Source organism: Canis lupus, chromosome 8 (assembly GCF_011100685.1).
Source record: "Canis lupus familiaris isolate Mischka breed German Shepherd chromosome 8, alternate assembly UU_Cfam_GSD_1.0, whole genome shotgun sequence".
NCBI classification, from domain to species: Eukaryota; Metazoa; Chordata; class Mammalia; order Carnivora; family Canidae; genus Canis; species Canis lupus.
Window position 1 is genome coordinate 16,892,102 of NC_049229.1, and position 144,179 is coordinate 17,036,280.

The following is a 144,179-nucleotide window of genomic DNA, read 5'->3' on the forward strand; positions in this document are numbered from 1 at the left end:
TATCCCTGAAACAAATGACCATTAAATTTAAAAAACTTTAAGATTTAGCATTTACTTTTATGAATGGCTATAATTTGGTAAATTTTTATAAGGTCCTTGTAATCAACTTTTGTGAGTGTCACCTTTATCATTCCCCTGTTCAGTCAGCATAGTGTGGGTTAGTAGCTAATATGTATGGAATAACATGGGCAAGGTGGGAGAAAGAAAGTGAGAATTCATTAATCCCATCCAACCCTCTTGAGGGAACTGTGACTACTTTTCAGGACCAGAACTCAGGCAAATGCTAAACTTTGCTCTGCTGACAATGCAAAATTTTGGTATGGGGGGGGGTGACTCATGGCCCAGGATCTTATATTTCAGAAGATGTCACAGGGAAGAGTGTTAGTCCCACAGGCAGCTTACCTATGGCTGCAAACCCTGTATCACTGAGCCCTACCTTGAAGTAAGATTCATTTTAGTTCTTAAATGAGAATATAGTATACATAAGCAAGCCCTTAAATTGTGGGACACGTACCTTGACTCCATTGCCTGCTGGGGCCTCTAGGAGGTCCATGGATCCTGAGTAGTCTCAGTCCTATACTGGCCTTATTGTCATCTGTGCTCCTCATCTCACTCTTAATTTCAGTAGTGTCAATACATGGGTCTCAGACTGAGCCCTAGAAACCTCAGCTCTGGATCTGCCTGTTATCTCGCCAAATTCTGTAAGTCCCAGCCTCTACACCACCTCTGCTCCCAATAGCAGAGATCCAGGCACCAATCCTATGCAACACACAAGTTTTTCAGGACTGCTCTGTCCTGAAGCGGTTATCCTCAAAGGGCTTTAAATGTTCAGGAAGAAGAAAACACAGTCATGAAGATTTGTACCTGATGTGCTATGCCCAGTGAACATGTCACAAATGGAACATAAACTCCTTTATGTCCACAAAACAACAGCCTTTTGTAATGGAACAATGGAGAATCGTGAACTAAGAGACAAGGGAGAGAAAAAGCAAGAAGAAGTCAATTAGAGAAAGAAGAAGTAGGTAACAATTAGAGATAAGAAAACCAGACAGGTAATAAAAGGGGCTGTAGTGATGATGATTAAAACTGAGACGGGGGAGTCTTCCTCTACTAAAAATCAACTAGTAGAAGCATGGCAAGTCGATGATCAGCTAAAGAGAAAATGACACCCAACTAACACTGTATAGGGCTGACCACAGGAAAGTATTAGTAGATAAGCACAATATTCTTTCACATATTATATAAAATATCAGGGAGTAGGATGACTGATATTTAAGGCTTAATAGATTTTTGGCCTCTGAAAGTATGGCGGGAGCAGTGCTCCATGAGGCACTCACATAAATAAATTAGGGAAACTATATGGTGTTCTGAGTGACTGGTTCTCAGTGAAAAGATAGAAATGTCCTTGTCTCCAACCCCGTGCTCTTTGAAAAGGCAAAAGAACTTTATGAGCGAATGCAAATGACTGATTCATGTGTATTTTTGGAGGAGTATCTTTGGCATTTTAAAAAGGCCCTTGGTATTAAGAAGGCTAGATATAACATGAAAAATAGTCAGCAAATGACCATGCTGCAGTAGGATGTTGTGACATTTTCAGAGAGCTCATTTCTTAGAACAATCTCTCCTCTATGCACTTCTATGGAGCTGCTGGTACTGCTGAAATCAAGCCCCTCTGGGATTCAGTAGAAGAAGGACTATTTATATATGAGCAAATTGAACAGACTCTCTGAAATAAAACTGCTGGTCTAGAAAGTTTAGTTTATCCTAAACTTCTAAAACTAAAGACATCTTCACTATCTACTCACGGATTGCCAACCATTGTGTGGATGAACAAACAAATGCATTTGTTTTGTTTTGATATCCGGAGCAGTTCAGACATACATTTATAGCTTTAGGAAGACAAACATTTCCAAGCCATTGGTTGTCCAGGATTATGAAATTATTCTACCCACTCTGAGGCAGCAGGATTGGTTTGGGGAATACTTTTCCTACATTCCTATTAAAATGCATTTCATTGATTTGACTCATTGTTTTGTGAATCATTCAGAATATCAAATAATTCTAATAATAGCTAACATTTACTTAATGTCAGGCAGCTTTAAGCCTTTTACAGATGTTTACTCATTTAGTCCTCACTGGGGTGATTTTGCCTGGCACCATCAAGGTGAGTTCTTTAACTCTGACAACTAATTGGACTTTTGACAGTCATGACTTCTTGCTCTGATGATCAGAAATGAGGCAAAAGTGAGAAATTAAGCTCATCTGTCAAGTCAGGAGAGCAGAACATATCAGCCGTAAGCCTCGAAGAACCCATGAGGCTGAGTAATTAAGATACTTGAAGATGAAAAATGACTTCTACTGAACTTGGTCTTCTTAGGAAGAGTGATATTTACTCTAACTGCTGTAATATTTGTCTCAGTGCAGGGATTTTATGTAATACGGTCTACACATGAAAAATGGAAAAAATGAAACCACAGGGTTTTTTTTTTGAAACTATAGGTATTTTAATAACTAAATATGTATTCATGTTTTATTCCAATGTATTATTTCTTCAAAATTTTTTATAAAATGTATCTAAGAAGGCTTTTATAAAAAAGATTCTGCCCAGAATCAGTCATCTGTAAGTATTGGTCTTATGCTACTAAATATTCTTTGCCTGGACATGATAATAGTGCAATAAAAGAATTAATCCCTATTACACTGGGATTCTAATGAATCAATGGATTTGTAGCTATTTTGCTTTTTGGAGGGAGTGGGTGACATCCAGAACACTTTTTAAGAACCCCTATGCCTTAGGTGTATTCTAGGAGAGCAATCACTGAGTCTTCTCTCTCGAAACTTAAAAACCACAGTTCATCTGGTACTGTTATCCATGGATACAGGAAACTTGTTCATTGGTGCCTCAGTATCAGGAGAACCACGAACCCCACTCCTTTCTTCCTCCTGGTATTTGTTATTATGCCATATAATTTCTTAGCTCCATATGGATTACATGTACCACAGTTTAAAGAATAGCTTCCCATATGGCAGAAGTGATTGAGTTTGATTAAAAGTCTGTCTTAAAAGAACCATCCTTCCAGTTTGGATTGAGGTCATCAACGACTTTTCTACTTCTTACATAACCACAGGATACACCACCAAATGTCTCCTGTTGCCACTCTTCTTAAAAGTACATTCTGAAGTGCAAAGGGAAGGATAGAGTGTATGCAGCAGATTCACGGGATAATGAAAAGTGGTTAGCATTACCTTCAGTTTGAATGGCAAGTCAATTATTTCCTTCAAAAACATCCCATATCATCTACTCAGGCCAGATTTATTGGAAGAAATATTTATACCTAGCACTCCAGACTACTGACAACTGCGCTTCATTTACAACTTTCACAGTGGCCATTGAGAGGTTGCTGGTAAAACAGCAATAGCTTGCTGCCATCTCAGGACTGGGCTCCTGGGAGGGCTAGCGAGCTGGGTTAGAGCTACTCTCTCTCAGCACAAGGAGCAGGCAATGTCCATGCTCCTGGGGTTTTGCAGCAGCCCTTCGCACACCAGCAGCAGCCAGCAGTGTGATGGTCAGATAGAATGCATTTTTTAAAATGTTCTAGTCTATGAGAAAATAGTTGGATTGAAGATATCTTAAATTTATCCAATGATAAATTGTTTAGTTTAGTTCTTGTTAAGATCAACCATATTAAATGGCATAAAATCACCTCAAGCTAATTTATTTTTCTAAGCCCTTTAAATAAATTTCACAAACAAATAGCTTTCTCTTACAAGTAAACCATGTAATGCCTTTGCTTCATCACAGTTTGTAAGAAATAGGAACAAATTTTACTGATGCAACATAATATTAGAAAATCGTAATTAAAACAGGAGAGAAAAACAATGTTTTCCACTCTCTTTCCAACACTATAGGTCATAAAATAAGCTAAGGAAAGTACAGATATATGAAAACACAAGTTATCTAAAATAGTGAATTTAACTTAGTAGATGCCTTTCTATAGTGCTCTAAAGCATTAACTTTTAGAAGAGTCATTTTTCATGGTTATCGTTGTAAGTGCTTAGAGTAGCAATATAGCACTTAATTGAAAAATGTATGGTCTTCATCTTAAGCAGACAAAGCTTAATATAGACATAATGAACTGAGGTATACATGGGATGAAATTAAAGTAGGAGATTCAAACAGAAACAGGTGTGTAGAGAAATGTGTTTTGATTTTTCTGCAGATAGACAGTCTCTTGAAGTGAAATTCCCTATCCCTGATGCTCTGGATGTCTCTAAAACAGACATGAGCAAAACTGTTCACTGCAGTACTGAGAAATAAAAAAGGAAATAGCCCATCTGTAAGAATGCATTAGAGTTTATTCACACCTTGGAATACTATATGGTAGCTAAAATATGTCAGTATGGATAAATTTCAAAAACATAATGTCAAGTAAAAAATATCAAGAAAATAAAAAAAGATACATATAGAATACTATATATAAAACACACAGCAACAGTATGTATTGTTTAGGGATAACAACACAAATAGAAAAGGTATTAAAATATATATGGGAATGACATGCTCCAACTTCTGAACAGTAATTAACTGTTGGACAGGGGGGAATAAAATAGATGAAAAAAATAGAATTTAGGCCTATCTATAAAAATTTATTTTGAGAGAGGGAGATCAGATGCAAATATGAAAAAATGTTAAAATTTGTTAAATCTGGGAAACAGAAATATCTTACTTTTTGCTAGTCTGTAATATTTTATTAAAAAGTAAGTAGAAAAAGAAATTAAATGCCTCCACATATATTTTCCATTTGAGTATATATATAATTATCTGAGTCCGCTGGCCTATTAGGACTAGAATCAAGTTATATCTTGTTATTAGTACATTAATCACTTAGTTACAACATTATAAAGCACATGTGTTCTCTCATTTCTCCCTTTCCAACCAAGGAAATACAGTTCTTGCTTTCTCTTATCATCGTCCCTGAAAAAAACTACTATCAAACACAACTACCTAGCTAAGGCCATTTGTGACATCCTCAACTCCATCTAAAGAAGTGAGGAGCAAATTCCTGGTAAATATCAGATTTTTCCAGTGCCTAAATTTTATTAGAATTCAATTTAGTAATTGTCAGCAAACACATCATGAATTGTACCTAGATGGCATGGTCTAAAATAAATTTTAGAAGATGCTTAACATTCAGCCAGGAAGAATCTTAAACATCACAAAAATATGATATATAATTAAAGCATTTAACATAGGAAAATCCATAATTAAATTTGTCTTAACAAAAAAGTTTTAAATAAATTAGCCATATATCAATGTAAACGTTTATATTGGGAAGTTGCAACTTACTCAACAGAATGATCAACTATAACAATAATTGAAAGTTACATTCATGTATAGAGTGGTAAAAGGTCATTATAAAACTAAGATGAAAGCATATTTTACAACAATATCAAGCATATCATATCCATGTGACATTAAAGGATACAATGTTAAAATTCACACATTTAAAACGGGAACAAATACTGCCATTGTTTCACAGGATTTGCAGAAAAAAATTATTCTAGGAGTAATATCAAATCATGATTTGCTTACTGTCACAGTAATTCTAAGATAAATCTGTTTCCAAACAAATGACACAGAAGTAAGAACTATGAGTTTTGAAATAGAGTCTATGATCTTTGGAATTCAAACTTTCTTGGACAATCTGCAGGGAACAGAAAGATCAGAGGAGGAAAATAGGATGGACTATTGTTTCATTTTTAGCTCTGAGAAGGATGCTGACAAATTTGACATGAACCCATGAGCACCAATTACATTACAGAATAGACTAAATTCTTGAAAGCTACAAATGTATTCTCTGCTTTCCATGTATTTATACGATTTTCAAAAACATTAATGGAATAAAGAAAGCTTAGAAACAAATGGAAGAAACTATGTTCAGATGCAGCCTTGTGGAGGTGTTAAATAGTGAAATTCCTCAGGAAACTCAACCATGTGTTCTGTGCCTTATCAGCTCTGCATAAATAATGCAGCCTGTCTGCCAAATTAAGAATCTCATAATAGGTTGTTCAGATGGTGTTATTAGCGAGAGACTTGGATTGGGCTGTGCTCTCCTGAAGGAAATGGGGAGATGACATTGGTGGATAAGGAAACTGCACATTAGTGGCGAGAACACAAAATTAAAAATGACAGAATAAGTGTGAGAGGAGAAAACAGGAGATGAAAGGATTCAGAGAGACAAAAGGGATTCTCTTAATTAAATGCGATTAGGCATCTGTTATTTTTTTAAAAAAGGAAATCAGAGTAGTATCGGGACACATTTTTCTGACTTTTATGATTAAGCAGCTAGATTCTACAACCCCCTTCATTTTTCTTTAAACTTTCATTTTTGGTGAATGAATACTAACGTAGGTCTCAGACATGAGTAATTTCAGCCCAGAAGCTATAAAAAGTAGAGAGTTTTGGAACAAAGTTTGTAAAGTCAGTCATTGGACCTTCTCCAAGAAATAACAGCTGGTAATTTTACTAAACGTTGACAGAGTTCCCTCCCAGATTTTTTTTTTAAGAAAAATACATAACCCTTTAATAGAGACAGAGTCCTTGCACAATAAATCATTCTAAATAGCCTAGATAGCCTGATCTAATTGATGATCAAAAATACAGAATACTATTTCAATCCGCAGGGGGCCCTCAGAGTTTTTTTTAATAAATAAATCACCTTTAAAAATTACAGTTTTGTAGTAGCAACTACATTTGGATGCTCTTAATGTTATAATTCATTAGATTCCCCTTCAAGAGTTTGTTTTAAATCACTCAGGTTTCCTATATCATTGACACTATAGAATATAATTCAAACAGTGATTATTGAACAATTAATGTATGTAAGACATTGCAATAGACGCAGGGATGAGAAATGAAGTTTACAGTTCAGCCCTTGTTTTTAAGAAGCTTAGCATCTAATAAGGAATATTCAGGAAATGTGTGATCAGGGAAGGTGTTATGGAGAAGGTAGAGCTTGAACTGGATTTGAAGGATTCTTTACATTTTAAGAGCCATGGCTGGGAGAAAAAGAGTACATCAGTCAGTTTAAAAAGAATCAGCTATTTAAGGCCCAGCAAAACAATGGCTTCAACCCATCCACATACAAAGAGGAAACCTAATGCTAAAAATGAATTTATAGTTAAGAGATATGTATGAATTAATTAAACCAAGATACTTGAAATAAGAACATGCAGCAATTTCTAAAATAAATTAGTGGTTCATCACCTGAGAACTTCAGACCCCTGGAGGGATCACAGAATTATTGCAAGCAATCCATGAATGTAATGTGTTTCCAGGCAATAACATTAATAAATCATATCACCTGTAAATACAAACTACCATCTTTCAAAAGCCATTGTGACTTATAAAAAATATACTCGCTTAATAGCATTTTCTCAGTTATATTTTAAAAATACTGAAATTTCATTTCAAAATAAAAAATTAAGTATAAAAAAAGAAAAAAAATACTGAAATTTCCTATCATTTGATTGTTTTATTCAGATTTAAAAATTCTATCTATCTATCTATCTATCTATCTATCTATCTATCTATCTATTTATGCATTATTCTATGTTGCCATTTTTTTAAGTGGGCCCTATGCCCAGTGTAGAGCCCAACACGGAGCTTGAACTCACAGCTGAGAGATCAAGTCTTTAGGTGAAGTTAAGAGTTGGGCACTTCACTGAATCAGCCACCCAGGTGCCCCACTATATTGTCATTTTTAATCTGCATATTTAGTTGGTATATTTTTATGTGAATTTGTATCCATCTTACAAATCATTTCAAAATTTTGACTGTTATTTTGTTCTATTCTACATTTTATTTAAATATTTCTCTATTTTTGAAAATTAAATTGTTTTAATATTGCACTATTATAAATGATGCCATTAGAAACATTTTTTCCATTGCTAAAGATTATATACATCCATACTTATTTTTAGGATAAATTCCTACATATGAAGTTGTTGACTCAAAAACTATATACTTTCTAAAATTTCAATAGATACTGCTAAATTATCTTCCCAAAGATTATTTTTATATGTTCCTTCCACAGGCTATATGACCACTAGTATTCTTGCTAATAGGAAACAATATTATATACTTAAAAGGCCAAAAAGTCAATGTCAAAAAGATTAGAAATTTCCAAGCTACAACTAAGGTATGTGAAGTATACAGAGAATCAAAATACATTTGTGTCTGGGCATGTGTCTCAGATCAGCAGACTTGCTATAGCTAATGAAAACGGAGTTTAGTGTTTCCTACCATCAACGAGTCAGGCTTTCCTAAGAGATATTCACTATGTTGAAAGCCCTTTTCTTGGTGACCTCAAGAGTTACAATCCAAGCTGCACTGAAAAAGGAATCAATGCAGTATGAACTATCCTAGTCTCCCAATATGCAAAGTGAGAAAGAGTACTTCCCCTTAAAGATCTTGAATACAATAGGAGCTATATCCACGAGAAGGGAATGAGAGCAGTGAAAACATGATCTCTGAGAACGTGGTCCAGAAAGAAGAGAGCAACAGATTCAGAATTCTTACCAGTTTGGGGAACTTAAAAAAAGTACCTTCTAAACACATTCACTGGTTTCTGTGCATGGCAGGAAAAAAAAATGATTTGTTGGATCTGATTATAGTGATTAAAAAATCAGAAGTTTTACCTCTCATATCTTTATGTGATATCTGTCCATTTGTAGAGGATTGGTAAATATCCTTTGGAAAAAAAATATAGGGCTCAGGAGCCTGGAGGAGTAATTTTTATTAATCACACTTTGAGGTCTCTGACTACTCACACATTTCAATGATGTCCACTTATGCCTGTTAGACGAAAATAAGAAATATTTCTTCCAAGAAAGAGAAATGATGATGTACACAAGCAAAGGAGAAATTGAGATTTTTAAAAACTTGGAGTCCTTCAGAATCCTTAGATTCTATATTTAATTGTATACATAGATCCTCTTCCCTGACTTAGTGATTCTTTTTTCCTCAGATATCAGGACATCCTCCTATTTTGATGCTGTCTGTTTATTAGAGCTCCAGTTCACCCTACAAGTTCACAGTGTCTAATTCCTTCAGTATCTGTTGTTTTGTTCAACACTAGAGAGAGGAAGCTAAGAATTCCAGGCAAGAATCCAAAGTCACTGTTCAAATAAGCTTCCAAATATACAAATCATGGAAAAGGGTTTGCTTTTCCTGGACCATGGTTGAAATCAAAAGAGCAAGGGAATGGGAGTGAGGACCAAGGATGAAGAGGTGAACTAGTTAAAATTCAGGGTGTGTTTTCCAGGCTTGAAAATAACAGAGCAGCTAAAGGGATTTATGGGAATTCAAAATAGAGTGAGATATAGGAAAGAAAAATATCAATAAAACTTCTTAAAATAAAATAATCTAGACAGATAATAGAAGTTGTTGCTCTAAAATACCAGTTACCAATAAATATGACCTAAGACATAAACACTCATTGATCGGAAGTTTTCCTGCAGAATGAAGCTGATGCCAAACTCTTGCATTATAGAGATGCTGACAATTGAGCTCTATTGGGAATTTGGGAGGAAAAACATATTGTTTTTTTCCTACAAAATTTAAGAAAAATTGCAAAGATTGCTCAGAGAATTTCCACATGCCCTTTGCCCATTTTACCCTATTATTAAATCTTATGTTCCCATAGTGCATTTTTCAAATCTAAGACAACATTGGCGTATTGCAATTAACTAAACTTGGTATTTTATTCTGATTTCACTAGTTCCTTCCTACTATCCTTTTTATTTTCCAGGATTCCATCCAGAATACCACATTGCATTTAGTCATCATATCTCCATCCTCTTGGCTGTCAGGGTTTCTCAGAATTTCCTTGTTCTTGCTGACTTTCACAGTTTTGAGGTGCTTTTTTACTTATTTTCATTTTTTGTTTTTTCTGAATGTCCCTAATTTTATTTTGTCTGATGTTTTTCTAATGCTTAGGCCAGTGTCAGAGTTTTTGTCAACAAAACCCATAGAGGTAAAGTGCCATTTTCAGAACACCCACTTTATTTTCTTAAAGACAAAATTAATAGATTGCCCTCAAGGCTTTTGAAACATTTTTCCTGTGACCCCACCTCCTAATTAATTCAGTGTATCATAATAAAATGATGTCAGCAAGGCTGCCATGACCTTTTCCATCAAGAACTTAGAATCTTGCAGTTGTGACTTTTCCTCAGCAGTGACATTATCTCTCTCTTTCTGAAAGAGAAATTTATTGATACCATTCAGTGTATGAGTCCTAATGGCTACAGAAGTATAACTGCAAGAATTACAAATTATAATGACTGGATGATACAACAGATACCAGTCAGACTGGCCACCCAGCATCCATTCTTAGCCTTCTTTCATCTTGCCCACCTCCTACTTTGGAGTCAAAAAGGCCAGCTACTCACTTTCCCAGCTTCTCTTCAGGTGATCTAGGACTTGCCTAGAGATGAGAGCTAGGCCTTTGGGGTGTTCTGAGAAAAAAAAAAAATTCTTCCTTGATAAAGGAAAGGAGGCATGGCAGGAAAGCTCTTTCCTCACCTCTTCAGACATGGATGTGTGAAGATGAGATGCTTTCAGCCATGTTTCAGCCATGAGGTAACAAGTCCAGAGATAAAAAGCCAAATGCTGAGAATGGAAGAACAGGAGATAGACACAGCTTGACTTCTAGAAGACATCACTGAGCCCCTGACTCAACCCTGGGTCTGCTAAGGGAACTGTTGGTATTCCTGCTGTTCATCAGTTTGCAGCTTAAAGTATCCCTACTCATACATGTGGCAATATTTGACATTTCTTATGACAACTCAAAGGGCATAAGTTGGTGACCCATAGACATGTTCTGTTTTGTCTACATGCTGTTAAAAATGTAGTTACTCTCTCTTTAAAATTAGTTGATTTCATGGGGGAAAAAGGTGTCTCAGTTCCTTTGAAAAACCAGCAAACCTGGCAACATGGCCCATGGGTCTACCTGTCAGCAGTCACCTGGAACTGTGTAGTGGCTGCCACTTTTAGATGGAACCTGTGCTCTGTACTTCATTTCACCACAGTCCCCACTTGTTGAGCTTCATGCATTTATATTATGTCTGGACCCTGCGAACATCTGTGAAAAACTCTTAGTAGCTGAATTGTATTTAAGACAAGTATCCTGCTGGGTTGTTCCTTTTAATTTTTTTTTCAATTTTGCATAACAGTTGTCCTTAATTTTGGAAAAATACAGTCAATAAAAATCCTAGAATTATGGCTCTGACATTACTTCACAACCCCTTTGTGATACTACATCTCTTCTCTTCCTCTCCTCCCTACCCACTGGCTTTCCACAGAGCTGCTGAGGAAAAATGAGGTGGTTCCAACTAACATTTGTCAGGTGTTTTGCTTAGCCTGGTAGCTTTTGTAGTCTGTCAGGAAAAAGATTTAAGCCTTTCATATATCCATTTATCCTCCATAGAAATTTATCTAACTGATCTAGACTCATCTCTTTGGATGTAACCTAGCAAAGCTTTTCTCAGTGCCATGTTTGGAGTTTGGAGTTCAAGTTTCCTAACTAAGTAAGTGCAATGCATACTCCGTTAAAATGCAATGCATGTTCCAATGCTGAATGCATAAGCATGACTCATGTATTATAGCTTTTCCCTGGGGGATTTCCAACAGCTACAAAAAATGGTAGAAAGGAAATGTCTTTCCAGAAAAATGTACTGAGCCATCAATGACATTTATATGATTGGAAGGGTAAATATGGTAAGTCACTATACACACACACACACACACACACACACACATACATATATGGCAACTCAATGGGAGAAGGCAAAATTTATTATTGCTTCTGTAGAGGTTAAACATGAAACTTCTCTGAGGAGAAATTTCTGAGACTTGCCTCAAGATTTCAGAACCACTATCTTTGGGGTCATCCCCTGCCCTTAGTGGTAGCCTTACTATATAGCAAATCTAGGAGCAATACATGCCTCCATGCATCACTCACAGCAGTGACAAATACAATGCCACAGGAAACATGGGAAAGTGGGCAAGGCCAGAAGTCTGTTCTTCAACAAATACCCTGTGGGTAGCAGAATCTGAGGCATGTGACCTCAAGCCCTGTTCAAACACACAGTACCAGTCAGCTGTAGCCTCCCATTCCTAGGCAGGACTGTGAGCTCAGCTGTAGTTTAGAATACCTGTAACAGGTTTTTCTGATGAGAAATTTTTATCATTTCTAACCATCTGATATTCAGTGCATTGGAAAGAAATAGGAATAGATATAGGGAGGACTTTCACACAAAATCGTCTGTTTGGTGTAACTGTTCTTCATTATTTTTAACAATGACTCCCATGGAACAGGTTAGATAATTATTTTGTCTAAAGTGTCAGCATCCTATGTTTTCAAAAACTATTATTTCATTTTAATCCTTTTTTTAATTACTAATATTTCAAAAAAATCATTTCCCATTTTCATTACAAATACTTTCAATATGGTGTATGCCTGGAAATCACAACATAAGGCAGGTTGCCCTCAAGGGGATCATATGTTTCCATAAGAATAATGTCATAATGGGGAGAAGAATATATCACCTAATAAATCATAGTAATAATGAAAAATTTAGAGTGACAAAAATAAAAAATACAACTTTATACCTGCTTTCATGGTAAAATTGTACTTCCAGTCATATAAAATAGGCATAAAGATAAGATACAATAATTATATCTATATATATGACAACTATACAAAGGACCTCAATACATCTGTATCTACATCCCCCCCAGGTATATGTAACTAAACAAAACATATCATAAAACTGACCCAAAATTAATGTAATGATTACATTAAATTTTAGTAATTTTGTTTGACTTAGCATTTAGAACAGATTTGAGGGGATCCCTGGGTGGCTCAGTGGTTTAGTGCCTGACATTGGCTCAGGGCATGATCCTGGAGTCCTGGGATCAAGTCCCACATCAGGCTTCCTGCATGGATCCTGCTTCTCCCTCTGCCTGTGTGTCTCTGCCTCTATGTGTGTGTGTGTTTCTCATGAATAAATAAATAAAATAATTTAAAAAAAGAAGAACAGATTTAAGGGAGCTATAATTTGGATGACATAAATTCTCAAGTAATATCTCACAAAGGTTTGAATCAATACAACGCTTCCTTTTGAAGATTTTCCATTTAGTAAGCAAAAACATTCTCTATTCCTTTTGACCTCATCACTTTCCCAAAGACTACATAGGTGTCCAATTCCTATATATTTTTCTTTTTGCTGTATTTTGATGAAAAAAGCCTGTTTTGGGCCTATCTTCTTGATTTGGATTTTCAGAAGACTTCCCTCAAAAGATCTTTTAAAACCTACAGGTAATCCCAACATTTAAAAATACATGCAAAAATTAATTAGTAATGTGAAAATCAATAAAGGGAAACCTCACTAAAATGGAATTGTGATGCCACAAGGGGAGCATACTACTCTATGCCAATTACAGGAAGAATTGTGAATTACAGACCCCAACAGAAGAATGTTCAACAGGGAAAGAATCAATTACAGGGCCAAATTGGAAAAGATGTATGTTGCATCTCCAGGAAATTAACCATCCCTGCAACTCAGCCATTGAGAAACTGTCATCACCCAGAACTCTTGCTCTTCTCCAAGGGACTTTCACTCAAAACACCCCCTTCTAGCTTCCTCCTTCTCCTTCTCTGTTGTTTGGACTTGCCTATGGTTTTGCCCTAGCTTGCATGTCCTGAATTGCAATCTTTAATAGTTTTTGGTAGACCATTTTGCTGGTAAAATAACTGGCTACTTTATAGATAGAAATGTATTTTTACTCATCAGAGATTCAATCACTGATATTTCTAGGTATATTCAGTTGAACACAACAATGTGGAAACAAAAGCAGTTACTAATAGTTGTACTTCTCTAACAACTTTAGCATCTAACTAATTTCTGTGATATTTTTCTGGAGATGCAATATTTGGAAAATACTAATAAAATTGGATGCTTGGGATCCCTGGATGGCTCAGCAGTTTGGTGCCTGCCTTCCGCCTGGGGCATGGTCCTGGGGTCCCGGAATCGAGTCCCGGGTCGGGTTCCTACATGGAGCCTGCTTCTCCCTCTGCCTGTGTCTCTGCCTCTCTTTCTCTCTGTGTCTCTCATGAATAAATAAATAAATAAAATATTTTTAAAAAAAATTGGATGCAAATACCAATAGTTAAAGTAATAGATTATAATATCAGGATTTTAAAAATTGAACTTATTCAAAAACTTGAGGGAAAACTAGTTAGACTCCTTTTGCTAAAAAAAGAAAATGAATCAAACTTAAGCTATAATAACAATATATACTATATTAATCTACACATTGTGCATAATACTATACACACATAACCTGTATAAAGTATTTTTACTACATCACTTGCGAGCTTGCACACTGTGAACATCAGCCAAGCAGAGGCTGGTGTTTGTTAACCACTAAGTAGCACATGCATGCTGTGGCAGTGTATTTTCTTCTGTAATTTTAGAGGAATGCAGAAATGAAAAATGCTTTTGTTAGTTATACCTAGCATAGAACTAAATCATAATGAGCATGTTTGTTGAATGAAATGAATAAAATTATTTAAGACTTTGGTGAAAGCTCTCAGACCATTTCTTGAATTATTGATAATTCACTATACCAATTACCAAGTCAATATAAACGACCAATGTGAAGGCTAGTAAAATATTTATTATGTATAGTGAAACTACACAGTGTAGACATACTTGTGTACATTTTGTTGTCTGCGTTACACTGTGCAAAAACCACACGTTAATGCTCTTGCAAGAGTGGATGCAAGTGGTAAAAATGGCCATCAACTCCTATGCATCAAGTGATTTCAGTTGCAATGTGTGAATACTCTGCCTTTAACTTATATTGTGGGTTAAATAGGATTTCGTGCTCTATCCTGAAACACCAACATAAAAATATGTATTGAATATATGCTTGATTATGGTTCTATTGATGAATAACATATATATGAAAATGTGATCATGAGATACAAATAATGGATTTACACATTAATTTTTAAAATAAAGCCTATTCGTTGCTTGAGAAATTCCCTTACTATCCTGAGTGTTTTATCTACTTTAAAACAATGCTCAACAGAACATTATTTAAAATTTCAAGTTTTTAAATTTTACCATTAATAATTTTGGTTATGGAATGATTTTAAAAAGTAATGGATGATAATGAACATTCAAGGATTTAAAATATTTGTTAGGTGCCAGGAATTGTATCAACATATTAAATGTTGCCTCATTTAAACATACAAATTACCTCATTATTATTGACATTTTAAAAATTAGGCAACAGAGTTCCAAGGAAATACAGTCATTTTTTTAAAGTCCTAATTCCAGGGGATCTCTGGGTGGCTCAGCAGTTTAGTGCCTGCCTTTGGCCCAGAGCATAATCCTGGAATCTCGGGATCGAGTCCCATGTTGGGCTCCCTGAATGGAGCCTGCTTCTCCCTCTGCCTGTGTCTCCGCCCCTCTCTCTTTCTCTGTGTCTCTCATGAGTAAATAAGTAAAATCTTTAAAAAAAATTTTTTTTAAAAATAAAGTCATAATTCCAATTGAATGGGTAAGCTATGATTGCACCCTGGAGTGATCACTCCAAGGTCCATGTTCTTTCCCTTATACTTCGCATCTTACCCATGAGTGAAATACTAATATAAGAACAGATCATGGAATGAGAACATTGTGATCTTGGACCTTATGATGCTTTCTAGGTAATGTCTCCTCTGGAGGGTCTTGAAAAATAACTTGGAACTAGTAGGCACTGCAGTAAGTTAGACTTTACAGCAAGGTCTTCTGTGTTCCTTAATCCTCTTGTCAGGACATCATGCCCTCTATTTGTTTTTCAAATTCCCTGAATTTAACTTATATTAAACTAGAGTCATACACCTTCTTTTCTTTGTTCTCCATTTTTGTGAATAATTTAAGGGAAGAAATGTTTTGTCTTTTATCTTGATATCACTGATTCTTTGCCCAATGCCTGTCAACATACGGTGCAATACCTGATTGGTGCTTAATAACTGAAATGAATAAAGAAAAAGACATTAAGCATTACCTTAATTCTAAGCCAGTCCTTACCTAAATAAATAAAATGCAGAAAACCTACTTCACTTACAGTTTAGTATTTAAAAAGACACCAATTTTTTCCTGCTATTTCTACCTCCTCACTGGGGATGACCAATTCCCTTTGCCTGAGGATTTCATGAAGACTAGTACAAAAAGTTTCTTGGGAAAAAAATCTGTAAAACAAAGGTAACCTTTTTATGGTTTTTATTATTTATTTATTTATTTATTTATTTATTTATTTATTTTATGATAGTCACAGAGAGAGAGAGAGAGAGGCAGAGACACAGACAGAGGGAGAAGCAGGCTCCATGCACCGGGAGCCCGACGTGGGATTTGATCCCGGGTCTCCAGGATCGCGCCCTGGGCCAAAGGCAGGCGCCAAACCGCTGCGCCACCCAGGGATCCCTATGGTTTTTATTTTATGCAAAAAAGTATAGGTTATATTTCTTAAGTTTTTACTTAAAAATATCGATGGTTCATTACTTGAGATTTTAAAAAAAGCAACAATAACTAAAATATTCTCAGGATAACATAAACACTTTCTCACAATTTCAAACCATCACTATGTAATGCAATTAAGCAGAAAAAAAGTGTTTTTAGTAATATAAGGAGATATTCCTTCTATTCATTTCTGAACAAAACTGAAACTTTTTGCCAATATATTACTAATTAGCTCCTCATTATATGTGCAAGTAAAACTTTTAAAACTCACCAAAAAAAAAACCACTTTGAACAATCAAATTTTAAAAATACATTTCTATTTTAGACAGCTAGTTTTCTAGACTCTTCTCATTTATACTATCTCCCACCTAAAAATTTTTACTAATGGCTTCTTTTAGATTTTAACTGCAATATAAACAAATACTCAATAGAAAGTGACCCCTTTCATTCTAAATTTTGTCCTAAAAATATGCTATTTAGCTGAAAGAAAGGCAAATATTCAACCTACACTTTTCACATGTTGGCCCTCAGGAATGTGGGGACATTAAGATACATGGATTCCAACATCTACCTACACAGTTTTTTATTTATAGGTCTATGAAAGGAAATTTTAAAAAACAAACCCAAGCATAAATAATAAGGGAAGAATATTTAATTAAAATCAAATTTCTTGGGACACCTGGGTGGTTGAGCATCTGTCTTTGACTCAGTCGTGATCCCAGGGTCCTGGAATTGAGTCCCGCATCGGGCTCCTTTCAGGAGTCTGCTTCTCCCTCTGCCTATGTCTTTGCCTCTCTCTCTCTCTCTGTCTCTCACAAATTAAAAAATAAAACAAAACAAAACAAACATAAAATAAAATTTCTTAGGTACTCATTTATGATTACATCACTTATGGAATAAATATTGATCATTTTTATGATAGTCTTTGTGCCTCTTCATAATCTCTTTCTAGTATAGCTATGTGAGCATGCCCTAGGTCAATCATAAACCCAACAGGTATTCTCCAAGCTTATATTATTCTCATTGTCTGAAGGACAACACGATGTGAGTGGAGAAAGCACTGATCTTTTAAAAAAGTCAGCACCTTTGGGTTCAACTCTGTGGTCTCATTACCTAGTTCGATGCCTTTGAACAAGTCACTTAAGCACTCTTGACCTCGGCTTTCTGATCTGTGAAATAATGGGATCAGGGCTGACAAGTTTTAAGATCTGGTTTTCAATGTAGATCTCAATCTAAGTTTCAGAAAAAAAGTTTATCTTTAAGGTTAGGAAAGTATTTATGTCTATAGAAGATGGTAGCTGTTAACCAAAACTATTATGGCAATCATTTCACAACACATGTAAGTCAAATCATTATACTGTACACCTTAAACTTATACAGTGCTTTATGTTGATTATAACTCAATAGAAAGGAGGGAAAAGATTCAGAAAATAATAAGTACATGTACAACAAGGGGATTATCTTTATGAATATCAGTTCTCATTCTGCACAGTCAAGGAATTGATTTAAAAGAAAGTTCTGTTTAATTAGATTCAAATTTTAAAGTTATAAAACAGTGAAGGACATTGATATTGTAGTCTTTTTTATTATTTATTTTATTATTTATTTATTTTTTAAAGATTTTATTTATTTGACAGAGAGAGCAAACACTGGCAGGGGGAGCAGCAGGGAGAAGGAGAATCAGGCTCCCCATGGAGCAGGGAGCCCTATGTTGGGTTCTGGGATCATGACTAGAGCCAAATGTAGATGCTTAACTAACTAAGCCATTCAGGGGCCCCTATTTATTTTATTTTATTTTAATTTTATTTTTTTTTAATTTATTTATGATAGGCATACAGTGAGAGAGAGAGAGGCAGAGACACAGGCAGAGGGAGAAGCAGGCTCCATGCACCGGGAGCCCGATGTGGGATTCGATCCCGGGTCTCCGGGATCGCGCCCTGGGCCAAAGGCAGGCGCCAAACCGCTGCGCCACCCAGGGATCCCCCCTATTTATTTTAAACATAAAACCATTCATTCATTTAATAAACATTCCAGTGAATGGGTTTGTGATCATTGAGACTACTACATCAAATGCTAGCATATGGCTCTGGTCTCTGATTTTTGTATAGCCTCTCTTGATATTAGACAATGTTTTTAGAATTTTCTTTGAGTCACTGTAGCAGTTGGGATAACATGGAAAACTACCTTTCCCATCTCAAATACATATAAATACTATTCAATGTAATCATGGCCCCTATTTGTATATATTTAAACAAGATGTAAACTAATAAACTAATAAATAAACATACAAAAGAAAGAACTTGGACGCCTACCTCATATCATATATAAAAATTCATTAAAACTACATCATATTCCTAAATATAAGAGCTACACTATTAAAATATTAGAAAAATCACCAGGAGTAAGGTCTTTATAACTTTGGATTAGGCAATGATGTCTTAGATATGACACCAAAAGCACAAGTGACAAATGAAAAGATAAATTGGACTTCATGAGTATTAAAAATTTCCATGCTCTAAAGAATAGCATCAAGGAAGTGGAAAGATAACTCACACAATTGGAAAAATATTTTCAAATCATATATCTGATAAAGATTTTTTATCAATAATATATAAAGAATTCCCAGTTCAACAATAGAAAAATAAATTATACAATTAAAAATGGGCAAATGATTTGTTTAGGCATAGCTCCAAGGAACATATAAAGATGGGCAATTAGCACATGAAATGATGCTCAGTATCTTTCATCACTGGGGGAATGCAAATCAAAACCACAATGAGATACCACTTCACATACACAATAAGAAGGTTATAAGCAAAAAGACACCAATAAGTACTGAATATTGAGAAATTAGAAACCTCAGTCATTACTGATATGAATTTAAAATAATGCAGCCCTATGGAAAACAGTTTGGCAATTCCTCAAAATATTGAGCATAAGTTTACCAATAATCAACCAATTTCACGCCTTGGTATGTACTTAGAAATGAAAATATATATCCACACAAAAACTTGTACAGTGATGTCCATAGCAGCATTGTTCAGGATACCCAAAAAGTGCCAATAACCCAGTTCATCAACTGCGGAATGGATAAACAAATGTGGTATATCCACACGATGGAATATTATTTGCAATAAAAAGGAATGAAGTACTGATATAGGTTATGTAAGTTGGAAAACTGCTACATATCCAGTCTTTTTGTAATAAAGGAAAAAAATGAAAAAAACCCTAATGTTCATTATGGTAATAATTAAATTAGGGTAAATACATTTAATAAATAATAGCCGATTTCTGAAATGAATCAGTAAGACATATGAGGAGATGCCTGGGTGGCTCAGTGGTTGAGTGTCTGCCTTCAGCTCAGGGTGTGATCCTGGAGTCCTGAGATGGAGTCCCATATGGGGCTCCCCACATGGAGCCTGCTTCTCCCTCTGCCTATGTATCTGCTTCTCTACCTCTCTGTGTCTCTCGTGAATAAATAAATTTTAAAATCTTAAAAAAAATAAGACATATGAGAAATACAGGTACATTCAATACTTACCTTGCATTTAATAAAACATTGCAGTTGCTTTGGCATTGATTTAGTTTTAAAAACATGAAATGGTATATGTCTCAGATATGTATATGTCTGTATATATGCATATGTTTAAAATATATATTTTCAAAATAGAAAATGAAAAGTGAACCAGAAAGAGCACACAAAATTCTTAATAATTGGCTGCTTGTAAAGACAGGAGAATAACCCCAGAAAGCAAGAATAAAATGGATTTCAACTCCTTACTGAAAATCCTGTGTACATGTGGTAAATGTGATCAAACGTTAACATTTTTTAATTGCTAATTCTGTGTCGTGAGTGCATAGACAAATTTATCTCCTTCTCTGATGGAGATAAATCAATGCAAATTATGCATTAAAGTCATAAAATGAGCCACAAATACCATTTTAAAATTTCAAAACTTGAACAAGTGAAAGCAAGAAGGGCCTGAGGATTCATTTGGTATAGGACTAACTCTGAGGTGTGTAAATATTCACAGCTTTTTTTCAAGTGTGTAATGAGTAAAAACCTAAGAAAATAAGCACAGATGATAGCAACCTATATTTGTTTTAGCACAGGACGACATCAAACTTGATGGAGATGCAAATCTTTGAAGCACATTAAATTCTCAACATGGTGATGAACTTCACTCTATGGAGGAAAATGCCATTATTATTATTGTGTGCCCAGATACTCCCATATGTGGCTTTTTCCTATTGTCCACCTGGGACAGATCCTGGGACAATGGCAACCCATCATCTTCTCAATGTGCAGGGCCAGAATTCTATCTAGGCAATATAATGCCAGGGTGTGGCACCAGACAAAACACTTACTCTCTATCCCTCATTTTCCTTATCTATAAAATGGGGGTAATAATATATAAGCCTAAAGTTATTATGAAACCTAATTAAATCGTATATTTAAAGCCCCTAATGATGCTTGGCACATAGTGCATTCTAAATAAATATAGTTATTATTGGAAGAATACTCACAAACCACAAATTGGGAATAAGCATTAGCTATAAATATGTGAAGGATTAATTTTTTACAATGTAAAGATTTATACTGAATGAGATTCCCCTCTCCTGACTTATACATACAGAAAAATCAAGGGAATAAATAGGATATTACACTGTATGTTAAGTGGAATTTAAATTAAAACTAAAAAATGAAAAAAATGGGATATATGCATGGCGAATATAAGTGTGAAAAATATTCAACCTTACATACTAAATACTTAGAACTAAGATGTGAAAATTATGAAAACTGAATGTAATACCATATTTAGGCACTCAAATTGACAAAAGTTTTGTGTTTATTTGTTTAAGTCATATTTACCTCAGATGTGATGAACCTAGGATTTTTGGCAGAAGGCGGGGAAAAAAGTTCATTCAGCTGGGTTAAGAGACATTTTAAAACACTTGCCAAGGGCAACCCCAGTGGCTCAGCGGTTTAGTGCCGCCTTTGGCCCAGGGCCTGATCCTGGAGACCCAGGATAAGTCCCGCGTTGGGCTACCTGCTTGGAGCATCTGCCTTCAGCTCAGGTCATGATCTGCGGCGGGCCTGGGATTGAGTCATGATCCCTGGGGGCCTGGGATTGAGTCCTGCATTGGGCTCCCTGCAAGGGGGCCGGCTTCTCCCTCTGCCTGTGTCTGTGCCTCTCTGTCTGTCTGTGTCTTTCATGAAAAAATAAATAAAATCTTTAAAAAATAAAAATAAAAAAATAAAACACTTGCTAAAACCTCAACAATTTAAATTGATTAATTACAAAAAAGATAATAAAAAAATAAATTGATTAATTCCACTTTTAGAGATCTGTGCTAAGGAGATATTCAGAACTATGGATCAAAATACATACACAACATGTTTCCAATTTTTCACTATTATAAATACTTCCATTGTTTAACAATAGAATATGATTAAATGAAGTATGGTCATACAAATAATGAAGCTTCATGCAGACATTTAAAATTATGCTTTCAAATGGTTTAAATAGCATGGCAAAATGTAATATATAATTAAAATATTAAGAGGAACAAAGTAGTATATAAACACAGTATTCAGCCAATTTGTTGAATAGACATAGAGTATAGTAATGCATCAAAAGATGACAGTTTATTTTTTTAATGTTTTATTATACATCTAGTTCATATTGTGTAATAATAACCAGAAAACAGAAATAAGCAAAAAAAAGAGAGGGAGACAGAGAAAGCCACCTATGAGTCTATCAAAGAGAGAACAATGTTAACAGATGATGCATACCTACATCTGATTTTATTCCTACATATATATGTATGTATTTTTTTCATAAAAGTTTATCATGTTTCATATACTTTTCTAACATTATTTTTATAATTTCCAATTTTATTGTAAACAATAGTAATGTATTGAACTAAATCTTTGCATTTATTGTTAATAATTTTCTTAGAATAAATCATTTTTTAAAAAAGATTTTATTTATTCATTCATGATAGAGAAAGAGAGACAGAGACATAGTCAGAGGGAGAAGCAGGCTCCCCATAGGGGAGCCAAAGGCAGACGCTCTACCACTGAGCCACCCAGGGGCCCCTCCTTAGAATAAATTCTTACAAGTAGGTTTTGTGGTTCACACTGTGCACACATTTAAATATAGTTACATATATAAATACACAAACACGCACTTAACTTTATGTGTCAACTTTATTGGGCACAGGGTTCTCAGATATTCAAACATAATTCTGGGTCTTTTCTGTGAGTGCTTTTAGATGAGCTTAACTTAAACTGATAGACTTGGTAAAATAGATTGCTCTCCCTAATGTGGGTGGGCTTCATCTGATCAGTTGAGGGCCTGAACATGACAAAAATGTTGACCCTGGCCTGAATAAGACTCCTCACGGCTGATTGCCTTCAGACTGGAACTAAAACATCAAGCTAAAACTGGCTTTTTCTTGCCTTCAGACTTGAACTGGAACAGCTCTCCCTGGATCTCAAGCCTGCCAGCCTTCAGAGTGGAACTATATCATCAGTTCTCCCAGGTCTCCGCTTGCCAGCTACAGATCTTAAGACTTATCAGCCTCTATAATCTTGTGAGCCAATTTTTTATAACAAATCTCTTCCCATATATAGATAGATATTCATCTTATTAATTCTGTTTCTCTGGAGAAACACTCACACTAATAGATAGGTTTTAAGAAGTGCATATAAATTTGTCCTGCCACCAACCCATATCAAAGTTCCCATCAGCCAGCACAAGGCCAATGCTATATGTTCCTAATTCTCTGTACTTACCAATTTGCCATTATAAAAATACTATTACATTGTAAATTTAGTTTGTATCTTTATTAATTAAAAATATTGTCGTATTCCTAACATTTCCATTTTTTTCTTCACTATGTTCTCATTTCTTTATTTTTCTATTTATATAAATATTTGTAAAGAAGCTTTATAAGTCACAGATCTAACTTTTTGTCATATACACTATATATACCACAAATGTTCTCAGGGATTTTTTGTTTTGCTTTATTTTTCTTTTAATTTGGCTTATATGATGGGCACAAAGGAGGGGACTTGATGGGATGAGCACTGGGTGTTACATTATATGTTGGTAAATGGAATTTAAATTAAAAAAAGAATGAAAAAAGATAATTTGGTTTATATTTTATTATCTATTAGGTATGCAAATCCAATATTTCTCTCCTTTATGGTTTCTGGTTTAGTGTCATCCTAAGAAAATCTTTCCTCAAAGCAATATATGACCTTCTAGAACTTTTATTATTTCATTTTCGTAATAAAGTCATTGAGATTTATTTTGGTATAGAATGTGAGATAGAGATATAACTCTTTTCCTACTATATAATCTGTTCTCATTACACTAAAATGAACTGCTTGAGGTGATCCACTGTTTGGTGCTATTCATTTTTATCAGAATTAGCATTAGCAAAATCAGCAATAGAAACTATGACTCTTTCCTTCAGTAGGTCCTGAATGGTGGGTCTTAATTTCTATAGGTTTTGCTTGAGTCTATATTGGACTATATTAACTATTTAGCCTGGGAGTAGAAGAAGGAATGGACCGAGGAGTTCTATTTTATTTTATGACTTTTGGGGCCAGAACATACATGTTAAGTATGGAATATTTTAAGGCACTGAACTCTGAGACCATAAGAAATTTAGGTAAGGCAGTATTTCTGGTGGTTAAGGTGAGGCATATCAGTTTGTCCTCCATTTTATGTTCAGTAATTTCCCTAAAAGTATAGGGGATGCCTTGTTTAAATTTAATAGGATCCTCAAGGCATAATTACAATTTGAACCCCAATATCAATTTAGGCCACAAAGGTTCATTAATTAGTGTATCGCAGCAGATGGTAAAGTTAATTTAGAACCTCTACTATCTATAAAGCCAGTGAGTAATCCTTTTATCTTTCTTTTGCATAAATTCTTTTAGTGAATTTTGAATTTCCAATTAGGTCAAATCACAAACTCCTGCTACAGTTCCTGTTCCTTTCCACTGCATAAAGAGATCATTTTGGTTTTTTTGTTTTGTTTTGTTTTAGGTTTTAATTGCTGGATATACTGAGGGAGAGAGGAGTCTTCTCTATCCTGATAGTATTTATTATGTCTCCTATCCAAAGTATTTCAAATCAGTAATATTGAGCTTACAGGCCTTTCCCAAAGTGAAAGTTATTTGTTTGGGTTGAGAGACCTTGAAATTAAGTTGACTTTGAATTAACCACTTGATATGTTGATAAGGTCTGGTATTGTCTAGTGCTTATCAGTTTATTTTATAGCTATCCAATGAAATGATGGTGTTACTTGTCCATGCCTTGGGAGAATTCTCTCCCTACAAGCTTGATGATCAAAATCTTTGTTGATAACAGAGGCATGGGCAGTAGCAGCAGCAAAGGCATTTAAGAGTTCCAGTGATCCCTCTGAATTTAGGAATGTGGACCTGCATATCCAATATAGTGACTACTCTTCCTCACACAAGCAATCAACTAATGGACCCATATGTTGCACAGGGGTCAATGCCTGGTTGAGACACACAACCAATGGTCACAGGGTAAGAGTTACTCCCTTGAATCTAGAATCAGCCACAGTTTCTGCTGGAAATGAGACACATAAATAGGTCCAGGTCAAAACCCATAACCCAGGGCCACTTTCAAGAGGACCTCAAATCCCAAACTCCTGTCCCTAAATGCTTATCCAAACTTCCAACTTTATGGTACATTTATAACAGATGTTTGGTAGGACTCAGAGAATGCATCACAGCACAGCACAATCAAAATACCACAAAATACAAGCTTACCAGCACACAGTAATACAACTCACAACATATGCTAGCCAGCAGGCAGCAGCTCAATCTGCATGCTCACCAGCAGGCAAAAAACAAGAGAAGAGAGACCTCACAATGCCAACTGTTTTGTAGTTGCCCTGCAAAGGGTGGGCTCAACCCTCAACCTAATATTGGTTCAGATATTGACAGACCAGTGCAATAAGAGGGCATGAACAGATTTATTGCTCATATAGGGGGACTTTTGGGGAGAGCAAGGCAGGTACCAAAGCAGGTGCAAAATGGCTTGAGTGAAGGAAGACACAGGTTTTTATTGTGATTAAGGGGGTGGGGTCTGGTTCCGGGTTCCTGCGGCTTGAACTTCTTCAGTGTCAGAGGAGATAGAGCTCAGAGTTTCTTATCACCTTGCCTAGATATGAGGCAAGAGCAGAAAGTTGTCATCTGTTGTTGTTTTTTTTTAAGGATTTTATTTATTTATTCATGAGAGACACACAGTGAGAGAGGCAAAGACACAGGCAGAGGTAGAAGCAGGCTCCATGCAGGGAGCCCACTGAGGTACTGGATCCCAGGACTCCAGGATCACTTCCCCAGCCTAAGGCAGATGCATAACTGCTGAACTACCCAGACGTCCCTGTCATCTGTTAAAAACATCAAAAATGGAGTCAGAGTCTTCATCATAGCATTTATTTTCCTTTTTGTCCCATTATTGTTAGAGTTTTAGATCAGTGTTGTATAAAAAAAGGAGAGATGATTTTGAATTTTGGAAGCTTCCTACATTTTTCTATTCTGTGTCATATTTTAATGAGTATGTGAATTATCTATTCCCTAAAGCTTTGCTAGAACTTACACAAAAACCTATGGGTCGTTTTCAGAACTAATTCTCTGACAATTTAATTTTTTCTAACATTGATATACTTGACTTCCATTTCCACTTAGGTCAATTTTTATAATGTTATATATTCTTGATTATTCTATTGAGGTCATTTGTATTTTTAAATAACAGGATAAATTTTCCTTTATACTACTTTCCTATTTTTTTATGTTTGTGGTTCAGAATATTGAGTTAATCACAATCCTCATTTCATGATGTATTACAATTAATGGTTTGTTTCTCTAATTTGATATTGATTCATTTAATCCATTGCATTCACTCTCCTTACCATTTCTCTTCCTCTCACAAGAAAATACTGTTTGTTGTATATTGTTTATATGTATGAACTACTGTAAGTTTTGTCTTGTTTTGTGTGTGCATTTTAATTTAAATAAATAGTATCAATTTGTAGATACCATTCTGAGTACTACTTTTTAACTCAGAACTATATATTTTTAAAAGATACAACCATATTTCTGGACATATATCCATCGTTTCTGAATTCTGAATAATAGTCCATAACGAGCTTTGACATTATGCTCCTTATCCATTCCCCTAGCAATGGACAGCCACGTGGCCTCTCAACTCCTGGTTACTACAAATAAGACTAATGAAGATTCTACATGTCCCCTCATGGGCCTATGGGTAAATGTCTCCATGATAACGTAACCAGGAAAGAGGCTGCATGGGTCCAAAGTACATATCTACTCATTTGACTGTGGCAGATGTTTTCTAGAATGACTGAGATAGTCTATTAAAGAATGAAAATATCTTTTAGTAAAAAAAAATCTTTTTGACATAGATAACTTTTTCAAACTCCTTCAAAAAAGAGGGCATACCACCCTTATTCAATCCTTAATTTATCATATATTTAATGAGAATTTATTATGTATATGGTGGTATGTGCTGAGCTTACAGATAGGCTTGCAGGACTAAAGAATTTGAGCATGAGAAGATTTATGCTATAGAAAGGTTTTTCTGAGATCACCCAGAAGTACAGATTAAGATTCCCAAGGATACGACTCCTGCAAATAACTATAAGACTAGAACTCAGGAAGGAGAGCTGGGATAGACAACAATTTTTTTTTAATAATAAATTTATTTTTTATTGGTGTTCAATTTGCCAATCAGACAACGATTTTGGAATCATCTTTGTATATAGCATTTATAGTCAAGGGTTTGAATGAAATTGTATGTTATATAACATGAAAGCAAATTATAAATGGTACATACAGAAGATAAAATATAGTAGGAATAACTCTGCAAGAAGACTCAGGAAAAAAAGATAAAATTGCCATCTTTTAATTAACTTTTACTTCTACCTTAAGTCTGTCCAATCACTTATCATCAATTCAATTTGCTGTCGACTCTTGCATGTAACTTTGAAAGCATCTTTCAATCTCATTCAAACGTTTTACTATACTAATTAGATGGGTACTCCTTGAAGAAGTTTACAGTAACCATCAGTTAAATATTAAAAATTAAGAGTGTAAATGTGTGTATAAAGAAACCCCATTAACCTTAATTCCTTTTTACATTCCATAAATATCTGATGTGGAGTAATGGAACAGGATGCTATTAAGTAGTGACATTAATAAGACATAGAGATTTTTTTTAAGAATTTCACCTCATTAAGTCAGATCCAAGGATAATCTTCCTTTTAATTAATTCAAAGTCAACTGATTTGGGATCTTAACTAAATCTAAAAAAATCCTTTCATGTTTACCATATTCTGTTGGCTAGAAGCAAATCACCAGGTCTGTCTATATTCAAGAAGAGGGAATTACACAAAGTTATGACTCACTGGGAGTCTTTGTAGGGTATATACCCTTGTTCAATGAGTACTTCTTGAGTGTCCATTCTGTTCCAGGTGATCAAGACAGAACAAAGTTCTTGATCTCACATAGCATGTGTTTAATTGTGGAAGACAGATAAAAGAATATACAGATATATAAATACACATATATAATTTCTCAGTGTAATAAGTGTTATGAAGGAAGCATAGTAAGACAAGGATATATAGAGAAAGAGAGGTTGGCTATTTTAAGTCAGATAGTAAGACAAAACTCCATCAGTTTCCTGAGGGGATATATGCACAAGACATAATCCAACAGAGCAAGGCAAATAGACAAACGTTAGATGACCATTTGAAAGTTGGGCCTCAGATTCCAATTAAAGGCATTCTGACTAAGTTCAGACCTAGGAGAAGACTCACTTTTTTCAATCTAAAGCATGAAGAAGTTGTATGCTGTTCCTTTCAGTACTACCTCTAGTTGGTAGTAGCTTCTTGCTGCAAAACAAGAAAAGACTCATTGAAAGCATGCCTTCTACTCCAAAAACAAAGGACTGAGAGATAAAACTTGCCCTAGTTTCTAAATTCTGCTTGACTACGCTGACCTCCCAAATCTATTTTGGAGTAAGGATTACCCAAAAATAGGGATTACCCACGTCTCTTTGGGAGTAGGGAAAGAAAAGAGATTTAATCATCAATGTGCTGACCTTTAAACCGGAAAAGGAATTCCATTCTCAGGAAATAAGATCTAATGAGAGTATCTCATTATACTTCTCTTCCTCAGAGAGCATAATGAGAACAAAGAAGAGGTCTCCCTAAAGGGAGGGGGACTGAGGGACCTCAGTCTCCCTAAAGTAAAAAAACAAAATGACAATTGAAAAAAATTCAACCACCAACTACAAATATTAAAATTATAATAATAGTAGTCATTGTTAATATTTTAATATTCAGCAATACTGTCATGAACTATAAGTTCCAGAGTTGTAAATAACATTGGTCTTTATTAGAATAGTTAATACCAATCAAAATAGTTAAGGTCCACTATCCATAAAGCTACTTAAGCATGTGCATGTTGTAAAATGTTGCCTTGATTCAAATGACTGATAAATATTTTGTGGACCTTACAGAATAATTCATAAAGTTAAGGAACTTGACATTTGTAATCTCAGCCTGGTTCAATCCACTTTATTGAAATGAAAGAATATTAGTAAAAGGACATTACTGAGGAATAAAAGACCTCAGGATAGATATTTAAAATTTTTTTCACTCTCATCTAAAATAAATTGAACATTAAAAATATTTCATAAAGTTTATGAGCAGAATTATACAACCTAGTAATGAAATGCAAATATCTCTGTTCATTAAGGCTCAACTGTTTCATCAATTTTGCATACATAGTTCAGTGAGGACTGATAATTATATTGCAATGTGAAAAAATGTTTATTAAGTATCAGGATGAGGCAGCTAGGTGTATCCAATTATACCCATATAATACGATTTCACAAAGTGATTTGATTTTTATTTATTACTTCATGGTCTTAATTTTAGTGGATTTGATGGAGTTTGGCATATTTTCAAAGTGAATTACAAGTGATGAAAACATTTAAATAAATATCCAGAGTCCTTAAAATTAGAAGTCTGATTTTAATTTTATATATATGTGTAACATAACCCTCTTCAAGATTACATAAAGGAATACCACTGAGCTTTTGAGTTTATGTGTGTATACTATATATGTTCATTTGGTTAAATACTTTGTAAATTTAAACCACTTAGAGCTTTGATCTTAATATTAGGAAGTTTGTTTCATAAATTAGTTATGCCAGATTCCTTTTTCAACTTGATTATACCAATTCCACAAAGTAGAGTGTACTAAAAGGAAAAATTGCAATATCAAGATGGATCTTCAAAGAAGTGAGATTTCTCTTGTAACACAATAATACAATAATGATACTGCTTATAGGAATTTGTAACATGATGCGCTGATTAACCACATTCATAGTCATAGTTGCATGGACATAAGGTGATTATTCAGTAAAATTCTTTTGGGAATATCCTGAAGTTGCACCTTATTCTTTAACAATCATCTCCAATCAATTTTTACTAACTTATTCCTAAAATTAAAGTGATTTTCCTCCTTCCTTTGACCCCCAAATTAACTCCTTCATACTTATGCAAACAAAACTGGGCAGATGGTTTCTTGCCCCCTCCCATGGATAGATCTGATCTTCTCCTGAGTAAATCCTGATTTGAATTTATCTTGTTTTTCTTCATAATTATGCCATTTGTTTTTTAGAGGTAAACATACTTCTTATCCACTATATTTTTGTCCCATATGTTTTCCATCTCTTATTAACATCCTTAATCTCTTACACTGGTTGATTTCCCCTTTTTCTCAAATTTATACAATATTTCTCATTAAAAACAACAAGAAATAAAACCTGCACTCTGTTCTATTATCTCTTTCAATACATGTTACTTTTTTCTTTTCCTTTATGGTCATTGTCCTTGAGTGCTTTAATAAATTATTGCATTTCCTTATCCCTTCCTTTCTGTTTAAAATCTGGAGTCTAATTTTTGACCGTACCCTCCACTGAAGTTACCATTTGGAGACAATCTCTTACCTCCTATTTCAACTTAAGCCCATTTTTTACCCTCATTTTAACCTTGCTCCCTTCTTTGGTCCTACTGACCAGTTGCTCCCCTTCTACCCTCTCTTGGTTTCTGTGATATTTCATTCTTCTGGTTCTTCTCCTACATTTATGATCATGATTTCTTTGTCCTTTCACTGCTTTTACTCCCTTTTTCAACCTCCTTAATGATTTATTGAAGTACAGTATAAACAGAAGACAAAAAGTACAATTGTACATCTTTATAAAAAATTTTTACAAAGTATACACTCCAATATAACTAGCATCCAAGTCAAAAAACAGAATATCTACACCACCCCAGAGGCCAATCACTACTCTATCCCAAGCGATCCTAATAGTCCTTAACTTTATTCTTCTCCTTCAACAAGTAACTTTTGTGAATTAATTTATGACCTCTGTATTGATGAATCTCATATTGTTATTTCAAGGACTGATGCACTGTTTGAAATCTTTGGTTCCTTCCTCTCCTGACCCCTTTTATTCAAGCAGATATTAGAATATAATAATTTTTTCCAACATCTCAAATTGTTTCCTTCTTTTATTTCCATGTCACCATTGTGGTTTAGACCAGAAGTCAATAAACTATAGCCTACAAGCCAAATACAGTCCTTTGCCTTGTAAATCAAGTTTAATTGGAACACAGCCATGCTTATTAGTTTACATACTGTGCCCAGTAGTTGCCACAGAAATCATGGTCTCAAAAGTCTAAAATATTTACTGCCATACTCTTTACAGAAAAAGTTTACCAATCCCTGATCTATGTCTTCACAATTTAACACTAAATGGCTGCAGCAACTTCCTACCTGGCCTTATTAATTCTAGTTCTTGTCTCCTGCCACCTTTGGATAACTGCCTTGTTAAGCCTACTGAAACATACTTCATTTCATCATGAATTTCCTTGCTCGAGATAGGATCAAACTCCTTTCTCTGGTGACCAAACTCTCTATTAAAACAAAAAGTAAGAAGTATAGGCTTTAAAGAAGGATGCAGTGGTGTACAGTTCACAAGCCATATTTTACTACCTTCTTCCTTGATGCCGTTACTTCTTCCTTTTTCCTATGCCTTAACCCCCTTCACACATGTTTCACTCACTGCTATATCTTTCTGTAACCAGATGTTCCTCTCTTCATTCCCTATGAGCATCCCCCCTCCCTTTCATATACCCATGTCTTCAAAGCTGACACATTATTCACAGTTGCCTCAAGTTCTACCTCCCCCTCAGGCAACTCCAAAGACTGTCATCTTCCCCATCACTAGCATCTCATAACACTTATAGATTATAAATGGACCTACCTCTTGATTATCTATTTTCTTATATTATTTTCTCATTGACTTGAAGCTCCCCAAAAGCAGCTGACATTACTTCTGCTTTCTAGAATCCACTAGGCATATATTTAAAACTTAATAAATACTGGTGTTTTTGATTTCTAGGCTTCATGAGGAAATTATCAGCAATCAGAATTCTTGTTCAGAAAATGATGCTATAGTCTCAGTTACCAGGGCAGACTCAGGAAACTACATTTTTTATTAAAGCCTTTGCTTGGAATAGAATCTAGAAATTTGGGTGACTGAGCACAACTTGAGAAGAAAAATATTCTACAGAAAGTTGCAGCTCTAAAAGCCTTCACTTTCACACCTCAAATCACCTACAATTTGTCATTCTAGGTACAGTGACTTAGAAATGGCATATTTCACATTCAGTAAGTTTTCATCATTGGTAGAATGTTCATTTTCTTGATACTTACTCAATTTGTCTCAAAAATTACATCCAGAGTTTTTTCATCACATTTTTTCTGGTTTTCAAATCTAAAAAATATACTTTATTGCAAACAACATGCATTTCAAATTAGAAGAACATGAATTCAAATGGAATATAAAATCCCAGGATCCTGGGATCTGAACCCCTTGTTGGGCTCTCTGCTTATCCCTTTGCCCTTCCATCTTGCTCACTCTCTTTCCCACTTTCTCTCTCTCAAATAAATAAATATTTTTTTTTAAATCTCAAAGTATTACACGCCTGGAAATATTTATCCAAAAAAAAAAAAAAAAAACAGGTAAGAGTGGAGAGCCTGAAACTGCTAAAAATACTCAAGGATGAAAACTGCCATATGCACTGTCTTCCATGAAAAGGCCACTGTGAACAACTTTACAAGTGTCTTCATCTTGAATGCAAGAAAAAAAAATCTCACTTGCAATGAGTCCAAATGCGTAGTTTGAAGTTCTCAGAACTCTGAATTGCATGGTTACCTAGAGAGAAAGCAAATCCCCTATGCCAACCTAAGAATAAGCCAAGTCAAGGCAGAAAGAATAGCAGACCACAGGATTCATCAGACTGTGTTATTTGCCTACAACTGTACTACCCAAGAAAATATTCTGAAAGGTTCATTGTAACCTAAAGATATTGGCTGTAGTTCCAGTATAACATTCTAACTATAAGTGCAAGAAGTAGTAGTAGTAGTAGCAGCAGCAGCAGTGGCAGTAACTAAAGATCTAAGATAGTAGGCACAGAACACCCAGCATCTACTCGACAAGCCTATATAGTCTATACTTCTTGCCATGATGGTAACACACACATACAAAAAAAATGCCCTTAAGAAATCCTAAATTATAAATAAAATTTATTTTCCAGTCTCTTTTCTTCTTTCCTGCCATCTCATGTTTTCTTTTGGAGTTTTCTGGAATAGAAAACTATAAACCATAAAGAACAAACTCACAAATCTTTAGGGTATAGTGATTAGAATGAAGCAAAAGTTTATGGAGATTTAAATGGCCTCTGGGAAGGCCCAGTTTGCTGTGATTTTTTTTTGTTGTTGTTGATGGCAAAGTCTGCAATTTATTTTTTGCTCCATGATTACTTCAGGATGCTCTGCTTAATCTCTTTCTTATACTCTCAAGACTCAAAAGTGACCCTTTTTCAAGGGCTTTTGGGGCCTCTGTTCACTGACTGCAGGGAGGAAACATGACACAAAGGTGATGCCCCAGAGCAAATGCAAATTTTACCTGGGTTCTGCTCCGACAGACTTCTTGTCACTTAACGGCACTATGAATTTTAATATGGTTCTTATTGCAACTCTGGCTTACTTTTAATCTTCAATCTTTGGAATGTATTGATCATATTCATCAGGTCATAGAGGTGCCCTTGATCTAGGCATTGAAGCTTTTTAGAGAAGCATATTTAGTTTCTGTTTCAATTCTTAGTTATTTCATACTTCTCTCTGAAAAATATTCCTGATTTTCATTTTCAGCTTTTTTTTTGGTTTCATCTTGATTTTCCTAGATAGAAATTAACTTCAAAAAATATTAACACCTATTACAACTGACCAACTTAAATATTTATGTATCCAATATGTTCTATTCAGAAGCTTTCATTCAAATCACACACATTAAGTAACTACTGCAAACATAGGCACTGAGCTCAGAACTGGGAACATCAAGATAAATAAAACCAAATATAGTATTTGTCTTTATAGAGTTCAAGGCTTAGTGGGTAGATTTAGGCACTAAGCAAATAAACATAAAACAAATGTGAAATTTCAATTACATCAAGTGTTATGCAAAAGAGTCATTTCATGCTATGAGGGTCCAAAATAATATTTTTTTAAAGATCAGATCATTCTTCCCTAAGGAAGTAATGTTGAAACTTAGACCTGAAGGATGATTAAGAGTTAAAGTAGGCAAAGAGTAGGGGAGTGTACTAGGTGTAACAAACGGGGGGGTAATGAAGACTCTCTAGTAGAAGGTACCTTGTAAGCACAGGAATTGAAAGAAAGTACATGTAATTGACACAGAGAGAACAAGAGAGATTTTGGTATAAGAAAATGATAGATTGGGCAGCCCGGGTGGCTCAGTGATTTAGTGCCACCTTCAGCCCTGGGCCTGATCCTGGAGACCCTGGATCGAGTCCCATGTCAGGCTCCCTGCATAGAGCCTGCTTCTCCCTCTGCCTGTGTCTCTGCCTCTCTCTCTCTCTCTCTCTCTGTAAAAAATCTCTCTTTCTCTGTCTCTCATGAATAAATAAAATCTTTATAAAAAAAGAAAATGATAGAAATTGATATGTTTGAAGTTAATTTCTATCTATCAGTTCTGCCCTCAAGCTATTTCTAATTGTGATCATTTCTCTCTGTCCTCACTCCTACCGCCCTACCTGAAAGTAGGATCTGTTATTTGCTCTTAGTATTTCACTGTTGCCCACTAAAATTAATTCTCTGTGTTCTAGCCAGTGATCTTTTCCAAATACAAATTACATTTATGTCACTTCTCTACTCACTTCTAATCTCACAAATTACATTTATGTCACTTCTCTACTCACTTCTAATCTCAGGCCCTACTCACTTCTCTAATCTCATCTCCCACTACTCTCCCGGGTGTCTTCAATGCTTCTTGATACTCTGGCCTTTTTGTTCCTCCAGAGAACATTTATACAAGCTGTTATCCCTGCAGGGAAGTTTCTTATAACCTCAGCTGGTAACCATATATGGTTTCCATAAAGAGAAACTTGGTGAAGAAAAAAGCACCCCCAATTAGATTGGGTCTTTCTCCATTTATATATTTTAATGGCATCCTGTACTTTTCCTTTTTTATTTATATGGTAGATTTTATTATTGGCCCCAATTTTTCATTCTTCCTTATGTCCAAACTTTTTGCCATGCAGCACTTTAGCTCCTGCTACAGAAGTTGTGTGTGGTTCTCTACTCCTTGCCTTTGGACTTAGTGATGTAACTTGCTTTGGCCAAGGAGGTATTAATAGACATCAAGTAAGCTGGGTCTTGGAAACTTCTTTTGTAGTTAGATGGCCCCCACTATAGAAAGAACACATTCTGGTTAGCCCACTCGTCTGAGAAGAATGAAACATGTAGAGCAGATCCAACCTTAAGGTGCTTCCACTAAGCCCAGCAGAGATGAGCAGAGCCATGCAACCATACCAAAGTAGTTTTCATCGTGAATATGTCAGAGATTTTTGTAATTATCTATTACACAGAAGTAACTGATGTAACTTGTAACAGGAATGAACTGTTTTAAAATGGGAAATATAAGATATGTCACCCTATTTGTCTAAGCCAATAAAGTACAATGAATTGTACAGGTAACCACTGAGTGATTTTTACAGATGATGATTTTAACTACCTGGGAGAAGTTAGTGATAACCAGAAAAACAGGTCACTGTCACTAACTACCTGATCATGAACAAGTTACTTAACTCCACAGGTACTATATTTTCCTATCTTTAATTGAGGGGAATGGACAAAGCAGGAGTAATAAATAGGTTTATCTTGAGAACTGACTCCAATTGATTGTTGTGACTTTCTGGAATGCATTGATCCTAAGGCCAAATTTAGGCTCAGTCAACTGAGTGTCACGATCAATTAGAAGTGTCTTCCTTGGTCAGGGGAGGAAGGTTTAGTAGCACCAGAGCCCACATATTTGACATCTCCGGATTAGAGGATCTCTAATGTTCTTTTTATATTTGACACACCCCATAACCAGAGAAGTCAAAAAATTGACAGGAACAATAGAAATGAGTTCTAACTACAATCTTGGATGAGAATTATCTATTTTCTTTGGTTTTCCCCCAAGTTTCTTGCCAAAGTGTTAGGTACACAGAATAGTTTAATAAAGAACTGTGATAGTTTTTTACTTGTGGTAGCTCCATAGCACAGGGGTTCAGTCAATGGGCTTATCAACCAGAAGCCTTTTGGAGCAGTTGACAAAAACCTCAAACTAACTTAGGGAGGGAAAAAAGAGGTAAAAATTACTGACTTACATGAATGAATTATTCCCAACTCAGCTTCCCATTCTTCATGGGGAATGGGATTCTACATAGTAGAATGTAGTAGTAGTACTACAGGGGATTCTACATAGTAACCCTGGAAGTTCTAGGCTCCCTTAACAGTTTCAGGGAAAAAAAAAAAAAAAAAAAGGATAGTGTCTCACTATTTAATTCACCCTTCTTAAGTCATATAGTTACTCCTGAACCAACCAGTAATTCTAGGGAAAATGTTCTATTGCTTTAATCATGTCAAGAAATAGTGTGCTTCCTTGGGGATTGTAGTTAATTTTTATTTTCTTTTCTATATTTTTCCTATATATTCTGAATTTTCTACAATAATATGTGATATTTTTTTTATTAAAAAATAATGAAGACAGGGTACCTCAGTGGCTCAGCCAGTTAAGTGGCTGCCTTCAGCTCAGGTCATGGTCTCAGGGTTCATGGATCTAGCCCTGCATGGGGCTCCCTGCTCAGCGGGGATCCTGCTTCTCCCTCCCCCTCTGCCCCTCTCCCTTGTTCGTGCTCTCTCTCTCAAATAAATAAAAATATTTATAAAAATAATTTTAAAAAAGAAAAATGAAGACATTATTTATAAAAAGAGAAGAAAAAAGGAGAAGCAAAAGGTCTGATTCACTTCACTTTTGGATGATATATGATGTTACTATCTTTGAACGTATTTCACTCAGTTCTAGAGAAATAGATCTTCGATCTACTCAATTTTTCACACATTATGCTACAAATCAAAAGACTTCTTTTGATCCAGGCCATTTTTAATTCTGCTAAAAATAATTTTTGCATGAAAGCCACTAGACAGGCAGGCATGAGACAACTTGCTTTAAAATATGCTTGTTGTGGTAACAAAAGATCCTGGACATAGTGGTATACTTCTTTGTTCTGCAGAGAAGACTCCCTTATTTTTTCTGTTTTACATGCAGCTATTATTTGCAGGATTAAAAGATGCTTCTAAGTATAGACCTTCCACATAAACTTTGAGACAAACAAAAGGATAAAGTTAATTATAAATTCAGGAAAAATCTTGTGTGCCCAAAGCAAATCTATGGCTTAATGAGTAACCTTAACAGTACTAATTTTGACTAAGTATTGTTTATCAATGCCATGTACTGTATGAGATTCCTTTCAAGATTGAAAGAGCATTGTTCAGTTCTTAAAAGGAATTCTTAAGAAGATCTTTCACTATATAAGAACCATGGACTAAGACTCCAGTTAATGGGCAATAGATTTGGCATAGTATAATTAACAATGTAAATTACATTTATTTTTAGTCCACAATGCACTAAATAAGCAGATTTCCATCCTGCTTATCCTGGATGACTAGAATATCTCTTCCTTGCCTGCTTTCTTTTGGCCAAATTCTAACCTAAACCCTGAGCCCCATGCTACTCTGCTTTCAGCCCCAGTTCAATTTCTTCAGATCCTGCTCCTGAAAGATCAAATAAATTATGCTAGGTTAAAATTAAAAATTAAAAAATGTTCAAATATTACTTTTTTTTCTTCTGAGGAAGAAAATGTTTTTATTTCTCTAAGTCAGCAACCTAACCAAAAGAAATGGGTAAAACTTTTGTCACCTTAGCAGGCTAGCTAAGCAAAATTGTACACATATACACACACACGTAAACACACACGCATGTGTGTAATATGTATATATTTTACATATTTTTATAAAACTTGGATTTTAGGATGTTCAAATTAAATATACAAACAATAGCTTAAGACATATATATATTAAAGGTTTGTTTTATTTTTTATTTTTTAAATTGAATTTCAATTAGTTAATTTTTTTACTTTTTAAAAATATTTTATTTATTTATGCATGAGAGACGCAGAGAGAGAAGCAGAGACATAGGCAGAGGGAGAAACAGGCTCCTTGCAGGGAGCCCGATGTGGGACAAGATGCCAGCACCCCAGGATCACGACCTGAGCTGAAGGCAGATGTTCAACCACTGAGCCACCCACGCATCCCTAATGATTTATTTTAATTTAGAGAGAGAGAGAGAGTTTGGGGGGGGAGCACATGAGCGCAAGTACGGGAGGAGCAGAGAGAGAGAGAGAGAATCTCAAGCAGACTCTGTGCTGAGTGTAGAGCCCTACAGGGAGTTCAATCTCACTACCCTGAGATCAGGACCTGAGCTGAAATCAAGTCAGAAGTTTAACCAAGTGAGCCACCCAGGTGCCCTCACATATACACATTATTAAAAACTACTTCCTCTGTGCAAATTCGACTCAAATATCTGCACAAATATATATTTTTACAATATTTTACTATATATATTGTTGCTATATATATATATATATATATATATATATATATATATATACTAGAGGAGCACAATAAGAATTGAATCAAGGGAATAAATTAATTTGAAATATAGAGGTTTTATGTTTCACAGACAGCCAAAAATTCAAAATGGAACATTATAACTCACTTCTAGTATCATTTCTCTTTTTATTTTTATTTTTTATTTATTTTTTAATTTTTATTTATTTATGATAGTCACACAGAGAGAGAGAGAGAGAGGCAGAGACACAGGCAGAGGGAGAAGCAGGCTCCATGCACCGGGAGCCCGACGTGGGATTCGATCCCGGGTCTCCAGGATCGCGCCCTGGGCCAAAGGTGGGCGCCAAACCGCTGCGCCACCCAGGGATTCCTCATTTCTCTTTTTAACACTAAAAAACTTTCCATGGAACACAGAAGTGTTAGTAAATGGGACCTATCATATAGAGATTCTATCTAGCCATTTGTCCAATGTTCCTTCTTATCTATCTATATCTGCAACTGAAGAGTGTTAAATTTTGATTAAAACTATAGGAGTCACTCCATTCTGTCTCACTGAAATAATGATACTATTGTGAAAACCTAGGACTGCTGCATTTCTATAGTTCATGTACAGTTCAAATACTTCATTTAAGATGACATATAATTTGAAAGTAACACACTTTCTATAAAGCAGGATTGCTTTAGTAAATTAGAGCAAACACCCAAATAGTATATTATGTAACCATTTAAAATGACATTTAAAATGCTACGTAGAAATAACAAAAATGTTTTTATAATGTTATGTATAAAAAGGCTGAATGAGAAAGCATGTGTATCACAACTATAAATAAAATGATTAAAGACAAGGCTCAGAAAGCAATGTGCCAATGATGAAAAGCTGTGTTTGCATAAAGGGATTAGAAGTGGCTTATTTTAATATCTTCTTCAATTTGGTAATAATGCTCTCAAGTAAAAAGAATAAACTTAATGTCTTCATATTTAGCTGTGACCATTTCCATCATTAACAAATATTCACGGATGTTGTTTCCAAACAAATTGTAGAAGGTCATAATATCAATCGCCTTTCATGTCTTAAGCACCTAATTGTGGAACATAAATCCCCCTATTAAAGCATCCTATGCTTAAGATTCATCTGATTCCCCCATTTCTTCCTAGCCAGCAAGTGCTATCAGCTGATGAATTTCACTCAGTTTCCTTCAGGTAAGAGCAAATATTTTTATTATTCAAATTGTGTTCTGAACATCATGCTATTAATTATGCACAGGGCATGGTTCCTTTGCAATCTTTCATGACATTATCAATAGAAAACAAGCACACACACACATGTCCACCAAGAATTTCAAGTGCATTCAGCTTAAAAAACATCAGTATCATTGGAAACATGTATATGTTGACTTTATTTTGATTCTATAACTAGAAAGGAAAGTAAAAGGGCAACTGGAGAATGTCAACAACACACTTACATAAAAATGTTTCATTGGCTATCAGACTAAGGAAAACTCATCTTCCCCAGAGTTCTTAAAATTGAAGGTCACAATGCAGAAGTGGGTGAGTTTGACTTTTTTACTAGCTTAGCCCCACAGAGGGATTTCTGCATACCAAAATTAAAATTAAATCATAAATTTTAAATCCCACAGCACCACATTCTCCTTCTACCATACTACCTAAATTTCTGATACATCTCAAAATGGCAATCCCAGTCCAATATACATAGAACCATCTCTTTGTTATAGCACCTCCTCTCTTGACAGAGACCTCCTCTCTTGGTCTTTAGTGTTTCTCTTAGCTTCATTCATCTTTCTGTTGTTGATTAGCAAACTGTCCCTGTACACGAATGGTGTACAGCAAGAAGAGACTGTAGGGAGATAAGCCTACTCCATACTGGTAGGTGACAGGTTTAAAAAGCAAGGGAACTTACTTACCAGGATTGTCTTGCATGTTGCAGAAGATTAGATCTCTGTACCTACCTGCCAAAAGCCTAAAACTTATATAGAGGCCTTACAGTGTTCAAACACATATACTATTCAGATGATCTTAATAAGACATCAGTATCTCAAAGCTGTGTTCTTGGGACAGCTGCTAACATGGGAAAGGTAAGCAGAGTACACATTCCAAGAACAGGGAAGGGAGTGAAGGTCTGCTTGCCATGATCAAGCTTGAAGATCAGCAGGTGGTCATGTCCTCTCAATGACATCCTCCACCACCTCTCCAGATACCATTATGGTCAATTTGTGACAACTTATACCTAACTTTAATAATCAGGGTTCTAGAGGATTTCTGTCTCAGTTCACCTTTAGCTGGACACTACAAATTTAAATTTAGAACCAGAAATAAGCAGGTTTGGTTTACTGTGCCATTATAATAAGAGTCATGATTTCTTGAGTACTTGGAAGCCAGGCATTATGAAAATACTTTTAATTGCATTTAATTTAAACACAGGCCCATCTGACAGATAAAAACATTGAGGAATATTCAAATTTTGATCTGACTCCAGTACATTAACACTGTAGTCCACTATTATCTAATTTCTATACTGAATATATCAATACCTAAACTCAGTCCCCATTCCTAACTAAACTACCCTGTCCATGATCTCCACACCAAGGTCATAAAGTCCTGCACTCATATTTATCATAGAGCTTTAAAAAAAACCTAAAGTTGGCTGTATTATTAATTTCTGCACAACAAATTACTCTGAAACTTAGCAATTTAAAACAAACATTATCTCAGAGTCTCTGGAGGTCATGAATCTAGGCATGGTTTACTTGGGTGCCCCTGGCTCAAAGTCTCTCATGAGATTGTAGTCAGGCTGTCAGCCAGGCCTACAGTTCTATGTGGAGGCTTGACCAGGGGTAGAGGAAGTGGGAGGTTCTGCTACCAAGTTCATTCACATTTGTTGGCAAGTCTAGGTCCCCTGCCACAAAGACCTCTGCACAAGACCTTCTGGTGATAGGACAGCTCGCTTCTTCCAGAAGGGGTATCTGAGAGAGAGGCCCCACGTCAGAAGCCACAGCTTTGTTATAATCTTGGAAGTGACATCTCATTACTTCTATTGTATTCCCTTTCCTAGAACCAAGTCACAAATCCAGCAAAGGGGAGTACATATGGGTGTGAATACCTGGAAGCAAGATCACTAAGGTCCATCGCAGAGACTGCCTTCTGCACCACCACCCCCAGCACTCTCTCCCACCTGTGTCTCACATCCCTGTTGTCTCTTCATCTTCAAGTCATAACTGCCATTCTCTCACAGGGTATAAAGATGTGTTTATTGTTCTCTTAGCCATTATTCCTGGGCTCAAGTTCCTGACTCCTTTCTGAAAATAGTACCTGAAATCTCTACTACATAATTCTTGAAGTCTTTTTTATGGTTCTTAATATCAGTTTATGCTGCTCACACTGGCACTGAAACTAGATTTGAAATGAAGGAAATCTTGGCCTTACCTTCACCTGCTTCCCAATTTATCCCCTGACGGTCCCCTAATGTAAACCTGTAGGGTTAGTCTTTGGTTTGTTTGTTTTTTCCTACATACATATAGGAATTTTTCTGAATATACTCATCTGAGCTTCATATAATTTATTACTAGCCTTAATGCCCACCCACACCTCATCTCCCACCATACCTCAATCCTTCATTCTTGCCTTTCCCAAGATAGACCTTTTCCAGACCTTTCCCACTCTCTCCTCCAGAGATCTTTCGCTGTGTCAGACCTTTCTGCACTGGCACATCACCATCTCTTTCACCAGTGCTCCGAGGAACTTCCATAACTTGGAACCCTAGAAACCCCTCAGTCCTATTCAGATTGGTGCCCCATAGCTCTTACCAAGTTGCTAAGGCTGGTTCTGCCTTTTGGGTGAAACTTAATTCTAAGTTCTAACCTAATGTTAGCATTTGACATCTCCAAAGCAATGTTCTTAAAATTTATTTATTTTGCTTTACCACGAAGATTTTGTGGGTAGGGAAGATACCTATGACCTACTTCCTCTATTGGTCCCCACTTTCTGGCAGGAAAAAAAAACACAATGAAAGATCAATGAAGTGTAAGATTTTTTAAGGTTTATATTCACATATCGGCTTTAGTAGAGGAATATGGGTAATTCATGCTTGAATTGTCATGTATACATATTTTAAAGTCAAATACTGGAATCCCTGGGTGGCTCAGCAGTTTGATGCCTGCCTCTGGCCCAGGGAGTGATCCTGAATCCTGGGATCAAGTCCCACATCAGGCTCCCTGCATGGAGCCTGCTTCTCCCTCTGCCTATGTCTCTGCCTCTCTCTCTCTCTCTCTCTCTCTCTGTCTCTCTCTGTGTCTCTCATGAATAAATAAATAAAATATTTTTTTAAAAGTCAAATACTAAGAGATTATAGCCCTAAAATGTGCTTCATTATTCACCATAGGGCTAACCAAATAATCTATTGTGAAATGTGTTGATAATAATGAAGACAAAACAATGGTAATTTGTTAGAAAGAGGAGCACAATCAAAAATTAAACAAGTCAAGGTAACACTGATGATTTACTGCTGCACAAAGCATTCTTTCCTAAAATTTCAGAAACTGCATCTATCTGTTTGTATGCTTGTATGATGGAACTTGCCAAACAGTAACATGCATTAATGGAGTACTTTAATTAATTTCTTTAATAATATGACAACATTCATTTAAATATTAATTACTAATTAATCCTTTATAATACATTTATTTTACTAGTTACTGTTGCTTAGGTTTACCTAAAAAGTCTATAGATTTGCATATCATCCATCTATAAGAAACAGAAAGCTGAATTCTCAACTGAATTCATAGCACAGCAGGAGAAAACTCTTGACCAATTATTAGAATTCCACATCCTTTGTCTGACATCCATAGGATTAGATGTATTTTAGATTTTTTTTTCCAGTTATTTATGATAGTCACAGAGAGAGAGAGAGAGAGAGAGAGAAGCAGAGACACAGGCAGAGGGATTTTAGATTTAAGAAAGAATCCAGTGCATATATTTTAGGTGATATATTGCAGCAGTGCCAAGAGGAGTATCCTGTAAACAAGTACATTAATATGTCTACTGTAAAACATATATTAAGTGGGAGAAATAAAGACTGTAATAGCTTCAAATCATTTCAGGTCAGGATTTGCTGCCAAATGAGTTTACACCCAACTTAACAAAAATCTCTTGGTTCTATTGATTTGGAGATTTTGTAATTTGTGGCTAAGGGATTATGGATTTATACAGTGTTCAAGATGGCATTTTAGATCTGAAAGGTCTGAATAAACCTGACATTAATAATCACTAGTGTCTACCTCCAAATGATTTCTTCAAAAACTCACTCATGTTCCTCTAGCCCCCTACTTTCCCATTTCTATTTAAGAAGTGATCTATTAATGAATTGTTTATGTCCTTTCTTTCTTATCAACTTATTTTTCAAAAAATAATTTACTTACAATAAACTAAATCAGAGAACATAAATCCATGAGTTTTGATAGCTGTATACACATGTAAAACCAAGGCCACACTCAAGATACAAAAACGTTTCCAACATCCCCAGAAGATTCCTCATGCTCTTTTGTAATTCACCTCTCCCTCTCTACCTTCCCCCTGAGTCGACCATTAATCTGCGTTTTTTTCACTTAGATAAATTTGCATTTTACATTAACAACCCATATAGTATGTACTCTTTTGTGTCTGTCTTCTTTCACTTGGCATAACATTTTTGAGATTCATTAGTATTGCTATGTACATGAGCAGTTCTTTTTATTGCTAAGTAGTGTTCTAATGTATGGAAACACCACATTTTATCATTTATCATTTGTTAGACATTTTGGTCTAACTATTGGCAATTTGGGACTATTGGCAATCTAGCAGCTGTCTTTGAATGGACATATATTTTCATTTCTCATTGATATAAATACATAAAATCAAACTTGTTGGGTCAAATAGTCTGTGTATATTTAACTTTTCAAGACACCTATAATTTTTCCAAAGTAATTTGCAATTTTAAATTTCCATCAACAGGATATAAAAAATACATAAATTGACAATTTGTTTATCTTAATTTGAAATCAAAATTCAAGTAGTTTTGTCAAATTTTCTACTGGGTTGCTTTTCTTCTTGTAATTGAGCTATAATTGTTCTTTTTTCTGGATACAAGTCCTTTGTCAAATATATATATTGGAACATTTTTTCCATTCCAAGTCTTGCCTTTTAATTTTCTTAAGTATATCTTTTAAGGAGCAAAAGTTTTAAATCTTTATAAAGTCAAATTTATCAATTTTTTTTCATTTTTATAAAGATTTTTCCTACTTTTTAAAAAGTTTTATACTACTAGGTTTATATTTAGACTTATTACTCTGTTAGAATTAATTATTATATATGGTGTGAAGTAAGAGCAAATGCTCCTTTTCTAAAAAGTATGTCTCTAATTTTTCCAACACCATTTGGTTAAAGACTTTCTTTCCCCATTGAATTGTCTTGACATTTTTGTTGAAAATCAATTGACCATCTATAATAAAAACTGTCAACAAAGTAGAATTAGAGGAAACATATCTCAACATAATAAAGACCATATATGAAAAACTCACAGCTAACATCATACTCAATGGTGAAAAACTGTTTCCTCTAAGGTCAGAAAAAAAGACAGGGATATCCACTCTCACTGCTATTACTTAACAGTACTAGAAGGCCTCACCACAGAAATCAGACAAGAGGAAGAAATAAAAGTCATCCAAATTGGTAAGAAAGAAGTAAAACTTTCACTATTAGCAGATGACATGCTACTATATATAAAAAATACTTCAAGACTGCACCACAAAAAAATACAAGAACTCATCAATGAATTTAGTATGGTTGCTAGATACAAGATCAATGTACCAAAATCTGTGACATTTTTATATACTAATAATGAAGAAAAAAAAAAGGAAATTAAGAAAGCAATCCCACCTACAATTGTACCAAAGATAATAAAATACCTAGGAATAAACTTAACAAAGGAGGTGAAAGATCTGTATTTTGAAAACTATAAAACATTGATGGAAGTTATTGAAGATGACACAAACAACTAGAAAGGTATTTCATACCCATGGGTTGGAAGAGCAAATACTGTTAAAATGTCTATACTACCCAAAGCAATCTACATATTTAATGCAATTCCAACAGTATTTTTCACAGAACTAGAACAAACAATCATAACATTCGTATGGAACCACAAAAGACACCTCAAAAGCAAAGACAATCTTGAAAAATAAAAACGAAGCCAGAGGTATCAGAATTCCAGATTTCAAGTTATACTACAAGCTATAGTAATCAAAACAGTTATGGTACTGGCACAAAAATAAACACATAGATCAATAGAATAGAATAGAAAGCTCATAAATGATCTCACGTGTATACAGTCAATTAATCTTTGACAAAAGAGGGAAGAATATACAATGGGAAAAAGCCTCTTCAACAAATGGTATTGGGAAAGCTGGACAGCTACTTGCAAAGGAATGGAACTAGATCACTTTCTCATAACATACACAAAAATAAAATAAAAATGGATTAAAGACCTATATATGAGGCCTTTAAAACATAAGCATCATTGAAGAGTGCACAGGCAGTAATCTTTCTGACATCAGCCATAGTAACTTTTTTCTAGATATATCTCTTCTGAGACAAGGGAAACAAAAGCAAATAAACTATTGGGACTACATCAAAACAAAAAGTTTCAGCACAATGGAGGAAACAATCAGCAAAACTTAAAGGCAACCTATAGAATGGGGGGAGATATTGCAAATGATACCTCTAATAAAGGATTAGTATCCAAAATATATAAAGAACTTTTACAAGTAACACTGAAAAAACAAATAATCCAATTAAAAATGGTCAGAAGACATGAACAGACATTTCTCCAAAGAAGATATATAGATAGCTAACAGACACATGAAAAGATGCTCAACATCACTCATCAGGAAAATGCAAATCAAAGCTCCAATGAAAGATCACCTCACATCTGTCAAAATGGCTAAAATCAACAAAACAAGAAGTGTTGGAGAGGATATGGAGAAAAAGGAACTCTCATGCAATGTTGGTAGGAATGAAAACTGATGCAGCCACTGTGGAAAACACATGGAAGTTCCTCAAAAAGTTAAAAAAAAAAAAAAAAAAAAGTACCTTATGATCCAGCAATTGAACTACAGGGTATTTATCTAAAGAATACAAAAAAAAAAAAAAAAAAATCAAAGGGCTACATGCACCCCAATGTTTATTGTGGTATTATTTACAATGGCCAGATTATGGAAGCAGGCAAGTGCTTTCTGATGAATGGATAAAGAAGAGGTGGTATACATATACATTGGAATATTATTCAGCTCTAAAAAGAATGAAATCTTGCCATTTGCAACAACATGGATGGAGTTCTCTAGATTACAATGCTAAGCAAAATAAGCCACTCAGAAAAGGCAAATATCATATGATTTCACTCATATGTGGAATTTAAGAAACAAAATAAATGAGTAAGAGACAAAGAAAGAGAGAAACCAAGAAATAGACTCTTCACTATAGAGAACAAACTGGATTGGGGCAAGACGGTGGAGGAGTAGGGTCCTCACCTCACCTGTCCCCACCCACTTACCTAGAAAACTTTCAAATCATCCTGAAAACCTATGAATTGGGACAGTTGGAACGCTTCAGAGAGGAGTTTGCACTTCTAACAAGGGAGGAAGGCGGAAAAAATAAAAAAGAATCCAGTGAGGGAGGGGCCCCACGAGGAGCCGGGCTAAGGCCCAGCAGTGAGAGCGTCCAGACAGGAAAGCCCAGCTCCGGAGAAGCGGGAACTTTAAAAATCTGCACCGGATTCTTCCCGGAGGGAAAGGCGCTCAGCAGGGAACTCGGGCAGAACAGCAGGAGGGACAGTGTAGCCCCCAGGTTACCCGGGTCACTAACAGAGGAGGTGCACCTGGGGGAGACCGCACCGCACACTGCAGGCGGATCTCGGTAAAGGGCTGGAGCACGTACCTGGCGGGGCCTCGAGGAGAAGCCGGTGGGTCAGGCAGGGGCTCCGGGCGAGGGGGCTGTGCCCTGTTGCCTTTGGGAGCCGCACCCCGCAGAGCGCAATTCCAGCGGCACAGGCCCCGGATCCCAGGGCACCGGGGGACACAGCCCAGGATCCTGGGCTCCCCCCGGGACAGGCGGAGGTGGGGAGGGCACGGGACAGCAGGACACTCCTGCCCTGGGCACCCCGAGCTGTGCAGATCAGGACCCCCGCCCCGGGAGCATCCAGGCCCCTGCGGACTGGGAGCTGCAGTAGTTACTGCAGGAGCCGACTCCAGGGCTGGGGAGCTGGCCGCTGCCAGTGGTGGTGTTCCTCCCGGTGTTACCCTGTGCCCGGGAGGGGCAGAGCCGCCAGGGAAGAGGGGCCTCACAGGATAAAAAGCTTCCACTGAGCCGTGCACCTGGCAGGTGGAGGGGCAGCTCCCCCAGGTGCACACACCTGAGAGTCAGCACAGCAGGCTCCTCCCCCAGAAGACCAGCTGGAAGGACAAGGGAAGAGCAAGTCCTAACCCAGCAGCTCTGGAAAGCTACAGAGGAAGTCGAGGGATTTACAGTATATAGAATAGAGGGTACCTACCCCTCCTTATTATTGCCCTTTTACCAGTACAACTCATTTTTATAGACTAAAAATTTCCAATATTTTTTCTCTTTTCCCACTTTAATGACAATATTTTAGCACCTCTTCATTTTTAAGTTTCTTCCTTTTTGACTTTCATATTTCTACAATTACAGGTCTTAGATATATTTTCCACTTCTAGATTCCCTTCACATACTCAATTTAATTTTGAGAGGTATATGAGATATGTTTTTTTGTTTTCTCTGCCTCATTTTGTTCTACAATGGCGACAGTTAATACCTTCTAAAACATGACCAGCATGTACCCAGAACCAAGTGATATACCGTGCTGGTTCATTCTGTGTGATTATATGCTCTCTTCATTCCCATTATGCCCCACTCTTTTATCTCGTTTATGTTTTGATGGTCAGTGTTGGGGGTCTCTACAAGTATTGCTGGTTTATATAAATTTGGGACTAAGCATATTCTAACATACAGAACTTAATACACTCAGAACCAAAAGGATCACCCTCTAGGACCCCTCGGGTAGACTACATTCTCCATCCACTACAAATTCTTCACCACCACCATCTCCCAGTACCCCCCTTTTTTTTTTCTTTTTCTTTTTTTTCCTCTTCACTTTTGCTTTTTTCTCTTCTTTTTTTTCTCTTTTCTTTTTTTCTTCTTCTTTGGAATTCTTGGCCTTTTATTTTTTACTACTTTGTTTTAAAAATTGTTTTTCACTTAGTGGTCCTTTTGTTTTATTTCGTTCTGATCTTTGTTTTCAATTTCTGGTCTCTGACTTCATCAGAATCATCTAGGGTGAAATTCTCTTAGGTCATGGTTGATATTCTTGACTCAGCTAGCTCATACAGCCACTCTGCACTGAGCAAAATGACTAGAAAGAAGAACTCACCACAAAAGAAAGAATCAGAAACAGTACTCTCTGCCACAGAGTTACAGAATTTGGATTACAATTTGATGTCAGAAACCCAATTGCGAAGCACAATTATAAACCTACTGGTAGCTCTGGAATAAAGGATTCAAGAGACTTCATGACTGCAGAATTTAGATCTAATCAGGCTGAAATTAAAAATTAATTAAATGAGATACAATCCAAACTGGAGGTCCTAACAATGAGGGTTAATGAATGGAAGAAAGAGTGAGCAACATAGAACACAAGTTGATGGCAAGGAAGGAAGCTGAGGAAAAAAGAGAAAAACAATTAAAAACCATGAGGAAAGGTTAAGGTAAATAAATGATAGCCTCAGAAGGAAAAATCTACATATAATTGGGGTTCCAGAAAGTGCCGAAGGGGACAGAGGGCCAGAAAGCATATTTGAACAAATTATAGCTGAGAACTTCCCTAATGTGGGGAGGGAAACAGGCATTGAGATCCAGGAGATAAAGCGAGCCCCCCCCAAAATCAAAAACTGTTCAACACCTCAACATTTAATAGTGAAACTAGTAAATTCCAAAATAAAGAGAAAATCCTTAAAGCAGTGAGAGACAAGAGATTCTTAACTTACATGGGGAGAATTATTGGATTAAAAGAAAACCTCTCCAGAAACCTGGCAGGCCAGAAGGGCTGGCAGGAAATATTCAGGGTTCTAAATGAGAAGAACATGATCCAAGAATACTTTATCCAGCAAGGGTCTCATTCAGAATAGAAAGAGAGATAAAGAGCTTCCAAGATAGGAAGAAACTGAAAGAATATGTGACCACCAAACCAGCTCTGCAAGAAATATTAAGGGGGACCCTGGAAAAGAAAGAGGAAGCCCAAAGAAATAATCCACAAAATAGGGGCTGAATAGGTATTATGATGACACAAATTCATATATTTCAATAATAACTCTGAACATGAATGGGCTTAATGACCCCATCAAAAGGTGCAGGGTTTCAGACTGGATAAAAAAAGCAAGACCCATCTATATGCTCTCTATAAGAGACTCATTTTACACCTAAGGACACCTCCAGCCTGAAAATCAAAGGTTGGAGAACCATTTACCATTCAAATGGTCCTCAAAAGAAAGCTGGGGTAGCAATCCTCATTTCAGACAAATTAAAGTTTATCCCAAAGACTGTAGTAGGAGATGAAGAGGGCACTATATCATACTTAAAGGGTCTATCCAACAAGACCTAACAATCATGAATATTTATGCCCCTAATGTGGGAGCTGCCAAGTATATCAATTAATTAATAACTGAAGTAAAGATACTTAGATAATACACTAATAGTAGGAGACTTCATCACAGTACTTTCTGCAAATGACAGATCTTCTAAGCACATCACCAAAGAAACAGAGCTTTAAATGATACACTGGACCAGATGGATTTCACAGATATATATAGAACTTCCAATCCGAATGCAGCTGAACACATTCTTCTCAAGTGCATATAAAACTTTCTCCAGAATAGACCACATACTGGGTCACAAATCAGGTCTCAACTGATAACAAAAGATTGGGATTGTCCCCTGCATATTTTCAGACCACAGTGCTTTGAAACTAGAACTCAATCACAAGAAAAAATTTGGAAGAAATTCAAACACGTGGAGGTTAAAGAACATCCTACTAAAAGATGAAAGGGTCAACCAGGAAATTAGAGAAGAATTAAAAAGATTCATGGAAACTAATGAGAATGAAGATACAACCGTTTAAAATCTTTGGGATATAGCAAAAGCAGTCCTGAGAGGGAAATATATTGCAATACAAGCATCCCTCAAAAAACTGGAAAAAACTCAAATACACAAGCTAACCTTGCACCTAAAGGAACTGGAGAAAGAACAGTAAATAAAACCTACACCAAGCAGAAGAAGAGATATAGTAAAGATTGGAGTAGAACTCAATGAAACAGACCAGAAGAAATGTAGAACAGATCAACAAAACCAGGAGCTGGTTCTTTGAAAGAATTAATAAGATAGATAAATTATTAGCCATCCTTATTAGAAACAAAAGAGAAAAGACTCTAGTTAATAAAATCATGAATGAAAAAGAAGAGATCACAACCAATACCAAGGAAATACAAATGATTTTATTTTTTTAAAGATTTTTATTTATTTATTCACAAGAGACACACACAGAGAGAGAGAGGCACAGACACAGGCAGAGGGAGAAACAGGCTCCATGCAGGAAACCCGATGTGGGGCCGATCCCCGGTCTCCACGATTATGCCCCAGGCTGAAGGCAGCGCTAAACCACTGAGCCACCGGGGCTGCCCTACAAATGATTTTAAAAACATATTGTGAGCAGCTATATGCCAATAAATTAGGCAATCTAGAGGAAATGGACACATTTCTGGAAAACCACAAATTACCAAAACTGGAACAGGAAGAAACAGAAAACCTGAGCAGGCCAATACCCAGGGAGGAAATTGAAGCAGTTATCAAAAAACTCCCAAGATGGGCAGCCCCAGTGGCTCAGCGGTTTAGCGCGGCCTTCAGCCCAGGGCCTGTTTCTGGAGACCTCGGATCAAGTCCCACATTGGGCTCTCTGCATGGAGCCTGCTTCTCCCTCTGCCTGTGTCTCTGTCTCCCTCTCTCTGTATCTTTCATTAATAAATAATTTTTTAAAAAAATCTTAAAAAAAAAACCTTCTAAGACACAAAAGTCCAGGGCAAGATGGCTTCCCAGGGGAATTCCATCAAACGTTGAAAGAAGAAATAATACCTATTCCACTAAAGCTGTTCCAAAGGATAGAAAAGAACAGAATACTTCCAAACTCGTTCTATGAGGCCAGCATCACCTTAATTCCAAAATCAGACAATGACTCCACCAAAAAGGAGGATTATAGACAAATAGCCCTGATGAACACGGATGCAAAAATTCTTCTAGCCAATAGGCTCCAACGGTACATTAAGAAGATTATTCACCATGACCAAGTGGGATTTGTCCCCAGTATGCAAGGCTGGTTCAACACTTGTAAAGCAATCAACATGATAGATCCTATCAACAAGAGAGAAAACAAGAACCATAGGATCTTCTCAATAGATACAGTGAAAGCATTTGACAAAATACAGCATCCATTCCTGATCAAAACTCTTCAGAGTGTAGGGATAGAGGGAACATTCCTCAGCATCTTGAAAGCATCTATGAAAGCCCACAGCAAATATCATTCTCAATGGGGAAACACTGGGAGCCTTTCCCCTAAGATCAAGAACATGACAGGGATGTCCACTCTCACCACTGCTATTCAACATAATACTAAAAGTCCTAGCCTCAGCAATCAGACAACAAAAAGAAATAAAAGGCGTTCAAATAGGCAAAGAAGTAAAACTCTCCCTCTTCTCAGATGACATGATACTGTACTTAGAAAACCCAAAAGACTCCACCAATTGCTAGAACTCATACAGCAATTCGGCAAAGTGGCAGGATACAAAATCAATGCCCAGAAATCAGTGGCATTTCTATACACTAACAATGAGACTGAAGAAAGAGAAATTAAGGAGCCAATCCCATTTACAATTGTACCCAAAAGCATAAGATACCTAGGAAAAAACCTAACCAAAGAGATAAAGGATCTGTACCCTAAAAGCTACAGAACACTTCTGAAAGAAATTGAGGAAGACACAAAGAGATAGAAAAATATTCCATGCTCATGGATTGGAAGAACTAACATTGTGAAAATGTCAATGTTACCCAGGGCAATTTACACGTTCAATGCAATTCCTATCAAAATACCATGGACTTTCTTCAGAGAGTTGGAACAAATCATCTTAAGATTTGTGTGGAATCAGAAAAGACCCTGAATAGCTAGGGGAATATTGAAAAAGAAAATCAGAGCTGGGGGCATCACAATGCCGGATTTCAGGTTGTACTGCAAAGCTGTGATCATCAAGACAGTGTGGTACTGGCACAAAAACAGATACATAGATCAATGAAGCAGAATAGAGAACGCTGAAATGGGCTCTCAACTCTCTGGTCAACTAATATTTGACAAAGCAGGAAAGTGTATCCACTGGAAAAAGGACAGTCTCTTCAATAAATGGTGCTGGGAAAATTGGACATCCACATGCAGAAGAATGAAACTGGACCATTCTCTTACACCATACACAAAGATAAACTCAAAATGGATGAAAGATCTAAATGTGAGACAAGAATCCATCAAAATCCTAGAGGAGAACACAGGCAACACCCTTGTTGAATTTGGCCACAGCAACTTCTTGCAAGATACATCTATGAAGGCAAGGGAAACAAAAGCACAAATGAATCTTTGGGACTTCATCAAGATAAGAAGTTTCTGCACAGCAAAAAAAAAAAAGTCAACAAAACTAAAAGACAACCTACACGATGGCAGAAATTATTTGCAAATGACATATCAGATAAAGGGCTGGAATCCAAGATATATGAAGAGCTTATTAAACTGAACAGCAATGAAACAAACAATCCAATCATGAAATGGGCAAGAGACATGAACAGAAATCTTACAGAGGAAGACATAGACATGGCCAACAAGCACGTGAGAGAATGCTCCACATCACTTACCGTCAGGGAAATACAAATCAAAACCACAATGAGATCCCACATCACACCAGTGAGAATGGGGAAAATTAACAAGACAGGAAACAACAAATGTTGGAGAGGATGTGGATAAAGGGGAACCCTCTTGCACTGTTGGTGGGAATGTGAACTGGTGCAGCCACTCTGGGAAACTATGTGGAGGTTCCTCAAAGTGTTAAAAACAGAACTACCCTACAACCCTGCAATTGCACTACTGGGGATTTACCCCAAATATACAGATGTAGTGGAATGGCAGGACACCTGCACCCCAATGTTTATAGCAGCAATGTCCACAATAGCCAAACTGTGGAAGGAGCCTCAATGTCCATCAAAAAATGAATGGAAAGAAGATGATGTGGTCTATATATACAATGTAATATTAGCCATTAGAAATGATGAATACCCACCATTTGCTTCAATGTGGTTGGAACTGGAGGGTATTATGCTGAGTGAAGTAAGTCAAATGGAAAAGGACAATCATCATATGGTTCTACTCACATGGGGAATATAAAAAATAGCAAAAGGGATCATAGGGCAAAGGAGAGAAAATGAGTGGGGAAAATCACAGAGGGGGACAGAACATGAGAGACTCCTAACTCTGGGAAACGAACAAGGGGTAGTGGAGGGGAGGTGGGCAGGAGGATGGGGTGACTGGGTGACGGGTACTGAAAAGGGCCCTTGACGGGTCGAGCACTGGGTGTTATACTATACGTTGACAAATCGAACTCCAGAAAAAATGTATACAAAAAAAAAAGAAAGAAAGAAAGAACAAACTGATGGTTACCAGAGGTGAGGTGGGTGGAGGGGATGGGTGAAATAAGTGAAAGTGGTTAAGAATACACTTATGAGGGCAGCCTGGGTGGCTCAGCGGTTTAGCGCCACCTTCAGCCCAGGGCCTGATCCTGGAGACCCGGGATCCAGTCCCAGATCCGGCTCCCTGCATGGAGCCTGCTTCTCCCTCTGCCTGTGTCTCTGCCTCTCTATCTCTCTCTGTCTCTCATGAATAAGTACATAAAATCTTTTTTAAAAATTACACTAAAAAAATAAAATAAATAAAATAAAATAAAATAAAATAAAATAAAATAAAATAAAATAAAATAAAATAAAATAAAAAATAAAAAATACACTTAGCGATTAGCCCTGAGTAATGCATAGAATTGTTGAATCATTATATTGTACACCTGAAACTAATATAATACTGTGTTAACTATGCTGGAATTAAAAAAAAAAAACTTAGTTTCAAAAAAAGATAATCAATTGACCGTACATGTGTACACTATTTCTATACTCTCTATTCTGTTATTTGATGCATGTATCTATCCTTTTGACATTACCCCAATGTTCTAATTGCCATAGTTTACCATAGGTCTTTAGATCAGGAAATATAAGACCTCCAAATTTGCCCTTTAAAAAATTATTGTGACTATTCTTGGTCATTTGAATTTTCATAAGTTGAGAATTGATAAGTTACCAATTTCTAAAAATCTTTCTATACTTTATTAGAATTTCATAGAACTGATATTTGGGGAGATGGATATCAACATTATGGAGTTTTTCAGTACAAAAGCATAGTATATTGCTCTATTTAGTTAGAGGTTCTATAATATCTCTATGCAATATTTTTTGGGGTTTGATGTAAAAGTCATAGATGGATTTAGTTCAATTTATCTATTGGTATTACTATAAATTAATCACTTTTATTTTCAAAAATCTCACTTTCCAATTGTTTGCTATCACATGATAAAATGCAATTGAATTTCTTTTACTAACCTTTAATCTTACAAACCTGATAACTTCATTCATTAGTTTTAATAATTGTTTTATGGATTTCTGAGGATTTTTTACATAAGGGTGTTGTCATCTGCCAATAGAAACAGTTTTACTTCTTCTATTCCTGTCCATGCCTTTTTAAAAAAATTCCTTATTGCAATAGCTACAACCTCAAATGCAATTTTGAAATAAGTAGCAAGAGTAGACCTACCCATTGAATTTAAGGGGAAAGCACTTAATACTTAACTTAGTATAATACTAGCTGCAGATTTTTCCATAGATGCCGTTTTGAAGATTTAAGTAGTTTCCTGGTGTTCCACTTTTGTTTAGTTATCTCATTTTAAAATCATGAATAGAGGTTGAATTTTGTATAGTGTTTGTTCTTCATCTATTGACATAATCATATGAATTTCCCCATTTTTGTATTCTTACTTATTTTTGAATGCTAAACCAACTTTGCATTCTTTGAATAAACACCATTTGGTCATGATGTATTATCCTTTTTATATACAGCTGGGTTCAATCTTTAAGTATTAGGAATCTCTGTGTATAAGTTCATAAGAGTTAGTTTTTCCTTTAAAGCAATGTCTATTTTGAGTATTATAGTGACTCTAACCTCATAAGATTATTTGATAAATATTCCCTCCTCTGTCACTTTTTGAAAGATTTTTTGATGTAACCATGGTTTATTTACCCATTGAAGAATATCTTGGTTGCTTTTGAAAGATTTTTTGAGAAATATTTCATGATATTATTTCTTCTTTAAGTGTTTAATAGAATTTTGAATTTAACAAGGAAGGCATTTGGCCTGGAATTCTCTTCCTGGAAAAGTTTATAATAAAAATTTAATTTCCTTGTTAGATATTGGTCCTTTCTGGATATCTGTTTCTTCGTGAGTGAGCTTTGCTAGTTTGTGTTGTTTGAGGGATTTTTCCATTTCATCATGGTTGTTAAATCTGTTAGCATAATGCTATTCATAATACTTTCATTATCCTTTTAATATATTTAGAATCTGTATCGATCACCCATCTTTTATTACTGATACTTTGATTTATATTCTTTCTTCTTTGTCTCAATAATGTTTGTTAGGGATATTTCCATTTCTATTTTATTAATAGACTTAGTTTTTTAAAGCAGTTTTAGGATTTTTATAGAGCAGTTTTAGGTTTACAGAAAAGTGAGCAGAAAGCACAGAATTCCCTAGACTCCCATCCTTAGTTTCCTCTATTATAACATCTCACATTAGTGTTGTATATTTGCTACAGCTGATGAGCCAATATAAGTACATTATTATTGACTGAATTGTATAGCTTATATTTGGGTTCATTATCTGTTGTATAGTCTATGGGTTTTGATAAATGTATAGTAACATATATCCAACATTACTGTATCTTACAGAATAGTTCCAAAGCCCTAGAATTCTCCTGTGCCCCACCTATTCATTCCCCCTTCCAACTCCCCAAATTGCTAGCAACCACTGATCTTTTTACTATCTCTATAGTTTTTGCTTTTTCCAGGATATCATACAGTATGTAACCTTTTAAACTTGGTTTCTTTTACTTGGCACTATGCATTTAAGCTTCCTTCACATCTTTTCATGGCTTAATAGCTCCTTTTTTATTGCTCATTAATACTCCATCGTATTGATGTAACCATGGTTTACTTACCTATTGAAGAATATCTTGGTTGCTTCCAATTTGGGTAATTGTGAATAAACTTGCTATAAACATCCACGTGCAGGTTTTTGTGTGGACTTAAGTTTCTTTTTTTTTTTTTTTAATTTTTTTTTTATTTATTTATGATAGTCACAGAAAGAGAAAGAGGGAGAGGCAGAGACATAGGCAGAGGGAGAAGCAGGCTCCATGCACCGAGAGCCCGATGTGGGATTCGATCCCGGGTCTCCAGGATCGCGCCCTGGGCCAAAGGCAGGCGCCAAACCGCTGCGCCACCCAGGGATCCCTGGACTTAAGTTTCTATCTCACTTAGGTAAATACCAAGTAACATAATTGCTGCATCATCTTTAATAGTATGTTTAGTATTGTAATTAACTACTAAACTTCTAAACTTACTATAGTCTTCTAAAGTGACTATACCATTTGCATTTCTACCAGCGATGAGTGAGTTCATATAGTTCCACATCCTCACCAGCATTTAATATTGTCAATGTTTTGAATTTTAGTTATTTTTAATGGGTGTGAGGTGGTATCCCACTGTTGTTTTAATTTGTAATTCCTTTATGACATATAATATTGAGCATCTTTTCATATGCTTATTTGTCATATGTATGTATATCTTCTTTTGTGACATATCTGTTAAGATATTTTGCTCATTTTAAATTGAGTTGTTCGTTTTCTTCTTGCTGAGCTTTAAGAGCTGTTTTTATATTTTGGATACCAGTCCTTTATCAAATATGTGTTTGTTGTTTTCTTCCAGTCTGTGGCTTGTCTTTTCATTCTCTTAACAGTGTCTTTTGCAGAGGAAATTTTTTTTTTTTTATTTTAGTGAAGCTCAGTTTATCACATCTTCCTTTCATGGATCATACTTTTGGTATTGTATCTAAAGTCACTGTCAGACCCAAGGACACCTAGATTTTTTCCTATAGTATCTTTTAGGAGTTTTATAGTTCTACATTTTACATTTTGAGTTAGTTTTTGTGAAGGGTATAAGGTCTGGTCTAGATTCATTTTTTGGCACATGGATGTCCAGTTATTCTAGCACCATTTATTGAAATTATTATCCTTTCTCCATTGAATTGCCTTTGCTCCTGTCAGAGAACAATTAACTGTATTCATCAGTGCTCTCTGTTCTGTTCCATTGATATAGTTGTCCATTCTTTACCAATACAACCCTGTCTTGATTATCATAGGTTTAAATTATGTCTCAAAGCTGGGGATTGTCAGTACTATGATTTTGTTCTTCCCCTTCAATATGTGTTGAATATTTTTATTCCTTTACTTTTCCATATAAACTTCAGAATCATGTTGACATCCACAAAAGGACTTCTTGGATGTTTTATTAGCATTACAGAGAATCAATAGAGCAATTTGAAAAGAACTGACATCCAGATAATAGTCCTTTTATCCATCTTCATATAGAATATCTCTCCATGTATTTAGATTTTCTTTGATTTTTTTCCATCAGAGTTTTGTAGTTTTCTTCATATAGACTTTGTATTTATTCTCTTGTGCTTTTAATTTCAAATTCCAATTGTTCATTGTTGGGCTTCTGCTCTGGTAAGCTGAGGATTTCTGTATCTCTCAACCTGTCTCTCCAAATTGAGGGACATGGGTTTGCTCTACAATCTCGATTCTCTGATGGATCTAAGAGAACTATCTCTTGGCATTGTCGATTTTCTCTACTGTTTGTTATCTACTTTAACGATTTTTGTTCTTACCTTTATTATTTGCCTACTTTTGTTTATTTTGAGCCTCCTATTTCCGATGTTTTCAGATGAAACATTAGCTCACTAATTTTAGACTAGTCTTTTCTAATTTAGGCATTTAAAATAAATTAAATTTCCCTCTAACCACTATTTTTTCATCATTCCTCACATTTTTATGGGTTATATTTTTATTATCATTTAATTTAAAATGTTTTCTAATTTTCTTTGTTTCCTTCTCTGATAGATGAATTTAGATTTGTGTTGTTCAATTTTCAAATACATTCATGATTTCATGGATAGCTTATTGTTTTTATTTTTTATCATCTGGAAACATAATCTGCATTAGTTTTATCATCTAAAATATATTTAGATTTATTTTACACACCAGCATTTAGTTTATTTTGGTGACTGTTACCATATGAGCTTGAAAATAATGTGAGTTCTGCAGTTGTTGGTTTCATTTAGAGTTCTATAAATATCAATTTTTCAAGATGACTGATAGAAGACAAAGAATGGTCACCCTAAAATTCCATATCCAACAAAAATATGTAGAAATGAAGGCAAAATAAATACATTTTAAGTGAATGAAAACAGGAATTCATTGCCACCAGAAATACACTACAGAAAATACTAATGGAAATTCATCAAGCTGAAGACAAATGATTTAAAAGGAAGCTTGAATCTCTAAAAATGAATGAAGAATTTTGTAAATTATAAATAGATGGGTAAATATAATAGAGTATTTTTGTTTTAATTTATTTAAATTATACATGACTATTTAAAACAAAATTATAATATTGCATTACGGGGTTTATAATGTATATAGATAATACATATTCATTTCCAGCCTCTGCTGCAATAGGAGAAAGTGAAAAAAACAATACTAAACTTCGTTGTTTGGATGAACAATGCAAAATCTTTGAGGGTTCTTTAAATAATGCTAACTCATGAATTTTCACCATCTTCAGAAAGTAATTATGTTAATTAAAAATGTCTATGTTGAATATTAACCCAAATTGATAATTTTACAAAACATAGGGTTAGATAGGAGGTTCAAGATTATGTAGTATTTTAGATGATATTTTTAAGGTCCAGCTAGTATAAGCATCTTATCTCAAGTCACAACCCAGACTAGGGAGGATATGAATTCCCAGCTCCTCATCAAGCACTCTGTATCCCTTTGGTTCCTTGTGTCCTTACTTATTATTGTCTCATGGTCCATGCTATTTTCATTTTACTCTTTTAAGGCTTTTTTTTTTTTTTTTAATATCTGCTTTCTTGGAGTTTTCTATACATGGGAATGGTTTCTCCTACTCCTCATATATCCATCCATTGCCTATACATAATAGAGCTCTACAAATGGCAGAGGCCTCAAAAATTTCTATTGAATAAATGAACACTTAGTTAAAAAAAAAAAAGTAGGGTTTGTGAAAATTCAGAGGGACTTCAGGTCAATGTGTGCAATGGAAAGGGGTGCTCACACTGCTTAAAGAATAAGCAGAAAAAACTAATTCTGAGGTGATTCAGCCACTGCCCCTTCCTAAGATATCCCTGACCAGATTTGCTGAAACAGACAGTTTCATCCTCTCTAGGGTCTACATGTGTTCTAGTTGAGCTTATTATTTTCCTTTAAGCTTCCCTATAATTTGGCCTTTGTTTACATTTAATAAATTAAACATGTTTCTCTAGGCTGCTATTTAAACCAGAATTTGAACCATAGCTTTTTGCACAAGAAACGATGCAAGTGGTGATACAGCTACTTGTACCAGCTTCAAGTAATACCAGCATACTTCTCAATAAATCTTTTAACCAGAGAATGCAATTTTATTTTTAAATGATCATTTAGACCTTGATTCTTTTTTTTCATCATCATAAGTCTCTAAGTAATGGAAGACATGAGTCCTCCAGATAAATTTATCTCTCTCAAAGGTTTATTGATTGAGAGTAAAGAATACAAAATACAGAACAAAAAGCTTGGCTCATTTGCAATCCATGCAAGTAGCAATCATGTTGAATTGTATGATTTGTGGAGTGCCTAGAAACTTTTTAGCACACTGCAGCTTATAAAAATTAAATACTGATTTTTGTTAAAGAAAGTAACAATTTGAAAAATTTACTTGGCAAATCAAAGGTGTTATTTCTATCCATAAGTTACCTAGTTCCCTAGCATTAATTTAAGGTGGTAATTATATAATATTTGCAGAATTCTCAAGCTAAAGAAATGATTCATAACATCTCTTCCACTCCTCCCTTCCTTTTCATTTCCTCTGTCAGCATCTTATTCCATTCTTTCTCCTCTTGGCTCCTGGATGGCTACAAGAGCTAGCTCCTTTGTTTCCCTAAGTCCCACAGCCCATTTCAAGCTGCACTGCCAATTATTCTTCCAAGCACATTTCCTTCATCACTTACTTCCTTGCTTAAATTATCTTAGCCACTCAGGTAATTTCCTGTATATATGCCAAATTCTTTAGCCTCACATTGAAAACCCAACTCTTCTACTTAGTAACTTTGCCACCTCAGTGCCTGTCCCTTCCACCCCAGCCAGACATATTTATTTTGTCCTGTAGTTCTCTTCTTGTCTCTGATCCCAACCCCTGTGGAAAGCAGATTCTGTGTTTCCTCTTTTCCACCCACTTGGACACACATAATGTCTCAGGCTCAATAATACTGGACATTAGATTTGAACTCTGGCAAAGTTTTTCAGAGTTTAAGTTGTATTTGGGGATCTCAAAAGTTGTTCTCTTAATCATATCACTGATCTTCCTTAAAGATGACCAGTGTTCAAGGGCCATACGCTCCACCCTTTCTTCTCCCTCTCCCATTCACAAAGTTATGAGCTAAAGAGGCCTAGGTCTGCTGTAAGCAAGGCGTAATAACTTCTCTGAACTATAGCTTCATCATATGTGAAATGGAACTTGTGCCCACCTCAGGTAATTATATGCTAATAACAGCACCCAACTCATATAATTATTGAGGATCAATGGAAAATCTATAAAAGATATTTGAAGTATCAGTCACTGTACAATAAGCACTCAGTAACAGCTAGTATTATTATTTGTCTTATTTTTATTACCACCACTTCTTCTTTTTTTTATTCTGTCCAACTTTGAAAGGTCTGGAGACAGTTTCCAAAAGTGAGACCAAGGCATACTTGGCTGTGGGACAATGGCCATAACTCACTTTTCCTTGCTCTCCACATTTCTCTATCAATTTCTTTGAGGCCGTTCATACCAATAGGATTGAAAAGATATGACACTCAGGGTTAGACTTCAGTCACAAAAAGAAAAAGCAGAGCTTTTCCGTGCTTTAATCTGGGGCTATAGAACCACGTAAGTACTACCACAAAAGTCACTGGATGAGGTACTTGCAATAATTAGGTCATAGTAATTCATGCGTGGTGAGCACTGTCAGGATCTTGTTAATGAGATATTAGCATACTGAAAGCCACCAGCAGATAAGGTCAAAAGAACTGAAACTAGACTGTGCAGGCATTGAGGACACAGAATCACTCCTGCTCAAAAAGACCAGAGTAACCTTCTATTCCATATGCTGTACTAAAAGCCGAGCCATTGCTACAGGAAATTATCCGCTAAATTTTTTCTATTTTGCTGAAATTTGTCAGTTTTAGATTGAGCTAACTTCAGACATAATAGTTCTTTCACAGAAACTCTCCATAGACATTTTTTTCTTTCCTTTTTTTTCTTTATGTGTTGCTTGAGGTAAAGAAATGTGACTCTATAAAAGTCAATGTCTTCCTTCTTATAAACATATGTTTACCAATATCCCTTGCATATTTTATGCACAATTTGAAATTGTTTACCAAAAGCAACTCTCCTACCAACTGTTTGAATTGAATAGGATACCTTGTGCTCTGAATATTTTCAAAAGTCCCTCAGAACCTAGAAGGCCAAACTCCCCCTTGCTTCTATTCAGAACACAAAAATTTTATTTCAGGCTCTTTTGAATCTTATCTCCAGAACTTCCTATGGCATACTTCATGTTTCAGCCTCATTCATTAATTTATTCATTCATTCCTCTAAGATCCAGTTATACCTACTCTGAGCCAGGCCCTATACTAGGTACTAAGGACCCAGTGATGACCAGGCACAGTACCTGAGCTGGTGGGACTTAGAATCTAGCAAAAGAGTCAGATATTAAGAAAATAAGTTACTTGAAATTTTAAATACAGTTGTGATAAGCACAACACAAATATAAAGTATGCAATGACAGTGTATAACAACAGAGCATCTTCCAAAGTCTCTAGACATGAAACTTTATGAAAATTACATATAATCCTGACTATAAGGTTCAGAGGGTTTAGTTAGGTGAAAGTAAAATGGGAAAAAGAAATGTGGTAGATTGGTATATAGTTGAGCAGTATCAGCAATTAAGTCTGAAGAATTAGTCAAGGGCCAAATCATGTAGGATTTGTGAAATAATTTAAGTATTTGACCATTTTATTTTTTTTAAGATATTGTTTATTTATTCATAGAGACACAGAGAGAGAATGAGAGGCAGAGACACAGGCAGAGGGAGAAGTAGGCTCTGTGCAGAGAGCCCGACATGGGACTCAATCCAGGGTCTCCAGGATTACGCCCCGGGCTGCAGGTGGCACTAAACCGCTGCGCCACTGGGGCTGCCCCGACCGTTTTATTTTTATATCAATGAAATTTCCTGCTTTGGACTTTTGCACACCCTTTTCTCTCCTCTCTCTCTGTATTTCTAAATATGATTTATCCTGAGAAGTCAACTTCATGTGCTATGCTCTCCATCTAACCAATCCATTTTCCTTAAAACTGGGCACATCAAGGTAGGAAGGGGCTTCTCTGGTCCTCAGTCCCCAGTGGCTTCTTTTTTTTTTTTTTTTTAACTTATTTTTTATTGGTGTTCAATTTACTAACATACAGAATAACCCCCAGTGCCCGTCACCCATTCACTCCCACCCCCCGCCCTCCTCCCCTTCCACCACCCCTAGTTCGTTTCCCAGAGTTAACAGTCTTTACGTTCTGTCTCCCTTTCTGATATTTCCCACACATTTCTTCCCCCTTCCCTTATATTCCCTTTCACTATTATTTATATTCCCCAAATGAATGAGAACATATAATGTTTGTCCTTCTCTGACTGGCTTACTTCACTCAGCATAATACCCTCCAGTCCCCAGTGGCTTCTGATTATTACCTTGACCACATTGTTCCTCAGAGCAGTTCAGCACCTGCACCTCAGAAATCTAGAAACTCATGGAAGTCCAGACCTCCTATGCATACCATTCAGACATTTTCTCTAAGGTTCATCAGTTTCCTTAGGGTATTTTTATCAGCTGATCTGGGGTATCCTTTCTTTCTGAACCCTCTTTTTCCCCCAAATTTTTATTGGTCTTAATTAAGTCACCCCTACCATCCCTCACCCCTGTTTGCATTGTCCTCAAAAGTCCTTGGCATGATCTCAATAAATCCAGGCTTTAAGAAAGCAAAGCTGGAAAGACACACATTTCATAATCACCTCTGCTCTGGGCCCCCTAACTTAGACACTGAAAGGTCTGAAGAATAAGAAAAATGAAAGTATGGTTACCCTGCAGTATTTTCATTCACCAGTTGGATGGGGCTCTATGTTGTGAGTAGGATTTTCACATTCATTCTTCTAACACACAGAATAATAACTGTGTGGATGGTATCCCAGTTTCTCCAGGGGATAAGTTGGTGAGTCTGTGAAATGGACAATTTTCTTGACCCTCCTTGAAGAGTCTCCTGCTTTCCCAATTTTGACCACAGAATATCCCCCAAGCCTAGAAAAGGCTGTTAACCTATGGGTCTTATATTACTATGTGATTAGCCAAGAGCAACTGTATGGCAACCCAATTCTGGAAAATTATGAGGATGGTCCTTCTATTCAGGCCCCAGCCATAGCTTTGACTTTCTCTGGGTCATCACTTGGTAGAATGCCCATATTAACTTATTCAAATTCAGACACTTGGAAGAATGAAAGTTAAGGCTATAAATAATTATGCTGGGCAATAGGCATAAACTGAGAATGCCCTGAGAAAGCTAGGACTTAGGTCACCATATGAGTCATTCCCCAAGCTCTTGGCTCCAATTTTTAGACATCTATTTTAGAAGATAAAGTAGGAGGGTTTCTGCTATGTAAGCACCCAGGCTTTCCCCACCTGGGGTTCCATGGGCAGACTGGTGAGTGCTTCATTCTCTTTTTTCTCTCTCTTTACTCTTCTAGTTTTGGTGTTTGGCTCCAGTCTTGGTACTTCTTTGGTCTCCCAAGACGCTCTGAGAATACCTTAACTCCCATGCTATTAGAAATAACTCCTCAGTCATGGTCTACCATGAAATATCCATCTTCCCTACAAGCAAAACAAAAAGAGGGGTTTGTTGGGCTTTCCTAAACTTTTGGAAGCTAACTATCTTGGAAACATTCACCTTTTAAGACTAAGGAACCATATTCTAAGTTTCCTTTTGGAGTCTTATGTCCAATTTCAAGTCCCATTCTCTCAGTCTTGGGGTACCATATTAGGTAGCTGATTAGAAAGCATGCAATTTTGGTAATATTCCCTGATCCTTTCTCCTATCCATCTGGCTTTCTGAAGACAATTACTAGGATTCAGACCTGAATCCCACCTGTCATTGCTGCAGTACCTCCCAGGTATGATCCAGAATTCAAAGGTTTCTTCTAAGTGTCATTTTCATGCCCAGAAATTCTACCTCTGAAATTTTGTAATTGCCTTTTTCAATAAAATAGCCTTCCCTACCATCTGTCCCATTGCATTAGTCTGTGGCTCAGGTGCCATGTGTAGGTGTTCTGTGTAAGTGTTTTTCTACTATGGGGTTCAGCAACTGTGGTTGCCAGGTACCATTTCCTTCCTTAGAAAATCAAAATCAACATAAGGAATTTAAAGTCCATCTTTTGTGATCCTCCTGTTCAAATTATTATTTTGTGAATAAAAGAGATACAAATCCTATCAACATGGCATTAGAAATTGTATTTTCCCTCTTTTCCTTCTCCTTGTCAAGAGTTTATAACTTGCCAAAAGTTTGCAAAGTCATTTCCATTGTAATAGAGTGGTTTACCCCATATCAGTAACTTCTGAGAGCCCACAATCTTCCCTGAATAACAATCAAGTTTTCAGCAATTGTATGAAAATATGTTGGTCCTATTGTGACAAACTACAATCAGTCCATGGAGCAGATATGGGCTGTGCAGGGATTGATAGTTAAGCCTAGTAAATCTCTATGTAGCAGATATAAAATTTAGTTCACAAACTCACATGAACAAGAAATAACATTTCATTTTCTTTCCTTTAAATCCAATCAATTCTATCATTTCATTTCCTTTAAATTCAATCCAGACCCCATTTCTCTCAAATATTGCTGGAACTCCCCAGCCTTGGTTGTTTCAAGGATATGGGGCCAGGGAAACTCCTCCATTGATGTCATTGGTTCACACAGGCTCCATACAGTTCCCATGGATCAGATGGTTCTGTCTCTGTGCCTGTATAGAATCTAGTAATCTTTACCAAAGTCAGAAGCTCAGTACTTGGGCTCCTGTCTTCTCAAGTAAATCACATACACAGATATCCCTTCTAAGAGCCTACCATTCCCTGGAGGGATTCATATCACATGTGGCCCAGCTTCCCAGACTCTCTCCTACTCCAACATCCAACTGCTTATTTTTATTACAAAGAAGTTACTCATTCTTTTCTCATTGACACACACTTCTCTCTTAAATGAGCTCATGCTTTAGCACAAAGAAAGCCAGTAGGCAAGTACCCAATAGCCAGCCCTATACTAGGAGTTTACCAAGGTAAAGAATCATTAAAAGATCTGGTTATCTCAGGGAGCTAAAGGACAAATAGCAACATATGGTCATATTTTAATAAATATCTGTCAAAGCTATCCATGATTAACTCTTCTTTTATAACTATAGTATATTGTCTCATTACTTTTGCCCTCATGTATGAATACATGTGTATCTTTATTTCTTTATCAGTTAAAAATAAGATTTATAAAGGAAGTAATATAACTTATTTTTCTATAATGGCTCATAATAACTTGTGTGAGGTAGGCCCTGAATAAATATTTGAAAAATAAATAAATGAATGAATAGTTTATAAAACACTATTTAAAATTTTAAATGTAAAGTACTCTCCATGTTGAAAAAAAAAGACTAAAAAAGCTGCTACAAGCAATTTATTTTATTTTCAAAGTCATTCAACAGCTATCAAGCAACATTTTAACTGTACATGTTCAAAAGGCTAACTGTTATTTAGAGTATTAGATTTCTGACCAAAGTCAGGAATAGTCTAGGAATCATTATTTAAGATTAATAGTTCACTCTTGAGAAGATGTTCTTGCCTCAAACCTGCCAAAGAAACTAATATACATTCTTATCTCCCAAAAGAAAATATCTTGAATTGTTGTCTCAGCTAAGTATGAATACTCAAGATCTGGGTCTACAAACCTAGCCAAGTTTATACTACAAGTTCATTCCTAAGGACAAACATTGGGTCTTGCCCACCAAATGATAATTAGATGATAGTAACATATGGGAATGTTATAGATGCATTGTACAGATATTCACAAAGTTGCAAATTGCATAGCTTATGGTTTTTATGTTTAGTTCACCCTAGTGAGGCTAGCAAGCACCTTGGTTTAGAGAATTGAAATTCCTCACTCAATTTCACATTCAAATCAAGAGATGAGTAGCATAAGAAAATATTTCACAGAAACAAAATTCCTCAAGGGTTAAGAGTTCAATTTTTCTGACCTTTATGCTCTTAAATATTAATTATTACAGGGCATCCATACATAAATACATAGGGGAACGAGATGGACTGTGTTTGGTTGTCTGAGAAATACATTTGCTTCCATTAAAGGACCACATTCATTTCCTATCTTAAACTCAATTTATCTTGTCACATTGTTAGATAAAGACATTTCCTAAATATTTTAGTGTCAAATAAAACCACCACCCTCATTAGCTTAAGGAAATTGGAAAGATCAAATTGATGAGAAGTGTCAAGAGTTCTAAGTTTTCAATTTTGATTGTGGCAAATAGCCCAGCCCCATGTTAGTCATTAATAGCAAAAGCTAACCTGGAATGCACATGTACATGTACACACACACACACACAGGGGAGACTGTGGTGGTGTTTTGAACTTTCCCTCAGGCACTTTGATATTCAAACCTTCTGAATTTTTCTTGGCATTTTTTACTTAAGAAGAAATCATTTGGGGAAAGCATTAAAAACACAGCAAATGTCAGTGTAACATAAACAACATTCTTAATCCTTTAGCAATGTGCTTTGGCCCTGGACGCCTGCTCTCCACGAAATAGAGTGAGATTACATTCTCCTTTGAATCCAGGGAAACAATTTTATGTCATTTCCCTGGTCAAGAACTAAATATGCAAATCCCTTAGGTACTCACCTCCCACTCCAACACCAACAGCAATAACAACAACAAACAAAAACAAAAACAATAAAATCCCCTGCTTTAGGCAGGACCTCTTAATAAAATACTCACAGATAGTAATTATTGTTGACCACAAAATATCACTCTTAGTAACATTCCAGGAACCAAAAAGTCTTAGCAGGGTTCTGGAAGAAGCTAAATTCTACCGAGTAATTCGTGCAAAAGGGAGATAAGATTGAATACAGGAAAAAAAGAGAGTTCTAAAAAGAATACATGGGGCTTACATTTTAAGGAAAGAGTAGGACAAAAGCATGAGGACATAAATAATAAATCACTTTGAATTTTACAACTTAAAATTTGGCTTACAAACTGTATGCTGGAATTGCATTTCCCCATTTCTTTGATGAGGACAAATCTCTTTTTAACTGCAGTGAACATTCAGCAGCTCAGTATATGGCATGATCATTAAATCAATGAGCCAGCTTTTAGAAGCAGCCTATGATAATGAGCCACTCACAGCCATCTCCCTTAGTACTTCTCAGCCATCATTTTATTTTACTTTGCTCTTCTGACCTCAGTATCAATGCTCTATTTTACTACTACAAAGATGATATTTTGAAAGCAGATTCAACCTTTAGCTGCACATTCTCCAACTCTGATTTTGCCCTATAATGTCAAAGAATGTTCTCAAAGAAGAAAGCCAAAGGAATAAAAATTCTTTTAAGTGGTCAACATTTTTCACTGACACTAGTCCCTTCATTTGCATAAGTTGTTAGATACTTCCCCCAAAAAAAATCCAATCAACACACATTTATTAAGAATCAGCTTTATTCTGGGCACTGTGCTAACTACAGAAGGCACAAAGATGAATAAATAAAGCACTTTCTCACCCCTCTAATTTCTTATATCCCAACTCAAGAATGTCAAATTTGTGGCACACAAGCCATTATTCTTTTCTCTTGGGCCAGTCTTCACATCTCTAGTCAATTTGAATACAAAACTTTCTGATCTCCAAGTTGACCTCAGAATCCTTCTCAGTGACTGAAACTAGTATGAAAAATGAAACTTATTTGCCAGTGATAATCCAAATGGGGAAATGAATAGATATTAAAGAGAACAACCAAGAGACAGTATGAGATGTACTCTAAATGAATGATACAGACATTAAATGCCATAAAATTTCAAAGGAAGAAGAGACCATTGTGGATGGAAAAAGAAATCTTTCTGAAGGATTTAAAACCTCAACTAAGTGGCCTCAAAAAATAACTTGAATTTAGCTAGAGAGAATGAGGGAGAATGTTTCAGGTAGTAAGAATGGCAACAAAGACATGGAGGCAGGAATGTATAGAACAGGCCCTGAGGATGGTTGGGGGTGGACTTACCTGATCAGAGTAAGATTTATATCTTACTCTTACTATAATTCTATAGTAGCAAATAGAATTAGAAAGAAATATAGAGAGTCAATTGCAAAGAACCTCAAATGCTTCACTTGAGTGCTGAGCTTTAATCTACTTCTCATTCAATCCTAATTTGAACATGCTAAAGTCCAGTGGTAGCTATGAGTAGCTTGGTAGTCTGAGACACCTAAAATGGAGTCTGTGCTACTTGCTCTCTATTTGTCCCATCCAGCTCCAATTTCTGTCCATCCTTACTGTGACTTCTGCCCCAGGATGCTAATTCTATGGAGTATATTCCTAGACTTTCTTGCCTTCTGACTTCTGGATGGCTCCAGCCAAGACACCAGAAGATGAGAAAGCAGGGGTAAAGAAAACATAGGTATTTATATCCTTCACACCCTCATTGCCCAGCTATGATTTTAGTAGTGGCTTGGTTCCTTTGCTTATCGCATATTTCAGGTGGTCCCTTTCCCAGGACTATGGCTCTTTCCACAGTCCAGTAGCCATTCCTCCTCTTTAGGCCCCATTAGGCCTCAAGATGGAATCCTGTTGCTAGTTGCTAGATATGTTACCATTCTTTATTACTTAGTTGTTGTTGTTGTTGTTGTTGTTGTTGTTTTCATCTAGCCACATTTTTGTCCCTATACTCTTTCTTCAATCAACACTTCGAACACAGCATCTCTTTCTTGACAGGATTCTGACTAATAACAAAGCTCAGCTCAGTGGTAAAGAAACATCAACCAGAAATGATGTCAGTCTCACTCCAGTTTGGTTCATTAAGAATAGAATTGTCCTGCACCAAAGTATGATCTCCTCTGTGAAGTTCTTCATGCCTTCCCCCATGCATGTACAGCCTATGAACAACTTAAGACAGGATATAAAATCAGTTCATCATATGTGCCAACTCTAGTAGGTTGGTAGCATAAGTGTATGAAGGCATGCCAGGTTCACTAAGAAAGATTTTCAAGACTGATAAATGACATCTGCCTTGGATACAATGCCTCCATTATGCTTATCTGTATTGCCTCATTCTACCAAATGTCCATTTGACTGTCCTTTCAACAGTCAAATCTCCAATCTAGGTACTAGATATGTCATTTCAAATCCAGTTATGTTAGACTTCTGGTGATCCTTAGCACACTGGAGACTAGCTAGTTAGCCAGGACTTTTGGATCACTTGAAACTACTGACCCTGGAGATTTTATTGCTGATTTTTGCAGGCACATGACCTTGGCTTACACCTACTCCCCACCCCCAATATGTTCAAAAGGCTAGCCTCCTCCCTCATTAGGGCTTTTCTACCTCATCTCTTAAATCAGATGCTTCCCTCCAAGGTCGTGGTCAATACCAGGATCAAGATATACCAGAGAAAGGATTGCCTAAATAGCCAACACTGGTTTTAGAAATCCTAAAGTGTCCCTCATGTGTCTATTACTTAATATTTTACTTTCTATATATTAAAAAAAAAAAAAAACTTTGTACTAGTTGTCCCTTTACTACACCATTCTGGCCAATGGCTATGCCCTAATGTTATATTATCTGGGCTGACTTAGGGTCACCACTGAGAAGATAGTCCAGACAAATCTTTGGAACATATTTATCTGTCAGTACCTAACACAAAACAGATCTGATTCATTTGCTGTGATTTATAATTTGTCATTTCTAGATTTTAGATTTCACTGTGTTCTAACTAGAACTATTTTTAAGGGTTTCTGTTCAGAAATTAAATTAGTTGTTTTAAGTAGATTAAATTGATCATGGCTTGACTTTTTTTGAAAAAGAACTCAGAATTTTTCATTCACATTCAAGTCTGACATATTCTACCTTCTCTTAAAAGATACACTTAGTGCCATCTGGTTTGTTTTGCCAAAATATTGCAGCAGCATTTGACTCCAAGGAAATACAATAGACTTAGAAATCAGAAATGTGAAAAATGCTTCCACATTCCAGTCCCTGTTTCCTTCCATGTAATGAAGTCCTGGTGCATATCTTTGTAATTTTCAGTCTGAGAAGACACGTGTCTAAATAAATTGTGCTGGGTAGACTGGACTCATCAAAACGCTGTCAGAGGAAATGGACCTAGCATATTATTGAACTGTCCAACTATAGGAAGAGCTGAGTAGATAACAAGGAGGCTTTCAACAAAGTAATTTACAAACACAAGTCTTATATCATTTGGTGTGCTGATGCCTGGGAAATGATATCTGTGTTCCCTTGGCTCTCAATCCTTCTAATGCCAAAATCATTGATCTATTGTTGTTATAAATTAAAAAAAAAAAATAAGAGTACTATGTGACACAGAAAGCCTAACCAAAACACACATTTAATTCATTCCTAAATTTCCTGATTGATTCTGTATGAAGTCACTTATGGAGACTGATTCCTGTCACTTTTGGATTTTAGGGGAAATAACTTCAACATAGTATTTTCCAATATTCTAACCTTTTTTTTTTTTTTTCAGTCCTAAGATAGGGCATGCTCATGGACAACAAATTCAGGATAAGAATTAAGTTACCAGAGAAATTTGTAGCTAGAACTTTTGACACGCTAATGCAAAAAAAAAAAACTAACAAACACTAAGTGGAGTATATCTTTACTACTTATTCACCAACTGCACAGCCTTTGTTATTCATCCAGCTGGCATATTCATTGTCTAGCAGTGGTACATTACTCATTCTATCACAGGTATAATGCACCTATAAGAATTAAAAACAAGGGGATCCCTGGGTGGCTCAGCGGTTTAGTGCCACCTTCGGCCCAGGGCGTGATCCTGGAGTCCCAGGATCAAGTCCCACATCAGGCTCCCTGCATGGAGTCTGCTTCTCCCTCTGCCTGTCTCTCTGCCTCTCTGTCTGTGTCTCTCATGAATAAATAAATAAAATCTTTTTTTAAAAAAGAATTAAAAACAAAACAAAAGATAGGATTTGAGGTCTTCTCAGATTTTATCATTCCTCTGAGAAGTCTTTTATGCCATCCAACTCTAATCTCAAGTTACTGATAACTTCCAGTGTTGGACTTACCACTTTCTGTAGAAACAAGCCTTCCGGGCTTAGTACCAGGCATATCATTTATCTAAGGGTTTTGTAGCAACCTGACACTTTTAGCACACCTTTGGAGCCAAGAACCCATAAATGCTGGAAAATATTCATCTATATGTATTATTCTTTGTCAAAGATGACACCAGTGGGAACATCTTCGATAGAACTGAGGGAAAAAGATCAAGCAAAGTAGCCTGCACTATGCTGTGCCTTCTTAATTATTAATCTTCCAAATGCCAAATGTTGACTTAAGAGGGCTATTGAGAAAGCTGAGGTACGGAGGAACAGAATGACCTGAGTAGAATAGATGTTCAATGAGTATTTGCTGATTAAGTAAAGAGATGCTATAAGAGAGGTATTAATTTCCTAATGCTACCCTAACAAAGAATCACAAATTGGGTAGCTTCAAACAACAGAAATTTATTCTCTCCCAGTTCTGGGGACTGGAAGTTCAAAATAATAGTGTCAGCAGAGCCATGTTTTCTCTGAGACCCTAGGTAGCCCCTTTATAGATTCTGCTGGTGCTCATCAAACCTTGATGTCCCTAGGCTTGCAGCTACCTCCCTCTAGTCTCTACCTCCAACGTCATATAGTCTTATTTCTTGTATGTCTCTGTTTTCACATGGCATTTTCTTCTTCTTCTAAGGATGCCAGTTACACTGGATCAGGGCCCATCTTGATCACCTCATTCAATTATTTCTACACAGACCCTAATTCCAAGGTCACATTCACAAGCAGCAGGAGTTAGGACTTTAATATACCTTCTAGGGGACACAGTTCCCTACCCATAACACAAGCGTAGAGAAAATGAGCATAGGGTAACAGTATTGCTTAGAATACTTCTGAAAATAATTCTGAAAACTGATGCATTAACTACAGGAATACTTTCTAAACCAATGTCTTTAGGTTGAGTCACTTAAGTATTTCCTCTGTTGTCTTTCTCTCTTGACCTTCCACTCCTCAGGTAATTTTTTTCCACCTGCTCTTGGAAATGTTTTCTAATCACTACAATCAATGGTAATTAGTTTCCACCTATTTGCATTCTAGATCTTCTCACCATCCATAAGACAGTACTTATTTTTTTGTTCTTCATATCAAAGGGGTATCAAATTATTGAGGTACAAAATGAAGGCTCACACCTGTATTTTTGCATACATTAAAGTTATTATCTGATCCATCATGAAATATTTTCTATTAATACCAGTCCCGGTACTAATGATAAGTACAAATTCTGTATAAAAACCAATCACCTGGGTAGTTATCCTTTAAGACCTTGTCCTTTCTCCTGAATTTGGTGCATACTTTTGCAACTCCTTAGACATTCCAAAATTACTCCTTGAGCAAATATTAATTAAAATTTTAGCATGCCCAAAGTCAGACTTGCCATCTGTACTTCAAAACTCATTTCTCAATTCCTGAGTAATATAACTCCATTGGTGGCAAATATTTTCTTCTAAATAAAGCAAATGAGAAAGTTCAAAGCCACTTTGGACTCCTTTGTCCTCAACATTCAATTTGTGTCCAAATCATGTCATTCTATCTAAATCTTTTTCCTGCTTTGTTCATCTGCATTCTTATCACCGGTGTTTCCTTTTATAAGTTCTTACAATCATGTAGATCTTTATTCTCCTATACTGCCATAAGCTTTTTAGTGATAGAAATCATTCTGGAATCACCCATAGGGAAAAGATCAGGGTCATGCACATAGAATATTAAATTAACTGAGATGTACATAATTAGGGGGAAAAAGAAACTGAAGATACAAGCAGATGTAAGTTATCCTGAAAGATTTTTATTAACAGAGTCTATTTAGAAGAGTGATGTTATGGGGCACCTGGGTGTAAGTCTTGGTTTGGTCTCAGGCTGTGATCTCAGGGTGATGAGATTGAGCCTCATGTTGGGCTCCAGGCTCAGCATGGAGTCTGCTTGAGATTCTCTCTCCCCCTCCTGCTTGTATGTGCGCGCTCTCTCTCTCTCTCTCAAATAAATAAATCTTAAAAAAGGAAGAGTGGGGTTATGTTTTGAAAGTAATAATTCTGCTCACAATCTTCTCTATATGTCCCTAAGATACATCATGATCATAGAAGTGTCAATTTTGAAATCTTGAGTGGTTGAATAGCCCTGTTACTGTTATGCTGGCCATTAAGTAATGAAAACAAATGCTGAAATCCACTATTTGGCTAATCAATTATTGATCTAATAACCAGAAAACTACTATCTTCATAAAGCTGTAAGTTCAAGAAAACCATCACAAATAACCAAAATGTCTGAGTCTTTGACAAACTTTGAAAATGACTCATTGCAAGATCAATCTTAATATGTGAAAAAAGCAGCCAAAAATGGGCAATTTGCAATAGAATACTTTTACATATTTTTAAAATTCACTTTTACTTTATACTTTTATCTTTTCGGGTGTTCTTGATATGTGTCTCTGGATATTTGACTATATTCTACACTTTATTAATTGTGGATACCTGATGTGTTTCAGAGCTTCTGTAAGTCTCTAAGGTCTATTTTGCAACCTCTTTCTTATCAAGCAATCTAGCTGGAAAGGAAGGCTAGATGGAATATTTTGTCATCAATGTGATAAAAACAAATACAATCATCACACAAATGACAGAATAAAATATTTTCATGAGCCATGCTGCCCATAACGGTCTATGCTGGCTTGCTTTCCTTCCCATTTTGAATGTCACCTAATCTGTTTTTCTATGTAAGAAGTTCAGCAATGCATTATTTAGCTCAACCCAATAATTATATTCAAATAGCAATTTAGACCTTTGAAAGAACTTTTGCATATTTATTTTATTTCACTGTCAAAACTATCCTAGCAGAGTTAAATCAGGATATGAGAGCTACAAGTTATACAGAAATAAGTTTTTTTTTAAATTTTTTATTTATTTATGATAGGCACACAGTGAGAGAGAGAGAGGCAGAGACACAGGCAGAGGGAGAAGCAGGCTCCATGCATGAGGAGCCCGATGTGGGATTCGATGTGGGATTCGATCCCGGGTCTCCAGGATCGCGCCCTGGGCCAAAGGCAGGCGCTAAACCACTGCGCCACCCAGGGATACCTAGAAATAAATTTTATATAGGAATGAAAGTCTACACAGAAGTGATAGGAGCTGGCAAATGAAGGTCTGGAAGTAGGAAATAAGAGGATTGAGTAGAATAATCACTAATCATGTCAGCCAGAAGTGCCAGCTCATGTAGACAGGAAGGAACTTTTGGGAAATTCAACAATTATACAGATTTTACGATCTACCTCTTCTGTGGAAATGTCCATTTTAGGGAAGTTTCTGCCTCTGTGGAAATCATACTTGTGGGCCTGGAACCTAGTGCCTTGTAGGAGGCTTGGGACCGTTGCTGATCAGCTGGGCCAGTAGCCAGGAAAATGAGCTGAATGTAAAACAGGAGGAGAACAACACCCTGATACTCACCAAACACCTTTGTGGTCTGTCCATCACTGTCTTTGTCTCTCTCAATCTTCCAAAATATCTCTACTTCACTTCTGCCTTTCAAATTCCATGTGAGTTTCTCTTTTGATTCCCAGTAACTTGGAACCATGCAGGAGACGTGATTCAGGCAGATGTAGTCCTACACCTTGAACAGAGGAAGAGATGCTCAGTGGGTACTATTTTGTTAAGATATCAGATGTTATTACCCCATTCTTAGATGAGGAAACTGAGACATGGTTTGTGATGGGGATTGGGGTGGGCTGTTCCAGAATGTGCTATTTTGACATGTGGATTATTTGAGTTAAAGGCAATCAAGTCCTGACAGGCTCAAGAAGACCTTTTTAGCTCCCCCTTAATTACCTGAAAGAATTTAGATAGGGAGACTCTACCTGAAAGAGAGCTATTATTAAATATAACTTTTTTTTTACACAAGAAAGACTTTCCATATGGCATGGCAAATATTTGTCTATGAAACATTTGTTCTTCCCATTTCCTGTGAATTGTATTCCTTCCATTTGAAAACCCAGACCCCTACCCTTCCTCCTTAGCTCCTCACGGTTTATAAGTCTCAAATGTCTGTCTTTGACCCTCTCATAGCTATGTGAAGCTCCCATAAATACAAAATTAAATTTGTTTTTCTCCTGTTAATTTGTCTTATTTCAATTTAATTAATAGACCAGCCAAAGAACCTAGAAAGAAAGAAGGGAAAATTTATCCTCCCCTATTCTTATTTGAATCTACTTGGCTAATAAAGTAGATTCATTTAAACAGACACTTCATGAAAGAAAAAATCCAAATGGCTAATAAACATATTTTATATCAACGAATTTTAAAAATCTGATGTCTCTATGTACCAAAAGTAGAAATTAAAAATTATGACAAAACTAAGTGTTGTTGAGGAATAGGCACTACTTTGTAAAACAATTTGGTATTATCTGGCAAAACCAAAAATACTTTCTCCCATGTCTCAACAATCCCTCTCATACATATAATATAATATACCTTAGATAAAGATAAAAGCACCAAGGTATGTGTGTATACACACACACACACACATATATATATATGTATGTATGTATATATATGTATATTCACAGCAGTATTATTTATATTAACCTAAAATTGGAAATGACTCAAATGTTCACTTATGAAAGAATAAATAAACTGACATCCCCATACAATAGAATACTGCACAGCAAGGAAAATGAATGGATTAGAGTTATATACAAAAAGCATGGATTAATTTATAAGCATGATAATAAAATAATCCTTGGGCTTTTTTAGAGCTTAGATGTTTTACCCTCAAACTGTGCAGTAATAAAATACATATAATACTTAATGTTTGTGCAATTCAACATCTTATTTTAAAAATCTAGGACAAGAGACATCTTTGAATCAATGCATTTTTATGATGCACAAAATTCTCACTAGCCTCACAAATCTGCATAATGGGTCTCCTCTCATGTGGCTCAGCTATTTACAAAGCAGGCCAAATTCATTTTGGTCCTTATACATCCAATGAAATGCCTTATAAACTAAAGTGGAAAATATTAAAAGAAATTCCTCTTAAATGCCTATTCTTAAATCACAAATGGATGTATTGTAGGTAGTACTGAAACAGAGTATAGAGGTTCTCTCCAGGCATACAGAGAATATTCATAAGAACTGACTCTATATTTGATGTGCCAGCTGGAGGCACTTTACTGGGTCAGTGTACCCATTCCCCCTCTGTTGGCACCCTCCTCAGCAGAGTTGTCCTCACCTGATGAGACTCACTTTGCCTTAAGATGATTGGGACGTTACCTGCCCCCCTTAGGGTCAGGATGGGTGGCTGATATAAGGATGTAACAGGCCCTTTGTCTTTGGGAAGGACAATTTCTATATATTCACACTCCAGAGCTCCTGTGGGATTAAGCCATTATACTTCTCCTGAAACACACCTTTGCTTGGCTTCCTCTGCTCTATTATGCTTCCCTTACTCCCTTACAAATTTCTCTCGAGAATACTCCCTCTGTAAATAATTTGCACAAGAATCTTTTTTTTTTTACTATCTTGATCATTTTTATTTTTTTTAATTTATTTTTTATTGGTGTTCAATTTACTAACATAAAGAATAACCCCCAGTGCCCGTCACCCATTCACTCCCACCCCCCGCCCTCCTCCCCTTCTACCACCCCTAGTTCGTTTCCCAGAGTTAGCAGTCTTTACGTTCTGTCTCCCTTTCTGATATTTCCCACACATTTCTTCTCCCTTCCCTTATATTCCCTTTCACTACTATTTATATTCCCCAAATGAATGAGAACATATAATGTTTGTCCTTCTCCGACTGACTTACTTCACTCAGCATAATACCCTCCAGTTCCATCCACGTTGAAGCAAATGGTGGGTATTTGTCATTTCTAATAGCTGAGTAATATTCCATTGTATACATAAACCACATCTTTATCCATTCATCTTTCGTTGGACACCGAGGCTCCTTCCACAGTTTGGCTATCGTGGCCATTGCTGCTAGAAACATCGGGGTGCAGGTGTCCCTGCATTTCATTGCATTTGCACAAGAATCTTATGCTTCTAGAAACTTAACCTAAGACAGTTGGTACTAGAAGTAGACCTAATGGGGATAAAGAATGTAAAGTTGCATGAGGGAGAAATTTTTAATAATGGACCCTTTCCATGTTTCTCAATTTAATAATATGAAAGAGATTCTCAAGTTGGTTTAAATATGCTGATGGGATGGTTCTTAAAAGATTGAAGAAAGTGAAACTTATAAACCCACATTACACATATGGTATGCCAGAATTGCTGTGACAAGCTATGGAGGAAGAAATCAACAGGCTCAGAGAAGTAGGCATGCTCGAACAGAACTATCATATAATCAAAAAACCCACCAGCTGACTATGTTCCTAGAGACAGCCAGAAAACACTCCCTTGCCAAGGCAATAAGGAATGCTCAGTGAAAAGTTCAAAAAGCTCAAGTGTGGTGGTTCTCTGCCCACCAGTACTGAGAGTCAAAGACACTTAATAGCAATAGGGCTCCTCAATAGCAATAGGGATAATAGGAATCCAAACTAGGAAAAGCCAAAAGGTAGTACTTAACCCTCATAGATGAGGTGGACATAATTATTTAAAATGAAGAACAAATCGGAATGGCAGCCAGGAGATCCTGACTCAAAATGATTTATACATGATTCACACACCCTTCTTACATATTTCTAAAGGCAAGATGTTGGATAGCCAACATAGTACAACAAAAGTATTGCATACATAATAAAAAAAAAAAAATCAAGAAAGGATGAGCCAAGGGATGAGATCTGGCATCCATGAAAAGTCAAAATCCCTTGTCCCATCTCCAGACCTAAACCAGCTCTCTGGCCATGAACTCTCCTACAGAAAAAAGAGCCTGTTCCCTTTGAGGAAGGCCCCGCAATACTGTAGCCAAGACACAAAGTAGTAATTTTCCCAGACTTTCCATCAAAGAGCCATCCAGTTTTTTCATATTATTTGAATAACCCCATATGAATTGAAGAAAGTAAATTTTTAAATATTTTTTATTTTATTTAAATTAAATTAACATATAGTGTAATATTAGTTTCAGAGGTAGAGTTCAGTGATTAATCAATTGTAAATAACACTCAGTGCTCATTACATCATATGCTCTCCTTAATGCCCATAGCCCAGTTACACCATCCTCCCACGAACCTCCCCTCAAGCAACCCTCAGTTCGTTTCTTTTAGTTGAGTTTCTTATGATTTGTCTCCCTCTATGATTTCATCTTATTTTGTTTTCCTTCTCTTCCTTTACAATCCTCTGCTTTGTTTCTTAAATTCCACATATGAGTGAAATCATATAACAATTGTCTTTCTCTGATTGACTTATTTTGCTTAGCATAATACACTCTAGTTCCATCCATGTTGTTGCAATGGTAAGATTTCATTAACAATATCATGAGCAAGAAAAGACTAAAGAGAAAAAAAGAAAAAAAAATAAGGAAATGGGGCACCTGAGTGGCTCAGTCAGTTGGGCATTAGACTGGTGATTTCAGCTCAAGTCATGATCTCATGTGTTGTGAGATCTGGCCTCCTGTCCAGCTCCATGTTCAGCAGAGATTTTCTCTCTCTCTCTGCCCCTCCCCTGTTTATGTGCTTTCTCTCTCTCTTCAGTAAATAAATCTTTTTTAAAAAGAAAGAAAAAGAAAAAAAAAAAGGAACTATGGGTTGTCTTATCTTTTTCTTTCCTTCTATGTCATTATATTATGATTATAGTGGCTGGCTAACACAAGAAAGTAACATGACAGAAAGGATATAATAGGATTCCTTGGTTGTTCATGTTTCCTAAAAAACTATTACCTTCTTTCTGCATTGGAAGTAAGCATGGACACTAAGAGCTGTCAGCACCTCCCCTACTTATCCAACTGTTGATGTATCATGCATACTGCATTTATTTCCTCTGCTCACACACATATTCCATTGTCCCATCAGACTTCACTTACAAAACATATATACAAAGATAAAAATTTTAAGGATTCAAAGATGGCAACAGCAGAGCATTGAAACAAGCGTAAGACTCTTCTGAGCATTGGAGTCTCATGCAACTGCCTGGGTCACATTCCAGTGAAACCAGCCCTGCCGAAACAATGTTTTGTGGATATTTTAATGAATGAAGGCATGGATGAATCTCACTAAGAAAGAAAAAAAAGGAAAGAAATTCAGATTGATAGAATGATGAGATTTTTTTCATCTATCAAGTTATCAAGCACATTTTTTTCAATGGTAACACCTGTAGGGGTGAAGGTACAGCTAATGTGGGAATTATTAGGCTACACTGATGGACTGTTTGTACTTTTCTGCTGTAAAGATTCTTAGTAGAGTTCACATTCTTTAACATAGCAATTCTACTTATGGAAATCTAACCTAAGGAAATATTTCAAAATTTCAAACAGATGATGTTTGATCATGTTCATTGTAGCATTACTTTGAAGAAGTGAAAATTGGAAACAACCTTAATATCTAAGAGTGGGGGACTAATTATGAAAAGTTTAATATTTTTATATGAAAAATATTAGGTCATCATACAAAGCATCTGTATGAAAAATATTTCTTGTAAAAAAATTACTTGGTTTGTATAATACCTCATAATATTTAATGAAAGGATAGAAAATTATAATTATGTTGTAATAAATATATAAAAAGTAAATATATAAATATATTACATACAATAAATATAGTATACTATTTATTATAATATGACTATACATTTATTAATTAAAATAGAATTATATATTATGCACATAATATATATTACATATATGTTTTAAAGACTAGAAGGAATTGGGGGGAACATTAATATGGTGCTGACCCTAGTAGTGGGGTTACAAGTGATTTAGCTTCTTTTTTAAAAAATATTTTATTTATTTATTCATGTGAGACACACAGAGAGAGGCAGAGGGAGAAGCAGGCTCCATGCAGGGAGCCTGGTGCGGGATTGGATCCCGGGACCCTGTGATCACTCCCTGAGCTGAAGGCAGATGCTCAACTGCTGAGCCACCCAGGCATCCCTGATTTAGCTTCTTTATATGTTTCCCACTTCTTCCTTATACTATCCTTAACTTCTTTGGAAATTAAAAAAAAAAAAAAACACAGACACACACGTTAAACATTAATCAGAGAGAAAGCTTCAAACTAATTCTAAGCATTTTAGAGCTTTATTAATATTGTAGTATTTATTCACCTGTGCCTGGTACATTTTCCATAATTTGTGTTTCTCTTTATCCTTTCAATTGCTTTGTGAAATCAATTGCTCTTAGCTCATGCTATCAAGCCTAAAAGAAGGAGATAAAATAGTGTGAAGGTAATAATGGTTATATTGACCAAAAAAAAAAAAAAGAGCCAGACACTCAAACAGCCTGTACCTTTGCTATTTTTATTATGTACAGAACTGAAATTTCAATTGATCCTTGAGGCTTTAGCCCAACACTTCTTATCCTGCCTCTCTAGGAGATGAACTCTGGCATAACTGACACATTCAGATACTTGAAACACTATAGAAATGGTTTCAAGGATGCTATTGCTGCTGTTGCACGTAATTATTTCTTCTGTAATTTTTATTATGTTTTCACAGAATTTTAAATAGGATTTATTCTTTTACATTTTCTAGTTCTGTTTATGTTTCATGGTTAGGCAAAAGATACATTATATCAGTATCATAAATTGATCAATACTTGAATATTCATGACAAAGATGCACACACATACATTCCTATTCATAGAAGTCCAACTGGTTGCTTTCTGCCTGTGGATGCCACTGAATAGGCATCGTTAAAATCTCCCCTCCCACTGCCATTATGTTGAAGCCAGAGTCTCCCAAAGAGCCTGAACAGCTGCAGAAGCTCTTTATCAGAGGTTTGAGCTTTGAAACAACTGATGAGAGTCTGAGGAGCCATTCTGAGCAATGGAACACTTATAGACTGCGTGGTAATGAAAGATCCAAACACCAAGTGCTCCAGAGGCTTGGGGTTTGACGTGTGCCACTGTGGTGGAGATAGATGCAGCCATGAATGCAAGGTCACACAAGGTGGATGGAAGAGTTGTGGAACCAAAGAGAGCTGTCTTAAGAGAAGATTTGCAAAGACCTGGTACCCACTTAACTGTGAACAAGATTTATTTGGTGGCATTAAAGAAGAAACTGAAGAACATCATCTAACATCATCTAAGATTATTTTGAATAGTGTCGGAAAATTGACGTGATTAAAATCATGACTGACCAAGGCAGTTGGCAAGAAGAGAGACTTTGCTTTTATAACATGTGATGACCATGACTCTACAGAGAAGATTGTCCTTTAAAAATCCCATACTGTGAATGGCCACAACTGTGAAAGCCCAATCTAAGCAAGAGATGGCTACTGCTTCATCCAGCCAAAGACATTGAAGTGGTTCTGGAAATTTTGCTGGTGGTTGTGGAGGTGGTTTTGGTAGGAATTACAACTTTGGTCATAGAGGAAACTTCAGTGGGTGAGGTGGCTTTGGTGGCAGACCAGATGGTGGTGGATGCGGTAGCAGTGGGGATGGCTATAACTGATTTGGTAATGACAGAAGCAACTTTGGAAGTGGCGGAAGCTATAACTATTTTGGCAACTACAGCAATCTTCAAATTTTGGACCCATGAAAGGAGAAAATTTTAGAGGCAGAAACTCTGGCCCCTGTGATGGTGAAGCCAGTACTCTGCCAAACCACAAAACCAAGGTGGCTCTGGCAGTTCTAGCAGCATCGAGAGCTATGGTAATGGCAGAAAGTTTTAATTACTGCCAGAAAAAAAGCCTTAACAGGAGAAGAGAGCCAGAGAAGTAACAGGGAAGCTATACACTGCAAAGATTTGCAAACTCAGCCAAGCACAGTGATAGCAGAGCCTAGCTGCTACAAAGAAGACATGTTTTAGACAATACTCATGTGTATGGGCAGAAAACTCAAGGACTATATTTGTGACTAATTGTATAATGGGTTATTTTAGCTTCTGTTCTGTGGGAAGTGTAAAGCATTCCAACAAAGGGTTTTAAAGTAGATTTCTTGTTTGCATGCATGCATGCTATTAATCGCTAAATGTAATAGTCTGATCATGATGCTGAATAAGTGTCTTAAAAAAAAAAGAAGTCCAAATGGTCATTTCTAACACTCTATTTAATTAATAGGAAAAATAATGAATCTAATCTCTTAAATTATTCAAGGCAATATGAGCAACTGCCTATAGAAAAACAATTTGTAAATTATTTTGTAATTAGCTTTAAGTTGTGTTTGAACTTTTTAGTGAATAGAGTATCTCTTCTTCCTTAAATAGATAAACATTTCAAATGAAAAGACTCAAACCAAAAATATTTAGGTCATGATGACCTACACTTTCCTGGATTGATTCAATTAACAGAAAATTTATGTCCTCACAGAAGACCATTTCCCTATGTTGCCCCTCCACACATCAAGCTTAGGAGGTTTATATCAACCTAAGATTCTCAAGGTTGGAGATAACCTCCAAGGTCATTGAGTCCATCAGTTCTCAAACAGATCCACTTATGTTGTGGTTCTAGTGATTCTCTGTGAAATAAGTAAAATGGCTCTTTTTCATCGCACCTCCAAGGCAGTTGGTTCCTTCAGGATGAAGCTGAACATCTCTTTCCCAGCCACGGGCTGCCAGAAACTCATTGAAGTGGATGATCAGTGAAAAACTGTGTACCTTTTATAAGAAGGATATGACCACAGACATTGCTGCTGATGCTCTGGGCAAGGAATGGAAGGGTTACATAGTACAAATCAGTGGTGGCAATGACAAGCAAGGCTTCCCCATGAAGCAGGGTGTCTTGACCCATGGCTGTGTCCGCCTGCTGCTGAGTAAGGGGCATTCCTGCTACCGACCCAGGAGGACTGGAAAGAGGAAACACAAATCTACCTGGGGTTGCATGGTGGATGCCAATCTCAGTGTTCTCAATTTGGTTATTGTGAAAAAAGGGGAGAAGGATATTCTTGGACTCACTGATATTTCTGTGCCTCATCACCTGGGGCCCAAAAGGGCCAGCAGAATCTGCAAACTTTTTAATCTGTCAAAAGAAGACGATGTCCGCCAGTATGTTGTTAGAAAGCCCCTAAACAAAAAAAGGTAAGAAACCTAGAACCAAGGCGCCTAAGATTCAGCATCTTGTTACTCCATGTGTCCTCCACATGTCCTCCAATACAAACATCAGCGTATTGCTTTGAAGAAACAGCATACTAAGAAAAAGAAGGAAGAGGCTGCAGAATATGTTAAACTTGTGGCCAAGAGAATGAAGGAGGCCAACGAAAAATGGCAGGAACAGATTGCCAAGAGATGGAAGCTGTCCTCTCTGAGAGCTTCTACTTCTAAGTCTGAGTCCAGTCAAAAATTAGATTTTCTAAGAGTGACAAATAAAATAAATAAGATCAGAAAAAAAAGAAATAAGTAAAATAAAGACGATGTTTCATAAAGCTAATTTCATTTAATTTGGATTCATGTCCTTTAATCTCAGAAAATACCCCTTCAACTCTTTTGATATTAAAAATCCCTTTTTATGAAAAGTATCTATAATTAAGTGGCTGTCTTTTCTTTTTTAGGTTTTTACCAAAACAATTAGGTAACTCCACATTAGTTTTCTTAAGAAATTCTCTGTTCCATGTCTAATGTCCAAGATCGAGTCAACAAAGAGCTTGTGTCTGCCCATCCCTGAGGCAGTTGGAAAACAAGCACCTGCAGGATGTGACAGTGAACAGCTTTGGAGGCAAATGGATTAAGATTGGAAGTCTGTGTAACTTTAAAGAAATTACTTAATCTAGTTAAGTAATTTATTTCTTTGCCTGTACCACCTGAGCAAATGTTACCTTGGTCTCCCATTGTTGTAAAAATTAGAAAATGAGTGGTTGGCTGACTCTCTAATAGTTCAATGAGAATGTCACCTTTCCAAAAGGCCTGATTCCCTACCCTATCTAATGTACACCCTCTTCTTACCACTCACCCAGCCATTTTCTATCTCAATCAGGGTACATATTATTCTCTGTATTCATTTTATGCTCCCAACCAAAATATGAGATTCATGAGAGAAGGAACTGAGTGTCCCATCCCACTGTACCCATAGCAATTAAAATATATGGCCAAAACATGGTAGCACTCAATAAATATTCATTGAATACTGAATGAATAGAAATAATTTGATACAAAAAAGAATCAATAAATGTTAGTTTCCTAATTTCATACCGAGTAGAAAAAAATCCATCTCCCTAAAAATGTCACATTGGTCTTCATACTCTGAAGCCATCAGAACCCACCCACACAAAATATCTCACTTTCTAAACATATATTCCCAAGTGGGAAGTGATTCTTTAGGTAACTGTTATTTGGTAAAATCATCTTTATTTTAGAACTGGCTACAATAAGAATGACTATATGATGGTAACTTCAAACTGGGTTTTGGGTGCATATTTAATTTATTGAATAAAAGAATGCCTAATCTTTGAGATTCACACAGAGTGCCAGGGAAATGTCATTTAAAGTCTTCCATTTTAAGACCATGTATAGTATCTGGTAATTGCTTATATTAATTTGCATTTCAAATCAGTATCAAAAAGTTTCACCAGGCAGCCATCTTCAGCTAAACTATCTTATTCTGATAAAAGCTATCATTAAGGAGTAAAATGTTTAGCCTCACACAAACATGCTAAATACTAATATTAAAAAGAAAAGGAAGAAAGGAAGGAAGAGTAGATGAAAGGAATGAATGAATGATGGAAGGATAGAAAGGAGAGGAAACATGTTGCCATTGAGTAAAAACAAAACCACAAATAAGAAAACTAAAGGCTCTCTACCTTCCAGAAACCAAGACCTCAGGGAAACATCAGAAATGGACTTTCTTTTTTTTTTTAAATAATAAATGTATTTTTTATTGATGTTCAATTTGCCAACATACAGAATAACACCCAGTGCTCATCCCATCAAGTGCCCCGCTCAGTGCCCGTCACCCATTCACCCCCACCCCCCACCCTCCTCCCCTTCCACCACCCCTAATTCGTTTCCCAGAGTTAGGAGTCTTTATGTTCTGTCTCCCTTTCTGATATTTCCCACACATTTCTTCTCCCTTCCCTTCTATTCCCTTTCACTATTATTTATATTCCCCAAATGAATGAGAACATATAATGTTTGTCCTTCTCCGATTGACTTATTTCACTCAGCATAATACCCTCCAGTTCCATCCACGTTGAAGCAAATGGTGGGTATTTGTCATTTCTAATGGCTGAGTAATATTCCATTGTATACATAAACCACATCTTCTTTATCCATTCATCTTTCGATGGACACCGAGGCTCCTTCCACAGTTTGGCTATTGTGGACATTGCTGCTATAAAAATGGACTTTCCTGAGGAAGCTAAGGCTCCAGTCCAACAGAGAAGGGTTTTTGGACACTATGCAAGTATACATGTCTGGAACATGAAAACAAGAAGCTAAGATAATCCCTGACTTCATCTTGGCTGTCATCCATGACTCACTTTAAGTACTAAGTTAGTGACTATATTTCAGAGATTGGCAGTCATTAAAATACAACTTGCCAAAGCTCCAACTCTTTTCTTTCATCAAGAAGAATGTCCCATGCAGCTGTGGGAAGTGGTGGGGAAATGGGCCAAGTAGAACTGCTGGAAACACAAGCCAAGACATGCTGTGCTGATGCCTGTTTAATGCAGCACTAGATCCTATAAAGGATATTTAGACTTCCAGTTCAGAGTCCAATGTGTTAAAAGCTTGGAAATCATCACTTTCGTTCTTAGGAAAAGCAAATGTTTAACAGACTGAAAATCGGTGATTTTTCTGGAAACATCAAAGAATTAAGATTGCAAAGCATACCACCAATCAAATCCTGCAGAGCTAGAGCTAAGATCTGCTTCTCTGTGGCAGAAGCCACCAGGGCCATAATTTGGTAGAAACATTTAAATGGAAATTTTGACAAATTGCTGGAGCTTGTGTATGAACTAGCTTGACAGTGAGAGATCCTGAGGCTTGCAGATATTACAGGACCTTCACACCTTCATGGATTTCACCTCCAGGAACATGAGGGTTTTAATGGTTAAGAGCCAAGAATGATCACCTTGTGGCTACTGTGAGGGGAAGGCAAGTGTAACCATTGTAAAATATTCCCAGAGTGTTCATAACCAAGGCCTACTCACTAGAGCCTTATCACAGATAGTGATGGGGCATTTTTCCACTACCGTCCCTTCTAGCCTTGATTTCATACAAAGGAAAGGGGAGGAAAGCTAAGAAACACAAGTAAAGGTCACAGCCTTGAGACACAGGGCCACTAAAGGACTGAGATTTAATCATAAGATTATAGGATGCTTCCCCTCTTCCATACCTTACCACCACACCAACACTGTAGTACCAGTAGATTCAGCTAAAAAAGCTGCAAGACTGAGACTCTATTTAAGAAGGAATTTTTAGGGAAACCCAAAGATAACAGGGCACCTAACAACAACAACAAATAGCTAGAGGAATCGAAGTCTCTGCTACTTACAGCTATAGCAAACATTAAGCATGGTCCAAGCACTGGCCAAATTAACATAAACATCACACTAGAGGCCTATTTATCCCAGTTCAATATATCATGTCCACCTTTCAATAACAAAAATAAATTACAAGGTATACTAAAAGGTGAGAAAAAATACAGTCTGAAGAGACAAAGCAAGTGTCAGAATCATACTCTGGTATGACACAGGTGTTGGTTTTATCAGGCCTGATCCCGAATTTCAAATGACTGTAATTAATATGTTAAGGGCTCTAATGGAAAAGGTAGACAAGAACAAGTGGGTAATATGAGCAGAGAGATAGAAATTCTAGTAAAGAATCAAAAGGAAATGCTAGAAATCAAAACCACTCTAACAGAAATGAACAATGCCTTTGGCAGGTGCATTAGTAAACTGAATGTATCTGAGGAAAGAATCTGTGAACTTAAAGATAGGTTAATAGAAACTTTCAAAACTGAGTTATAAAGAGAAAATAGAATGAAAAAAGGAAAAGGGGATAGAATGCAACATCCAAGGGCTGTAGGATACTTTCAAAAGGTAAAACATATGAATAATTGAAATGCCAGAAGAAGAAAAAAGTTAGAAGAGCTGGGTTATATATATATTATTAACCATATATAACCACATATTATGTATATTACATTCCGTATCCAACTACAGAAAATCAAAGACACAGAAAAAATTATTGAAGCAAGCTGAGGTGAGGGGACAAACAACAACCACCATCACAACAAAACAACATCACCCATAGAAAAACAAGGATAAGAATTACAGAGGACTTCTTGTTGGATACTATGCAGGCAAGGCATGTTAAAAGAAGGGAACTATCAAACTAGAATTTTATATCTAGTGAAACTATCCTTCAAAAGTAAAGGAGAAATGAAGATAGATACCAGGAAGAATAAACATACATACTATTCCTGCTCTCACAGTTGCTTTTAGCTCTATTTACCCTCAAAGGGGAGTAACCAAGTGCCTGGAGGCTGGTCATCCTTACTGGAAATATCAGGAGGAGGAAGTGACAGAGATCAGGACTACATTAGGAAAGAGTCCCTAAGACAGGAACATCAAAATAAGAGAATTATTCATGGGGGTGGAGAGTTAATGCACAGACCAAGTATGCTAGACTAAGTATACAACTTGCAACTGGTACCTTCTATTGCTAAACCTCATGTTTCTGCCTAAAAATGGGAACACTTTTCAAACACCATTTGGACTTAACCTCACTCTTTATAGAATATTAAATCTATAGCTATCCAGACAAATACATGAAAACAGCAAAATAGGGAACCCTGGGTGGCGCAGCGGTTTGGCGCCTGCCTTTGGCCCAGGGCGCGATCCTGGAGACCCGGGATCGAATCCCACGTCGGGCTCCTGGTGCATGGAGCCTGCTTCTCCCTCTGCCTGTGTCTCTGCCTCTCTCTCTCTCTCTCTCTCTCTCTCTCTCTCTCTGTGTGACTATCATAAATAAATAAAAATTAAAAAAAAAAAAAAAGAAAACAGCAAAATATTATGGTAGTAGAAACTTAAATGCTAAATGGTGAGCTATAAATGATAATTTCTCAATCAAGTAATTTGAAAAATATTTATTAGGCTTCTATTCTGTCAGGTAATCTAATAATCTCGGAATTTTCATTTAAGTAGTAGAAACTAAAATACACTAAAAAAGTAAATAAACAAGAAAGATATAAACAACAAACAAAACCTAAAATCAGCAGAAGGAAGGAAATAATAAGATGAAAACAGAAATAAATGATATAGAAATGAAAACAAAAATCAATATAACAGATCAATGAAACCAGGAGATGGTTCTTTGAAAAAAAATTTTAAAAATTGATAATCCTCTAACCAGACTTATCAAGAAAAAAGAGAAAAAGCTAAAATAAATAAAATCACAAATGAGAGAGGAGAAATAACAACCAGCACCACAAAAATACAAATATTGTAAGAGAATGTTATGAAAAACTATGTGCCAACTAATTGGACAACCTAGAAGAAATGGATGAATTCCTAGAAACATAAACTAAAAAAAACTGAAATAGGAAGAAATAGGAAATTTGAGCAGACCAATAACCAGCAAATAAACTGAATCACTTATTTAAAAACTCCCAAAAAATAAAAGTTCAGGACCAGAGGACTTCACAGAATTCTATCAAACTTTTAAAGAAAAGTTAATAACTATTCTTCTCAAATCACCCCCCAAAAATAGAAGAGGACGGAAAGCTTTCAAATTCATTCTAGGAGGCCAGCATTACCCCGTACCAAAACCAGATAAAGACATCACTAAAAAAGAGAACTATGGGCAATATCTCAGATTCAAAGTTCCTCAACATAATACTAGCAAAGAGGATCAACAATACATTTAAAAAATCATTTATCATGATCAGGTGGGATTTATTCCTCGGTTGTAAGAGGGTTAAATGTTGATAGATCAATCAATGAAATACATCATATCAATAAAAGAAAAGATAGGAACCATATGATCATTTCAAGAGACAAAGAACAGGTATTTGACAAGTACAATATCCATTCATGATTTAAAACATAGTGCCACATAATAAAGGCCATATATGAAATTCCTACAGCTGAATCATCCTTAATAGTGAAAAATTGAAAGCTTTCCCACTAAAGTCAAGAACAAAACATGGATGTCCACTCTCATTATTTTTATTCAGCATATGCTGGAAGTCCTAATCACAGCAATTAGACAACAAAAAGAAATAAAAGGCACCCAAATCGGTACAGAAGAAGTAAAACTTTCACTATTTGCAGATGGCATTATACTATATAACAAAACCCTGAAAGACTCCACCAGTCTTTGCTAGAACTGAAATACAAATTCAGTAGAGTTGCAGGATACAAAATCAATGTACAGAAATTTGTTGCATTTCTATATACCAATTATGAGGCTGCAGAAACAGAAATTAATAAAACCCATTTATAATTACACCAAAAATAATAAGATACCTAGGAATAAATTTAACCAAAGAGGTGTAAGACCTCTACTCTGAAAACTATGAAACACCAATGAAAGAACTTGAGACAATAAAATAAAATGGAAAGACTTTTCAAGCTCATGGATTAGAAGAACAAATATTGTTAAAGTGTCCATAGTAAGGATGCCTGGGTGGCTCAGTGGTTGAGTGTCTCCCTTGGCTCATGTCATGATCCTGGGGTCTGAGGATCGAGTCCCGCATCATGTTCACTGCAAGGACCTGCTTCTCCCTCTGCCTGTGTCTCTGCCTCTCTCTCTGTGTTTCTCATGAATAAATAAAATCTTTAAAAAAAAGTCCATACTATACAAAGCAATCTACACATTTAATGCAATCCCTATCAAAATATCATTTTTTTCACAGAACTTGAAAAAACAATTCTAAAATATGTATAGAACCACAAAAAAACCTGAATAGCCAAAGCAATCTTGAAAAAGAAAAGCAAAGCTGGAGGCATCACAATTCCAAATTTCAAGTTATACTGCAAAGCTGTAGTGATCAAAACAGTGTGGTACTAGCACAAAAAAAGATCAATAGAACAGAACAGACAACCCAGAAATAAACCCACAATTATATAATCAAATAATCTTTGACAAATCAGGAAAGAATATGCAATGGGAAAATGACAGTCTCTTCAACAAATGGTGCTGGGAAAACTGGACAGCAATATACAAAAGAATAAAACTGGACCACTTACTTATACCATACACAAAAATAAGTTCAAAATAGATTAAAGACCTAAATGTGAGACTTGATACCATAAAAGTCCTAGAAGAGAGCACAGGCAGTAATGTCTTTGACATTGGCCAAAGTAACATTTTCTAGATGTGTTTCCTGAGGCAAGGGAAACAAAAGCAAAAATAAAATATTGGGTTTATATAAAAATAAAAAGCTTCTGCACAATGAAGGAAACAATCAACAAAACTGAAAGGCAACCTACAGAATGGGGGAAGATATTTGCAAATGGTACATCCAATAAAAGGGTATTATCCAAATTATATAAAGAACCTACACAACTCAATACACAAAAGCAAATAATCCAATCAAAAATGGGCAGAAGACAAGAGTATTTCTCCAAAGAAGACATACGGAGGACCAATAGACACATAAAAAGATGTTCATCATCACTTACCATCAGGGAAATGCAGATCAAAACTACAACGAGATATCACCTCATACCCGTCAGAATGGCTAAAATCAACAACACGAAAACAACAGGTATTATTGAGAATGTGGAGAAAAAGGAATCCTCATGCACTGCTAGTGGGAATGCAAACTAGTACAGCCATAGAAAACAGTATGGAGGTTCTTCAAAAAGTTAAAAATAGAAGTACTTTATGACCCAGCAACTGCACTCAGGGTATTTACCCCAAAAATACAAAAACACAAATTCAAAGGGATACATGCACCCCGATGTTTATAGCAGCATTACCTACAATAGCTCAAGTGTTCTTTGATTGATGAATCTATAAAGAAGAGGTGATATACATATACAATAGAATATTATTCAGCCATCAGAAAGAATAAAATCTTGAGACACCTGGGTAGCTCAGTGGTTGAGCATCTGCCTTCAGCTCAGGTCATGATCATGGGATCCTGGGATTGAGTCCTGCTTCCGGCTCACTTCAGGGAGCCTGCTTCTCCCTCTGCCTGTGACTCTGTCTTTCTCTGTGTCTCAAGAATAAATAAATAAAATCTTTTAAAAAAGAATAAAATTTTGCCATTTAAAATGACATGGATGGAACTAGAGAGTATAATGCTAAGTGAAATAAGTCAGTCAGAGAAAGACAAATATCATAGGATTTCACTCCTGTGTGGAATTTAAGAAACAAAACAAATGAGCAAAGTGGAAAAGAGAGAGAGAGAGAGAGAGAAACCAAGAAATAGACTCCTAACTATAATGAAAATATTTATGGTTATCAGAGGGGAGGGGGCCAGAAATGGTCAAAATAGGTGATGGAGATTAGAGAGTACACTTGTGATGAGCACCAGGTGTTGTATGGAGATTTTGAATCATTATATTCTACACCTGAAACTAATATTACACCGTATGTTAACTAGGATTTTTTTTTTAAAGGAAAGAAGGATACACACTGGCACAAGTTATGCATAAAATTAAAAGTAAGTGAGTGATGATAAACAGTAGATAGATGAGAAATAGACAGATATATAGCTGATAATGTTTATACAGGTACTGTATAAATTGAAATTTAAATAATAAGAAGGAACTATCTGTGAATAGATTAAGGATTACAAATATAGGGAATAGTTAGCAGAGATGTGAAGTAGGAAATTGGAGTAGGAAATTGGAATATACAAGCCTGGATTTCAGGGCAAAGGCCACAAATGGAAATGTAGATTTATGAGGCATATGGATGGCATTTTAAGCCATAGGCTTGGTTATGCAGATAGAGTACAGGACCGAGCCCTTGGATACTCTAGGTTTTCAAGTTTAAGTAGCAGAGATATCTGCAAAGATATTTGAGAAGGATTAGGAAACGAGCTAGGAGGAAATCTCATTTTAATTCTACTCAACAGAAACCTAAAGAAAACATGTTTCGAGGAGAACTGAATCATCAGTGCCACTGAGGTGTGAAAGAAGATGAGAACCTAGAGGTGACTTTTGAATGTGGCAACATGATGGTCAAGGGGGACCTTGACTGGGGTGGTCTTTGTAGCATAATGAGGACTAATGCCTGCATAGAGTCAGGTATGGAAGAAAGTGAAGTGAGGCTGCAGAGATGGTGACTCAAGAAGTTTTGCTGTGAAGGAGAATAGAGATGGACACTCTGGAGTAGGAAGAAATCTATTAAAGTTTAGAAAGGCTCATGAAGGAGGCAATGCTTGAGCCAGACCACAGGAAGACTCTGTGAGAGAAAACAGATGACCTACTTGAATATAGCCAGTCTCCCTCTCCCAGCAGCCTTGAGCTGGAGCTTCCTTCCTTGAAGTGGTAGTGTCCTGTCTTTAAGGGAAGATGTGGGCCATCATATTTGTTTCTTTATTTACATGGTGGAGAGGGCACATTCCCTCTCAAACCCTAGGAGATCTAAGCAAATGTAATGTAAAATTTGTAGTAACAACCAAAGTTTCGTTACTGGCTCCAATAAATGATTCCAACATCTAGCTCCAATTCCCATTTGGGGAAATTGGGGGAAATATGAGATTCCATCAGCAATAGAATAAAAATATAAAGGAAGACCCTTTTGCCTTTCTGTAGAAACTTCCTCCAACTTCTTTCAGCCAAAGAAATATCACAGACTCTCCATATAATTCCTTGCCTAAATAGAAAAATAGTAGGTAGTAAGGGAATAGTGTCTGCCATGCCTGGAGTTCTTAAACTCAGGAAAAAGTCTCTTCTGCTTATCCAAGCTTTGTCTCTCATACAATCTGTATACATCAAGGTTCACCAAAGGAAAAAAAACCAATAAGATGTATATATGTATAAATGGATAGATGATGGATAGATAGATAATGGATAAGATAAGGATTTATTTTAAGGAACTGGGTTACATGATTGTGGAGGCTGACAAGTCCAAAATCTGCAGGTTGGGCTAGCAGGCTAGAGACCCAGAGAAGAGTTGATTTTGCACTTCAAGTCCAAAGGTGGTCTGCTGGGTAGAAATCTCTCTTTTTTCAGAGAGGTCAGTTCTATTTCTATTAAGACCTTCAATTGATTAGATAATTCACTCATATTACTCAAAACCTAGAGATTTCAATATTAATCTCAACCAAAAAAATATTTTCATTTATACCTGAAACTAATGAACATTGTGTCAGCTATACTCAAATAGAAACAAAATTTAAATACTTACATTGAAACATGGAGAATAATGTTCGACTATTTAGTAACCACGACCTAACAAAGGTGACACTCACAATTAATTACCACAAGTCCACGGCTTGTCAATTTGGCACCCATACAGATCTCCTTAAGTCATAACCAAGCTCCAAAGAAAGATAAGATCATATTTCCACCTGACATGATACAACTATCCTGTGTACACCAGAAACGCACTAACCTTTTTCCCTCAAAGAGGATGCAAAGTCCTTGGCTAAAGTTCCCATTCTGCCAGCAGATTTCAATTCTCAGAACAGTGCCCAGGGAGGATCCTCAATAAAAAGAACAGTAATGAACACATGGTCTCCCACAGAATGTCAATTTTATGGCTGCTATTTTAAGAGGTTCTTTAATTACTTGTTTTCTGGGGCAGTAGGTTTGCCACATAAAACTGTTTTCTTTTAGTTGGTGAATATTCTCAATTAGATTTTATTTCTGACTCTGACACAAATACTATGTAAAAGAAAAAAAAAACTCATGAATTAGATTCATAATTCATCTTTCATTTTCTTCCTTTTTCCATGTGATATTTTATCCCCTAGGGAATAGTGACAGAAATTTGCATTACACAAAAGATACTTTGTGCAAACAGAATTCAGTATTGATAACTGAATGGAGGTTTAGCAAAAAGCAAAACAGTTCAGTTGATACCAATGAATTTTCCACCTTAAAGACTTGGTTTAATTGATATAAATTCAAAAACCCAGTTTCTTAGAAGAAACTTACTAATAAGAAAGGTAAAATGTTCATAATTTTGGACATTACTGACCATGGATTTGCCTTCTGCCCTAGTTCACAAATGTTTTTGCCTTGTAAGATTTTTAATGCTATCCAGATATCTTGCTTAGTAAATTTAAGTTCTAATATTTTTTTAAATGAGCATTTGGATATTCTCTATCCCTTGCAAATAGCAGTGCAGGATCATATTTACAGAATAAATTTAAGCAATAAGGTAATTAGAAATAGCAAGTGTTAGCAAGGATATGGACAAAAGGAAACCCATGTGTACTGTTCTCGGGAATGTAAATTGGAGAAGCCACTAAAGCAAATAGTGTGGAGGTTCCTCAAAAAAGTAAAAATAGAATTACCATATGATCTAGCAATTCTACTTCTGGGTATTTATCTAAAGAAAATGAAAACATTAAGAAAAAAAACTAAATCCCCATTTTCATTCATAGCACAATAGTCAAGATACAGAAATAACTTAAATAACCAATGGATGAAATAATAAAGAAAATGTGATAGATAGATAGATAGATAGATAGATAGATAGATAGATAGATAGAATATTACTCAGGCATAAAAAAGAATGCAATCTTGCCATTTGCAACATGGAGGGACCTTAAGGTCATTGTGCTAAGTGAAATAAGTCAGACAAAGACAATGATCTCATTTATACATGGAATTAAAAAAAATCTTTAAGTTCATAGATACAGGGAACATATTGGTGTTTGCCAGAGGCAGAAAGTGTGGTGGAGTGAAATGAGAGAATGGAGTAAAAAAAAATACAAAATTCCAGTTATAAAATAAGTCCCAAGGATGTAATGTACAGCATGGATGACTATAGTTAATAATATCATATTGCATATTTGCAAATTGCTAACAATAGATTTTAAAAGTTCTCTTTACAAGAAAGTATCTTTTGTAACTATGTATGCTAATAAATGTGAACTAGACTTATGATTATTTTGCAATATATACAAAGATTGAGTCACTATATTATATACTTGAAACTAATGTAATGCTATAGGTCAATTTGTACCTCAAATTAAAAAGTAATAGACAGGTGGAGGGAGGGGCAAGATGGCGGAAGAGTAGGGTCCCCAAATCACCTGTCCCCACCAAATTACCTGGATAACCTTCAAATCATGCCGAAAATCTACGAATTCGGCCTGAGATTTAAAGAGAGACCAGCTGGAATGCAACAGTGAGAAGAGTTCGCGCTTCTATCCAGGTAGGAAGACGGGGGAAAAAGAAATAAAGAAACAAAGGCCTCCAAGGGGGAGGGGCCCCGCGAGGAGCCGGGCTGAGGCCGGGGCGAGTGTCCCCAGGACAGGAGAGCCCCGTCCCGGAGGAGCAGGAGCTGCACCAACCTTCCCGGCGGAAAGGGGCTCGCGGGGAGTTGGAGCAGGACCCAGGAGGGCGGGGATGCCCTCGGGCTCCCGGGGACACTAACAGACACCTGCGCCCCGGGAGAGTGCGCCGAGCTCCCTAAGGGCTGCAGCGCGCACGGCGGGACCCGGAGCAGCTCGGGGGGCTCGGGGGCGGCTCCTCGGAGGGGGCTGCGGGGCCGGAGCAGCTCGGGGGGCTCGGGGGCGGCTCCGCGGAGGGGGCTGCGGGGCGGGAGCGCGAATCCAACAGCACAGGCCCCGGAGCACAGAACGCCGGGACACAGCCCAGGATCCGGCTTCCCCCCGGGACAGGCAGAGGCCGGGAGGGCCCAGGACAGCAAGGACGCTCCTGCCCCAGCTGAGCAGATCAGCGGCCCCGCCCCGGAGCCTCCAGGCCCTGCAGACGGAGAGCTCTGGGGCTACTGCGGGAGCTGACTCCAGCGCTGCAGAGCTGGCCCCGCCACTGCGGTTGTTCCTCCTGGGGCCTCACGGGGTAAACAACCCCCACTGAGCCCTGCAACAGGCAGGGGCAGAGCAGCTCCCCCAAGTGCTAACACCTGAGAATCAGCACAACAGGCCCCTCCCCCAGAAGACCAGCTAGACGGACTAGTTCCAGGGGAAGTCAAGGGAATTAAAGTACACAGAATCAGAAGATACTCCCCCGTGGTTTTTTACTTTTCTTTTCTTTTTTTTCTTTTTGATTTCTGTTTGCTTCCCCCACCCTTTTTTTCCTTTCTTTATCTTTCTCTTTTTCTTCTCTTTTTTTCTTTTTTTCTTCCTTTTTTCTTTTTCTCTTTTCTTTCCTTCTTTCTCTCTCTTTTTCTCCTTTTCCCAATACAACTTGTTTTTGGCCACTTTGCACTGAGCAAAATGACTAGAAGGAAAACCTCACTTCAAAAGAAAGAAACAGTCCTCTCTCCCACAGAGTTACAAAATCTGGATTACAATTCAATGTCAAAAAGACAATACAGAAGCACTATTATACAGCTACTGGTGGCTCTAGAAAAAAGCATAAAGGACTCAAGAGACTTCATGACTGCAGAATTTAGACCCAATCAGGCAGAAATTAAAAATCAATTGAATGAGATGCAATCCAAACTAGAAGTCCTAACTATGAGGGTTAACGAAGTGGAAGAACGAGTGAGTGACATAGAAGACAAGTTGATGGCAAAGAGGGAAACTGAGGAAAAAAGAGACAAACAAAAGACCATGAGGATAGATTAAGGGAAATAAACAACAGCCTGAGGAAGAAAAACCTACATTTAATTGGGGTTCCCAAGGACACCAAAAGGGTCAGAGGGCCAGAATATGTATTTGAACAAATCATAGCTGAAAACTTTCCTCATCTGGGAAGGGAAACAGGCATTCAGATCCAGGATATAGAGAGATCCCCCCCTAAAATCAATAAAAACCGTTCAACACCTCGACATCTAATAGTTAAGCTTGCAAATTCCAAAGATAAAGAGAAGATCCTTAAAGCAGCAAAAGACAAGAAATCCCTGACCTTTATGTGGAGGAGTATTAGGGTAGCAGCAGATGTCTCCACAGAGACCTGGCAGGCCAGAAAGGGTGGCAGGATATATTCAGGCTCCTAAATGAGAAGAACATGCAACCAAGAATACTTTATCCAGCAAGGCTCTCATTCAAAATGGAAGGAGAGATAAAGAGCTTCCAATACAGGCAGGAACTGAAAGAATATGTGACCTCCAAACCAGCTCTGCAAGAAATTTTAAGGGGGACTCTTAAAATTCCCCTTTAAGAAGAAGTTCAGGGAACAATCCACAAAAACAAGGACTGAATAGATATCATGATGACACTAAACTCATATCTCTCAATAGTAACTCAGAATGTGACCGGGCTTAATGACCCCATCAAAAGGCGCAGGGTTTCAAACTGGATAAAAAAGCAGGACCCATCTATTTGCTGTCTACAAGAGACTCATTTCAGACAGAAGGACACCTACAGCCTGAAAATAAAAGGTTGGAGAACCGTTTACCATTCAAATGGTCCTCAAAAGAAAGCAGGGGTAGCCATCCTCATATCAGATAAAATAAAATTTACCCCGAAGACTGTAGTGAGAGATGAAGAGGGACACTATATCATACTTAAAGGATCTATCCAAAAAGAGGACTTAACAATCCTCAATATATATGCCCCGAATGTGGGAGCTGCCAAATATTTTAATCAATTAATAACCAAAGTGAAGAAATACTTAGATAATAATACACTTATACTTGGTGACTTCAATCTAGCTCTTTCTATACTCGATAGGTCTTCTAAGCACAACATCTCCAAAGAAACGAGAGCTTTAAATGATACACTGGACCAGATGGATTTCACAGATATCTACAGAACTTTACATCCAAACTCAACTGAATACACATTCTTCTCAAGTGCACATGGATCTTTCTCCAGAATAGACCACATACTGGGTCACAAATCAGGTCTGAACTGATACCAAAAGATTGGGATCGTCCCCTGCATTTTCTCAGACCATAATGCCTTGAAATTAGAACTAAATCACAACAAGAAGTTTGGAAGGACCTCAAACACGTGGAGGTTAAGGACCATCCTGCTAAAAGATGAAAGGGTCAACCAGGAAATTAAGGAAGAATTAAAAAGATTCATGGAAACTAATGAGAATGAAGATACAACCGTTCAAAATCTTTGGGATGCAGCAAAAGCAGTCGTAAGGGGGAAATACATCGCAATACAAGCATCCATTCAAAAACTGGAAAGAGGGGATCCCTGGGTGGCGCAGTGGTTTGGCGCCTGCCTTTGGCCCAGGGCGCGATCCTGGAGACCCGGGATCCAGTCCCACGTCGGGCTCCCGGTGCATGGAGCCTGCTTCTCCCTCTGCCTGTGTCTCTGCCTCATTCTCTCTCTCTCTCTCTGTGACTATCACAAATAAATAAAAATTTAAAAAAAATTAAAAAAAAAACTGGAAAGAACTCAAATACAAAAGCTAACCTTACACCTAAAGCTAGAGAAAAAACAGCAGATAGATCCTACACCCAGCAGAAGAAGAGAGTTAATTAAGATTCGAGCAGAACTCAACGAAATCGAGACCAGAAGAACTGTGGAACAGATCAACAGAACCAGGAGTTGGTTCTTTGAAAGAATTAATAAGATAGATAAACCATTAGCCAGCCTTATTAAAAAGAAGAGAGAGAAGACTCAAATTAATAAAATCATGAATGAGAAAGGAGAGATCACTACCAACACCAAGGAAATACAAATGATTTTAAAAACATATTATGAACAGCTATACGCCAATAAAATAGGCAATCTAGAAGAAATGGATGCATTCCTGGAAAGCCACAAACTACCAAAACTGGAACAGGAAGAAATAGAAAACCTGAACAGGCCAATAACCAGGGAGGAAATTGAAGCAGTCATCAAAAACCTCCCAAGACACAAAAGTCCAGGGCCAGATGGCTTCCCAGGGGAATTCTATCAAACATTAAAAGAAGAAACCATACCTATTCTCCTAAAGCTGTTTGGAAAGATAGAAAGAGATGGAGTACTTCCAAATTCGTTCTATGAGGCCAGCATCACCTTAATTCCAAAACCAGACAAAGACCCCACCAAAAAGGAGAATTACAGACCAATATCCCTGATGAACATGGATGCAAAAATTTTCAACTGGCCAATAGGATCCAACAGTACATTAAGAAAATTATTCACCATGACCAAGTAGGATTTATCCCCGGGACACAAGGCTGGTTCAACACCCGTAAAACAATCAAGGTGATTCATCATATCAACAAGAGAAAAACCAAGAACCATATGATCCTCTCAATAGATGCAGAGAAAGCATTTGACAAAATACAGCATCCATTCCTGATCAAAACTCTTCAGAGCGTAGGGATAGAGGGAACATTCCTCGACATCTTAAAAGCCATCTACAAAAAGCCCACAGCAAATATCATTCTCAATGGGGAAGCACTGGGAGCCTTTCCCCTAAGATCAGGAACAAGACAGAGATGTCCACTCTCGCCACTGCTATTCAACATGGTACTGGAAGTCCTAGCCTCAGCAATCAGACAACAAAAAGACATTAAAGGCATTCAAATTGGCAAAGAAGAAGTCAAACTCTCCCTCTTCACCGATGACATGATACTCTACATAGAAAACCCAAAAGCCTCCACCCCAAGATTGCTAGAACTCATACAGCAATTTGGTAGCGTGGCAGGATACAAAATCAATGCCCAGAAATCAATGGCATTTCTATACACTAACAATGAGACTGAAGAAAGAGAAATTAAGGAGTCAATCCCATTTATAATTGCACCCAAAAGCATAAGATACCTAGGAAAAAACCTAACCAAAGAGGTAAAGGATCTATACCCTAAAAACTATAGAACACTTCTGAAAGAAATTGAGGAAGACACAAAGAGATGGAAAAATATTCCAGGCTCATGGATTGGCAGAATTAATATTGTGAAAATATCAATGTTACCCACGGCAATTTACACGTTTAATGCAATCCCTATCAAAATACCATGGAATTTCTTCAGAGAATTAGAACAAATTATTTTAAGATTTGTGTGGAATCAGAAAAGACCCCGAATAGCCAGAGGAAGTTTTAAAACGAAAACCATATCTGGGAGCATCACAATGCCAGATTTCAGGTTGTACTACAAAGCTGTGGTCATCAAGACAGTGTGGTACTGGCACAAAAACAGACACATAGATCAATGGAACAGAATAGAGAACCCAGAAGTGGACCCTGAACTTTATGGTCAACTAATATTCGATAAAGGAGGAAAGACTATCCATTGGAAGAAAGACAGTCTCTTCAATAGATGGTGCTGGGAAAATTGGACATCCACATGCAGAAGAATGAAACTAGACCACTCTCTTGCACCATACACAAAGATAAACTCAAGATGGATGAAAGATCTAAATGTGAGACAAGAGTCCATCAAAATCCTAGAGGAGAACACAGGCAACACCCTTTTTGAACTCGGCCATAGTAACTTCTTGCAAGATACATCCACGAAGGCAAAAGAAACAAAAGCAAAAATGAGCTATTGGGCCTTCATCAAGATAAGAAGCTTTTGCACAGCAAAGGATACAGTCAACAAAACTCAAAGACAACCTACAGAATGGGAGAAGATATTTGCAAATGATGTATCAGATAAAGGGCTAATATCCAAGATCTATAAAGAACTTCTTAAACTCAACACCAAAGAAACAAACAATCCAATCATGAAATGGGCAAAAGACATGAAGAGAAATCTCACAGAGGAAGACATAGACATGGCCAACACGCACATGAGAAAATGCTCAGCATCACTTGCCATCAGGGAAATACAAATCAAAACCACAATGAGATACCACCTCACACCAGTGAGAATGGGGAACATTAACAAGGCAGGAAACCACAAATGTTGGAGAGGATGTGGAGAAAGGGGAACCCTCCTGCACTGTTGGTGGGAATGTGAACTGGTGCAGCCACTCTGGAAAACTGTGTGGAGGTTCCTCAAAGAGTTAAAAATAGACCTGCCCTACGACCCAGCAATTGCACTGTCGGGAGCAAAGATACAGATGCAATGAAACGCCGGGACACCCGCACCCCGATGTTTCTAGCAGCAATGTCCACAATAGCCACACTGTGGAAGGAGCCTCGGTGTCCATCGAAAGATGAATGGATAAAGAAGCTGTGGTTTATGTATACAATGGAATATTACTCAGCCATTAGAAACGACAAATACCCACCATTTGCTTCAACGTGGATGGAACTGGAGGGTATTATGCTGAGTGAAGTAAGTCAATCGGAGAAGAACAAACAGTGTATGTTCTCATTCATTTGGGGAATATAAATACTTGTGAAAGGGAATATAAGGGAAGGGAGAAGAAATGTGTGGGAAATATCAGAAAGGGAGACAGAACATAAAGACTCCTAACTCTGGGAAACAAACTAGGGGTGGTAGAAGGGGAGGAGGGCACTGAGGGGGGCACTTGACGGGATGAGCACTGGGTGTTATTCTGTATGTTGGCAAATTGAACATCAATAAAAAATAAATTTATTTTAAAAAAAGTAATAGCCATAATAAACCTATAAACATATTTTTATTTTTAAAAACTATTTAAAGAAATAAACTATAGATTCCTGTTCCTAACACACAATCCCTCACAGCATATGCTTATCAATGGCAGGTAACTTGCCCAATTTCTCATGCTACCATATCTCATTGAATCTGAAGATATTAACTATAGGGCATGTAATTTTTTTTTTACCATTAGGAAATTTTTAATGCTGTCAAACTATGTCACACCATCAACAGTAGAAAAGTCCCAGTTTTAGGAATGTTAAAATGTGTCTCTTTAAATCAGTAAGTACAGTACTCACATTCATAATCCAAACTACAAGATCCTCAAAATTAAGGAAATTCATTTTGTGTACCTTGCAGAGCCTCGTCTATAGTAAGACAAAAGAAAGAAAGAGAAGAAAGAAAGAAGAAAGAAAGAAAGAAAGAAAGAAAGAAAGAAAGAAAGAAAGAAAGAAGAAGAAGAAGAAAGAAAGAAAGAAAGAAAGAAAGAAAGAAAGAAAGAAAGAAAGAAAGAAAGAAAGAAAGAAAAGGAAGAAAGAAAAGGAAGAAAGAAAGAAAAGGAAGGAAAGAAACTAAATTTGTAAATTAAGCAAAACCTCACATCAAAAGTAAAAGTAGAGATTAAAAAGGGAACTAAAAGCTGTTTCATCCCAGAACTGGAGTGATAGGGTCAAGTGGATTCGGGTCTAAGACTGGAGGAGAGATAAACTGAAGGCTTGTTAGGTTCTCCAAACCTGCAGCAACTGCACTATCACACGGAACTTCCATCCTGCACTCCTGCACCTGTTCAATGAGAGATAGCAAACTGTACTGATAACCTACCTGCCCAGACAACAGTCTTCAGAAAAGAAGTCTTGACACATAGAACTTATTGGTTTTGGCCCTTGTTAATATTTGTACTGGGGTGAATTGTGTCCCCCCAGAATTCAACTCCATCCAGAACCTCAGAATATGACCTTATTTGAAAATATGGTTTTTGCAGACATAATTAGTTTTGTTAAGGTCATACGGGGTTGGGGTGGACCCTAAATGCAATGACTGGTGTCTTCATAAGAAGGATATGTAAAGGTCTAGAGAAGCACAGAAGAAAAGCCCGAGTGAAAATGGAGGCAGAGATTACAATGATGTGTCCGCAAGCCAAGGAATGCCAAAATTACTAATTACTGCTAGAGAGGTAAGTATTCTTTCCTAGAGCCTTTGGAGGGAACATGGCTCTACCTTCATTTCAGACTTCTAACCTCCAGAACTATGAAAGAATACATTTTTCTTTTATTAAACCACTCAGTTTGGGGTAATTTGTTATAGTAGCCCTACAAAATGAATGGAGTGTTTTTTTTTTTTTTAAATAATAGTATTTAGCAACCAGAATCTATAATTTTATGGTTTTTAAAACTCTTTACTGGGTTTTTAATTTATAATAGTAATACAGATTCAATCTAACAGATTAAAACATAGAAATTTATTAAGTTAAAAGCAAAAGCCCTACCTTTTTACCCTATATCCAGCCCCTGTGTACTTACACTTTTTACCTTTTCTATGAATATACACATAAGCATTATTTTATTCAAAAAAAAAATGGGATCATCCTATGCATTATGATTTTCAGCTTGCTTTCTTCTAGTAACTATACTATGAAATAGATGGGAATCTTTATATATCTATGTATAGCGATTAATATCATTCTTTCCATGGGCTCTATAATATTCCATTATAGCCATTATCTCATAATTCACAACAATTTATCAATACATATTTACTGTAAGCTATGAGCTGGGCATGGAATCCCTGTTTTCAAGGAGCATGAGAGATAAATAAGTAAAAAGTTTGAATCACTGACCTCTACCTCTGAAACCAATAATACATTATATGCTAATTAATTGAATTTAAATTAAAAATTTACTTATTTAGTTATTCGATTTTTATTTATTTATTCATGAGAGACACAGAGAAAGAGGCAGAGATAGGCAGAGAAGAAGTAGCCTCCCTGTGGGAAGCCTGATGTGGTACTCAATCCCAGGACCCCAGAATCATGACCTGAGCCAAATCAACCATTGAGCTACCAAGGTGGCCCCCCAAATTTTTTTTATAAAAGGATATTCAATAGGCACAAGCAAAGAGGACTGTGAAGGGGATGGGAAGGTGCAAGGCACATGGGGCAAATGTACAAATTACAAGCAATAGAAAGGAATAATCCTTGGGGTAGCACAAGCAGCATCTCATCACTCTCACAAGTAATCGCAAAGAAAGAATCATCCACACAAGAGCTCTGGAATGTTAAACCTGGTCAATTTTCCTGGATTTAAATAGACTCATTTCAAGAAGAGTATGTAAAATTATTTAATCATCAGTTGGCTCAACACAGTGCACTATGTGGCCTGAGCACTTTATCAGTTGAAACAAGTATGATTTGTTCTACCAATGTTTTAAAAGATACACAATTCATTATTGTATGGGTCTTGGCTGCTGGCACAGGGACTCTAATGAATCACTGCTTACATTTCTAAGAAGCTTTTTCAAGGATGTAGCTCTGAGATGGGGATCCAAAAAGGTACCATCCCAGCAAATGAGGCCAAAGAGCATAGCTAAAGTGATCTTAATAGTGTTGAAGAATTCTGAAGGCAAAATCTTCAAGCTCAATCTAAATGAACCCCATAGAAGGATGATTTATTACTGAAAGACAGAGGAAAATGATTAGCCTTAATGAAGTACCTCGTAGTTTATGCAAATTGGATGTGATTCACCACTGATCTTGGACTAAAATTCCCAGTGACTTCTAGCTAATCAACCTTAATCATAGGCATACCTAATAGACCTTTTGTCTGAGGCTTTGATGTACTGCTTGGCTTTATCATTAGGTGATGGGGTAGGAGGGCAGACGTTTATAATCAGGAATGGAATAAGACAGACTAGATACCAGGTAACTTCCTTTTGGGAATACCTGAAAGCTTCCTTCCATTTTATCCATCAGCATCCAGTTACCACCAGGGTAAGCAGATCTAAATGCTCTAAATGTACTAATGAACAAGGGCTCAATTGCATCAGGAAAGATAAGGACAGATTCTTGGCCCCCCCATCCTGCCCACCCCAAATCAGTTCCTGGATGTAAAAGTGACTTGATAATCTAAGTATTAATACAAATAAAACATCCAGTTCCTCACTCTGTAGATCCTTGGAGTGAAACTGGCATTATTAGAGACTTGGCTGGCACAGCAGCAGTCCCATAAGGAAAAGGAATAGAAGAACCTGGACCGTACCTTTCCGAAAATTCTAGCTCACTTGATATTTGTTTTTTTTTAATCTGCGATATATTTAAAAAAAAAAAAAGAAAGTATGGGAGTGTTCATTGTGTTATAAACTGTAAATTATCATCAGATTACTCTCACGGCTGATGCTTCAGTAGCTATTTGGAAAATTCTTTTAATAAGGATGTTTTCCTAAGTCCTCCTGGCTGAATGCTATCTGCTCACCCACATGGCAGTCAGGCTGAAAGTATCTGCAGCACTGGAGTCCTGACCAGGACCAACATTTGATCTAGTTACAAAAGCAGTTTATCAGCTGCAGGCACAGAAAAACTTCCTCAGCTAGTTGAGGCTTGCCTTACAATCTCTCATTTCTAGTCTTAGAATATTTTTCATTTAGCAGATTCTGCTTCCTGGTTTTATTGCTGAATCAGGCAATAAGAACTAATTTCATGTCCCCTTTGAATCCTGTCAATCTGACTTATTTTGAGGAAGAGAAAATGGGAGCGTCAGTCAAAGCAGTCACATTTCACAGGCCCTTAGACAGCTTATCAGGAGGAATTTAACTAAATCTCATTCCATTCATTGGGATGGATATTTAATTCAGAAGTGCAGCCGTCAGGGAACCTGGGTTAGTGAAGAGAGGCTGGCCAAGCACAAGCCCAAGGGCTTCCCACACTGCAGGATAAACCTTGCTTTAGATGCATCTCTGCCATGGGTGTCTGTGACCTCGGGCTTTGGATTCCATGAACAAATAAAAATTAAATGCCAAGGTATATTTGCCATTTTTTTTTGTTTCCCTTTTCAGCAGATTAAAGAAAATCAGCTGCCATCTACTCTTTCTGTCATTTCAGAAAGGGACATTTTTTAAACAACAAAACAAGAAGTTCTCAACTAAAGAATTTGTTTAAATTGAAGCAGAAACTTAGCATTATGAAAAACTCATTATGTTGTCTTTATTTTTTTTCCATTTTTCTTTAAATTGCTGGAAAATTTCTCACATGAAAGTGCCCTAGAGGACAAGAGCAACTGTTTTCCTCCTGATTCAAGGAAGACAAATGAGAGAAATGCAATAAATGTCTGTGTCCTTCTCCAGGAAATGCACCCAGGCATAACTAGAGAACTTTTCTATGTCCTATACCATGCTTTATTTCCTAATCTCCACCTCAGGACCCCTTCTGAATGTCCCTAAAACCCCACACTCCACACAGTCTTTTTAATAAGTACCATTTATGATATTCAAAATAGAAAATGAATTTTGAGAGGAAAACTCTATTTACAAACCAATGTAGAAGCACCTGGGTGGCTCAGTTGGTTAAATGTTTGCCTTCAGGTCTGTTCATGATTTCAGAGTCCTGGGACTGAGACCCTATTCCGGGGTTCCTGCTCAGTGAGGAATTCTGTTTCTCTTCCTCCCTCTGCCCACTGCCCCTGCCAACTCATGCATGCTCTATCTCTCTCAAATAAATAAAATCTTTATTAAAAAAAAAAAACAATGTATATAAGACACAATAAGAAATCCTATACTGTTTCTATTTCAAGAAATTTATACCATATAATAAAATACCTGTGTTCTCTCAAAATTAATGTAAAGTTTTCTTTAAAGAAGTTTTGTGGAGTGTCTGACTCTTGGTTTCAGCTCAGGTCGTGATCTCAGGGTCGTGAGATTGAGCCCTGCATTGGGCTCCCCACTCAGTGCAGAGTCTACTTGGATTTTTTTCTCTACCTCTCCCTTTACCCTTTGCTCTGTCTTGCTTGTTCTCTCTCTCTCTTTCTCTCTCTCAAAATAAAGAAATCTTAAGAAGAAGAAGAAGAAGAAGAAGAAAAAGAAGAAGTAGTAGTAGTAGTAGTTGTTGTTTTAAGCACTTCTGAGGAAGATGGCAAAGTAGGAGTATCCTAAACTTACTTCATCCTACAGATACAAGTAAGTAACACCCAGGTCAGTGTAAATAACCCAGAAAATGACCCAAAGACTGACAGAACAGACTCTCCAAAGCTAGAGAAGAGGCCACACTGAAGTGGGAAGGAAGGGCAGAGACTCACTGAAGAGTAAAACTGACCCAGAGGACTATCCACAACAAACAGCACCATGGAGATACAGCATAGAATCAGCAGTTTGAAAAACGCCTGGGGTATGTGCGAAGGAGATTTATTTACTAACCTATGAGCAATGCTGGAGGGGCAGGGATCTTTGAGAGATTTCTCCAACAACAAAAGATCTGATGGGCATCATTTCCCTCCTTTGCCCCCCAGACTAGATACACAGAGGCCTACAGCAATCAGGGTAGCAGGAATACCCTTGGTTTAGCTTGCTAACAGCCCACCCACCCCTGTGCACTTCCACTGACTGGTGCCCTCTAGCCAGGCCTCCAGTCCAGGTCTCCTCCCACAGCCGACCCATGCAAACCTTGCTAACACCATGTATCCTGCCCCTGTGCTCTTCTGAAAACCGCCCCCTCCAGCCAGGGCTAAGGCAGGATTTTTCTACAGCAACTGCAGGTCCTTTCCCACAGCAGACCACAGCAGACCACAGCAGACCTTGCTGGCACTAGCTACCCTGCCCCCCACCTTCTCCTGCAGACCTGCCCTCAACAGGAGTCCATCCAAAGCTATGCTACAGCCTGGCAGTATACAAGCAGCGCTGACAGAGGCTAGTGCCATTCCAAAGTGACTCTTGGGGACAGAAGAAGATAACCACACACACCAGTCTGACCACGGCCCCACTAGTGGGCTGAGGGCAGACATCTGGTCTAACTGCAGGCCCCATGCACCAATGAAAGCTATCAGGAGACAACATGGGGAATGTACCTTGCAATTCAGTGTTACTGTAGCTCTGGAAAACACCTGATCTGACTCAAATCAAGGCCAAGGAGGCCTCATACTGGCCCACTAATAACACAAGGACCAAACACAAGGCCCACACAGGAAAAGACAGCCATTGCACATGACAGTACTGAAAGCAAACATGGCTCAGCCACAATAGGGCACACACAACATACAAAGGAGATACTGTGAAGTGCCAATTTCTGATAAACAAAGGACATTGTACCGCAGGGCACTATAGGACCTCTTCTTCGTATGACCACTACTTTCTTTTTTCTTCTTTAAAGATTATTTATTTATTTATTCAACAGAGACACACATTGAGAGGCAGAGACACAACCAGAGGCAGAAGCAGGTTCCCTGCAGGGAGTCAGATGCAGGACTCGATCTCAAGACCCCGGGATCATGATCTGAGCCGAAGGCAGACGCTCAACCACTGAGACACCCAGGTGCCCCAAGACCACTACTTTCAAGAGTTGGAGACATAGCTGACTTTCCTAACACATAAGAAAAGACAGAATTAGACAAAATGAGGAGACAGAGGAATACGTCCCAAATGAAAGTATAAGATAAAATCACAGCAAGAGAGCTAGATGAAACAGAGGTAAGTGATATGCATGATAGAGAATTTAAAGCAATAGTCATAAAGTTACTTGCTGGCCTTAAGAAGAGAAGGGAGACCTTAGAGATTGAAAACATAAAAAAGAACCAAACATAGATGAAGCACTCAATAACTGAAATTAAAAATACACTAGAGAGAATGAGTAATAGCTTAGAGGAATTGGAAGAATGAATTAGTGATCTGGAGGACAGAGTAATGGAAAACAATCAAGCTGAACAGGAAAAAATAAAAGATTAAGACAAAATGAAAATAGACAGGGAACCTAACAACACCCCCAAGCATAACAACATTCACATTGTAGAGATCCCAGAAGAAAAGAAGAAGAAGAATGTAAAGTTGCTCCTGCTTACGGTGGTAAGAAAAGAGGCTACGAGGCAAGTGGATCCCAGAGATGAACTTTATTGCAAACACCCTCGGGCAAGGTTCCACGATTGGGGGGGTGGGGGGTGAGTCGGGGAAGTCGCGCTGGGAGAGTTGGCAGGGTCCTTTTTATCGGGTTGAAGCAGGGCATAGGCTTGTGTCTACATAAGGTAAGGTCTGGAGGGCATGGGTGGGAGAAGCCCGTGATGGACAGTTCCCAATTGGGAAGTTCCTGGGTGGACAGTTTCAGTTTCCTGATGGTGACCTGGAGGCCGCAGTGAAGGTGGTGGGGAAAGTCCGCCATCTTGGAGAGGGTTGGCGGGGTGATCCGCCATTTTGGAGCCCCGGTTTCCCAGCCCGCCCATCATTCCGACCTCTTTATATTCATATTGGTGTCAGGGGGCGTGGACTCTATTCTGGCTACTTCCTGCGGGCAGTAGGACGTCATCGTAGAGGCCATCGGATGTGGGCAGGCGTGAATAGGGCTGCAGGAGGTGCTGGTTGACTGATACCCTGGTTATTTCCTGCCGGCGCTCCTGTAAGCAACGTATAAGGCAGGGAGCGATTGAGATGAACAGGAGGAGTATACAGAGGGGCCCTGCGAGGGGAAGGAGCCGAGTTACCCAGGCTTGGGGACTTAAGCCCCAAATGGAGTCATCTTGGCGTCTCACTCGGATCCCGTCTTTGAGTTCTTTGACCTTGGAGCTGACTATGCCCTACTGGTTGACGAAGTAGCAGCACTCTTCGTTTAAGTAAAGGCATGTTCCCCCTTTTTCGGCGGTGAGGAGATCTAAGGCGCGTCGGTTTTGTAGGGTGACGGCGGCTAAGCGGTGATCTGAGTCTGTAGGGCGGTGAGTGAGTCTGCTATTCGTTCCATGTCCTCATTGAGTGCCTGGGAGAGCTTATAATAGAAGTTAATGGAGGTTCCCAGCCCTGCCGCCCCAGTTGCCACACCGACAGTTAGTCCTGCCCCTATAAAAAAGAGGAGGAAGGCAGCCCTCTTTCTCCGAGAGGTAGGGGACAGTTCAGATAAGAGTTGTTCAGATGAGTAGATGCTGGTGGTAGGAGACAGAAGGATGAGAATACAATCCAAGGAATCATTGGCGGTTAGGCAGCAATAGATCCCTTTTGGGCAGGAGAGGAAGATTCCCAAGGAGGTGCAGTAGCGGAGAGTGGAGGTGTTTTTCCCTGATAGCAGGACCTGTGCATAGAAGTATAGGCCGAGAAATAGCGTGAGGTAGCTGAGCCCCTCATGCAGTCACATGACTCCACCTGGATCTGGGGACTCAGGAGGAGTACGAGAAGGAGCACGAGAAGGAGCCCTAACCAAGCAGAGTTCGGTGGAGCCCACCATCTGGGAGGCCCACTTACTGTCAGAGGGGCCCGTTTAAGGTTGTTGATGTGCACCCACGGCTGGTGGCCCAATAGCTTTGCTGCAGTTGGGGTGCTGAGGATGACAGTATGGGGCCCAGTCCACCGCGTCTGTAAGGGACCGGGGTTGCGACTCCTGAGGAGAACCTGGTCCCCCGGGAGCAGTTTTTGGGGAGGAGTCTCATCATCTTCGGGGTTGTTCGGGGCTGGGGTGACTGAGTCAGCATGAGCTCTCAGGAGGGCCCGGAGCAGAGTGAGGTAAGGCAGATATGAGAGAAGGGGTGGAGGAACAGCAGGGAGATTGTGATCTATGAGGAAGGGACGACCCTAGAGGAGTTGGAACGGGCTTAGTCCCAAGGGTCCACGGGGGGCCACTCTCAGCCTAGTGAGGGCTAGAGGCAAGAGGGTAGGCCAAGAAAGATGGGTTTCCAAGGTAAGTTTGGTGAGTTGGGCTTTAAGTAGGCCGTTGGCCTTTTCTACTTTACCCGAGGACTGAGGATGGTAAGGGATGTGCAATCTCCAGGAGATGTTGAGATGATGAAGAGATGATGAAGGCAGGTCCGTTATCTGACTGGAGGGTTTGGGGCATTCCGAAATGGGGAATGATGTGTTCAGTAAGGATTGCAGCGAAGACGTCCGCCGTCTCACGGGCCGTGGGATAGGCTTCTATCCAACCTGTGAACGTGTCACCAGGGTTAGTAGGTAGCGGAGGCTTTTATGATGGGGCATGTGGGTGAAGTCCAGCTGCCAGTCTTCTCCTGGCTGGTGGCCTCGCAATTGGTGGTTAGGTCCTGGCCTGCGGATCCCACCTTGTGCATTGACAGCTGAACAGACAGTGCATGCCCTGTGAACGGTTTCAATGACCTTGGACAGAGAAGGGTGGTAGAAGAGAGGTTGTAAGAATTGAAACAACGCCTTGGGGCCAATATGGAGCAACTGGTGAATTTCTGTGACCAGGGTGTGAGCCAGGTTTTCAGGTATGGCAATGTGGTTCTGCATGTGGATCCACCCTTTGTTCCCTAGTTTGCCCCCCAACTTTTGGAGTGCTAGTGTCTCTTCCTCGGTGTAACAAGGTTGATGTGCAGTGTTGAGGAAGAGTACAGGGGCAGGAGTGGCGCTAAGGGCCGTCTGCCTGGCCACCGTATCAGCTTTATTGTTGCCTAGGGAGACCGGGTCAGGGGTAGTTTGGTGTCCCCGGCAGTGGACGATGGTGACCTCGGTGGGTAGGCATAGGGCCTTGAGGAGCCTGGCAATGAGCGGCCTATTTACGATAGGGGTACCTTTGATAGTCAGGAATCCCCTTTCTTGCCAAATAACCGAATGAGTTTGGGATATGAGGTAAGCATATTTGGAGTCAGTGTAAATGGTGACTCGTTGTCCCTTGGACAGGTGGAGCGCCCAGGTTAGAGCTATCAGCTCCGCCTTATGGGAAGTAGTCCCAAGAGGAAGGGGGGCTGCTTCAACAACCACCTCAGAGGTAACTACGGTGTAGGCAGCATGGTGCAGGCCATCTGAGGTCAGAAGGGAGCTGCCATCTACAAACAGGATGCGATTAGGGTTAGCCAGAGGTTGATCAGAGAGTCCAGGGTAAGAGGGGGTAAAGTCCTCCAGAAGTTGAGGGCAAGAGTGAGAAGTGTCAGGGGTAGGCGAGGGTGCAGGCAGTAAAGTCGCAAGGTTTAAGCTGGGGAAGACAGAGATATCTGAGGGTTTTCGACAAATAACAAATGGATTAACTGCACCCGGGAGGGAGTCAGCTGGGCCAGAGACTGATGGCCAAGGAGGTCCGTGAGTCGGTGGGGGGAGTAGATTGTAAGAGGCTGTCCTAAGGACAGTTTTAGGGCCTCCTTAGTGAGGGAGGCCACAGCAGCCAGGGCCCTGAGACAGGGTTGCCAACCCCGGGTGGTGGGGTCTAACTGTTTGGACAGGTAGGCTACTGCCCTATATGTAGGCCTGGTGGGCTGGGCTAGAAGGCCGGTGGCCGACCCAGATCGTTCATCAGTGAAGAGATGGAACGGTTTAGTATGGTCCGGGAGGGCCAGAACTGGTTCCTTAATGAGGCAGTCTCGGAGCCTCGAAAATCCATGCTGGATTGAGGCAAGATCACTTAAGGGACCCTGAGGGGCTTCGTTGGCTGCCTGATATAAAGGCCGGGCCAGGATAGAGAAGTTTGGAATCCAGTGTCTAAAAAACCCCACGAGTCCTAGGAAGGAAAGTATCTCATCTGCACTCTGAGGGGGTTGCAGTTCTTGGAGGAGGCGAATACGGTCCCCAGTAAGGGATTTAGAGGTAGGGGTCAGAGTGATCCCTAGATACATGACCGATGGGGTATGAAGCTGGGCCTTAGATGGGTTGACTCTATACCCTCTAGCTCCCAGGAAGTTTAGTAGGGTAGAGGTATCTTCCTGGGAGGTCAGGCGGGAAGGGCTACAGAGAAGCAGGTCATCTACATACTGCAGCAGGGTACTGGCCTCCAGGATGCATTCCTGGAGGTCAGCCGCCAGGGCCTGGCCGAAAATGTGGGGGCTGTCACGAAACCCTTGTGGTAGGACTGTCCAGGTAAGTTGTCCAGAAACATGGGTGTCTGGGTCTTTCCAGGTAAAAGCAAACAGAAAATAGGAGTCAGGATGCAGAGGAATAGTAAAGAATGCTTCCTCTAGGTCGAGAACAAGAAATGAGACGTGCCAGGAGGGATGTGAGACAGTAGGGTATAGGGGTTGGGGACGACCGGGTGGAGTAGGACAACAGCTTCATTAATGAGCCGTAGGTCCTGTACCAGCTGATATGCCCCTGATGGCTTTTGTACAGGCAGGATGGGGGTATTGCAGGGGGAGTTGATAGGAATGAGAAGGCCCTGCTGCTTTAGGCGGTCTATTATAGATTTGAGACCCCTACGATGGGTAACGGAGATGGGGAACTGAGCCCTAGAAGGGTATGTGGAGTTATTCTTTAACCAGATATGAACAGGACTGTGGTGGGAGGCGACGGTGGTTTTGGATGTGTCCCAAACTTGGGGATTAACGGTGGGCAGATTTGTAGGGATGGGAGTTGGAGGAGAAGGGAGGAGTGGCAGTAGAAGACACTCTGAGGCTGAAGGAGAAGGAGAGAGATGGACGGTGGCCCGCAGTTTTTGGAGGATATCTCTTCCCAAGAGAGGCACTGGGCAGGTGGGGATTATGAGGAATGAATGAGAGAAAGGGAAACCATCCAGGCTGCAAGTAAGAGGTCGGGTTATTCTTGGGGAAGAGGAGGTACCGTGGATATCCATCGCCGCGACCAGTGAGGCATATGTGGGTCCCGAGTAGGATGGCAGGACTGAGTAGGTAGCCCCCGTGTCCAGCAGAAAGGAGATGGACTTACCCGCTACCTGGAGCGTTACCCTGGGCTCGGCTTGGGTGAGGGGGTGTCCGGGTCCGGGCTCCGTCAGTCGTCCTCCAGCCCGAGTAGCTGAAGAACAGGACTTGCCGGTTCAGGGTTTCCCCCGCGTAGAGGCGCCGAGGATCCCCCGAGGCTAGGACAGTCCGACTTCCAGTGTCCCATCAGGTGACACTGAGGGCACGGCTTTGTGGGTGCCTTCGGGTTAGGACACTGAGGGGCCCAGTGCCCTTCAGCACCGCCCTTAAAGAGGGGTACGTACTGTTGCCCCTTGTTGCTGTTTCCGGAAACTGCCGCCTGCAGGGCCGCCCCCAGGGCCTGGGTTTGTAGTTGGACCTTCTGCTGGAGCCTGGCTGGCCGTTTGAGTTCGGCTGCCTCCTCTCGGGAGTTGAAAACCTTAAAGGCCATTTTCACCAGGTCAGAGATGGGGGTCTGAGGGCCCTCCTCTGCCTTTTTTAGGTTTTTCTGATGTCCGGCGCCGATTGGGAAGTGAAGTGGGTCGCCAGGACTGTGGCTCCCGCCGGGGAGGCCGGGTCTAATCTAGTATACTGTGCTAGAGCCTCGGTCAACCGGTTTAGGAACAGGGCAGGGTTTTCATCTGGGGCTTGGATAACCTCCCTGATCTTATCATAGTTAACTGCTTTATTGGAAGCTGCCCCCATGCTGGCGATAAGGCATTGAACCACGCGGGCTCTCCGGCGGCGGCCATCTTGGCCATTCTGATAGTCCCATCCGGGCTCTGCAGCCGGGACCGCCTGAGCACCTACCCGCAAGGGGGCGTCGGTGAGATGGACTTGCTCGGCACGTTCTCGGGTGGCGGCCTGGATGCGTTCCCTCTCCTCGGTGAGGGTAGTGGTCTGAACCATGTGTAAGTCATGCCAGGTAAGATCATAGGCTTGGGCCAGATAATGGAACTCTTTTATGAAATTGTCTGGGCTGGCGGAGAAGGAACCCAGGCATTTCTCAATTTGGGAGAGGTCCTGTAGGGAGAAGGGCGCGTGCACTCGAACAACCCCTTCGGCTCCAGCCACCTCCCTTAAGGGGCAGACTAAGCTGGACCGAGGGTTTTGGGAACCCGTCTGGGCCGAAATGGGAGGGGAAGATGGGAAGTCCGACAGAGACTCGGCCCCTGTCAGGGGTGGAGGCTCAACCTCGGAAACAGCTCTTGGGGTCTGCAACGGTGCTGGGGTCGCAGTGGGTTGAGGAGGGAGCTGATAAGGAGGAGGAGGGGGTAAGGTGGGAGCTCGAGAAGGGGGTACAGAAAGGTTTTCCAGCGGTTCAGAAAGAGAGGACTGAAGAGGAGAGTCTGGTTCTTCAGGTGCGGTAGAGGAAGAGCGCGGAGTGGGGGCAGGAGCCCGAGCAAGGAGGACTTGAGAGGTTGAACACTGGGAGCACAAGGACGCCGAGACCGTAGGGTCCAGAAAGCTTGGACATGGGGAATTTCGGACCACTTGCCCTGACGCCTGCATAGATTGTCGAGATCTGTGAGCACCTGATAGTCAAATGTGTCCTCGGGAGGCCATTGCGATTGGTTGTCTAATTTGTATTGAGGCCAGGCAACAGTACAATAATGTATAAGGCATCTGCTACGTAAGTCCTGGTACAACTCTAATGTACGGAGGTTGGCCAGAAGGCAGCCCAAGGGCGTTCTGGAGTCGAATTTGGATTGGGAGGCTCCCATGGTCCCCTTTACCAACCGACTCAGATTACAGAGGCGAGCATTCCCTCGTCCGTGCACTGGGTCACCGGAGGGACAGTAGTTCCCGCGGAATGAGGACGTCTCCTGATTCCTTGGGACTGATGGGGCCACCAGGTGGCTGGGGGTTTGCCCAGGCTAGGACAGGGCAACCCGGAAGTGGATCAGGGGCCAGGGAGCACTCCCCACACGCGGTTCTGAAGTAAGCCTTCCCGAGGTGGGCAGCGGGAGATTGCAGTCTGCCGGTGAGGAGGAGGGAGCCTCTGTGCCTGGCGAGGGCTCGACCTACCTCCCAGGTTTCGGCACCAAATGTAAAGTTGCTCCCGCTGACGGTGGTAAGAAAAGAGGCAAGTGGATCCGAGAGATGAACTTTATTGCAAGCACCCTCGGGGGAGGTTCCACAACTCACGGGGCGGGGGGGTAGGGAGAGAGAGAGAGAGTCGGGGAAGTAACCGCTGGGAGGGAGTTGGCAGGGTCCTTTTATCGGGTTGAAGCAGGGCATAGGCTTGTGTCTACATAAGGTAAGGTCTGGAGGGCATGGGTGGGAGAAGCCCGTGATGGACAGTTCCCAATTGGGAAGTTCCTGGGTGGACAGTTTCAGTTTCCTGATGGTGACCTGGAGGCCGCAGGGAAGGTGGCGGGGAAAGTCCGCCATCTTGGAGAGGGTTGGCGGGGTGATCCGCCATTTTGGAGCCCCGGTTTCCCAGCAGGGCCATCAAAGAAGGAGGGGGAGGGGGAGGGGGAAAGGGAGAGGGAGAAGGAGAAGACAGAAAATTTATTTGAAGAAATAACTAAAAAAAAAAAAAAAGAAAAGAAAAGAAAAAAGAAAAAAAGAAATAACAACTAAAAACTTCCTGAATCTTCAGAAGGAAACAGAAATCCAGATCCAGGAGGTACAGGAAGCCACCAACAAAATCAACCTAAGGAGGTCCATACCAAGACACATCGTAATTTAAATGGCAAAAAGGTAGTCATAAAAAGAGAATTTTAAAAGCAGCAAGAGAAAAGAAAGCAGTCGCATACAAGGGAAAACTCCATAGGGAGTTTCCAGTAACTTTGTAGGCTAGAAGAGAGTAGCATGATATATTCAAAGTGCTGAAAGGGGAAAAATCTGCACCAAGAACTTTCTATCCAACAAGACTATCATTCAGAATATAAGGAGAGATAAGGAGTTTTCCAGACAAACAAAAGTTAAAGGAATTCATGACCATTAAATCAGTCCTACAATAAATGTTAAAGGGCACTCTGAGTGGAAAGGAAAAACTATAAGCAGAAGTAAGAAAAGTAGGCACAAAAGCAGTAAAAAGCATATCTATAAAATCAAGGTATTTATAAAACAAAAGGATATAAAGTATGACACCATATGTATAAAATGTGGGTTGAGAGGGGTAAAGAATGGTTTCAAATTTAAGTGACCATCAACTTAATATAGACTGCTGCATGAATATGAAGTTATATACAAACTAATGGTAACTGCAAATCAAAAACCAGTAACAGATATGCAAAAATAAAGAAAAAGAAATCCAAGCACATCACTAAACAAAGTCAGCAAACACAAAGAGAAGAAAATAAGAAAATAAAGAGAGAAGAACTACAAAAGCAACCACAAAACAAGAAATAAAATAGCAAGAAGTACGTAACTTTTGAATATAAATGGACTAAATGCTCCAATCAATAACTATCAATAACTTTTTTGAATATAAATGGACTAAATGCTCCAATAAAAAGACATAGGGTGACAGAATGAATAAAAAAGCAAGACCCATCTATAAGCTGCCTACAAGACTAATTTCAGATCTAAAGACACACACAGATTGAAAGTGAAAGGATGGAAAAGCATTTAGCATACAAATGGAAGTGAAAAGAAAGCCAGTATAGTTAGACTTATATCAGACAAAATTGAGTTTTAAACAGAGACTGAAAAGACAAAGAAGGACACTACATAATAATAAAAGGGACAATCCAACAAGAGGATATAACAATTGTAAATATTTATGCACTCAACATGGGAGCACCCAAATGCATAAAGCAGCCAATACTAAACATAAAGAAGTAATCAATAGTAATAATATAATAGTTGGAGACTTTAAGACTTCACTTACATCAATGGATAAACTATCCAAACATAAAATCAGCAAGGAAACAGTGGGCTTGAATAGCACATTGGATATTGTGGATCTAACAAATATATTCAGAATACTCCATCCTAAAACAGCAGAATATACATTCTTTTCAAATGTACATGGAAAAACAAAAAACAACAACAACAAAAACAAAAGTACATGGAACATTCTCCAAAATAGATAACATATTAGGCCACAAAACAAGTCTCAACAAATTCAAAAAGATTGAAGTCATACCATACCTCTTTGCCCAAACACAATGCTATGAAACTAGATGTCAGCCACAAGAAAAAGTCTGAAAAGACCACAAATACATGGAGGTTAAATAATATGCTACTAAAAAATGAATGGGTCAATCAAGAAATCAACCACTCTCTTGCACCATACACAAAGATAAACTCAAAATGGATGAAAGATCTAAATGTGAGATAAGATTCCATCAAAATCCTAGAGAAGAACACAGGCAACACCCTTTTTGAGCTCAGCCACAGTAACTTCTTGCAAGATACATCCACGAAGGCAAAAGAAACAAAAGCAAAAATGAACTATTGGGACTTCATCAAGATAAGAAGCTTTTGCACAGCAAAGGATACAGTCAACAAAGCTAAAAGACAACCTACAGAATGGGAGAAGATATTTGCAAATGACATATCAGATAAAGGGCTAGTATCCAAGATCTATAAAGAACTTCTTAAACTCAACAGCAAAGAAACAAACAATCCAATCATGAAATGGGCAAAAGACATGAAGAGAAATCTCACAGAGGAAGACATAGACATGGCCAACAAGCACGTGAGAAAATGCTCCGGCATCACTGGTCATCAGGGAAATACAAATCAAAACCACAATGAGATGCCACCTCACACCAGTGAGAATGGGGAAAACTAACAAGGCAGGAAACCACAAATGTTGGAGAGGATGTGGAGAAAAGGGAACCCTCCTGCACTGTTGGTGGGAATGTGAACTGGTGCAGCCACTCTGGAAAACTGTGTGGAGGTTCCGCAAAGAGTTAAAAATAGATCTGCTCTATGACCCAGCAATTGCACTGCTGGGGATTTACCCCAAAGATACAGAGACTGAAACGCCAGGACACCTGCACCCCGATGTTTATAGCAGCAATGTCCACAATAGCCAAACTGTGGAAGGAGCCTCGGTGTCCATCGAAAGATGAATGGATAAAGAAGATGTGGTCTATGTATACAATGGAATATTAGCCATTAGAAACGACAAATACCCACCATTTGCTTCGAAGTGGGTGGAACTGGAGGGTATTATGCTGAGTGAAATAAGTCAATCGGAGAAAGACAAACATTATATGGTCTCATTCATTTGGGGAATATAAAAAATAGTGAAAGGGAATTAAAGGGAAAGGAGAAAAAATGAGTGGGAAATATCAGAAAGGGAGACAGAACATGAGAGACTCCTAACTCTGGGAAACGATCTAGGGGTGGTGGAAGGGGAGGTGGGCGGGGGGTGGAGGTGACTGGGTGACGGGCACTGAGGGGAGCACTTGATGGGATGAGCACTGGGTGTTATTCTATATATTGGCAAATTGAACACCAATAAAAAATAAATTTATATATAAAAAAAGATAAATGAAAGAGGAAATAAAAAGTAGCATGGAAATAAATGAAAAGGAGACCATAACACTCCAAAATCTCGGATCCAGCAAAACCTGTTCTGAGAGAAAGGTATAGCAATACAGGCTTAACTCAAAAATCTCAATTAAGCAGCCTAACTTTACATTTAAAGGAGCTAGAAGGGCAGCCCCACGGGCGCAGCAGTTTAGCGCCACCTTCAGCCCAGGGCATGATCCTGGAGCCCCGGGATCGAGTCCCACATCGGGGTCTCCGCATGTAGCCTGCTTTTCCTTCTGCCTGTGTCTCTGCCTCTCTCTCTCTCTCTCTCTCTCTCTGTCATGAATAAATAAAGTCTTTAAAAAAATAAAATAAAATAAAATAAAATAGCTAAAAGAAGAACAGACAAAACCCCAAACCAGTAGAAGGGAGGAAATAATATAGATTGGAGTAGAAATAGATGATATAGAAACAAACAAAAAAAAAGCAATGTGCAAATCAATGAAATCTCTATCAAATCTCTGAAGAGTAATCTCTATCAAAATATTAACAGCATTTTTCTAAGAACCAGAACAAAACATCCTAGAATTTGCGTGGAACTATGGAACAGCCCAAATTGCCAAAGCAATCTTGAAAAAGAAGAACAAAACTGGAGGTCTCAGAATCCCAGATTTCAAGAGATACTACAAAGCTGTGGTAATAAAAACAGTGTGGTACTAGCAGAAAAATAGACACATAGATCAATAGAATAGAATAAAAAAAAAACCCAGAAATAAATCCACAATTATATGACCAATTAATCTTTGACAAAGCAGGACTGTCTTTTTCCCACTGGAAAAAGTCTCTTCAACAAATAGTGTTGGGAAAACAGGACAGCAACATGCAAAAAAATGAAACTAGACCACTTTATTATACTACACACAAAAATAAACTCAAAGTAAATTTAAGACCTAAATGTGAGACCTGAAGTCAAAAAAAAAAACCTCAAAGAGGGCATAGGTAGTAGTTCCTCTGACATCAGCCATAGCCATATTTTTCTATATGTCTTCTGAGGCAAGGAAAACAAAAGTAAAAATAAACTATTGGGACTATATCAAAATAAAAGACTTTTGCACAATGAAGCAATTGACAAAACTGAAAGACAACCTATTGAACTCAAGAAGATACTTGCAAATAACATCTCTGATAAAGGATTAGTATCCAAAATATATAATGAACTTATATAACCCAACAACAACAAAAAACAAATAATCCAATTAAAAATGGGCAGAAAAAAGGAACAGACATTTCTCCAAAGAAGACATACAAATGGCCAATAGACACATGAAAACATGCTCAAGGGATCCCTGGGTGGCGCAGCGGTTTGGCGCCTGCCTTTGGCCCAGGGCGCGATCCTGGAGACCCGGGATCGAATCCCACGTCGGGCTCCGGGTGCATGGAGCCTGCTTCTCCCTCTGCCTGTGTCTCTGCCTCTCTCTCTCTCTCTCTCTGTGTGACTATCATAAATAAATAAAAATTTAAAAAAAAAACATGCTCAATATCACTAATTATCAAGGGAAATGCAAATCAAAACCACAATGAGATTATCACCTCACTCCTATCAGAACAGCTAAAATGAAAAGTACAAGAAACAACAGGTGTTGGTGAGGATGTAGAAAAAAGGAAACTGTGCACTATTGGTGGGAATGCAAACTGGAGCATCCACTATGAAAAACAGTATGGAATGGCCTCAAAAAATTAAAAATAGAGTTACCATATGATCCAATAATTCCACTACAGGTATTTACCCAAATAAATTTCTGGGATTTCTGGGTGGCTCAGTCAGTTATACATCTGATTTTGGCTCAAATCATGATATCAGAGTCCTGGGATTGGGCCCTGCATTGGGCTCCACACTCACCCAGGAGTCTGTTTGTCCCTCTCCCCCTATCCACTCCAGCTCTCTCTCTCCTTCTCTTGCTCTTAAATAAATAAATAAAATCTTTTTTGAAAGAATATGAAAACACCAATTCAAAAAGATATATATATGCACTCAGGTTTACTGTAGAATTATTTACAATAGCCAAATTATAGAAGAACCCATGTGTCTGTTGATAGACAAATGGATAAAGAAGAGGTGAGGATAGATGATAGATAGATAGATAGATAGATAGATAGATAGATAGATAGATAGATATGGAATATCTATTCCATATCTATTCCATCTATATATATATGGTATATATATATAGTATATACTAAGCCATAGAAAATAATGAAATCTTGCCATTTGCAACAACATGGATGTATCTAGAGGATATAATTTTAAGAGAAATAAGTCAGAGAATGACAAATGCCATATGATTGCACTCATATGTGGAATTTAAGAAACAAACAAATGAATAATGGAAAAAGAGACAAACAAAAAGGACTCTTAAGTATAGAGAACAAATTGATGTTTACCAGAGGGGTTGTGTGTGGGAGAATGAGTGCAACTGGTGATAGGGATTAGAGTACATTTATTGTGATGTGCACTAAGTAATGTATAGAATTGTTGAATCACTATATTGTACACCTGAAATTAATATTATGCTGTATGTTAATTATACTGGAATAAAAAATTTTAAACAGCAAAATAAAATAATAAAAAGTAAAAACAGTAAAATGAAATAAAGAAGATTTGATCTCTCCGTTGCTGATACTCATCACAGACAACTCTGTCACAAAGTCACCTGATATTGTTTATCACCATGTCATGCTACCATCACACAAGTTGCCTCAATCATTTATTTCTGTGAGAAAGAAGATTCCCAAGTGAGGTAAGCCTTGCTAAGAGAATCATTCAAAATAGGATTGGGAGGATATTGAGGAAGCAAGGCCTATGCAAGTCTCCTGTATCATTTGGAACACTATGGACTTTTGATTTTTGTCAATTGCAACTTGTCAGTTAATTGCACCTGAATCATCCTCTGGGACACATTCTTCTACTATGGACTGAAATAGAGATAATGTAACATCCATTACCTAGATAGCCAATAGTGTTAGATAATTTAATTCTGTCAGTACCAATCACAATTCTTTCACAATAAGTTATGTAACTGTGTAGTTTTCACCTGCACACTTTCAATTTCTGTCCAATCTGTGTTTCTGAAATTGTAATCCCTGAAACACCAAATAAATGCTTTTGGTTGCTCTACAACCTCTTCTTCTTGGATGACAGGGGTTAGGAAGTGAACATCACAAGCACCGTGTGTTCAGCCTTTGGAGGAGTTACTAAACGTCTTAGAGACTTTCTGATCTGGAATGTAGAAATTCTAATCCTCAACTCAGAGTGTTATTGTAAAGACTAGATAAGACATGTAAAAGTATCATAAGCTGTAAAATTACCTACTCATATGAGGTATTATTGATGTTGTTTTTTTAATAGAAAGAAGCAATGACAAACCAGTAATAGTATTTCAAAAATAACCTCCTAGTGATGATGATAAAGTTGATGATGGCAACAAAAAATAACATCAAGAAAATAAAAATATTTCTCTAGGGCTTTTTGTGCCAGGTATTATACTAAGCACTTTTCATGTTTTGTTTTGTTTTTTTTCAGGTAATTCCCACAACAATCACATGAGATAAATACTGATGTTATCCCAATTTATTAAATGAGGAAACTAAATTCTAGAGAATTAAGATAGCCTTGTGAACTTCCCACAACTAACATAAAATAGAGCTGAGATTCAAGCTCTGGTTCTGTCTGATTCATAAACCCTATGGGTGAGGCTTAGCAAAAAATTCCAAAGCCACCCACAAGACCTTAAAAAACAAAACAAAACTAGGCTTAGGGCAAAGAGAAAAAATAAGCAGAACTTGGCTTAAATCTTAAAGCAGATGGTATAACATTAACTAAGGACAGAAAAAGGATAGAAATAGTCAACTATTTTATATGCCATCAACAAGAATAATTGTCAAACTGGAAAGAGTAGAATAAGTACTATTAAGAGAAAACCAAAAATTAAAATAGAATTGATACTTGAAGGAGCCATAAATAAATAAATAAATACATACATACCAAAACATATAAACAATGTTTTTTGTTTACAGATAAAAAAAAGCCTTGCCCAAAGTCATAAATAAGTCTATGGCAATGTTTGGATAGAACTGTCTTCCTGGCTCCTGTTTTAATGCTCTCTCTCTACCTATTGCATCTGAGAGATAATAATGAAGTTCAAGTCCCTGGATTCTAATGAATGAAATCACACAGAGTACTGAAAAACAGAATTACAGAAGGTCTGATGGTAATTTTTGAAATCATTGGATAGAGAAATGTATTAGAGGATAGAGTTGTCCTTCAATCTCATAGCAACTAGAATATGCACTGTTAATTCAATAAAAGGTACTGCTTACCTGGTTTGGTCACTCTGCACCAGAAAGTTGTTTTAAGCAGTAAGGAGAGTTCACAATTCATTTATCTAAATATCAATACCTAAAGAGTTCCTTAAATTTAAAATACTATAAAAGTTAATTGAAAACGGACACTCTTTCACTAAAAATTAAGAATCGTAGGCATCCTATTATACATATATTTGCTATAGTACCTGCCATACTATATTAGCTATAGTACCTGCCATAATTAAAAGAATCATCAACCACTTTTAAATAGAGTTTAGTAAAAATAATTAAAAATTAATGTTGATATTTCAGTAATTTCTTATAATTGTAATAGTTACTATATGGTTGAAATAATTTTTAATTTTGTAATAAATTATTTGTTCCACCACATTTTATGATATCCAGGACACAAATGAGTAAAACCATGTTACTACTTCATCCTGGAAACATTACAGACAGCTGCCCCAGTAAGAAGTCACTTGGTGTAAGTATCTGCCTTTTTTACTTCCTGATAGTCATAATAAAACAGATTCTCTCTAGGATTTGCAGATATTTGCAAGAAAAGACATTCAACAGAATTGATGTTCTTCAAAGCCAGGCTATCACCAAAACTCATTGAAATGCAGAGGGCTATACCACTGTTGGCATCTTAGTTGTCTGCATACTAAATGTTACACTCTTAATAATGATTTCTTTAATCTGTTGTCATCTCCAATGTATTGCATTCCAATGTGATTTTAGAGTAAAACAGTATGTCCATTTAGGTCCAGTTTTACATTTCAAAATTCATCAGTAGGGGCAAAAGCCCAGAAATAGAATAACATAATTGATGTAGGGTTCAACATTTGTTTTGTCAACGCTTTAATAGATACTATGTGTCTTTATCAACTGATGGCCAAACATTACTGTAGCTGGACTTTATTATACCTGCTTGTGGAAAAGAAAAATCCTGCCTCTCTTAATTTTCAGTATTTTGAGTTGCAGTCCTTTCTTAATACCCAGCTTCTCCCAAAAGTGAATTTTGGTATGCTGTTTGGCCCCTTTTAAGTCAAGCCTTTGCAAAATTTACAATGATTATTTTATGGTTATCCTTCATATTTGGCAAAAAACCGTTCAACTCTTTTGGTATTCTGTGGAAACACAACAGATGCTTAATTTTGTTTCACATTGCAAAGCATATGATGAGAATTCTACTATAAATGTACAATTCTTCCTCCTGAAGGGAGAAAAAATTTTCTCTACCCTTCTAGGTTCTTCTGGCTAGTCTAAAAATTAAATCGACACGACAGCAATTAACAGGAGAAAAACTATTATTTATTTATTTATTTACTTATTTATTTATTAATTTATTTGTCAGAGAGAACAAGAGGACACAAGCAGTGGGCAGCAGAAGAAGAGGGAGAAGCAGGCTCCCCACTCAGCAGGGAGCCTGATGTGGGACTCAATCCCAAGACCCCAGGATCATGACTTGAGTCAAAAGGAGACATTTAACTGACTGAGCCATCTAAGCACCCCTAATATGCCATTCTGAGGTAAGAAAAAAGGAATAGGTAATTGGGACTTCAAAAGAGAGAAAGATAATTTATGGAAAGATGAGAAGAGCAAATGTGTGGGAAACAAATGTTTGTGATGCCATGCAGAGATGATAGGACACAAACAGGACTTTGAACAAATAGGCCTTGCTTAGTTCCCCTGACCCTAATACTCCTAGCCATATTCTTTATAGTTATCTCTGGTGATAGCTCTCTTCCTGGACCTAGCCATCTATCTAAATTCTTGTAGGCAGTTAAGGGGAAAAAGTAAAAGCTCTTCCGATGTTTTTGGGGCTTTGATTGTTTTCAGCTTAAAATATTCTGTATGCCAAAGTGCTATATTCTGAGGACACTCATTCTAAATCCTTTTAGGTCCTTCTTCTGAAACTTCCCTGGAAGTTTCACATATTTTATAAGCTGTACTGGTTGCTGTGGAAGAAGAATTGGGTTAGTAGCCAACTGGCAATAGATTTGCAGAGAGAAGAGAACATAGATTAGAATGAGGGTGAACAAACAGAAAAGAGCAAATTGAAGCACATTTTCCACACCCTATTAAATCAGCTTCCTAATCCTAGGAAAAAATCAGTCCAAAACAATGGCTGTGCTTCATTTATCTATGGAAAGTATTAATCTTCTCTCTTAATAGATGTAAGTTAGACACTATTTGTCCTGTATGATTTCCACGGAAGCAGCATTTTTCACTGACAACTGTACAAGCTCCTCCTTGCTGGGCAGTCAGGGTTTCTAGAGCATGACAATTTTGGAGTACACAGAGGCTAAACTGTTAACTTTTGACTGGAGTAGTTCCAAAGCTTGCATAGTGTTGTTGAGCTCTTGTTTTATAACCATAGAAAAAAGGGATCCCTGGGTGGCGCAGCGGTTTGGTGCCTGCCTTTGGCCCAGGGCGCGATCCTGGAGACCCGGGATCGAATCCCACGTCAGGCTCCCGGTGCATGGAGCCTGCTTCTCCCTCTGCCTGTGTCTCTGCCTCTCTCTCTCTCTGTAACTATCATAAATAAATAAAAATTAAAAAAAAAAAATAACCATAGGAAAAAAAAAATTGCTTTTTCTAATTCATCATTTCCAAAGGTTGAAAATCAGGTCCTCAATGCTGAAGGGACTTGGAGTGATGACACACAAGTAGATTTTCTATGACCTCTCATCCAACATGTTTATATAGCCCAAGTCTTTAAACAAAGGAGCTCAAGTTTGTAATTTGGCTAGCATTTAAGGTGAAGTGTCTTGTGAAAGGAGCAGGCATTCAAGAAAATATCATCCCTGACCATTTACGTGGGCACCCTTTATATACCTTGTCACCACATAAGACAAGAAGTCCAGTGTGATTCAAAGAATGCCCAGATCTTGGGCATTCTATGACCTTTGCTACTATTACTGTTAGCATCCATACACCTCCATTTTTCATTTAGTCCTGTCAGTTTGAAAGAGGAAAAACAGCTTGCAAAATATCTGATATAGGAGGTCTGCAATCTGGCTTTGGCAGCTATAAGGGTCAGTTTTGTCATCTGGCCAACTTAGTCCAGATTTTATGTCAACCCATAGGTAGTTTGGGGTACTGGGCAGTCTAATCAGGGAAGCAGCTGAGATACCCCAAGTCATTCAGTGATGGCCTGTGAGCCATCCAAGACATATGGTGATTTGGCAAACATCTGTGCTATGGAAGGTAGTGCTAGAGTCACTTAATCTCTTTGACAGGTATAAAGATGCCGTTTATAGAATCAAACCACAGGATTTGATTGCAATATTGTCTGGTATATGGCCCAGGAAAAGTCCAGTGGCATCTCTGCTTTCAATACAAAGAGGAAAATTTCCATCTATTATCTTTACCTGGTCAAGAGACAATCCTTGGGTTTCTATAAAGATTTTCTTGGGCCTACATAACTCAGTAGAAGAAGAGGTAGAGTGACCTTTTTCTACTCATGGGTACCATATCTTGTTGCTCATCCATCTTCCATGTTTAGTTCATCAGGTGTTCACATCAGCAAGAACAAAGACTAGTTCAGGTTCTTTCATACTATCTAGTTATTGACATAGCCAACAATCAGATTGATCAGTTGGTGTGGCCAGAATCTGGTAAACTAGCATAAGGGAGGTATTTGGTCTCTGCTTCATTTGTTGAAAAGGTAATGGTTAACAAGAACAAGACACAGTTGAAAAAGAGCCAATAGGGGAAACCTAGAGAGAAGTAGGTAAGAGAGGAGACAAGCCCTCTCCAGTGAGTATTCTAATAAAAGACTAATAAATGCAGGAAAAAGATTCATTAATAAGAGAAGGCAGATATTTGCTTTTTGGTTTCTGGTTTTGGATTTTTGTTTATTTGATTGTTTTTTGTTTGCTCTTTTGTTTTATTTATTTTTTTAGTGTATGCATATACAAAGTCTTTTAAAAGATGGGAAACAGGTGAAAGTAAAGGATCATCTTGATCCATGATCTTGGAAAAAGCTGTTCACTTTTAGATGTGGACTGCCTATGGGTTCTGGGAATTGGCCCTAGAAATCCTTAATTTAAGGTCACCTATAAGGACTGTCTCCAATTGTTTTGAGAGCAATCTTCCTGGGTCTATTTTGACATGGAATGTGTAAATCCAGGAAGGTTTTTCTTTCTTTCATTTTTGTTAAAGAATTATTTATTTGTTTGAAAGAGGGAAAGAATGTGTATGCATGTATGTTTACAACAAGCATGTGAGTAGGGGGAGGGACAGAGGGAGAGAATCTTCAAGTAGACTCCTCACTGAGCATGGAGCCTGATGTGGGGCTCCATCCCATGACCCATGAGATCACAACCTGATCTGAAACCAAGAGTCCAATGATTAACCAACTGAGCCACCCAGGTGCCCCTCCAGGAAGCTTTTTCTTTTATTTTGATGGAAGTATATGTGGTTAGCAGTACTTCATACAATACTTCCCATTGAGGTGACAGTGAGTGCTTTCTTATAAAGATCTTGAAGTACACCCAGTCTTCTGGTTGAAAGATGTGGCAAGACTTGTCAGTCAGTGGAGGCCATGACTCTTTCATCTGTTGGTGATATGCTTCAAGTATGATAGTTAATTCTTGTATATAGTCAGTCATAGCATCAAACTATTCACTTAAGTTCTCATAGTGCTCACTTACTCCACAAATAGAAGGTTTTGGAGTATTCCAGAGCTTCCAGAGGTAATGCTTCTGGCTTTAAGTACAGTTTCTTAACAGATCTTTTTAATAGTTCTTTTTACATCAAAAATTTTTATATTCCACTTGCCCTAATGATCGAAGATGATATGGGGTATGAAATTTTAATGAGTACCCCAGAGTTTTTCCAAGCAAGTAGTTTATCTCTGCTATTAAATGAGTTCCTTCGTCTTATTCAATCCATAAAAGAACACCAAAATGAGGAATATTCTTCGTTATTAATTTCCTTGCCACTATTGTAACATTGGTCTGTCTAGTCAGAGACTATCTGGTTCATTCACTAAGCATACAGACAATAACCAAACAGTGAGAATAGCCTAAGGCTCAGGGCAAATCTATAAAATCTATTTGGAGTACTGCCAAGGACAGTGTAGGCCTAGGAGAACTTCCTGATGTATACATATTTCCTCCAAAAAGTTGGTGAGACTTACAAGTAGTGCACTGGGAAATAATTTGATTAGAAATTCCATGGATGTCAGGACAAAACCAACTGTCTTTTAGTTCCTTAACTATCCCCGACCTGCACCTATGTCTCATTTGATGGGAGATAAGTGCAAGACAATAGGTCAAAAGAAGAGGCTATGGAAAGTCCATCTGGCCCACTGTATAATCCATCTGATAATTGTTTGGCACCCTTTTGTATCCATTTGTCTTTTTCAGATTGTGAGGCATTTGCCTGAGAATGAATAATGTCAGTCAAGGATAAAGGCAGGTTTAAAAATTGGATAGAGAAAAGACTGGGTGGTCTATTTGGGGCTGCATATTTAGCAGCCTTGCCAGCCCTATCTTTCCTATGCTATCAGCCTTAGCATTGGATGAACAGTGAAGAATAGCAATTTTAGAAAGGAAGTTAATAGCTTGCAGTGGGGCAGTAATTATATGTCTATTGGTAATAGGAATTCCCATAGAAGTTAAGGGTTCATAGGATTTCCTAATTGTGCCCAAAGCATGGCAGATTCCAAAAGCATGCCTGGAGTCTCATAAATAGTGGCAGTTTTCCTTTTTGCCAATGTGCAAGCTCTAGTAAGAACTATTTTTCAGAAGCTAGGGCTGATTTTACAGTGAGCAAAGAATATGTTTTAAGTGTTTCAAGTGGAGAAACTATGTCATAACCAGTTATTATGTTTCCCTAGAAATTTCTCTTATAGGAGCTATGGCAAAATAGACGTAAATCTGGGTTGGCCAAAGGGGTGTCTAAGAGATTCTCCTGTGGCTTTGAAACCATTTCTATAATTGCCAGGCAATCATGTGGAATGGAATGGGACTCTCCACTATCAGGAAGGGATAATAAAGTAGTTGGATTTAAAGTGTTAACAACGATGTGAAATGATGGAAGGGTTAGTCAAGAGAGCCTATTCGTACAGTTACATAGAGGTGCTAGCTTATGAACTTGTAAGAAAGCAAACAGCTTGGGGAACACCGAAGTGAATGTGGGAACCTAATGTAAGAGCACAGCTTTGTCAATCAAGGTGGCAGCTGTGGCTACCACCACACACAGCATGAGGGCATATTTGATACCACAGGGTTAAACTGGCATGAGAAATATGCTATACAATGTATCTAAAAGACAAAAATCTGTCCTAGAACACCTGTAGCAATCCTGTTATTTTAATGGCAGTATAGAAAAGGTTTGTCAAAATTAGGTAAACCAAGAATTGGAGGTGTTGACAATGTTAATTTTGATGCTTCTAAGAGACTAATGCCTCTGAAAGCCAAGTAATGGCCCTGGATGTTATCTGAGAAGAGAGTATACAGAGGTCTAGCAAGGACAGCAACATTAGGAATCCACTGGTGGCAGTAGCCAGCTGTCCCTAGAAATTTACATAACTGTTTTCTCATTTGGGGAATAGGGGCTGACAAAGTTGACTCAAGAAATTTTGGGGTGAGCTTTTGAGTGCCCTGAGATAAGAATGTACCAGGTGTTGGCACCCATTGAAATTTAGATCTGGAAGATTTAATGGCCTTGTTCAGCTAGTGGCTTTAGGAGAATGAGAGTGTCTATAAGAGCTCTCTGCTTAGTTTGCGTACAAACTGAACAACAGTGGAGCCTTGGTAAAGGCTAGAGAATTCGAATCAGCTTAAAGACTTGGAAAAAGATTGAGGAAGACTCACTATACCTCTGAAGTATGCAAGTCCATGGTCACCATCTCCTAAATGTAAATGAAAAAAGAAAGTGAGAGTCAGATGCAATGGGATAAAAAAGAAAGGTGAGCAAAGATCAATCACTATAAACCAACTGAAGCATCAGGAATTGAGGCAAGAATAGTAGCTGGATTAGGGACCATGGGATGGCAAGGAATCACAAGAGTTTATGGCTCTTAGTTTTATGTAGATCAATAGATTTGGTTCCCATCTGAATCAAATTTATCTTCTTTCTTATTGACAATATTGGAGAACTAGAGGGTAAGGAAGAAAAGACAAGTACACCCTGCTGCAAAAGAGGTTCAATTCCTCCTTCTGCATCTCTGGAGAGAGAATATAGGACCACTGATAGAAACAGTTTATTCTTTTTCTGCACTAGGCACACAGACTCTGCACTCAGTGACAATCCAATTTTATTTGCATGTGTATCCCAGAGACTAATTGTGAAATCTTTTAAAGACTCATCCTCTTCAGAGGAATTTAAATCAAGATGAGTTTCCAATAAGGAAAGTAGAAATTTGAAGTTTAATCTGAGGGTAGGAAAACAAAAATGCCTTACTCATTGAAGTTTATAGTGGCATTAAATTTACATTAAAAAAATCTCTACCAAAAGGAGTTGGGACACTAGAAAGCCATGATGAGTGTTAAAGAGGGTCTAAGGATATTGGAGTTGGCTGAGATATGGCCAATGAAATGAGTTGCCCAGAGACTCCAATAGTTTGAATAGAATCAGAGGTGACAAGTAACCATAAATCTGAGCAGATAATAGAGAAAGTTGCACCAGTGTCAATTAAGACATCTAGTTTCCAATCTTCCATGTTAAGTTAATGGTGAGCTCCAGGGTGCTCCTGAGGATCAGCTAACCATGTCATTTCAAAGGGAACTGTCCCACAGGGGGAAAACAACAAACCTTCTGGGAGTGATGGGATCTAAGGAGATTGTTCCTTTAACTTTCCTTTCTCCTAAGTGTAGAACAATTTTTCTTCCAGTGTCCTGATTTTTTGTGATATCTGCAATTGTCTGGAGACAAATAGGGAGGGGTCCAAGTGGGCCTTAAGTTACTCTCAGAGTTAAGCTTATTTGCCTTTCTAAAGATTCAAGCTGCAAAGAAGAATTCTTGCAGTTAACTTTTTTTTTCCTGCTTTCTTGTAATTTCCAAAAAAAATGAGTGGCTGCCTCTATTATGACACTGAGAGGTTGGCTGGACAGCCCATTCTATTTTGAATTGAGGTATATAGATATAGACATAGATATATAGATATTGAAGGATCTATATCCTATATATATATATCCTATATCCTATATATATATATAGAATATATATATATATATCCCCCAAGAAGAAAATTTCCCACTAGAAGAGAAATTAAAAGATTTTTATGTTCTAGAGCTTCCAGGTTCAATGCAGTGTACCTTTAAGAAGTCTGTATAAAATTCTCAACACAAAGACCTTCAGATGCTATCCTTCTTTCTGAGCATGAAATTCAACATTAGACCAGTTTACTTTAGGGAGGAAAGCTTCTACTATTGCTCTTACCAAACCTTGAATATCAGCCTCCAACTGAGCTACTTCCTGGACATTTGTAAGAAGACCTGGGAGAAATTCCAGCCACCTGTTTTTTCTGTGAAGGGGGTTTTCCCCCAGGGGGCCGTCTGACTTGTCTGATAACCACGGCACCACCCTGGACAGGAAGAACAGCTCTTAGCAACCGGTCTAGGTGCCTGTGAGTGGAATTGCGAATGGCCATTAACCTTTCTAACTCTTCTCCAAATTTGGAAGGATCTTCTAAACGTAGAGATAAAGGGCTTTAGAATTTTAAAAATCTGCCGCTGTCCAGGGGACATGGATTCTCCAAGGGGGAGGCCCAGGATACACCCACCAAGGACATTGTGTAGGGATGCCTGAAGCTAGTAGAGCCTGACTGCAGAGCCCTGGAAGGTAAAAGAAATTGTAAGCGACCACAAAGCAAACCCTATTTGCCTGCCATAGGTACTTCTGCTAAATTCACTTCCTGGCTTGTAGTATGTATAGGAGTAACCTGTATATCCCAAACCTGGAGATCAGTCTGAGTGCTCTCAGTAAATCTTATTTTCAAAGGGAAGTCAAAACATGCAGTTGGGTGTTTAAGGGATTTCTCAGGAAAGTTGGAAGAGTTCTAGAATCTAAGAGAACTGGCTGAGAAGATGGAGCTGGGTTTTGAGAGGCTGGTTTTAGCTGGCAATCTAGAGATCCAAAAGATCTTCTGCAAGGACAGGAGCAGAGAGTTGGGAGTAAAGGACATATAGGAGGAAGGAAACAGGAGTTATGTTAGATGTGACTTTAAATTTTTGTTCTAAGTCTAATTTCTTCTGTTCTTTCACTCTATTGAGGGAATAGGGCTAAGGCTAGCCATTATGCTTCTTTGTATCTTTTTTCCATCTGATCTTCCCACAGGTACTAATGGGATAGGTATTTAGGATGAAAACTCTCTAAAAATTGTTTCAAATAAAAAAGGTTTTCCAATTCAAAAGCTCAATTGTTTGACTATTGACAGGTAAAATCTTTGATGGTATATTTATTCCAATAGCAACTCAATTTAATAAACTATTTCATTGATGGGACACCTGCATGGCTCAGTGGTTGAGCGTCTGCCTTTGGTTCAGGGCATGAGTCCTGGGATCAAGTCCCACATCAGGCTTCCCTTGGGGAGCCTGCTTCTGCCTCTGCCTATGTCTCTGCCTCACTCTGTGTCTCTCATGAATAAATAAATAAATCTTTTAAAAAATTTTAAAAATAAACTATTTCATGGAAAGACCCAGGGGTAACTTCCCAGGCTTAGAATAAATCTTTACTATGGATACAAAAGACATCCCTGCAGTGGATGCAAAGGCTGCAGCTCCCATGATCCAGAAAGTTCACTCCCAAAGATAGTCTAAGAAAGTAAAAGTCCTTCATTGCTACAGGTGGTAAGTATGGTATAATGAAAACAGTATCTCTGATTTGCAACAAGAAAGTGAAACACCTCCAGTTACAGGCTTTCTATTCTGTGACACCAGGCAGGTGCTATTGGAATGGGATTTTTTCCAGCACTAACCAAACAATGAAAGTTGAGATGACAAAGCCCCTTATGGACTGGGACCTCTTGTAACAAACTCCCCTGACTGCTGGCACAGTGGGACAAAGAGAGTACAGCTTGTGATTTCATGTCTCTCTAACTGTCCACGAGGATATACACTGATATGTGCACCTCCTGGCTGGTGAAGACCAAAAAAGAATGTTCTCACTGGTCACAAAACCAAGTTCTCAGGACATAAACCAAGATGACAGGAAAACCTCCTCTAGTTTTTCTTATATGCACATTAACAACTTTATCTAAGCCTTGGGTCTCTCAGAGCCAAACTAATACCTAAGAAGAATGTGTGGCTGTACTGGGAATTGTGTGGTATTTTAGTGTATCTCATTGCACAGAAATGTTCTTAAGTTTGGCAGATGACCTAGTGTCAGACTAATTCATTCTCTGGCCAACTTATTCTAATGCAGAAGTCTTTGGGTTGGGGGACAAGCACTCTACTAGCTCTTAAGTGCTTGATCTGTGCTCACCAATTTTGCCACTTTGGCTTCCAAGATGTCCCTTAGCAACAGCCGTCACCTCATGTACACATTAACCTACAGCAAAATTTGTTGAAACAGACACTGGTCTGATGAGAACTGTGAACTCACCAACCTGCAAGCCAGCTCAAATAGCAAGCTTATAGGGCTTATGTCTGAGTTTTGCCTATGATTTTCCTCCCTAAGACAAACAGCACAACAGACAAAGACAAACCGTGACCATCTCTAGGGAGAAAATGATCAATAAAAATCAAGAGTACTCATAACAAATCTTTACCGGAATTACTATACCGAAGGAACTAGTTCCACAAATATTTTCTCATACCTAAATCTAGAAAAGAAAAAAAGTGACTCTCATCACTCATGCTGGCAGGCAGAGACCCAGGATACAGAGTAAGAATTCTTACCTTCTGCCAGCTTTTTGTCAGAGGTGCCAGGATCTCTCAGCTACAGCAACCTCAGAGCAAGCAATATCCAACCAGTACGGCTGATCCTGCCGACTATGCCAGCTGTAGGGGAGGAAAAACTTTCCTCTACCCTTCTAGACTTTCTGGCTGATCTAATAATTAGGTTGACATGAGACAGATTAACAGAAGAAAAACAAATTTAATTCTGCATGTACAGGGTCCCATAAGAATATGAGACCCACAGGTAGTCCGACAATTGAGGCTAATATGCCATTATTAAGAGTTAAGAAGGAGGGGGTACGGGTCTGGGACTTCAAAGTAGGGGACTTCAGTCTACAGGAAGATGGGAAGAGCAAATGTTTGGTAAATAAATGTGGTAACCTGCCGAGATGATAGGACATGGAGAGGACTTTGAACAACAGACCCTGCTTACCAACCCCTCCCTTCCCCCCAGTTTACTACTCCTAGCCCATATTCTTTGTAGTTATCTTTGATAATAGCTGTCTTCCTGGACCATGCCATCTACCAAAATTCCTTTAGGCAGTTAAACAGAAAGTAAAAGCCTTGTCTGAGCCTTCTGGGCTTTGATTGCCTTCAGCTCAAAATAGCAAGCATGCCAAATTGGCACATTCTTGGGATACTTATTCTGAGCCCTGTCACTCCCAAAGGAAGTGCTGATAACCTTTAGCAGTCTGACTTTTATCTGGTTTAATTTATATTCTTCTTTTTATTGAACATGTTTTACAGATTTTCTTCCACATGTCTTATGCTGCTCTTTTCAAGCCATCTGCCATAGGATATTACTTTCTTAGTTTAAGGTGATCACGTTTTTCAGGAAAACCCACCAACTTTGGCTTATGAATTCCTATAAACTACTATTTTACCAACTAATTTCTATCAACTTATTTCAGGTCATTCCTACATAAACTACCAAAGCAATCATCCTCTTCCCAACCCTACACCTCATTTTGCTGCTGCTGAGGCCTAGAGTAGTGTTAATTTCTGGCCCAAAATTGTGATTACAATCTGATTTTTAAAAGAAAAGGAACAAACTGACTTCTGATTTTTTTTGTTATAGCTATTATACTCATTAAGCAACAATTAACTCACTAATGTGAAAATTAATCAAAAGACAGGAAAATAGTGTATCTTGATATAAACAAGGCATATTTTAAGTTTTATATGGTAGCCTTAAAAAAAAAGACAGGAACATTTGGATAATAAAACATTTAGGTAGATTCTTGGCTGGTGGAATGACTCTTCCCAAATAGTGTTGTTGATCCATGATCTCTAATATCTGACATTGATCCAGCTCTATTAACATATTTAATTAACAATAATAGGTAATATATATCGAATCTTTACTCTGGGCTAGGGGTAGGAATTTTGATATTAATTGATTTATTCCTTACAAAAACCCTATGAAGTAGGTACTATTATATCCTTCATTGTAAAGATGAGGAATTAAGGGTGAAAAAGGTAAGGGCACCCATTCATGATAATATAGCTCGTGTGTAGAACCAGGATTTTTCCTAGACTGACTTCAGAGCCCAGAATTATTTCCACTCAGCTTTCCTGACTCTCTACCAACTATGCATAGATCCAGAAGTCAGTCTTATTAAACCTGTATATGGCATAAAACCAAGAGAACTGGCTAATTTCTTGAATGACAGGATTGAGACAAGTAAAAAGTAATAAGATAACATTCAAACAATAAAAATGTTAAGCCTGCATTTCAATTCAGCAAAATCAATACAATGCATATAAAAATAAGTCTTTTTGTAACAATTTATGTAAAAAAAATAAATACTGAGTTGTCTCAGGTGACTAAAAGCTCAATATAAATCAACAGTTTTCCTATTAAGAAATTTATGCTACATGTTTCCAGACCAAGGGAAATAGTATTGTACATTTCAGTGGTCAGAGCATCTCTAGAAGATTGAGTTATATTCTGATACCTCATTTTAAGAAAGATACTTGGCCATTTGGAATGTGTTCAGAGAAGCATGACTAAGATAGTATGAAATCTCATCATAGGCCTGATGACTAAATTAAATATATTATGTTTGATGACAAAAAATTTGGAGATGGACAGAGTGGAAAGATAGATATCAGAATCTACACAAACAGAATTTAAATATTTGCTGATTGCAAGATGGTCTTATGAAAGATAGAGAAGTTATTCTGCATTGTTCCAAAAAGACAAACCAGAGTCAAAGAACCAAATTTATAGGACGCCAACTTTCAGGACAACATTCAAGGAAGAAGTTTCTCATAAGTGGAGTCATCTAAAAATTAAATGGTTGATAAGTAATGGATACAAGTAATCTTTATATAATGGATACACTTGCTAGAATATATATGCATCAGATACACTCGCTAGAACTTAAAAAGCTGATGAATAGTATTTACTTTAAAATGGTACAGCAAAGAAAATGTGGATGGAAGATAGCTGAAACAAGAATAAAAAAATATTTATTATTGCTTATTCATCACTATAGAACACTCGGAGCTTACTTATATAATTCTTTCTACACTATAGATAACTGAAATTTTTACTTACACAAAATGAATACATTGCCTCAGTGGATAGTGAGTTCCCATTTTTGGATATGGTCACACAAAAACTGGATGTCCACTTGAATAGGATGTGCAGAGTGCACAAAATGTTGGACTTTAAGGGTCTTTCTAAGATTCTGATCCTGAAAAGGAAACTAGCAATTCACAGAGGTAACTCAAATGGGAAGTAATTTGGAGAGGAAGATAACCCCTAACCAGCATCTTTTATTATTGACAGATTTTTGCTGCCTGTTCATCATGTCTCTTACATGCTATCTTGTTTGGTTCTCTGGATTACCTATTCCACTCCCTGGTGGTTTGGATGCTGTCAAGGTCGATTCCTACACAACAGAAACTCTCATAGTAAATCCTGTAGCTAAAAGGTACAAAGCTGTCAAACAGCCTTCAGCTGACAACTTTCTCAAACATGAAACTTTCACACATTAAAATAGCTTATCATTTGAATAGAGAATCAAAATATTTCACCTCCCTTATAACTACCCTTTGAAATCTATCACTAGGGATGCCTGGGTGGCTCAGCTGTTGAGTGTCTGCCTTTGACTCAGGTCATGATCCTGGGGTCCTGGGATTCACTCTCCCATCAGGTTCCTGCGAGGAGTCTGCTTCTCCCTCTGCTTATGTCTCTGCCTCTCTCTCTCTCTGTGTCTCTCATGAATAAATAAATAAAATCTTAAAAAAAAAAAAAAAGAAAAAGAAAGAAATCTACCACTAGATAATCATGCTAGGTCTCAAAACAGAGCCCCAGTGCAATCAAATGTGAATTTGAGAGGATCACCCTTGATCCAAACTTAATTACATTTGAAAGGATGATATTTCAGAGGATCTTCTGAGGAAGATAGTTGAGCACCACATTAGCTTACCTGTGACAACCCGGATCTATTTTAAATAGTTGAAAGTGGTTGGCCAGCTATTTCAGTTTCTTAGGCATTTGGTAGTATTGCACTTGCTGGTCCTCATGTGGTTAGATATAACCTCATGTAATTCTGTGAGTAAATTGTGCCAGAAAATTGTGAGTAAAGCATTGTCAATGTAAGACCCTCTAGATCTCTCATTTCCCACTGGCATGGCCATCAGCAATGTTCAAAAAGCAAGTCTTCCATCTGTATAGGTCCCTGCATGACAACTATGAGCAAAGCCCCTTTGATATCCCAGGATGGACATGTAGCTTGAGTGCAAAATAAGCCTTCATTGTTGTAAACCACTGATATTTTGGAGGTGCTTGTTACTACAGATGGTAAGTAAACTATTAAAATGGCCCCCTGGTCCCCTCCCCTTGAATGTGGGCAAAACTTGTGAATATGTGAAATAATCACTCTCATGATATGGACAAAAGGAAGTTTGGGGATATGATTATGACCTTCAATTAGTTGACTTTAATTAGTTGATTTAATCAAAAGGAGATTATCGTAGGTGAGCTTGACCTAATCAGGTGAGCCCTTAAAATAGACAAAAAGCAGAATCAGGTATTCCAACTGGCTTGAAAGAAGCAAACAGCCAAATTATTAATTGTCTATGGACAAAGGCAGTTTCTAGGAATTGGGAGCAGTCCTCAACTGAAGACTAGCAAGAAAATGACTTGCAGTCATGCAGCCACAAGGAAATGATCTCTGATAACAACCAGTAAGCTTGGAAGAGAACCTTAGGCCACAGATGAGGTTATAGTCCCAGCTGGCATCTTGATTTTCAGGTTGGTCAGTCTGAAGACAGGACCAAACAAACGCATATCCGGAATTCTGACCCACAGAAACTGAGAGATAATATATTTGTGTTGTTTTATGCTGCTAAACTTGTGTTAATTTGTTGCCACAGCATATCTGAGTCTATCACAGCTGATAAGTGGGAGAAATTAACTGCCATGTTATGATTATTATCGTGCTAGAAATATTTAGGAAATCAGAAAAATCATATTGATGAATAACACATCTGTATGGTGGAATTCTAGATAGCCATTAAATTGAATGATGTAGGTCTGTATGTGCTGTTATCAAATAATATTTGACATATTTGTCCAGTGAAACCTTAGTTGTATTAAAGTACAGATCATGTATACAACATGATCTCATTTGCATTTTAATGGATATATAAAAATTGTATATCCACAGACACTTTCTGGAATAATAAATAAGGAATTATTAACAATGACTATATCAGAGAAAGGGGCATTGGAAGTCCACAGTAAAAAGAAGAATGACTTTTTATTGTACAAATGCTTGCACTGCTTGAATTTTTATCATGTGCACATATTGTACTTCCAGTTTTTGAAAAATGAATATAAATGAAAAACAAACTAATCAACCTACATACTGAATATATACTGAAAGCAAACCACTTTCTTAGGTACGGAGTTGCACAAAAGTTCATGGAGTAGCTGCTTGTTTGGCAATGCAAAAAATGAGACAAGTTTGAAAATGCTGATGGCAACACAGAGAATTATAATTTGTGTAAAACTGGAAAAATGGTCAGTAGTTAATGAAGTCCCAAGAGGGCATAATAAGAAAGAGTACGCAAATGTGAGTATGGAAAAAGGTAGGCTTCAAAGGAAGGGCACCATCTCTAACATTGCAGAGTCAATGTTACCATGTAAAATGCTGTCCTTCATCTAACAAATCTGAATCTGATGAGTTAGGTGTTCAGGGAGGTAAATTGGGTTTGTAGCAGATGTTCCTAGAGCCTTGGATCTATCTGCTCAGCCTACTTCTGATTTTAGCCACATCTGTAGTGGACACGTATAGCTTCCCACTTCATGAAACCTGTGCTTTTCTGTTTAGGAACTTTTGCCAAATCTGTGGGAACCCAGTACCTGGAAGTGCTGGGAAGCTAACATCTCTGAGAGTTACCCTCAACCAACGACAATGGAAGCCAATGGACAAATGCTGCCATTTCCCAGGCCAAAGAGAATTTTGGAAAGCATTCTGTGATTTGAACTCTCACTGCCTATCACAGTAGAGAATTTAGAATGCAGCCTTTATTGGCTTTTCCTACTTCCATTTCATTCCTTCCTCTTTTCTTCCTACTTCCTGAAATCACTTCCCAAATAAATTGTGTGCACTAAATCCTTATTTCAAGCTCCAATTTTGTGGGTTCCCAAACCAAGACAGTGTTAAAGAAGGGGGAAAAGCAAGCAGTTTTCAATGGTCAAATATGCAAAACAATAGAGAATTGCTTCTTACAACATTATTTCTACCTACAGCCTAAAATAGTCTTAAATCATGGGTGTTCACAGTGCCTCTCTGCAAGAAAGGATTCTACAATGAAATGGATCGCATTCAATCCCAGAGAAGGCCTGTTGTGCTAAATTAGGCCTGTTCTGAGAATGCTAACCTGTAGTAGCTCCTGGAGGAAGGCATTTCAAATGTTCACTAAATTCTCCTTACTTTCATTTTACCTTGTGATGCTTCATTATGCCCCCCGCCCCCCCAAGTAACACAGCAAATAATTCCCTTTGGCCCTCACTGTTTGCTGCTTTCCAAATATGGAACAAAATGCTTGCCATCCTCTTCCTCGCTGTCTAGCCAAACTTACTTTTCAAGCCTCTTCATCTCATTTTGTTCAGTCATGCAAATTCTTTTTTGCTGTTTACATGTGCCATGCGTTCCAAGTAAAGAGTTTCATCACAGAAGTGGGGTGCCTGAGACAGGCTTTGGGAAGACTTCAATTTGAATAACAGCAACAAAGGAGAAAGTTCCTCTGTCCACCTTCTAAATCCTCCCTATGTTGCAAGAGCCAGTAGAATTTGTGACCCACTTAATTTCACAGAGGAAATCTAGGATTCTCAGATTCCTCTCCATCAGGGCAAGTATCTACAGTAGCTTTTCCTCAGCTATACCTGTTCCCTTGTGCTACTCCTTTTGTTGTAGGTATAATTAAGCTGATTGCAGGCCTCGATGGCCACTATATCCAAGGAAAAAACCCAGTAGCAATTCAAAATGATTGCTTTAACTGTGCTTTTCTCTCCGCCTTGCTCACCCAGAGAGTGCTTATATGGCTCCAAGGCTCTCGTTGTTAATACTAGATAAGATTTTACTCTTTTGTTAAGTCTTTGTAAGCCTCTTCATCTTTCTCCAAAATGGCTTCTTCTGGGGCCCAGCTGGTTTCTTGTGACAACCATCTTTCACCCTAGAAGTTTCTCAGGATACAGAAAACCTGCCTGTCATCATTCCCCACATTTGCTCCCTGATCACTACCCCTTCCATGTGTGTTTCGTCTCTGAGACAATTAAGTTCTGAAGCTCACTAAAGCAAAGGTCAATTTTATTGCAAATTATGTCCAGATCTGCAAGTTAGCTAAGTAAAAGAAATTTAAGGGAAAAAAAATCTTTCGTTCTTCTTAGTAACTTTTAACTTCAGGGAAATTAAAGAACACATTGTGGTGAGTGTGACATCACCAGATTTAAACAAAGGACTTAAGATACTTTTTCCTTTTTTTTAAGATTTTATATATTTATTCATGAGAGACACAGAAAGAGGCAGAGACCTAGACAGAGGGAGAAGTAGTCTCCTCACCGGGAGCCTGACATAGGACTCGATCCCAGGACCGGGATCATACCCTAAGCCAAAGGCAGATACTCACCCACTGAGCTACCCAAACGTCCCTTAAGATACTTTTTCTGAGTACATATGATCAAGTTATTACTTCATGTTAATACTTCAATCTGTATTTGGAAATTTTATAACACTTTATGTGATCATTTCTGAAAGCTCAGTTTGAGACTACTCTGCACAACATAGGAAAAGAAGTAGGATAAAGAAGTAATGTTTGTGAGGTGGCTATTCCACACCAGACACATTTAGCACATGTTGGCTCATTTGATTTCACAATAATCTCCATCCTACAGATAATCAAACTTAGGATAGGTGACCTGCTCAATTTAGTAATTACATGGACAGGTGAAAGAAAATCTATCTTCTTTCCACTTCATCACACGGCTTTCAAGTAACAGACATACTTTCTCAGTTGTTCTATGTGCTCACAATCGTTATCACAATCAGTATAGATATAATTCAGATAGAGGTTGCCACTCCTTCCTATTTTGTAAACTTTGGAAATATGGATTGTTGAATAGAAAGAAAACCCAGATCTTCAATATTTGTTCTTTTAGAGGAATGATGGGATATAATCTCTTGCTTCTTGCTAACGTCCCTGTGATATCAGGAACTATTTTTCACAAATCCTATTAGAAAGCTATAGAAGACACTGCTTGTTGCTTGGCTGTCCTAACCACGACTCCTAATCCATGATTCCTAACCATATTCCATGAGTGGGCATAGAAAATCCTGTGGTTTACATACATGCCAAAGTCAGCTAAGGGATTTCTGGGAAAGTCTTTTCTTTTTTGATATGGATGCCACATACTTCCTTTTAATTTCTTTCTTCTTTCTTTCTTTCTTCTTTCTTTCTTTCTTTCTTTCTTTCTTTCTTTCTTTCTTTCTTTCTTTCCTTCCTTCCTTCCTTCCTTCCTTCCTTCCTTCCTTCCTTCCTTCCTTCCTTTTTCTTTCTTCCTTTTTTTCTTTCTTTCTTTCAATCTTTAGAGAGACAGCCAGTAGGGAAAGGAAAAGGGAGAGAATCTTAATCTTAGGCCCACACCCAGTGCACAGCCCAACACAAGGGTCAATCTCACGACCTGAGATCATGACCCTGAGAGCATGGCCTGAGCCAAAATCAAGAGTGCGACACTTAACCAACTGAGGCACCCAGAGGCTCCTCACCTTCTTCTTATCTTAAATGTGGATGAGATGATTGGAACCAGAGTAGGCACCTTTCAACCATGAAGGAAAGACTAAGAAAATCATGGTGATATGAGCCCTGACAGTGGTGAACAGCTGAATCTACAATAGGAATAATAAATCCTTTTTTGT

General features: G+C 37.8%; 1 protein-coding gene, 1 long non-coding RNA gene and 1 pseudogene across 2 annotated transcripts; 1 reads left to right on the plus strand and 2 right to left on the minus strand.

Moving 5' to 3' along the window:
- Positions 1-28,242: 28,242 nt before the first annotated feature.
- On the minus strand, positions 28,243-82,133 carry LOC119872849. Its single transcript, XR_005363160.1, has 3 exons — positions 82,012-82,133; positions 76,267-76,429; positions 28,243-28,539 (listed from the first exon to the last, which is right to left on the minus strand). It is a non-coding gene; the product is annotated as an uncharacterized LOC119872849 (long non-coding RNA).
- Positions 82,134-84,422: 2,289 nt separating this feature from the next.
- On the plus strand, positions 84,423-110,892 carry LOC100683003 (annotated as a pseudogene).
- On the minus strand, positions 110,418-116,599 carry LOC111097257 (soluble scavenger receptor cysteine-rich domain-containing protein SSC5D-like). Its single transcript, XM_038544085.1, has 3 exons — positions 115,898-116,599; positions 115,116-115,526; positions 110,418-112,433 (listed from the first exon to the last, which is right to left on the minus strand). Exons 1-2 carry the CDS (start codon positions 116,597-116,599, stop codon positions 115,179-115,181), a joined length of 1,050 nt encoding a protein of 349 aa, XP_038400013.1. The 3' UTR covers positions 110,418-112,433; positions 115,116-115,178.
- Positions 116,600-144,179: the final 27,580 nt, after the last annotated feature.

Coding starts and splice junctions, on each gene's coding strand:
- LOC111097257 (XM_038544085.1), bottom strand. CDS start 116,599: ATGCAGGCGTCAGGGCAAGTGGTCCGAAATTCCCCATGTCCAAGCTTT. Junction 115,527..115,897: donor TCACCGACGCCCCCTTGCGG/GTAGGTGCTCAG, acceptor ATGGCCTTTAAG/GTTTTCAACTCCCGAGAGGA.